This window comes from Chiloscyllium punctatum, chromosome 6, assembly GCF_047496795.1.
Source record: "Chiloscyllium punctatum isolate Juve2018m chromosome 6, sChiPun1.3, whole genome shotgun sequence".
Lineage (NCBI taxonomy): Eukaryota > Metazoa > Chordata > Chondrichthyes > Orectolobiformes > Hemiscylliidae > Chiloscyllium > Chiloscyllium punctatum.
Genome location: NC_092744.1, coordinates 29,660,612 through 29,804,790, shown reverse-complemented (window position 1 = coordinate 29,804,790; position 144,179 = coordinate 29,660,612). Strand labels below are relative to the sequence as shown.

The window sequence follows — 144,179 nt, the reverse complement described above, 5'->3', positions numbered from 1 at the left end:
TTAGCAGAAATGATCAAAATCCCAGTTGAAGAGGCATGTTTTAATGAATACCTTAAAAATGGACAGAGGCTGAAAACAACTGTGCTGCAGTTCAATGTCTAGCAGTCCAAGCGGCTGAAGATGTAACCACCAATGGTAGACAGCTTAAAACTGGGATGCACAAGACTCCAGAATTGGAAGGATATCAGTGGGTTTTAGAAGGGCACAAAGATTGCCATGGGAAAGGGATGCAGGATTGAAATCAAGAATGAGAACTTTATATCAAAGAAGGTCTTACCTGGAAGCCAATGTAGGTCAATTAACATAAGGAAATGGATAAGTGGGACTTGGTGTAAACAGCGATTAAAGCAACAGAATTTTGGATGAGTTCAAATTTAGAAGATGGGGTGCTGGACAAGAAACCATTAGAATAGCTGAGAATTAAGGTGATCTAAAAAAAGAGAAAATTAATGGGATTGAATGGGTTGTGGTTTGCCTCAAATTCATTTTATTCTTGCATTAGTTGTGTGTTTCTTTTGCAATTTAAAAAAATTGCCAATAACCAAGCTGAGGCATTGTTTCCTTCATCACAGAAATGCATATGATGGCTGTCAGGTATGTCATTTGTCTTAAAGAATGTAGACAATTATCAGACACATTACAATAATTTTTGAATTCTTTAATCCTCATTCACTATGGAGCTTTCCAACAAATATGCAAACATTTACTTTAAATTTCAAATCCTTGAAATTCCAGAAGAATATAGATGATGTTATATGGAAAGAAACACCAGGTTGCCCCTGACCCCACCTCACTTACGGCTGTAATTGTTACCAGTAAGTTTGACTTGGATCAATTCTAATTAGTTTGAATGCACATGTCGGCTTTTAAATTACAGTTTATAAATCACCATAATGCTCTGTACTAACCACAAGCTATGACAACGTGCAATTTGATCAGCTGATTACTACATGAAATCAATTTTCTGAAAGAACATACTCTGTTTTCATAGCAATATTCTGCAAAAACAGATCTGTATTTATTGACATTGCATTTGCTTAAATGTTAAAGCTAAATTACAAATGAACCTTCAGTGATTTTGTGGAAATAAAAAATAAATCAAACTATAGTCCTTTTTATGGCTTATTTGCTTTAAAAACACAGCATTAAATATGAAGAAGTACATATCTCAGTTTAGAGACAAAACTTTATTTTGACTCTTTTCAATGAAATCTTTTGTGGTTGTAAACATGGGGAGGTATTTAAAGAATTGAAATTGATGTAAAAAGCTCAACAAAATATTATGACAAAATGTACAATATGTACTAAATGTGCAATAATCTTGTAACCTTGTATGTCCCACCTCAACAAAATTTTTATTGGAGAACAACCAGTATTTACTCTGATGTGCAGTTTCACTCAATAACTTTAGGCAGAGCATTCTTCCCCACAGTCACTGTATTTGCAATGTAGTCTGCAACAAACCAAGCTCTTGTGCAAGTTTGAAACAAGGTAAAAGGCCAAGTTAAAATTTAACACCAACAGATATTTTGCTCACATATAGCATGTTTTTGATCATGTCTGGCTGTCGAACATTGTGGGAGGGGAGGGAGTAGCCCTTATTCATGGCTAGGGATGGACTTGTAGCCCTGGGACTGTAGGGATGGACTTGGATTCCTGAAGAAGGGCTCATGCCCGAAACGTCGATTCTCCTGCTCCTTGGATGCTGCCTGACCTGCTGCGCTTTTCCAGCAACACATTTTCAGCTAGGGATGGACTTGTAGTCCATCAATGCACTTCAGTGTAGAAAGAACGAATTTCAAAAATGTTTAAAAAATGATTCAAAGAGAAAAGATCCAACAAAAATTGAGATTTGGAAACCAAAGCATAATCATGTACTCAAATTCAGATTCACATTATTTAAAATGAAACATAACATTTGTCATGTTAATGCTTAGCAAGTTGCGGCATTAAGAATCAATGGCATTATTAGGAGTCATAATTTGACAATGATTACATTTCTTACACACACTTCTTTACATAAGTGTATGAAATAATGAAAGTTAATGATTTGCCTTCTAAATATAGTTGTAACTTCTCAGTTAATCCATTAAATCAATTAGCACAAGATAGTATCATAAAGACAGGAAAAAGGAAGTGCCCATATAATTACCACCTGATCAATCACTAACTGCAGTGACTCAGGATATCCTGGATTAGACTATATTGTTCCAATGTGTGCAAAATTGATTCCTTCAAGCACAACTTTCTTTTGTCCACTGAGACAGAGAGAAAACTTGTGTATTCACCAAAGTGGTCAGTCAATTAAAGAACAAAATAATCTGTTTTGTAAAAGGAACTTCTTCAAATTTGTTGTCTTTTTATCAAATACAGTTTTTAAGATGCTGGGGTTATTTTGCTTTCGTTTCACTGTAGCTTCAAGCTTTCAGATAAACTCCTGTATATATATGTAAACTCCACACTTCTGCTAAACCTGTAAGTACAGTGATAGAAGGTACAAGGTAAATTCAAGAATTAGCAGAATTGTTGCCTCTTTCTATATTAATTAGCTTGTCCATCACCCTCTCTTCCCTCTGTAAGTGACCCATGCTTGAAATTACCACATAAACAAAAGGGATTAACTTCTGCAATTAGAAGACAAAATGCTGGAGAAATGTAGCCAGTCTATAGGATCTGTGGAGAAAGGAAGGATTAACATTTCAAGTATAATATGACATCTTCAGAGTGGTTCTAAAAAATTGCTTTTCCTGCTGTTAACGACTCATAACTTGGTCTCTCCATTTTCATTCAAAATTTCATGCCACAAATTTTTCTTTACCTTTATTATGAACTACCTTTTCCATATATATTCAATCTTGTCATGGGGCTGGTTGGCCGCTGACTGGCACTTCTGTGTATACCTGAAATTCTCTCCAGCTTTGTATTCCTTGTTGATTGGCATATTTTATTGACTAATCTTATAGTTTGTTCAAGAACACACAGACTTCCTAACTACATAGGCTTCTGATTATATTCTTGGTTTGCACCACATTCCTAATGGGACAGCATGGTGGCTCAGTGGTTAGCACTGCTGCCTCATAGTGCCAGGAATTCAATCTTAGGCAACTGTGTGGATTTTGCACATTTTTCCCATGTCTGCATGGGCTTCCTCCCACAATCCAAAGACGTGCAGGTTAGGTGAATTGGCAATGCTAAATTGCCCATAGTGTTCAGGGATGTGTAGGTTAAGTGCATCGGTCAGGTGTAAATGTAGAGTAATAGGGTAGGGGGATGGGTCTAGGAGGGTCGTTGTGGACTTGTTGGGCTGAAGGGCCTGTTTCCACACTGTAGGGATTATATGATTCTTGTCCTTCTAAGAAGACCCTTTATCCTGCCTTCTCTCTTTCTGTACTGCCACTGTTTGATCTCTACCTTGTGTTAATAGGATTCCTTCTGATGGCTTGTCATCCCTTTCTATGAACATGTTCACTACCAGACTGACTGTTTGAGCTCACACTGCTTTCTATCGTTTTTTAATCAGTGCACTTCATGTTTCCAATCCCTGTCCCTAACCTGTTTGTACAGCTACTTATCATAGCTCTTCTCCATTGACTAGCCCTTCTGGTAACTATTTGTTTTTAGATCCCACTTTTGGCAGTCATCCTTTGGACTAATGGCCTCATTAACCATCAGAATGAATCTGTCCCTTATCAGACAAACCACAAATTGTGGTAGCTTCACCCTTCTAGCAATGTAACATTTGTGTATGACAGGTACAAGGTTCTCATTACTTTCTGTGAGTCCTTCAGAATCTGAAAAATTGTAATTGGTAACCTTGAAGAGTGTATCTAAACAGTTCCCATGCATGGTTCCCATGCTGTAAAGTTATTATTTTTCTGCCTTTATAAATAAATACTAACAAACTTCCCCAGGTCTCTCCATTCCTTTATACCTTCCCATATAATAAAACATATCTCCCTGATTCAAAACAAATTCCAATGGCCTTAGCTTATACTTTATTCAATTTTTTTTCGTGAGATTTTGGCTTTAATGAAAGCCTTTCTTCCTGCATTCTTCCTAAATGCTCTGAGAAAGTAATGTTAATGTTTGCCCTTTCCCCAGCTAGGCACTGATCACTTATTTTTGATGGAACTTTAGGATCCCTACTAAAAACTAACTGATATTGATTATTTCCTCTCACTATTTGCAATACATTCTTAGCATCATTAATGCAAATGATAACTTACAGTTTGTCTGCTCTGCCAAAATTTTATTATCTATTTTGTCTATCGCTGCATGGTTCTTTTCACATACCTGATTGCTAAAAAAAAGCTTTCTGCTATCATTCATAAGTATTGTGCTCATATTTGTACATTTGTCTCTAAATTCATTGTGAGGAGGTGCCAGTGTTGGACTGGGTGGACAAAGTTAAAAATCACATAACACCAGGTTATAGTCCAACAAGTTTACTTGGAAGTACTACCCGATGAAGGAGCAGTGCTCCAAAAGCTAGTACTTCCAAATAAATCTATTAGACTATAACCTGGTGTTGTGTGATTTTTAATCTAAATTCATTGTTAGTAAAGTCGTCTCATTATCAGTGAGAAATTTGTATTGCTGGTCCAAGTCCGTTTCCTGTGCAATTTTCCATTCCCTTTTCCACAATTATTTTCTTACCTTTACTATATACTATTTTGATTGAAAAATCTGGTTTGTCAAATCTTCAAAATGTATCGTTTTTCTTTAACCCATATCTTTAAAGTATGTTGCTCTCAGTGTGGCCTCCTTTACATTGGGGAGACAGGACACCAACTTGCGGAACGTTTCAGAGAACATCTCTGGGACACATGCACTAAATAGCCCCACCACCCCGTGGCCGAACACTTTAACTCCGCCAAGGACATACAAGTCCAGTGGCTCCTCCACCCACCAAACTCTAGCCATCTGATGCCTGAAGAAAGAATGCCTCATCTTCCACCTTGGGACCTTCCAACCACATGGCATCAATGTGGATTTCACTAGTTTCCTCATTTCCCCTCCCCCCACCTTATCCCACATACAACCTTCCAACTTGGCACCACCCTCTTGAACTGTCCTTCCTGTCAATCTTCCTTCCCACCTATCCGCTGCACCCTCCTCTCCGACCTTCACCCCTACCTTCATCTACCATTCCCAGCTACCTTTCCCCCAGCACCCCAATCCCATTTATCTCTCAGCCCCCGTGGGCCACTCCCTCATTCCTGATGAAGAACTTATGCTTGAACTTATGTTGACTTCCCTGCTCCTCAGATGCTGCCCGACCGGCTGTGTTTTTCCAGCAACACATTGTTCGACTCTGATTTCCAAAATCTACAATCCTCCCTTTCTCCCAGTCATTGCCACTACCTCATTGAAATCTCTTGCCAAATAAAGACTTACTATAGGCTGTGATTATGTCCTTCAATTTACAGTCATAGAGTCATAGAGAAGTACAACTCGTCCATGCCGATCGGATATCCTAACCTAATCTAGTTCCTTTTTCCAGCACTTAGCCCAAGACCCTCCAAATCTTCCCTATTCATGTACCCATCCAGATGCCTTTTAAATGTTGTAATTGTATCAGTTTCCACCACTTCCTCTGGCAGCTCATTTCATGATGCACTACCCTTTGTGTAAAAAAGTTGCCAGAGGTCCCTTTTAAATCTTTCCGTTCTCACTCAAAACCTATGACCTCTAGTTCTGGACTCCCCCGACACAGAGAAGAGACCTTGTCTATTTATCCTATCCATGCTCCTCATGATTTTATAAACCTCTATAATGTCACCCATCAGCCTCTGATGCTCCAGGAAAACAGCGTATTCAGTCTCTCCCAATAGCTCAAACCTTCCAACCCTGGGAACATCCTTGTAAATCTTTTCTGAACCCTTTAAAGTTTCACAACATCCTTCCTATAGCAGGGAGACTAGAATTACACACAGAATTCCAAAACTGGCCTAACCAATTTCCTGTATAGCCGCAATATGACCTCCCAACTCAGCAGTTAACTATTTACCTGATGAAGGAGCAGTGCTCTGAAAGCTAGTAGTTCCAAATAAACTTGTTGGACTATAACCAGGTGTTGTGTGATTTTTAACTTTTTCCACCCCAGTCCAACACCAGCACCTCCACATGTTCATCATCAATGGCCTATTTAATAGCAGCATTTTACTGGACACTAACCTGGCATAATAAAATGATTGATTCCAACTATTTTACAAGGAATGACCACTCTTATCAAAATTTAGGATATCATCCCCAAATCTGAAACTAAAGGAACACTCAAATTCCTTAACTTTGTCCCAATCCTTATTACTCTGAGTCTAGTGAGCATTTTAGCCAGTCTATTCCACATACTGTAGATGCACATTCACTGTCTAAAACTACACAATTGAAAGACTGTGCCATCAACACATACATCACTGGCTTGAAACTTCTTGTGACCAATAAAATGCCCTCTCTTTGATCCATGTATCCATCAGCTCACTCTAAACCTGCCATTTCATGCTAAGAGTGTGCTGATTGGTTGGCAAGTCAACAATGATTGGTAGAGATGTTGCCATGGAGAATTTGTCAGTTAATGCTGATTGACAGATACCTGCCAAGTTTTATTTAAACTTTAAAGATTGAGGGATAATTTAGTTGAGGCTCTTAGGATTTTGAAAGGAAGGTATAGGTAGATGGAACAAAACAGTTTCTTCTGTTCAGAGAACATGACATTAAAACCAGAGCCACAGTATTGAGGAGAGAAAAAAACAGGAGTTTGGTAAAGCATTAAAACACTCTCTTACAAAGTACAGAAAATGTGGTACAATTGATAAAGTCTTTTTTTTTCGTGGGCTATGAGTGTAATTGCTGGAAAAGCACAGCAGGTCAAGCAGCATCGGAGGAGCAGGAGAATCAATGTTTTGGACATAAGTCCTTTATCAGGAATGAAGTCTTTCCTGATGAAGGGTTTATGCCCGAAATGTCCATTCTCCTGCTCCTTCGGATGCTGCCTGACCTGCTGTACTTTTTCCAGTGCCACACTCTTGACTCTAATCTCCAGCATCTGCAGTCCTCACTTTCTCCGTGAGTGTAATTGGCAAGACTTCTGTTTGTTTCCCACCCTAACTGCCTTTAAATTGAGTAGCTTGCTAGGCCATTTCACAGAGCAGTTACCAGTGAACCACACTGCACATTTGCTATCCAAAGGTGTTAAAAGATGTGCAGGTACCTGCAAAGCCAATCAGATAGACTAAGAATACTGAACAGATTTGATTTCATGGGGATGGTGGAACAGGCTTGACAGGTTGAATGGTCTCTTCCTATTTCTACGTTTTTATTCCACTATAACCCTCCAGTCATTCCTCTCTGTTGGGGCAATCCTTTTATAATGCTTTCAACAGACTTGTAAACCTAGAGACAGTAACATGTCTAATAATTAACCTAAATGAATGTTTCAAACATAAATACATCAACATTGCATAGAATGGAATATGTTTAACATCACGTTCAGAAACCATCTGTACAGGAAACCTCGAGATGTCAATCACAAAAGGCATTATACAACTCTGAAGGTCAACAAAGTTTGTACTGAGTTAAACATACATCCTCCATTTATTGTGTTTCACACTTTACTGTTTGACTCAACACTACTGGGGGTTTTATGTCGCCAGTTCATTGCACAGATAACCAGACAGGAATGAGCGGCCTCATATCCTTTCATACTATGCTGTTGCTTCCTTTCCTTGCTTTTCAAAAAGCGTACTACAGACCTTTGATGTAGGTCCTTATGGTGACCTAACGTCCTTTTTAAAAAAAAAATGCAATCTCCTCTTTTCTGTTGCACTCCGCTTCTATTGGAAGCCCGTGTTTTAAAAACGCGTGGGTGCGAAATTGGATTGCTCCCGAAATTGCGCGTGAAAATCACGACGCAGAATTGACCCGTGCCCATTCACACTGGACGCCAGCAGCTCCCTGGGCGTGCAGCCCAGCGCTGAACATCCTGCTGAACTGGCGGCATGCCTCAGCGGGGGTGGCATTCGTGGGAGGTGAACATCATTTCAAGCAAGCCCGCTATACTTAAAGGCAGACTGCATGTTTCGAAAGATGAGATGCATACTCATTGGCATAAGGTCTGGATTGGTGATCAGGTTGACATTAAGTAACGTGCAATCCCTCCAACAAATGCCTTGTTCGTGGACGAGGCTGCAAACAAAATTAGGCGACCAGGAAATGGTGGATGGCATGGAGCCAGGTAAGGAAGGGTGAGAGATGAGTAAAACCTTCAGCACAAAGTAAGAACAGCAACAACTCAGTGTGAAGTAGTTAAGCAAAAGAGTCCATATCAAAACCTAAGGGTAGACCTGTCAAACCTTCTGCAAAACAATAAGCATTAGGCCAATAGCTGAAAAATAACTAAAGAAGAACACAAGTCTGTTTGTTAGATACTGAATTTAGTTTTATCTCGGAGAAGTCATTAATCCAGTAGTGTATATGGGTAATCTGAAATGGCTCTTTATCATTTCCCCTTTTTGTTCAGAGATGACATCAGAGCACATCATGTGCTCCCCCTCCAATGACACCTGGCATGAACGTAACTGCAGAACAGAAGCAGACAGTTGGCAGAGATGACACTCCACAGCCTGCTGCCTTGAGCTGTTTATAGCCAGCTTGACCAGAGTCAGGAGCAGACCCACTAAGAGATCCTCCACACCCCTCTGCACTGGATGCCCAAAGATCAGCAGCATGGCGCTGAAATGCAAGCAAAAACAAACAACCAAAAAGGGAGAGCAAACACCCGCAAACACGGGTCATTGGGTGGCACAGGGGTTCAGTGGTTAGCACTGCTGCCTCACAGCGCCAGGGACCCGAGTTCAATCCCAACCTCAGGGGTCTGTCTGTGTGGAGTTTGCACATTCTCCCCGTGTCTGCGTGGGTTTCCTCTGGGTGCTCCAGTTTTCTCCCACAATCCAAAGATGTGCAGGTTAGGTGAATTAGCCGTGCTAAATTGCCCATTGTGTTTAGGGATGTGTAGGTTAGGTGCGTTAGTCGGGCTAAATAAAGGATAGAGGAATGGATCTGGGTGGATTACACTTCAGAGGGTCAGTGTGGACTTGTTGGGCCGAAGGGCCTGTTTCCACACTGTAGGGATTCTAATGACAATATACATATCGTCCATAGACTGCACAGCTCCACAAAATAAACAGCTGGGCTGGGAGTCTGTGACCACTGCAATCTGCGGTTATACAGGACTGCTGCGTGCAACACCCTCCACCTCCTGCCCCTGATGGAAAGCAAGAGCCCCCCACTGAGGATCCCTGTTACCTCCCCTTTATCACCAGCTGAAGAATTCTAGTTACATGGAGGTTACCAGAGTGCAAAATGAGAATTTAGTAAAAATTGTAATCTGACTTGTCTTCAAATCAAACTTTTGAAAAAAAGGTTTCTTTTTCCTTGCTGTACTATCAGTGAAAACAGATAATTTTAGTTGTAGCTTTTGTATTTATAAATATATTTTTGACAAAATGAATCTGTGGAATTCAAATTTAGCAAGTGAATGAAACAGGTAGCAGAAAATATTCATAGACTGAATAGTTTTGCAGCAGAATGCTCAGAGAGGAGTTGGAATCTGTTATTTCCTCCCAAATGGGAATTCCAAAATTCTCAGCAAGATCTGCAAGACAGAATTATTTTCTATCAACCAGTCTGGGACATGTTATGGGGGGGCATGGATAGGATAATCAGACAAGGTCTTTTCCCTGGGGTGGAGGAGTCCAGAACTAGAGGGGATAGGTTTAGGGTGAGAGGGGAAAGATATAAAAGAGACCTACGGGGCAATGTTTTCACAAAGAGGGTGGTGTGTGTATGGAATGAGCTGCCAGAGAAAGGGATGGAGGCTGGTACAATCACAGCATTTAAAAGGCATATGAATAGGTGTATGAATAGGAAGGGTTTAGAGGGATATGGGTCAAGTGTTGGCAAATGGGATTAGATTAGGTTAGAATATCTGGGTTGGCATGGACGATTGGACTGAAAGGTCTGTTTCCGGGCTGTACATCTCTATGACGCTACCTCCAGGGCTAATGGGACTGGAACCTGCAGCTTCTGACTCAGACACCACAAAACCCTCTCCCATTCGGTCCGGTTAGAAATTTGTAATTACCATATTCAGACATATGATGGCTCACCTCTGGACTAGGACTTAAACCAAGTCTTCTGGCTTATCGCTGTAGCACAAAAGCCCTTGGACTTGGGGACAGACACTGAGCTGTGGGTGGGTGTTTCTGATACTTGTGGGAAATGTAAGGTGCAATATCTCACTGGATTATGCAGTACAGGAAAGGCCCAGGTCCATGCTGTGCACCTGTTCTCACCATAGGGAGCAATGGAGTGCTAAAGACATTTTTTCACTGAAGCACAAATCGAAAGGTTACAGAACTATGGAAACTTCCATCTACTTTCTAAAAAAAACTTATTTTGATGTATTCTTTTGTACTTACAATCATTAGTGCAGTGTGCAATATCATTTCACAGCATATCTCTAGCCAAAATCAGTTGCAATAAACTGAATTGTAGTGTTAGTGTGCTTTAAGCCCAAGCATGTATTTGATGTAGTCAGTACATGACTGATTTGCATTTGAATTGCCTTGATTTCAACAATTTAGGAAATGACCAGTTATCACTGACCTGTTTGGGCTATTCGGGATGGGCAACCAATATTGGCCAAGGAAGAAATGCTCGTGTTTCACAAACAAATATTAAAAATGTCACGAAGCTAGATTATTGAACTCTGACCTTTATTAATGAAGCTATTACTTTTGCTGCTGTGGTCAAGGTACCAAACTAAACAGACAAGATAACTAGTTTGTTAATGCAAGGATCTGGTTCTCAAGTGTCAAGGCTATTAAACGAGTGAATGCTCATTCTTCAAATTTAATGATTTGTAGTTATAAAAGTTAAAGTTGTATTATCATTGTATGACAAAACTATTGTCGTCAGATTACTGGTTGCACAGAAACTGTTAAATATCACCTTTCTTTGTAACTCTGAGGTCTCTTTCTTTCTTTTAATTTGTCCTTAGCAGCAGTGAAGATGCTAATTATATCTTTGCTCCTTGAGCTTGTCAACTCTGGAAAATAAATTGGCAGGTTTTAATTGCTAAACTAGCTGAATTTCAAGGTGAGAACATTTGGGGCACCTTTGGTATTCACTGTAAACAGCTGGAGTTTACAGGTGGAAAACAGGACCTTACGGAAGAATATGCAATAGTGGTCACTGCCTGTAATTTCTAAAAAAACAGCATTTTTCATACTCCTTTATCAAAAAATATCACAATCAAATCCCTATTCTTCTCACCTCTAATGAATAAAAATAACATATGATTCTCAAAGTCCATATCTTGCTGATTCTGTCAGTTCGATAAATCCACCATCTTGGTCTCCCTCACTCATCCCTGCACCCTCCCTCCTCAAACACAGTCTCTCACTGCAAAATGTTCCAATTTTTCCCATGGCCATTACCTACACTCATGTCCTTTATGAGACCTGGCACATCTCTGACACCTCCCTCCCCTTCCTGGACCTCTCCATCTCCATTAATGACGACCGACTTGACACTGACATTTTTTACAAACCCACCGACTCCCACAGCTACCTGGATTACACCTCTTCCCACCCTACCTCTTGCAAAAATGCCATCCCGTATTCCCAATTCCTCCACCTCCGCCGGATCTGCTCCCAGGAGGACCAGTTCCACCACAGAACACACCAGATGGCCTCCTTCTTTAGAGACCGCAATTTCCCTTCCCACGTGGTTAAAGATGCCCTCCAACGCATCTCGTCCACAACCCGTACCTCCGCCCTCAGACCCCACCCTTCCAACCGTAACAAGGACAGAACGCCCCTGGTGCTCACCTTCCACCCTACCAACCTTCGCATAAACCAAATCATCCGCCGACATTTCCGCCACCTCCGAAAAGACCCCACCACCAGGGATGTATTTCCCTCCCCACCCCTTTCCGCCTTCTGCAAAGACCGTTCCCTCCGTGACTACCTGGTCAGGTCCACGCCCCCCCCTACAACCCACCCTCCCATCCTGGCACCTTCCCCTGCCAACGCAGGAACTGTAAAACCTGCGCCCACACCTCCTCCCTCACTTCTATCCACGGCCCTAAAGGAGCCATCCACATCCATCAAAGTTTTACTTGCACATCCACTAATATCATTTATTGTATCCATTGCTCCCGATGCGGTCTCCTCAACATTGGGGAGACTGGGCGCCTCCTAGCAGAGCGCTTTAGGGAACATCTCCGGGACACCCGCACCAATCAACCACACCGCCCCGTGGCCCAACATTGCAACCCCCCCTCCCACTGTGCCGAGGACATGGAGGTCCTGGGCCTCTTTCACCGCCGCTCCCTCACCACCAGACGCCTGGAGGAAGAACGCCTCATCTTCCGCCTCGGAACACTTCAACCCCAAGGCATCAATGTGGACTTCAACGGTTTCCTCATTTCCCCTTCCCCCACCTCACCCTAGTTCTAAACTTCCAGCTCAGTAACTGTCCCCGTGACTTGTCCGGACTTGTCCTACCTGCCTATCTTCTTTTCCACCTATCCACTCCACCCTCTCCTCCTTGACCTATCACCTTCATCCCCTCCCCCACTCACGCATTGTACTCTATGCTACTTTCTCCCCACCCCCACCCTCCTCTAGCTTATCTCTCCACTCTTCAGGCTCACTGCCTTTATTCCTGATGAAGGGCTTTTGCCCGAAACATCTATTTCGAAGCTACTTGGATGCTGCCTGAGCTGCTGTGCTCTTCCAGCACCACTAATCCAGAACCAGTTTATTAGAGCTGAAAATGTGTTGCTGGAAAAGCGCAGCAGGTCAGGCAACATCCAAGGAACAGGAGAATCGACGTTTCAGGCACCATTCCTGAAGAAGGGCTGATGCCCGAAACGTCGATTCTCCTGTTCCTTGGATGCTGCCTGACCTGCTGCGCTTTTCCAGCAACACATTTTCAGCTCTGATCTCCAGCATCTGCACTCCTCACTTTCTCCTACCAGTTTATTAGATGCTATCCTAGACTATAGGGTTATAGGGAGGTATGGGGAAAGGCTGAATTGGCTGGGGCTGTTTTCCCTGGAGCGTTCGGACTGAAGGGTGACCTTATCGAGGTTTATAAAATCATGAGGGGCATAGATAGGATAAATAGACTCCTCTGTTGGGGGAGTCCAGAACTAAAGGTCATAAGTTTAGGTGAGAGGGGGAAAATATAAAAGAGATCTAAGGGGCACGTTTTTCACACAGAATGCTGGAATGAGCTGCCAGAGGAAGTGCAGGAGGCTGGTACAATTACAGCACTTAAAAGGCATCTGGATGGGTATATGAATGAAACGGGTTTAGAGGGATATGGGCCAAGTGCTGGCAAATGGGACTAGATTAGGTTAGGATAACTGATTGGCATGGACGAGTTGAACCGAAGGGTCTGTTTCCGTGCTGTACATCTCTGTGACTATGACAAACTTATAAGCCTCTCGACTTATGCACAATTTCACTGACCTTCTTTAACAAACTCAAATGCTGTTTCCCTATCATTCAAAAATTCATTTAAAAAGATTATATGTAAACCTCTCTGGCTGCAGCACTGTCTCTAGCTTCCTCTAAGACAACCTCTGTTAAGATTTATATGGTTTTCCACCTATTCCTTCCTGTTGTAGGCTCACCAGTCGGGTCTTACATACTATCTTACTTTTTCACTTTTGGGCAACGTATATTTCCCTTATCCTCAATCAGATGTGCCAACTCCTGGATTTTCCAGGAATGAAGAATTCATTTCCACTAGACTGATGTAGGTATCCTGGGAGAAGGGTTATAGAGTTATCAAAAGAGTTTTGTTTCTTTCTCTGTTGATCACTTACAAACATAACAGGCTGTTTGCCTCATAGCTAATTGAGTAATCTCTGGCTAATGCTGAATCTGCTTGGTTTTCAACTGGCAATTGAAAAGGATGCACTTGGATGATGATGTCTGTGATGACCAGTGCATGAAGCTTAGGATCCACTAGTTGGAAGCTGGAGGTCATGTGAATATGTCCAATTGCGACAATGACTGTTGTTCATTCTCAGCCTGATGGCTTGCTACCTTTTGCAATCAATACAATCATGTGACCGAATGGGCTGATTCTCTCAGAGCTTTGGGTACAGTGCATAGAATAAATTCAGTCAGAGCTAGTGACCCTTGTCCCACGATTGATAACAGAATTTTAAATTACCCTATTTTTGCACTCCAGGGGTGTATTCTTCAATTTTTCACAGCTTTCCTATCTATTTTCCCACCTTCTGGCAGAACATGTAAAACATTGTCCCAATTGCTCATCACTGAAAAATCTGAGGTACGGATGAGAATTTGTCGATGATACCAGACTGGACAGGACAGCTAATATTGTGGAAAAATAGCCCAAAATACAGGAATATAATCTTGAAACCACCCACTTTCTACTCCAGCCCTGCAAATTACCACATTTATTCACCTCAAATTTACAACCTGCCTTTGTGATTTTCTTCTGGAGCTCTCTCTCTCTCTCTCTCTGTTACACGCTTTTCCTGGTTTAAGAGCACACATTGTAAACTCAGTGAAATGATGAAACTCCTATTGACACAAAGGCTGCCACAAGGTTGAAATTCTCTCCCAGAAATGACAATCGATGGGTCCTTCACCAAGATGGCGCCCATGCTCCCCACTCCCAAACCACTCACTTTGTCCTCACCAAGATGGCAGCTGGTTACCAGGTTAACCTGAGAGGACTGTCCCCTCGCAGGATAAACATGGGGTTTGTGGGGGTATCCCCACATCCCCTCTTCCTGCGGTCTCCTTTCCTACCTGGTCTCACAATCTCCATCCTGGGGCAAGAGTAGGATCTTGTCGCTCAGACCTAGTGACCTCTCCGGGATGTTTTTGAAGCCTCTGTGCAGCACAATGGGTCAGTGGCTAGCACTGCTGCCTCACAACATCAGAGAGCCAGGTTCAATACCAGCTTCGGGTGACTATCTGTGTGGAGTTTGCATGAGTTTCCTCTGGGTGCTTCAGTTTTCTTCCATAATCCACGGATGTGCAAGTTAGGTGAATTGGCTATGCTAAATTGCCCATAGTGTTCAGGCATGTGCAGGTTAGATGCATTCGTCAGTGGCAAATTTAGATTAATAAGGTAGGGGAATGGGTCATGGTGGGTTATTCTTTGGAGGGTTGGTGTGGACTTGTTGGGCCAAATGACCTGTTTCCACACTGTAGGGAATCTATGAGTCTATGTAATTGACTCCTGCTTGGAACCTTAATGCAATTGAAATTAAAAATAATTAAGTGTATGGTGAACCATCTTGGTTGAAGGAAGGACAAGGACAACAGATATATAGAAACACCCACCTCTGCAAATTCCCCTCCAACCCACTCATCTTCTTGATTTGGAAGTCTGTCATGAGGTAGCTCACCACCACCTCCTTAAGGGCTACAAATGCTAGCGCAGCCAACAATATTTTCCTTCCATGAATGAAAAGAAACTGAATATAATGTATTTACCGGTAGATTGAATATATCATTTAGAAGGAATTTATTATGCAGAGCGTGCTGAGAATATGCAATTCATTGGTACATGGACTGCTTAAGGCTGTAATGACTATAACGAGGTCAGCCAGATAGACCTCATAGACTTTGAGTTCCCTGATTGGGGCTGTTAATCTGGTCCAATTAAGGAGCCTGGCTGACAGACATAAACAGGAGTGTCCCTCCACTTGATTGTTTGATCATGCAGCTTTGCCCTTTGATGTGAAGGGCACTGCTTGTCACTGACCACTCGGGTGTTTCCTTTCTTCCTAGTGGTGAAAATTGAATAAAGATTTGTACACCTTGTGTCTTCCACTGTGTCTCATACTTGCAGACACACACAACATGGGTGCTGGGGAAAAATAAACAGGAGTGTCAGACATCCTGTCTACTCTGAGAGCTGGCTCTGAGGGAGCTGGATTAGTGTCAAGGACTCTCCCCGTGTAAATAAAGGTGATGTGATATTGGCCTGTGTAGAGTTATTTCAAAAACAAATAGCACTCTTCCATTTAAAGGGAGCATTGACGTATACATGAATGAAAAGTAATCAGCGGGATGCAGATTTGAGTGGGCAAAGGCAGAGTGGGAGGGAACTCATCGAGTTTAAATACCAGAGTTGATTAGTGGGCCGTGTTACCATGCTACGCACAGTCATTCAAAAGCCCCACAAAGACTATTTTTTCTGTGCAGCTTCAATCACCTCTTTTAAATTTTATCCCAACAGTTTGGTAATTTTCCTATAAAAACCTTGAAATATGCTGTTTATTTTTAAAATGTTCTATCTAAACTGTAGGTTGTTTGTCATAATTTACCATCTTTTTAATACCACTCCTTCGTTTCCTTTCTGATTTCCAATTTTTAAACAGCTGTTGAATTGTCAGCAATGAGTTGGGATCTGTTTTATTAGCCTTTGTGTTAATTTTGCTCATTGAAGAGCAGACCCAACAAGAAGGGAGAACTGCAAATTTGAGAAGATGCAGAATTACAGATTGCCAAAGCTCCCGGAAGTTTAAATCTTGCTCACTGTTTTCCATATCACTAAAACGTGAGTGTCAGTGAGGTCATTTTGTGAATGGCATTGGCTAATTCATGATACTGCAACAATACTGTTTCTAACTGTGAACCTTAAATCAGGGGAGAAGGCTCAACTGTTTGTGTCCACTTCAACTAGTGTTAACAATACAAAATTGACAAAAGCAAGCCGCTGTTTAGTGTGTTTCAACAATGAATATCCTACAGTGCATTTGTCTTACAAAATTCAGATAGATTGTAAGATGGCACATTCTGATACAACATTCAAAAATAGACACTTTCCAGTCATATTGTGGGCTGTGAGCAATTTGAATGCTTGGCAATCCTGTGTAGTAACACAGTACCAGTCTGTACAAAAGAGTTGTTATTCCTCTTGAAGACATCAGGGAGAAGTAGTGCTCATGACTGAATAAGTGAGTTGTTTGATTGTGGTACCTTTTAACATTTATTCCCTAGTTAGCTTGATTTATTCCTCCAATTAAAGTGAGCTGTTTGCTACCCAGAACATTCATGAGGAATGGCTTTGACTTTCAATTTTTGAAATTGAAGTCTCACATGTCTTATTGGGATACATTTCTACCAGTGCTTTACTCAAGTGGATGTAGAAAATCAGTAGACTGATCATGGGGATCAAAGGGGTTGATTCCTCACTTATTGATCACACAAAGAATTTTCCAAAGATTGATTAATATTTTTTGATGTCCATAGTTCAGGAACACTAAATCTAAGTGTATTGCCACACGGGCTAAACCCAGCAACCAGCACAGATCAGGAATTGAATTCGGGATTGAGTCAGGCAGCATTCCAGATGTAATTGCCAGAATGAAGGAGACAATTCAGAGCTTTAACTGACTCAAACCTGGAATGAGTGGAGGGTTCTCTTATTAAGAAAGGTTGTGCAGATGAGGTTTGAATCTTTTGAAGTTTAGAAGAGTATGAGGTGACTTAATTTAAACATTTAAGATCCTGAGGGGCCTTGGCAGGGTAGATGTGGAGAAGTATTTCCACTTATGAGGAAGTAGGCTTCGTCTGTTTTCCCGAGAGTGTTGGAGGCTGAGGAGTGGCCTTATTAAGGTTTAGAAAGTCATGTGTTGCAAAGATAGGGTAAATAGACAATATCTATATAAGGGCGGCACGGTGGCACAGTGGTTAGCACTGCTGCCTCACAGCGCCAGAGACCTGGGTTCAATTCCTGCCTCAGGCGACTGACTGTGTGGAGTTTGCACGTTCTCCCCGTGTCTGCGTGGGTTTCCTCCGGGTGCTCTGGTTTCCTCCCACAGTCCAAAGATGTGCAGGCCAGGTGAATTGGCCATGCTAAATTGCCCGTAGTGTTAGGTTAGGGGTATGGGTGGGTTGTGCTTCGGCGGGGCGGTATGGACTTGTTGGGCCAAAGGGCCTGTTTCCACACTGTAAGTAATCTAATCTAATCTCTTCCCTGGGTTGGGGTTGTCCAAAACTAGGTTTAGGTTGAGAGGGGAGGACCTAAGGGGACAACTTTTTCACACAGAGTGTATGTGTATAGAATGAGCTGCCTGGGAAAGTGGTAGAGTCTAGTACAATTATAACACTTAAACTGGCATCTGTTGTATGAAGGCTTTAGAGAGATATGGACCAAATGCTGGCAAATGGGACTAGATATCAAGATAAGTTGGACCAAGATGGTCTGTTTCCATGCTGCATATCTCTATGACTCGATGAGAGAAACTATAACTATTGTTGTTTGAGACTCAGGATGTATCATGTAAACCAAGATGAGGCAATTTTTTTTCTCTGTGTCTTTGAAACCATCATTCTGTAAATATGGTGGAAGCAGAGTAATAGTCATAGAACACTGAAACAGAACCTTTGGTTCAACCAGTCCATACCGGACATAATCCCTAGTCCTTTAATCTTTTTAAGGTGGGATGATTGATTCTTACTAAGCAAGAGAGTGAAAGGTTGTCAGAGATAGGAGAGAGTGAATTTTGAGGTTACAATTAGATCAGGCATGATCTTATTGAATGGTAGAGTGGGCTCAAGAAGCTAAATGGTGTCTTTCTGTTGCTGATTGTATGTTTGTGTGAGTTCATTTGGTCACTGGCAGAGTTTTAGACCTTTTTTGGAGGAGGAATATCACTAATTACTGTGCTTCAAAAGACAGGATTGGATGATTCCAAAGTAATACTGTTAAGAAATGCATATTATTTGAAGGATTCCTCTTAGGCTCAGGACAGCTTTAATCCCCTTCTTACTGCACCACATCCTTACACACACAGAAAACATCACCAATAATGTGGCTAGTTTACACACTGCCATTTGTAGGACCTGCATCGCCAATATAGGCCTGTGCTTGTAGGAATAAGTTTGTCAGTATAAGTTTATATATTGGCATTTCACATGCTTCAGGAACTAGGTGTTTTGTTAACCATGGCAGAATGAAGAGAGGAAAGGGAAGATCACTCATATAAATACTCACCCTTGCTTGTTTTGCTACTGTTTGTGACACCTGGAATGAGGATATCTGTGTGATGACAGATAACTTTCCAAAAAATCACTTCACTTGAATTACTGGGTAACAAATGCAAAGTGAACTCCTTATCGTTAGATGTGATCTTACCAGATCATTACTCCCTTAAAATTACAGTCTCAGACAATTAGATTAGATTTTCTACAGTGTGGAAACAGGCCTTTCGGCCCAACAAGTCCACACTAACCCTCTGAACAGTAACCCAACCAGACCCATTCCCGTATGTTTACCCCTGACTAATGCACCAAACACTATGGGCAATTTGGCACGGCCAATTCACTTAATCTGCACATCTTTGCATTGTGGGAGGAAACCGGAGTACCCGGAGGAAACCCACGCAGACACGGGGAGAATGTGCAAACTCCACACAGAGAGTTAGTTAGAAATCACTAAATATGATGCTAATAAGTAGTTGAAAAACATCAGCATCTATACATTGCAACATGTAAGAACATGGAAGTTCCAATTTTGAGTCTCAGTCATATGCTTCTTCACTGCGGGTTTTTATTTCCAAGATGAAAGTTTCAAAACGTAATTATCAGTGCCCTCTTCAAAAATAGGAAGACCGCGATGAATGATGAAGAAATCACATTCAATCAATAAACTGACAATTTTGTGACTCAGGTACGCCCTCTGCTGTTTGCATATAGCCAATCAAGAAAAACCTTCATCAAAAGGGTTGGACACCAGATATGAGAGGAAGTCATTAGGTAGACATTCTTTTAAACAATATCTTAATAAGAATTATCCCAGATTTCTGCCAAGAATAACAGTGATGCACATCAGAAGGCCCAAATAACATGAATTCAAGGGTAATATTCAATTACTGAACTAAAGAGGATCCCTCCAACGACAACTTAAAAATCTACTGGGGGATTGACTTGTGCCTTCACCATTTGGTGTTAAATATACAACTGATTTGCATATTTATTTCTAACAAATACAAATGCTGGTAGTTTACAATGTGTGTTAGATGAAACCATCCAAACAAATTTCAGTTGAATCAAGTGAAGAGTGATAACTGCCTTGGAGTGCAGGTTCATAGCTCCTTGAAAGTGGAGTCTCAGGTAGATAGGATAGTGAAGAAGGCATTAGGTATGCTTTCCTTTATTGGTCAGAGTATTGAGTACAGGAGTTGGGAGGTCATGATGCGGCTGTACAGGACATTGGTTAGGCCACTGTTGGAATATTGCGTACAATTCTGGTCTTCTTCCTATTGGAAAGGGTTCAGAAAAGATCTACAAGGATGTTGCCAAGGTTGGAGGATTTGAGCTACAGGGAGAGGCTGAACAGGCTGGGGCTGTTTTCCCTGGAACGTCGGAGGCTGACGGGTGACCTTATAGAGGTTTACAAAATTATGAGGGGCATGGATAGGGTAAATAGACAAAGTCTTTTCCCTGGGGTCGGGGAGTCCAGGACTAGAGGGCATAGGTTTAGGGTGAGAGGGGAAAGATACAAAAGAGACCTAAGGGGCAACTTTTTCACTCAGAGGGTGGTACGTGTATGGAATGAGCTGCCAGAAGAAGTGGTGGAGGCTGGTACAATAGCAACATTTAAGAGTAATTTGGATGGGTATATGAATAGGAAGGGTTTGGAGGGATATGGGCCGGGTGCTGGCAGGTGGGACTAGATTGGGTTGGGATATCTGGTCAGCATGGATTGGTTCGACCAAAGGGTCTGTTTCCATGCTGTACATCTCTATGACTCTGTGACTATAACTAGAATTTTCCTACTTTATCTTAAGAAACAGGTCTCACAGTAACTGGAAGAAACATTTTAGAGTAAACAGTTAAATTTATATTAATGAAACCATTCATTAGCTCGTAAAGAGATTCTTAGATCCACTAAGATCTGAGTGCAAATATTTTTGGACCAAATGCAGCCTCTGCAGTCCTCACTTTCTTCAACCCAGCTGAAATGTCACTCTTGAATAATGGTCTTTTGCAATTCTTGTAGCTGCTTATCTTTGGCAGTAGCTGTTCACATTGGTTCGGGGAAAGTGTAACAGATCCACTTTGAGAATGTCTTCAACCTCATAGTCTTGAGTATCAACTTATAGATCAAGAGGATTATCCTGATCTTTGTGTAGGCTGGGTAGTCTGCTCAGCATGTTAGACAAAATCATCCCAGCACCTGGCTTATGTCTCATTTCAAACTCATATCCTCACACCTTAACAAATGGCACTGCAAATGTGGCAATACAATCGTTAGTGATTTACAGCAGATTCTTTCCAATGGCTTGTAATGTGTTTGACATGGTTGACTATATGCCGTGGCTGCATGCCAGCATTTTGTTACTCATGCACCAGAATACCTAAACCCCTCTGCACCTTGGAATTCAGAAGTTGCTCACAGCTTTAGCAATACTCAGCTTTTTTCATTCTTCCCACCAAAATGAACAACTTTACATTTGCCTGCATTATACTTAATCTGACAGATGTTTGCCCATTCATTTAACTATCAATATTTGTCTGCAATTCCCTTATGCCCTCATCACAACATGCTGCTCCTAACTATGACGTGAGTTTGCCTCCAGCAGGTTATTTTATCTGATGTGGCCACACTTTTGTTATGCTTCATTACATATAAGAATAGCTGTGGATGTCACGGTAGTGTCTGTTATAGCTAACTACGATGTACAAGCACTACATTTCTCAGACATCCAGTTGTTGGCTCATACGAAGTTAATGGCTTACAGCAGAGGAGCATGCTTCTAGTGGCACACCATGCTTCTAGTGGCTCAGGAGTAAGATGGACTGGTGTCAGAATCATACAGAAGGAGACCTTTATACCTTCAGATCACACATATGCTATAGTGCTAATCACCTCACTTTTTTTACTGCTTCACTCCTTGAGATGCTCAACTCTAGCACTTTATTGTAAGTCACATTTAAGTGCTGAGTTGCATTATGTTGGCATTTATACATAATAGAAAGGATCTATCTGAGTTAATGTGGATCCAGTTTCTGGCAAGTTATAATTAGCTGGCCTTTCAATGCACTCCTTGAAAGTAAAGGCAAAAGTGAGGACTGCAGATGCTGGAAAGCAGAATCCAGATTAGAGTGGTGCTGGAAAAGCACAGTAGATCAGGCAGCATCCGAGGAGCAGGAAAATCGATGTTTCGGGCAAAAGCCCTTCATTAGGAATGCAAAACCTGCTCAAAGCTTACAACTGCAGAATTGTAATCTGTAGATTTCTCTTGAATGCCGTCTGGAATTACAATCTAAATTAGGTTTGCATAAATTAAAGATTTAGATTAGATTCCCTACAGTATGGAAACAGGCCCTTCAGCCCAACAAGTCCACACCGACCCTCCAAAGAGTAACCCACCCAGACCCATTCCCTGACCCAACATTTACCCCTGACCAATGCACCTAACACTATGGGAAACTTAGCATGGCCAATTCGCCTAACCTGCACATCTTTGGATTGTGGGAGGAAACCGGAGCACCCAGAGGAAACCCACGCAGACACAGGGAGAATGTGCAAACGCCACACAGAAAGTCACCCGAGGCCGGAGTCAAACTTGAGTCCCTGGTGCTGTGAGGCAGCAGTGCTAACCACTGAGCCACCATGCCACCCTTAGACACATTCTACCCAAAAAATGCATGCACTCAGGCCATGCACATAATACAATCAAGCAGATTCGACATAGGTTCGTAAAGGGGAAGTCATGCCTCACAAATGTATTAGATGTTTCTAAGGAGGTAGTGATCAGGGAATCTAGCAGCTGTAATACATTTAGATTTTCAAAAGGTTGACGAGTGTAGTGCTGGAAAACCAGAGCCGTTCAGACAGCATCCGAGGAGCAGAATCTTCAACTCTGATCTCCAGCATCAGTAGTTCTTACCTTCTCCTTGTGGATTATTTCGAAAAGGTGTTTGATAAGGCAGTGCAAATCAGGCTACTTACAGACCCTTGAGGACAAAGTGAAGCAGCAGATGCTGGAGAGTCACAGTCAACAAGTGTGGTGCTGGAAAAGCACAGCAGGTCAGGTAACATCCGAGGAGCAGGAGACTCGGTGTTTCAGGCATAAACGCTTCATCAGGAATGTGGAGGGGAAAGGGGGCTGAGAGATAAATAGGTGGGTGGGGTTGGCTGAGGAGGTGATAGGTGGATGCAGGCAGGGTTAATAGGGATAGGTCAGTGAGGAGGATGGAGTGGATAAGTGGGAAAGAAAATGGACAGGCAGGACAGGTCAAGAGGGTGATGCAGAGTTGGAGGGTTGGATTTGTGATGAGATGGGGTGAGGGGAGATTTGGAAGCTGGTGAAGTCAATGTTGACTGATGTGTGGTTGAAGAGTCCTAAGGCGGAAGATAAGGCGTTCTTCCTCACCCAGTTATCGGGTGGCTTAGATTTGGCAGTGAAGGAGGCCCAGGAACTCCCACACCCACTGCAACAAGGACATATAGGATGAAAAAAGCTGAATATTATTTACCTGGAGAAAGACTGCAGAAAGATGCAGCACAGAGGGATTTTGGGATTTTTGTGCATGAATCACAAAAGGCTAGTGTTCAAATTCAGCAGACCATAGGAAGCCAAATTGACTGATGGTCTTTATTTCAATGGGAATGGAATATAAAAATATGGAGATCTTGCTAAACCTATTGATGGTCTGAGTCAAACCACATCGAGAATATGTAACAAGTCCTGTTTTCTAAGGAAAGATGTATTGACATTGGAGACGGTGCGGAGAAGATCCATCAGGTTGAATTCTGGATATGGAAGATTTTCTATGAAGAGAGGTTGACGGGGTTGAACTTGTACTCATTGGCATTTAGAAGAATGAGAGGATGCCGTATTGAACATCCATGATTCTTAGGGGACTTGACAGGGTAGATGAAGAATGGCTGTTAGCCCTTACGGGGAGAGTCTTGGATTAGAAGGGCATCCATTTAAAACAGAGATGAGGATGAACTGGTTCTCTCTGACAGTAGTGAATCTGAAAAAAAAAATACTGCAGAGGGCATTGAGGTGTGGGTCATTACATATACTCAAGGTTGAGCTAGACAGACTTTTAATCAGAAAGGAAAACTGATTATAGCTTTATACTGAGGGGTGGTAGATATAGGACAGATGTCAGAAGTAGGTTCTTTACTCAGAACGTAAAACCGTGGAATGTCCTGCCTGCAACAATAGGAGACTCGCCAACTTTAAGGGCATTTGAATGGTCATTGGATAAACATATGGATGATAATGGACTGGTGTAGGTGAGATGGGCTTCAGATAAGTTGGCACAACATCGAGGGCTGAAGGGCCTGTACTGCACTGTATTGTTCTATGTTCTATATGGGCTATTTGTTCTATATGTCCTATATGGTCTAACAAGGGTTATGGGGAAAAGAAAGGTGTGTGGAGTTGAAGGTTACCAGATCAACGCCTACTCATTGAATGGTGGGGCAGAATCTCATAGAGGTCGACCAAAAGGAAAAAGTCCCCTTGGCCCATTGTGTCCAGACTGGTCAAAAACAACCACCTACTCATTCTAATCCCTTTTTCCAGCACTTGACCCATAGCCTTGTATGCTTTGGCATTGCAAGTACACATCTAAATACATTTTTAAATGTTATGAGGATCTCTGCCTCTACCAACCTTACTGGCTGGGAATTCCAGATTCCCACCACCCTCGAGGTGAAAAGACTTTTCATCACATCTCCTCTAAATCTTCTGCACCTTAACTTAAATCTATGCCCCTGGTCATTGATCTCTCAATCAAGGGGAGAAGTTCCTTCCTGTCTACCCTATCTATGCCTCTCAATTTTACACCTCTCAATCATGTCCCCTCTCGATCTCCTGTGCTCCAAGGAGAACAACCCCAGTCCAATCTGGCTTTGTGACTGAAGCTTTCTAGTCCAGGCAACATTGTGATAAATCTCCTCTGCACTCTCTCCACTGATTTCACATCCTTCTTATAATGTAGTTCAGACATAAGTTGAATGGTCTACTTCTGTTACTACATCTTATGTTAAGGCATTTGACATCATCAAAGTTCAGAGGTTGGATTCCCAACATCTCTTCCAAATGGGAGGGTTAACCACATCAAGATCATAAACAGGTTGAGGATTGTGAAAACATGAAATATCATTGTAGCTTTTGTTAGCACCTTTAAACAAGTTGACCATCAATTTATTCCATAATGTACAAAACTGAGGATGATTCATTTATCATTTCAGTTAAAATTCATTAAATAAATTGTTCCACTTCAGAGGAAATTCCCCTTCAATTCCACTCCAAGAAAACTGGGGAGGTGCCTTGATCTTACATACCTGCTGGGTCACCTTGGGACCCTGAGGAAATCCTCACATAAGCACATCCACAGAGTCCCTGTCAACAACATCACACCACTCTGAAATCTAGAAGACCTTACTAATTTTCTCTGCCCAGGCTGCTCCATGATTCTAGCAACAGAGTGATCAGTTGGCCATCTTCTTTTCCGAGGATTGACATGTTTCTCTTCCTTCTCCCTGAGGACAATGACCCACTGTTCAACCTCAACAACTCCTTGACATTTTAAAGGATGCAAACCGGTTGAACTTCCCAGTTTCCTTGGCTTGATCCCCCTTTTATACAAAATGTGCATTACTCACCATTTTTAAAAGTAATTTTTAAAAAATTCACAGATCCCCTTGAAATCTCCCATAAGAAGCAAGCGACTCATAAAACTATACAAATTGGAATAGAAAATACTGATAATATGCATCAGGTGAATTTTCCAGGCATGCCTGGGGCTTTTAGAATGGGGTTGGACAGAAGAACTTATTTGTACAGGAATCAAAACATCAGCTTCCTGTCAGAGGGTTAAATGTTTGCAATCAGGTTCTCAGAAATTTGGAATTGGCTTGGGTTTACCGGCCATAATTATCAGGAATCTGCTCTTCATCTATTAGCAAGTCATGAATAGTCATTAACACCTCAAGATACTGGAAGTACATTCATGGGCTCTATTTTGTTTCACAAAAATGGGAGACATGTCTGTTCACAAGCCATATATATATGCGACGCCAAGATTGGAATGGTAAACATTTTCCTTTAAGCTCTGGTCATCTTCACTAACTTGGCTCCTTCAGAAAAAAAATTGTTTTTATTTTGTCTAAATGTTTACAGCATCTGGGTTAAAGCTCCTGTCCATGTTGATCAGCTCTTTAGGAGTCTTTGTTGTTGAATGCTTACAGTGTTGTGGGAAAGGTGAAGTATGACGAAGCTAACAAGCCCAATCAAGTGAGGCAGCCATATTGCCTGATGCCAACAAACCTGACTGAGGCTGAACTCAAAAATAGGGCTGTGTAAAAGCACTGGTAGTCTCTCCTGGACAGCCTTTAGGAAAACCTCTGGGGAGGCATTGCCAAAAAGTGGCAAAGGGCGGACATTAGATTAGCTTTTACTGGACATGCTGATTGCCTTGCATTCATGTGGCACAAACCTTACTTGCTGTTTTTAGCCCAAACTTGGATACGATCCAGGTCTTGCAACATTCAGATATGGATTGCTTCAGTATCTGAGGAGATATGAATGGTACCGAACATCGTGCAGGCATTCTAATTTATAATGGAGGGAGAGCCAATGATGAATCCGCAGAAAATGGTTGGGCCTAGGACACTACTCTAAGGAACTCCTGCAGAGATGTCCTGGCGCTGAACTGACTGACGTCCAACACTCATAACTATCCTCTGACCCAGATTTCCCATGTTTGTTAAGAAATCAGTTGAGTTAATGTTTCTGATGTTATACTGATGTTGAAGTACAAATCAATAAAGCTACGGGGTACCTAGTTGTTCAGCAACATTATATTGTAAGAGTATATTTACTCGTTCAGAACTTTAGACTCTTTAGGATTTGGCTTACAGTCTGTTGGCAAACACTGCAAATATCAAAAGCCTTCTCTGTGGTTCTGTCTGTCTAAAGTCTCATTATTGACTTTTGTAAATTTAGCCCAATATAGTACCTTTTTGTGAGACACTCATTTCCTACTGATCCTTTCCTCAATACACTGTTGTATCATTGTATATAGAAAGGGAAATCTGAGCCTGAACCACAAACATCTCTGTGACCACCATCTATGAGAAATTATCAAGAGGCAATCGACTGCCTGATTCAAAGACATACCACAGAATCACAGAAGTGTTACATTGCGGAAGGAGGCCATTTGGCCCTTCTTGCCTGTACTGGATTGTTAAATGAGCAACATTGCCAAGTGCCAATCTCCTGCTTTCTTCCTATGTCCTTGCACATTATCGTGATTGATCCTGCTCCTAAATATACTTTAGTGTCTTTTTTTCCCCCCAAGGAAATATTTTACTTCTAATATCAGGGCAAAAATTGAGGAAATTTAATGCTTTGATGAAATTCAGACTGGCAACATCCTGTGAGTTAGTGAGATGTTCAGGGCAAGTAGAATTTAATTTACTACAAATTGCTAATCAAATCATCGAGCCCCAAGGAGGCTACTCAGTTCATTGTGTCACTCTGCCAAGTAGTCCCTACTCTCCTGTTCTTTCCCATTACTCTGTAATGTTTTTCCTTTTTTTTAAAGGGATCCAACTCTCTTTCTAAAGGACAAGTGAATCTGCTTCCATCATCCTTTCAGGCAATGCATTCCAGATCATAATAACTCGTTTGTGAAAACTTTCATTCTCCATCTGGCATTAAGCTAATTATTTCAGATCTGTGACTTTTGATTACTGACCCCCTCATCAGTGGAAACAGCGTCCATCTCTGTGCTCTAGCAGACTCAGATTGTGCCCAGCTTCTCCTCTCCCCTCTGTAAAAGCATCTCTTGGAGAAGTAAAAAACGTTTTTTTTGGTTTAAATGCTTAAGCAAGTGAAGTAAAAGATTCTTTTAAATTATTCAGTTAAAAATGGAGGAAACCCATCATGCTCCTTTAAATATTTACACAAAGCATTGCAGGAATGAAACACATACTATAGATGCTATAAATTTTGAATAGAACAGAAAATGCTTGTGTATCAAGGCAAGGCAAGATCTGCAGAGAGACGAACAGGGTAAATATTTCAGGTTATTGAGCCATACAATAGAATTCCACAATATAATTTCCTTCACACCCTCCTTTGATTGGATCAATTTTCAGAATTGGTTTATTGGTTCAAGAATTGAATGTTATCACTCTCTTATTGTCAGTGCCTCTTTTAAACCATTTTAAAATGTTCAATAAGTGAGTGAAGTGTCTCTTTCGAGAAGGGAAAGTCTAAATCTTGATGTCTATTGAGACTGAAATTTCTCATGTGTGCATTTAATGTGCTTATATTTCTTTTCTGTGAGCAATATGTTGTTTAAACCTTTCAGTCTTTTTGTTTCATCTCAACATTAAGCAGAAGTTCAGGAAGAAAGGAAACTGTCGTTTGAAGGTTGAATGACAGGTGAGTGGATGTGAAAACATGGCAGAGAGATGATTGAATGATGGTGTGAAATGACGGATTTTGAGAAGGTTTTGGAAAGGTTTGGAGAGGTTTTGGAAAGATGGATCAGACCAAGATAATTAAAAGCTTTACCTCTGTTGATAATGCAAAGGAAGAGATGGATAGAGGGCCAGAGACAGAAAACAGCATGGCAGACAGGAATGTAAAGCTGGAGAGTGTTGCAAAGATGAGGAGTGTTGGTGGAACTACATCATCTTAGTGAAGGAAATCAGGTAGATTTCGAATCTCAGCTCACAGTCAAGCACGATTAAAAGGTTTAAAGTTAAGGATGTAAAGGAACAGTAGGGAGGTGATGCTGAGGCATTTGAAAGGGTTTAGGGTGATATAGGCCAAATGCTGGCAAATGGGGCTAGATTAATTTAGGATATCTGGTTGGCATGTATGAGTTGGACCAAATGGTCTGTTTCCATGCTGTACAATTGTAACAGCCAAGATCCCCCCTGTTGAATTATGTAGCAGATTTGAAGGGCCAGGTCCAGTTCAGCCTCCATTTCTTATAAGATTCTGAGAAACTTTTCCCCTGATTCCTACTCATTCTAATGTTGCTATAGCTCCTTGATGCTACATTTGGTCAAATGCAGTCTTGACATTTTAAGTCTTCTCTGGAATTAAGCTCTTTTGTCCATGTTTGAACCAAGGCTATAATGAGGTCAGGAGCTGAGTGGCCCTGGTGGAACCCAAGCTGGGCTTCACTGAGCAGGTTATTGCTGAGCAGCTGCTGCTGGATAGCACTGTTGGTGACACCTTCCATCACTTTACTGATGTTTGAGAATAGACAGGCAGTAATTGGTTGAGTTGGATTTGATCTGCTTTTCGTGCACAGCATATACTGGGACAATATTCCATGTTGTCAATTCGATGCAAGTGTTGTAGCTGTACTGGAGTGTGACAAGTTCTGGAGCACATGTCTACAGTACTATTGTCAGAATGTTGTCAAGGTCCATACCTTTGCAGTATCCAGTGCCTCCAACCATTTCTTGATATCACATGGAGTGAACTTAATTGGCTGAAGACCGGCGTCTGTGATGTTGGGGACCACTGAAGGAGGCTGAGATGGATCATCTACTCAGCATTTTTGCTGAAGATTGCTGCAAAGGTTTCAGCCTTATACTTTTTATTGATGTACTGGGCTCATCCGTCATTGAGGATGGGGATATTTGTGAAGCCTCGTCCTCCAGTGAATTGTTTTATTTCCACCACCAACTGGATGCAGCAGGACTGCAGAGCTTTGTTGATTCTGAGATCTCTTAGCTCTGTCTAACACTTGCTGCTTTTGATGTTTGGCACACAATTAGTCCTGTTTCACTAGGTTGACACTTCTTTTTAGGTAGGCCTTGTGCTGCTCCTGATATGTCATCTTGGATTCTCCACTGAACCAGGGTTGATCCCCTCGCTTCATGGTAATGCTTAAGTGGGAGGATATGCCAGGCCAGGAGGTTGCAGATTGTGTTGGAGTAAATTCTGCAGCTGCCGATGATCCATAGTATCTCATGCATGCCCAAGCCTGAGTTGCTAGATTTGTTAAAAATCTGTCCCTTTTAGCACAGTGATAGTGCCACACAACACAATGTAAATCATTCTCAAGGTGAATACGGGACTTCGTCCTCACGAGGACTGTAAAGTGGTCACTGTCATACAGGTGCATCTCAGACTGGAGAAGATGAAGTCAAGTGTATTTTACCCTTTTGTTTGTTCCATCACCACCTTTTGCAGACCCAGTCTAGTGACAATGTCCTTTAGGACCAAACCAGCTTGATCAGAATAGCTTCTGCTAAGCCACCTGGCCGTGATCACTGAAATCCCCGGAATACGTTCTGCACCCTTAGTGTTTACTCCAAATGGTGTTCAACATGAAAAAGCGCTGATTCATCAGTTGAGAGAAGACAATACACGGTGATCAGAAGGAGGTTTCCTTCCCCTGCTAGAGCTATGTCACGAAACCTCATGATGTCTGAAGTCAGATTTTAAGGACAATTGTTGTGTGACCATTTTGTGGCTTGACTGATGGTGATTGATACAAGTGAGGACAGTTAAAAGACAATGCTGTGGGTCTGGAATCGCATGTAGCTCACATCAGGTAAGGGGATGGTAGATTTCCTTCCCTAAAGCATATTAATGAACCAGATGGATTTTTCATGACAATAGTTTCATGGTCATCATTAATTTTTAAAAAAAATTTTAAACCTGCCATGGTGAGATTCAAACCTGGATCCCCAGAACATTACATGAGATTCTGGATTAATAGTCTGGTGATAACACATCTAGACCATCACTTCCCCTCTATTATTGGACAGGTGGCCTTTCAGAGCAAAAGTAGCTCTAACTGTAGAAGAAATTGAGCTGAATGCTCTTAATGTTCTGATCAAACATGAGAGCACACTGGACACCACACCTTAGGAAGGTCTTGAAAGGAATACAAGAAGGATTTGTAGGTTTACAAGAATGATACCTGGACTTCAGAGGTTAAATTATGAGGAGAGATTATAAAAAACGATTCGGTTTTCTGTAGAATTTTAGTAGGTTAAGGGGCGATCTATTAAAAGTCTTCAAGATATTAACAAGACAATACAGGGGGCAAATAAATTATTTCTACTGTTTGGGGCTTCTCAAATTAGGGGGCATAGTCTGGGATTGAGGGCCAGACCAGTCTGGAGAGATACTGGATTAGTGGTGCTGGAAGAGCACAGCAGTTCAGGCAGCATCCAACGAGCAGCGAAATCGACGTTTCGGGCAAAAGCCCTTCATCAGGAATAAAGGCAGTGAGCCTGAAGCATGGAGAGATAAGCTAGAGGGTGGGGGTGGGGAGAGAGTAGCATAGAGTACAATGGGTGTGTGGGGGAGGAGATGAAGGTGATAGGTCAAGGAGGAGAGGGTGGAGTGGATAGGTGGAAAAGAAGATAGGCAGGTCGGACAAGTGCTCAGACCCCACCCCTCCAACCCTCAGACCCCACCCCTCCAACCGTAACAAGGACAGAACGCCCCTGGTGCTCACCTTCCACCCTACAAACCTTCGCATCAACCAAATCATCCACCGACATTTCCGCCACCTCCAAAAAGACCCCACCACCAGGGATATATTTCCCTCCCCACCCCTTTCCGCCTTCCGCAAAGACCGTTCCCTCCATGACTACCTGGTCAGGTCCACACCCCCCTACGACCCACCCTCCCATTCTGGCACTTTCCCCTGCCACCGCAGGAACTGTAAAACCTGTGCCCACACCTCCTCCCTCACCTCTATCCAAGGCCCTAAAGAAGCCTTCCACATCCATCAAAGTTTCACCTGCACATCCACCAATATCATTTATTGTATCCGTTGCTCCCGATGTGGTCTCCTCTACATTGGGGAGACTGGGCGCCTCCTAGCAGAGCGCTTTAGGGAACATCTCCGAGACACCCGCACCAATCAACCAAACCACCCCGTGGCCCAACATTTCAACTCCCCCTCCCACTCTGCCGAGGACATGGAGGTCCTGGGCCTCCTTCACCGCCGCTCCCTCACCACCAGACGCCTGGAGGAAGAACGCCTCATCTTCCGCCTCGGAACACTTCAACCCCAAGGCATCAATGTGGACTTCAACAGCTTCCTCATTTCCCCTTCCCCCACCTCATCCTAGTTTCAAACTTCCAGCTCAGTTACTGTCTCCTTGACTTGTCCGACCTGCCTATCTTCTTTTCCACCTATCCACTCCACCCTCTCCTCCTTGACCTATCACCTTCATCTCCTCCCCCACTCACCCATTGTACTCTATGCTACTCTCTCCCCACCCCCACCCTCCTCTAGCTTATCTCTCCATGCTTCAGGCTCACTGCCTTTATTCCTGATGAAGGGCTTTTGCCCGAAACGTCGATTTCGCTGCTCATTGGATGCTGCCTGAACTGCTGTGCTCTTCCAGCACCACTAATCCAGTATTTGGTTTTCAGCATCTGCAGTCATTGTTTTTACAATTCTGGAGAGATGTTAGGGATCACTTATACACACAAAAAGTGGTAGATATTTGGAACTCACTTCTTCAAATGGCAGTGGATGCAGAATCAGTTGTTAATTTTAAATCTGAGATAGAAAAAAGTTCTGTTAAGCCAAGTTATTAAAGGGATATGGACCAAAGGCAGATATATGGAGTTAGCCCACAGATCAGCCATGACCTCTTCGAGCCTGTTCTAAAGTTCAAGGGGCTGAATGGCCTACTCCTGTTTTATATTCCTTTGCTTCTGTGTACAGTACTATGTCTGCAATGATGTTGCTAAGGAACAATACATAAATTGGGGGACCAAGGATGGGTGTTTTGGGGAGATGATGATCTGGGGGAGAAAACAGAGGTGCTTTTTGAAGGTGATGAATAAAGCATAAGAGTGTTTTATTTCCATTTTATCTGTGGGATTTTCAATTTCTGACTCATTTAGCCACAGATATGGTTTAAGACTGAAAATTAAATTTCACTTCACGTCGAATTAAAATATGTGAAACATTCAACACAATTTTTAAGCAAAATAAGGTTTTGTGATTTAAGGAGAGGAAGTGATGGAGGAACTCAGAATGTCTGGCAGCAACTGTGGAGAGAGAAACAATTGAATGGTTTTTGTCTTCAAAATAAACTGTCCTTTCGTTTTGTGATTTCTAAGCATTTATTCTCTGGGTCAAAAATCTGGAACTCCCTTCCTAACAGCACTCCCTCCACCCTTGGACTGCAGAGGTTCATAAAGGCACCTTCCTCAGGGCAATTAAGGCTAGGCAGTAAATGCTTAGCCAGAATGTCCACATCCCATGAACTAATACAAAAATATCCTTTTTACAGTTAAATATTAAGCCTACTAACTGAGTAAATCTCAGCTGATCAGTCTGTGGTTTGTGGAATGGAACTTGATGTGCCTGCACATTCCACTGCTTTCAAAAATGATCTTTCTCCTTACCGTTTCTAAAATGACATACTACTGTGGTTTCCCAAACAGAAAAGTAGCCTTCTTCGAACAGCAGCTGCCACGTGATAGAAACAGATAGCAAGACAGAGAGTCATAGAATCCCTACAGTGTGGAAACAGGCCCTTCTGCCCAACAAGTCCACACCGATCTTCTGAAGGGTAACCCACCAGTCCCATTCCTCTACCGTATTACTCTGACTCATGCACCTAGCCTACACATCCCTGAACACTATGGGCAATTTAGCATGGCCAATTCACCTAACCTGTACATTTTTGGACTATGGGAGGAAACCAGAGCACCCGGAGGAAACCCACACTGACACGGGGAGAATGTGCAAACTCCACACAGACAGTCACCCAAGGCTGGAATTGAACCCAGGTCTGTGGTGCTGTGAGGCAGCAGTGTTAGCCACTAAGAAGAGAGAAAAGGACCATAAATGTAAAGGAATCACGTGAAGGGACAGGAAACAGTGAAACCAAGATAAGGACATTTTGTGACAAATAGGCAACTAGGTAGTCAACCTTGGATATGCTCTGGTGCTAACAGGCAGAAAATTGAGACACATTGAAATAGTGGTAGACATAAAGTTGATTAGGCACTGTGCTGCTAAATCTAAACAAGATCAATAATGTTGTCATATGTCATGATTATTAGGCAAAAACAAATTCTGGTAACAGCAAAATGGCAATGGGGCTGGCTGCAATATGTGATTGCAATCATTGGACATTGGGGAGGTGTTGATATTGGACATCTCTGATCTGGACTATGACTGTAAGCATGTGAGCATCTCAACCTAACTTAAGTTTTAGTTTCATTAAAAAAAAGTGTTAGAATGCCTCAGGGAGCATTTATGCAGATTTTCTTTTCCCAGGAGAAAAATGACAGCTGGTACATGGGTCTGTTGGAACAAACAGGTTTGAGGGGCAGCATGCCCTTTTCAAATTTTCTGACAGTTCACTGGTTACCATTACACACAAAGACACCCGAGTCAGGGAGTAAGTAAACAGCTTGTAGTGCTCAAATATTCAAAGTCCAATTTTCTTGCCACATTAAATCAAATATTTCTGCGAACATAACACACAGCATTCAAGTAAACACAACTTAGTCATGTCTGAACTCAATTAAATCAATAAACACATTCAGCTATGGTACTCTGGTTTACAAGTAAATCCCATCAGCAGTAGAAAGTGTCTCAGCGCTTCATTTCTCAGATAATTCATGATTCAATCAGAATTTTCCAGCTACAGTCATCATTTTGGCCCACATTGTTAGTTTGGTTGGATGCAGACTGTCAGCATGTAATGTGCCAGGAATTTGGCATCAGTTCATGTTGCTGAAAAGTGGCAGGGCCAGCTCCTCAGAGTTCAGAATTTTAACAACAATAATAATTAACAAACAAGGTAGCATCTACGGCAACATTTCTGCAACAGGCTAGGTGCCATAAAGTTTGAAAAAAAAAATTCTCAGGAACCGTGGATCAGATTCTCTACCAGACTAGACAACTACTTCTATTAACTTGGCATCTTCAAGCACAGGAAAACATTCCAAGGTGCTTCGCAGGAGTGTCAACAAATCTGAATGTGACACCAAAGCAGACCTTCCCAATTCTTCTGAGTCTCCGAAATTGTCACAACCCACCAATGAAACCTGAGAGGGTTGGGTGAATTGTTTGGCCTATGAAAGTATGTTAGGGTAGGAGGGCTGCTGGTATAATTCAGATAGACCTTCATTGCAGCCTTGAGGACTTGGAGGTAACAGCCACAAAAGTTCATTTTGCGAACACTTGGATTCCTACCCGTACTTTGGGAGGCCTGGATATTAGGCAATGTCAAGAAAGGTGATGAATAGATTGACCAAAGCAATTGGTCTTAAAATAGAAGAGGTAAATGAGGCAGATGAAGGGATTATTAAACATAAGGCCACGATAGAAGGTTGCTGGCACAATTATCAATAGTGATGCACAGGAAGCCAGAATTGGAAGAGAGCACAGATCTCAGAGAACGGCTGACATTACAAAGATAGGGAGGGTCAAGAAATAGATGAACTTGAAAACATGGATGAGAATTTTAAAGTCAAGGTGTTGCTGGATAGAAAACCAAAGTAGGTTAGCAGAATCAACACGGTTTTGTGGAAGATAAAATGTGTTTAGCTAACTTATGAGGATTCTTTCAATAAATAACAAAAATGCATGAGTAAAGGGGAACTAGCAGATATGGTGCACTCAGATTTCTATAAATCATTTGATAAGGTACCACATCAGAAGTTATTAAACAAAATAAGAGCTCATGGGGCAAGTGTTAGATACTAGTATGGATGGGGACTGGTTAGCTAACAAGAAACAGAGTAGACATAAACGGGTATGCTTTGGGTTGGTAGAATGTAATGAGTGGCATGGTGACTCACTAGTTAGCACTGCTGCCTCACTGCACCCAGGACCCAGGTTTAATTCCAGCATTGGGCAACTGTCTATGTGGAGTTTGCACATTCTCCCTGTGGGTTTCCTCCCACAATCCAAAGATGTGCAGGTCAGATGAATTGGCCAACAGATGTACTACAATAAAGCACAATCCCCTTGATTAGGAAAGGAACATGAACTAATGAATGAAGAAAGCACCCAATAGAATGCACACCACTGCCAAACTGTGAATTCAACATATTACAATTGTGCAGCCCTTCTTTGAAGCCTCCTCCTGCCTCATTGATGCTCTGTAATTACAGAGAAAATAAATTGTTTTACTAAGCGCGAAGAGGCATTGGCCAATCCAATTCCAACAACCTGTTCTGAAAACTCTGCTGTGACAAATACACCAGAAGTGAAAATCCACAAAATCTAAAACAATCACTCTCAATGAAGTTTATTTTAAATAAATTTTATCAATGGAGGAGCTGAATAGTGAACACGCAGCTGCATCAATAGAAATAGCTGCTGAATCACTGAGCAACAATCTTGATTACTCTACCACTGAAAGGAGGGAGAGGTGATGTTTTCACTCCACAATGTTGGAGAAGAGTCAATTCACTATCTCCCAATTTTAACAGGATCGTGATTTACATCTTTGCCAAAAACACATCAGCTCTTTTTGGACCATTCCCCATCTGTTTCATTGAAATGTGCCTGTTAGTAAATAATATATATCAAAAATGCCTAACAGAATAACATATGGCTTCATTGTTAGACTATTAATCCAGAAATTCAAGTAATGTTCTGGGGAGCTGGGCTCAAATCCCACCACTGCAGATGGTGGAATTTGAATTCTATTAAAAATATTCTGAAATTAATGGTTTAATAATAATCACAAAACAATTGTTGATTGCCAGAAGAACCTATCCAGTGCTCTTATGGTATTATCAAAAGAGAAATCTGTCAACCATCATGGTCTGGCCTACATCTGACCCCAGACCCACAGCAATGTGGTTGACTCTTAACTGCCCTCTGGGTAATTAGGGATGGGCAATAAATAATGGCTTAGCCAGAGACACCCACATCTTGTGAGTGAATAAAAGAAAGGGAGAAAACATTTAGAGGAAAGAAATAAAATAATGAAACTGGTGCATGTTTCATCCATTAGTTCTGGAAATATATTGAAACAAGTCTGACAACAGTCTATATTTTCAACTAGCATTGGTCAAGAGACAGAAAAAAAAGTCAATGAATAATAGTGCTTAATGTTTAAGGGGAAATAAAGTACAATGCTCCAAGGCAATAAATCTTCATTTGTGCCAAAACGAATGCACAAATTCATTTCCCTTTTCCTCTACAGGGTTGTTTTGACTGCATGATTATAGGAATCAACACATTTCCCTTCTTCTTGAATGTTGACCATAACAGGGTCCCTTCAATCTCAGCTGCCAGGACCACCCCATGAACTTCATGTTAAATACTATATTTACTCATCAGCAAGTAAGGCAGCTGCTAAGAATAATGTGTGATGACGTTACTTGAAGAACCCAATTTTTGAAAGGAACTGCTTTAAAGCCTGTAGAATTAGAGTCAAATGTTGATGTGGAAATACAGCCATTGGAAACCATCATTACATTGCCAAAATGATAGTGCCATGTTATTTATAGCTGCAGTAACTAGACACTATAATCAAATGTCTTGATTTTAATGTTGTTATTCATTTTGAACAGTGTTTTAGTTCACAAAATTGGAGTGTTTACAGAATTACAATTTTGCTTTCAGCACAAAATCAGCAGAAATGTATTGGTACAAAACAACCCCCTTTATCAAGACAGGTTTTTAGAAGTTAAATGCTGGTAAAACTATAGAAAATGGCTAATGTTGGTATTATGTTCACCTTTGCTTAAAATTTACAGCGTCTTTTTGGCGCCATCAAAATGAACATACAACCTTAAATGTTTTGTTTCGTTCAATTTTATTGGCTTTCTAATGATTCAACGAAGATCTTAAAATACACTTCACCAAATTCACTTTAAAATCCATCTTTATCAGTCTATACTTTCCGCTGCCTCAGGAAAGCAACCAACATAACCAAAGATGCCTCCCATCCTCCCATGGTTATACTCTCTTCCATTGAGCAGAGATATAAAAATTTGAATACATGTACAAACAAATTCAAGAACAGTTTCTTCCAGTTGTTATTAGACTTTTGAAAGAACCTCTCAGATGTTAGTGTTGGATATGTCTCTTTGCACCTTCTGTGGCTTTAACACCCGTATTCTGCACTCTGTTCTACTACACTCTGATGCACTTTGTATGCTACTATCTATCTGTCTGTATAGCACACAAAATAGCTTGGTACGTGACAACAATAAATCAAACTCAAAAACACATTTTTAAAGTAATCGTATAAAATAAAGAAAAAGGCAACTTCAAATTTAATTAAAATATGCCTTAGATCAACACCTTCATGTTTATTAAAATAATAATTTATACAATTTCACTTAAGTTCTCTTAAATGCAAACAAATCATTCCCAAATCAAGTTGTCTGAGTAAGGTCTACAAGTACCAATTCTGGGAAAGACATCCCAGTTATTATTAACGAAAACAATAATTAAGATACTTTGCTAATCTTAAAAAGACACATAAAATATAATATCTACACAATTTACTTCAAAGCTAGGAGTATTCAAAGAAACCAAACAGATCATAATATATGCAGTCACCGGGAAACACATATTTTTAGTTGAGTAAAGCTCTTGATTCTACAACAGGACAAATATGTTAATGTGATATTACTGCAAGGCAGTTGAGATGGACAGCACCAGAAGCAATTCCAGGACAGATACAACCAATTTATCCTTTTTGGTTATAATTGCATTCTCACGTGTAGAGTTTAATTTCCAGATAGCAGGTGGTGAATGTTTGTACAAAACAGGCTAGAGGAACAGCATTCTCAAAATATTAAGGTAAATCTCTGCTCAGGTTTCTTAGTACCCCCCAAGAAATTCTGGGCATATCCCTGCATATTTTTCAAATGAGATTTAAATTTTGTCTTCTATTCAAAGATAGGTTATGAAATGAGAAACAGCGTTCCTGAGTAGTTTGACAAGACAACATTTCTGAAGGCAGTTCACCCTTCTGCATCATTATGTAGCTTTTTAGCAAATTCAGTACCATAACTGTGGCAACAGCCATTACTGGAACAGATCTTGATAACCACTAACAAGAGATGATAGAATAGTGCATTCTGCACAGTGACTCCATTATGAAAATATTATATTTAAACACTGCCGTAAACCAGTATTTATTTGATTAGTAAGGAGGTATATTGAAACGTTAAAATAACAGTTATCCATTTACAACCATTTCAATGAATGTATATTCGATCAGATATAGCAGCTGGAAAGTGGGTCATAATCTGCAACCTCAACCACCAGTAGTAATCCATTGGAGTATAGCGAGTGTATGGGGATGCAGAGGTCAGTGCATGTGTCACATCGTTAATCACTTCTGAAGTGTCTGTGGAACCACCCACAAGATAAGACTGCATTTTTGCAACCTGTTCATCAAAGTATTCTTTCCCATAATCCTTACGGACAATGTCAGGGAGATCTTTCCACATCTTCTCTGTGATCATTTTGACACGTTCAGGACTGTAAATACTGGTGGCAGCTATAAAATTGCCAGGTTCAACAATACTAACTTTAACACCCCAGCGGTGCATTTCATAGCGCAAGCAGTCAGAGAATGCCTCCACTCCAAACTTCGTGACACAGTAAGGGGATCGAGCAGGATTGGCAATCCGTCCCAGCATGCTTGCAATGTTAACCACACGACCTTTCCACAAGAATCAAATTAAAACATTAAATCACTATGAAGTGGAAATTGAATTTATACATTATTAATTCTTAGTGCATCACAAAGACTTGATAAAGTTGATTGTTAAAATCAATGTGATTATAAGTGTGCACAGCATAAAGCTCAAAGCATTAAAACAAAACAATGAGTTCCATCAGACAGACAAAAATAAATCCATCACATATTTAAGTTTTATTCTCCTGACCTGTCAGTTCCCTAACATAATAAGAAACAAGACTAATGCAATTTCAGGGTAAATACCCTTACAAATGCTGTTTTGAACTTGACACAATGGAGGAATAATTGATCAAAAAAGTTATTTTCCCTTGTTTACTCAGAGCAAAAGGAGGAGGTAAAGTTTTACTCTGAGTAAATAGAATTTGAGAAAGGAATTATGTCCTACTACTCCACGGAATACAAATGAACTAGAGTCAAGAGATTTCTGAAAATATAATCCCTTAATAATGCAGGAAATAGGTTAATTTAAAGATTATTCTTCAATAACTTGTAAAAGAGAAATTATATCCAAAATGGATGCTCTCATGATTGCAATTTGCTGCCCAAGGTAACCTGTGAGCAGGTCTCAATGTAGGTAGCCAATGCTCCTACCCAAAACAAACAGAAGGCCACTGTAAGTCATGGTCCTAACATATTTTCATCCAGAAGTCATTTTGGTCTTCTTTCCTATTACTATATGATTTCATTAACCACAGAGAAAAAAGACAGTACAAGTTGGGAGATGGCCATTGCTAATGATATTTAAAAGATCTCTACTGATTTTGCAGGTAAATCATTGGAAAGTTTTGGAAACATTCTGCTTCCATTATGTTGTCTTTTTTGATCACATGGACCAGTCCTTATGTTGGCTGCAGAACAATCTCAACTGTTGAAGGACTTATGGCAATGCTATGTGACTGGATGAACAATGGGTGACTTAGGAAGAGGGTGAATAAAGTTGTAGTAGCCAGGGGATGGTATGTTGAAACTCTTGAACTTTCAGAGTGTATAGGCCCAGAATAACAACAGCAGTCCGAAAATCAGTGCACAAGGAAACAGTACTCTAGGAAGGAAATTGGAGTTCTGTAATTTAAATCAAGACTTAGAACAAATCTCCATAGTCTAATGCTTGTTGCAGTCAATGTCAGTGCAGTCCTCATCTACACTGCCTCTGATTCCTTCTGGGCTGCTATAGCAAGTACATGCAACATTAATTCTGGCAAAACCTATGATCTCAACAAACCTCAAACCCTAGTCTTACGCTATTGCTTGTCTATAATGGGAGTGATCAAGCAGTTTAGTAAACAAGACTGTACAGTCTAGATGCTTTCCTGACACCAGTGTAGACAACGGTCAAAGGAATCATAAGAGTGCAGATACTGTCATTCCGAGAGATGGTAGCACGTTCATTTCCCATTGCAGGGCAGCTCAGTTTATGAACTTTGGTCCAGTGATCACACTTAATGGATGAATATAAAATAATGATCTAACTGGAATCCCTACCAATTCAGCCTCCTTATTACCCAAACATCCCTGAGGTTCTATTATTGATGTCATAATCACCTGCATACCAGCGGAAACATGTACTAAATGGCAATAACTGCCATGGATAACTACAGGGTCAATACCAGAATTTTACACAAGTAATAGTGCAATCTTCAACACTGACATGCTGTGCAAGTTGTCGAGTGTAGTGCTGGAAAAGCACAGCAGATTAGGCAGCATCCAAGGACCAGGAGAATCGACGATTCAGGCATAAGCTCTTCATCAGGAATGAGGCTTGAGAGTCGGGGCTGAGAGATAAATGGGAGGGAGTAGGGTTTGGGGGAAGGGCTGAGAATGCAATAGGTGGATGAAGGTGAGGGAGAAGGTGATAGGTCAGAGGGGGGAGTGATGAACAGGTCCAGAGGGTGTTGCTGAGTTGGAGGCTTGGGACAGGGATAATGTGAGGGGAAGGGAAATGAGGAAGCTGTTGAAATCCACATTTATCCCACATGGTTGCGGGGTCCAAAGGCGGAATATGAGGTGTTCCTCCTCCAGGTGTTAGGTGGTAACGATTTGGCTGGGGAGGAGGCCCAGGACCTGCATGTCCTTGATGGAATGGGAGGGAGGAGTTGAAGTCTACAGCCACGGAGTGGTTAGGGTTGGTGGGTGTGGGTGTCCCAGAGATATTCTCTGAAACGATCCGCAAGAAAGTGTCCTGTCTCCATTATGTAGAGGAGACCACACCGGGTGCAACAGATGCAGTAGAGGTACAGGTAAATTTCTGAGCCTTGGGGCCTTAGATGGAGGTGAGGGGAGTGGTGTGGACGCAGGTTATGCACTTCCTGCGGTGACAGGGAAAGGTGTCAGGAATGGGATGTGAACTAGTTGTTGGGGGGGGGGGGGGGGGGGGGAGGGTGAACCTGACGAGGGAGTTGCGGAGCAAATGGTCTTTTTGGAATGCTGATAGGGGTGGTGGGGTCCATTTGGAGGTGGCAAAAGTGGCGCAGGATGATGCGTTGTACGCAGAGGTTGTTGGGGTGGAAGGTGAGGATCAGGGGGTTCTGTCCTTGTTGCGTTGTAAGGGTTGGGGCTGAAGGGGGATGGTGTGTGGTGGAGGAGATGAGCTGGAGGGCATCGTCAACCATGTGGGAAGGGAAGTTGCAATTGTGGAAGAAGGAGGCCACCTGGGACTTTGAGGTGGAATTGGTCATCCTGGGAACAGATGCGGTGGAGGTGGAAAAATAGGGAATAAAGGATGACAAGGAGGCAGGGTGGGAGAAGGTGTAGTCTAGGTAGCTGTGGGAGTCAGTGGGCTTGTAGTATATATTTGTGGTTAGTCAGTTGCCGGAGATGGTGATAGAGAAATCCAGGAAAGGGCGGGAGGTTTCCAACGTGGACCAGGTGAATTTGAGGCTGGGGTGGAAAGTGTTGGTAAAGTTGATAAACTATTCAACATCCTCGTGGGAGCACAAGGCGGCCCTGATACAGTCATCGATGTAGCAGAGGAACAGGTGGGTGATGGTGTCGGTGTAACTGCGGAAGATGGACTGTTCCACGTATCCGACAAACAGGCAGGCATAGTTGGGTACCATGCAGGTGCCCATGGCTACCCCTTTGGTTTGGATGAAGTGGGAGGATTGGAAGGACAAGTTGTTGAGGGGGAGGACCAGTTCCGTCAGACAGATGAGGGTGTCGGTGAAAGGGTACTGGTTGAGATGGCGTGAGAGAAAGGAACGGAGGGATTGAGACCTTCGACGTGGCAGATCGACGTGTACAGGGACTGGATGTCCATGGTGAAGATGAGGCACAGGGAAACGAAATCTTGGAGGAGGTGGTGTCACAAACATGGGTAGGGAGTTCCTGGACTAAGGGAGGAAAAGGTAGGAAGAGATGAGTTCAGTGGGACAGGCGCAAGCTGAGACAGTGGGTTGACCCGGACAGTCAGGTTTGTGAACCTTAGGAAGGAGGTAGAAGGCAGTGTGGGGTTCATGGACAATGAGGTTGGAGGCGATGGATGAGAGATCCCCAGAGGTGATGAGGTTGTGGATGGTCTGGGAGATGATGGTTTGGTGATCGGAGGGGAGGTCGTGATCAAGGGTGCAGTAGGAGGAGGTGTCTGCTAGTTGGCGCCTGGCTTCATCACCATCCTTGAACCCCACTCCTCCCAACAAAACAAGGACAGACCCCCCCCTCCGATTCCCGGTCTTCACCTTCTACCCCACCAACCTCCGCATACAACGCATCACCCTCCGCTACTTTCAAACAGACCTCACCACCAGAAATATATTTCCCTCCACACCCCCATCAGTGTTCCAAAAAGACCATTCACTCCACGACTCCCTCGTCAGGTCCACACCCTCCAACAGCCCACACCCCATCCCTGGCACCTTTCCCTGTCCCTGCAGGAAATGCAAAACCTGCACTCACACAACTCCCCTCACCTCCGAAGGCCCCAAGGGATCCTTCCCCATCTGTCAGAAATTTACTTGTACCAATGTCATCTACTGCATCCATTGCACCCGGTGTTGTCTCCTTTACATCGGGGAGACAGGACGCCTTCTTGTGGATCATTTGAAAGAACATCTCTGGGACACCTGCACCCACCAACCCCACCGCCCCGTGGCTGAACACTTCAACTCCCCCTCCCACTCCGTCAAGGACATGCAGGTCCTGGGCCTTCTCCACTGCCAAACCATTACCACCTGACCCCTGGAGGAGAAACGCCTCATATTCTGCCTTGGGACCCTGCAACCACATGGGATAAATGTGGATTTGAACAGCTTCCTCATTTCCCCTTCCCCCACATTATACCAGTCACAAGCCTCCAACTTGGTACCACCCTCCGGACCAGTCCGTCACCCCTCCCCCCAATCACCTTCTCCCTCAGCTTCATCCACCTATCGCTTTCTCAGTTACCTTCCTCCAAACCCCACCCCCTCCCATTTATCTCTCAGCCCCAACCCACAAGCCTCATTCCTAATGAAGGGCTTATGGCCGAAATGTCAATTCTCCGGTTTCTGAGATGCTGCCTGATCTGCTGTGCTTTTCCAGTACTACACTGTTGACTCTGATCTCCAGCATCTGCAGTCCTCACTTTCTCCAAGCTGTGAAAGTTCCCTGGCAAGCAATCTGACGGATTCACCAAATAATGTGAGCACTTCCATCACAGAAGGATGCTCCTTAGTCTTAAAATCACATTTAACATTGTGTTTCAGGGTGATAGCATGAAAGTTGTAGTGGGATTCCTTGTGTTCTATTGAAGTTTTGAATATGTGGGCAGTCTACCACAGTGTGTAAAATGAGAGGAAGAATGGACAAGAAAATAAAGTAATCACAAAGCAAATACCAAGTCATCTTTTTGTATGCAAACTGGAAGAGTTGCAGTGAAACTTCTGCTGTACCTCAAAGACGTGGGACGGAAGGATTACTAATAGAATCCTTCCGTGGGGCAGCATGGTGGCTCAGTGGTTAGCACTGTTACCTCACAGCACCAGGGACCTAGGTTCGATTCCACCTTTGGGCGACTGTCTGTGTGGAGTTTGCACATTCTTCCCTTGTCTGCATGGGTTTCCTCTGGGTGCTCCGGTTTCCTCCCACAGTCCAAAGATGTGCAGGTCAGGTGAATTGGCCATGCTAAATTGCCCATAGTGTTAGGTGCATTAGTCAGAGGGAAATGGGTTTGGGTTTGGGTGGGTTACTCTTCGGAGGGTCGTGTGGACTTGTTAGGCCGAACGGCCTGTTTCCACATTTTGGGAATCTAATCTGATAAAATAAGAATGTCACTGTTGTTGCCACATAGGAAACATGGAAGCTAATTTGCATACAAACTGCCACAAGCAGCAACGTGATAATGACCAAATCATCTGTTGTAGTGATGGCAATTGAAAGAAAAAAATTGGCCTGTATACTGAGGATAACTCTGTTTTCCTGTGAAATAATGTCATAAGATCTTTTATGTCCACCTAAGAGCAGACAGGGCTTTAAATTAACACCTCACCTGAAAGAAGGAATCTTGGGTAGTCCAGCACTCCCTCAAATACTAGAGTCTCAGGCCTAATTTTGTGTTCAAGTCCTGGAATGGAATTTGAACTCACAATCTTTTGATCCATTTATGAAGTGATGGTGGCACAGGAGTCCAATGAGTGCGGAAGAGTCATTCAATAAATTCTCACTTTAGCTGTTCTAGAGAAGTTATACCTCCACTGCGGGCAGACTCTGGGAACAACGGTTGCTCAGCCATTTACCTCCACTGGTAGCATGATGTTACACTGACACCAGTCAGAGGACCCATGACCTGCTGCCCACTTGCTCAATTAACACCAAATGTCTGTGGGCCCTTGATGCAGCTGATCTTGTCCATAGATTATGCGACACTGACTAGAACGTGGGAAGTGCACAGTGTCTTTAAGAGGCATGGCCTGGGTTTCAACTGCAGCAGCTGGATTTCTTGCAGTCAAAAACCTGTGAATGAGCTCCGTGTGGGGAGTGTCACCAGTACTGTCAACGAATCATTTTGTTACAATGAACTCGAACCACAAAGGCAAATGAGGTAGATTCAAAATTCAAAATTCATTATCTGTCAGATTTATGCAATACATGAAAATCAACTCTCAAAAATGAACACACAAAGGTAACCTCCAATTCAATTATGTGCTGATTAGCTAAGGATCAGCTCTGGTTCACACATTCTAATCAAATCATTTTTAACTCACCTTTTGCTCTACGAATATAGGGAAGGAAACCTTTGGTCACACGGATAGTTCCCCACAGATTAACCTCTGCAACTTGCTTATAAGTATCCAGGGTGGTGAATTCTACTTCCCCAAACGTTGAGATACCAGCATTGTTAATCAGACCCCAAAGACCTAATTAAAAGAAGAAATAACTATTTTTAAATAATATGTCATATCATTTGAAGTGAAAGTGAATTTAACCTAATGCCTACTCTTACAAAAGAGAAAATGCAAGGCAAGTGTTTTTTTAGTCAGTGTTCCCTTTTTTTCCCCATTTTAGAAACACTTACTCGATAATTTCCCTTCTTAAATAAAAGAAATTAATTCTTCATTGACATTTAGGTAGGATATTTTTGCACACCAGGTTTTTCCAGTCATGTCAATAACTTATAGGCTCTCAGTGTGCCTGTGACTGCCACCAATGCAGTCCGAAGTCAGCTAGCTTTAGTGCTCCCACCCAATTTAATGTTGTGATCTGACTTTACAAAGTCACTGCAGAGTACAGAATATCAACTGCTAGAATCACGAGAGCTTTAAGTACAGATAATTATGTCGTATGAGATTTGGCATTCACAATTGCGAAACGGCAGGAGAGTATGTCGCAACAAAAATTCTTTTACAGTGTTTTCAAAACTGTATACACATAGCAGACATGTGGAGCTGAACAGGATTCCTTCTTCCACCCACTCTAAATTTTTCTCTTTCTATTTATATGAATTTCAGACAAAAGCACTGCATAAAATATATCCTAAATGTACTGAAGGAAGCAATGCGACACAGAAAACAGTAAATAATTTAAAAGGAATTTCCAAACTTCTAAAAGCTTTTAAAATGCTATTGTTTTGCACAAATTTTCACCATAAACTCTTTTTAAGTACATGGTAAAGATTGGTCCTTAAATTCAGTTTACCCTTTTCTGAATCTGTTAAATTATCTTTCACAAATTCTACTGCTTTTGCTACTTCTTCATCTTTACAAACATCTAACTGGATGACAACCATTCGATCACTCTTCATCTCCTCCAGTTTCTTTGATCCTTCCCCACCTTTATCCTGAAAACAGAGAGATATCATTAGTGTAGGATCTCTACAAAGTTGTCATTCATCTCATGAAGACGCATTAGAGGACACAGAGGAAACCAAACTAAAATACTCAAAATCATTGAGCAGTCTGGATAGTATAAGTAAGGAGAAAACTTTAATGCTTGTGAAAGCATTGAGTACAAAAGATAGTACAAAATATAGTTGGTAAAAGTAATGATACAAGGAAGAACTTTTTCACACAGCAAATGGTTAGAGTCTGGAGGGTATAGAAAGGGAAATAGCAAGTTATTTGAAAAGGAAGAGTGTGGCATTATTGAATGTGTTTATGGGCAGAAGGCAAGAGAATGATGAAATGCTCATTTCGAGAGTCAGCACATGTGATGGGCCAAATGGTTTCCTTCTGTATTATAATAATTCTGTGATGCTGTGACCTACAAGACAGTCACAAATCTGTATTCATAGTAACTTAGCCCGTCTCAACAAAGTAACACAACTCATGGTCGGTAGCCAAATATTCCCACAAGATCAGTCCATGATGCCAGGTCATCCGAAAATAACTTAAACATGAAGAAAGGAAGGGGACACTGGCACAAGATAAAAAGGTGTAGTGGCAGGAGTCCATTCAGCCCACCGAGTCTGTTCTGTCACTCAATGAGATTGTGGCTGATCTAATAATCCTCAATTCCACTTTACTGGTTATGTGAAATCATGACTCTTTTTATGCAAAAGTGTTGAAATAAGACTGTCACACCAATATTGGTACATAATGGGAACAATATTTAACTTTCAAACTGAATACAAAGCGCTTGGATTTTGATAAACGTTCCAATAAGGACCCATGTTAAAAACACTGCTTATAAAATATGTATGCGTGAACAAAGAGACCTTGGAGTGCAGGTTCATGGCTCCTTGAAAGTGGAGTTGCAGGTAGATAGGATAGTGAGGAAGGTGTTTGGTATGCTTTCCTTTATAGGTCAGAGTATTGAGTACAGGAGTTAGGAGGTCATGTTGCGCCTGTACAGGACACTGGTTAGGCCACTTTTGGAATATTATGTCCAATTCTGGTCTCCTTCCTATCAGAATGCTATAGTGAAACTTGAAAAGGGTTCAGTAAAGATTTACAAGGATGTTGCCAGGATTGAAGGATTTGAGCTATAGGGAGAGATTGAATAGGCTGGAGCTGTTTTCCCTGGAGCATCGGAGGCTGAGGGGTGGCCTTATGGAGGTTTATAAAATCACTACCATGCACCACAAGAGCACTGTAACCTCTGCAATCAAAAGTTGGAAATATTTTCAAATGAGATGTTATCGTAGAGATTTCTAATAAATTGTTCAGAGATGCTACTCCACACCTCTGGGATAGTTGGAACTTGAACTCAGGTCTCCTGGCTCAGATGTACAGACACTACCCACTGTACTATTTTTAAAATTAACTTATTTATGTAAACAACCTGTTCAGAGATATAATCACACGCTGTTAGACAGGTGGGACTTGAATCTGTGTCTCTAAGTCCAGTGGTAGGGACACTACCATTGCACCACAAGAGGGCCCGCAATGCACCATAAGAGTCCCCAATAACGGACAGAACAATAGGTCCATTGGTGTCGGTAATTAAGGCCCTTAAGTAGTCAACTAATGGCCACTTAAGGGCTTCAAATATTCACCTCCCTGATAATTGTCTCCCCAGTTGGGAAGAAGGGTAGTGATATAGACACCAGGGACCTATGTGTCGAATTTCAGGGTGCAGGCCTTCAGCTGGGTCAGTCGAGGAATATCAATCACCATCTGACGTGCTCACTGCTACACAAAGGAAATGGGATAATTCCACCCACTGGGATGAAATGATAATTATTTAAACAGTAATTTAAATGTTCATTATTCAAATACTATCACAGTTTTAAAATGACAGGGGCAAATTCAAAGGAGATGTGTAGGCAAGTTTTTATTTTACACACATGGGGGATGGTAGGCGCCTGGAGTGCGCTGCCACAGGAAGTGGTAGAAGCAGATACAATTGCCATGGTTCAGAGGCATTTAGACAGAAATGAATAGGCAGGGAATAGGGAGACATGCACCATATGCTGGCAGATGGGGTTAGTTTAGAATTGCATCATGGTCAGCACAGCTGATGGCTGCGCTCTACTGTCCTTTGTTCTATTTTTGTAAAAGCAATTTCTTATCAGAACACATAATAGCACTCTTCCTGGAATCACCTCTCTATAATATTGTGCAATGTGTCGATGGTTTTTGTTTTTTTGATAAAGCCACTTCATAACTCTTGCATTACTAAGAGACAACAATATCTGTACCTTTAACAGGCATCCTGCAAATATTTTGAATCCTTGAGCATGCAGGTGTTCAGCCAATGAATATCCAAATCCAGTGTCACAGCCAGTAATGATGATACTTTTGCCCTCAGTCTGGTTGAAATAATAAAAACCATAATACTATAAGTATTTTAAAAATGAAATGACATTTGTGTCACACTTTTTTAGATTGTTTAATATTGCCACTTGTACCTAGGTATAGTGAAAAGTGGATAATGTCACCACATTCTGGCATCATCTTGTATAAATGGTAAAATACAGAATAAATTAGTATTAAATTGATAATACTAAAAATGAGACAGCTTCAAAAGTTAGTCTTCTCCTCTCCATAGACTTCACTCGCTCTGCTCCTCCAGTTGTCGCTGTCTAACATAGCCCTCAGGCTCCTGGCAATGTGTTCCTTTTTTGCAACCAGTGCCATCACTTCCGCATCTGCTGTCTCCAAGCTGGAGATAATTACACTGTGCTAGTCCTACAACTTCTCCAACTGGATGTCGACCAACGGCTCATCTTCTGATGCTACCATCCAAGATGGAGATACACGGGGCCCCGGGCTCGCACAGGAGGAGGCCCCAGAGTAACCAAAACAAACAGTTACTTTTTATGACATTAGGAGTTATGGAAGTGATTTACAGGTAAAGTAAACCCAAGATTTAGTTGTAATGGAGGAAATGCTGTAGCCTGTTTGAGCACAGTGAGCTTCTACATATAGCAATGAGATCATGATCACATAATGATATTGACTTAAAGATCAATACTTGCTCAGACACTAGGGAGAACTCTGCAAATAGTGTCATGGGATCTCAACCCAAGTACCCAAGAGAATTTTGGCTTCGTATCTCATTCAAAAGTTGCATCATCCCAGGAGTGCAGCAGTTGTTGAACACTTGTGCTTAAGTGCCAGTCTAGATGATGGTATTCAAGCCACTGGAGGGGGCCACTAACTTACAACCTTCTGACTCAAAAGGAAGGAATCCAGTTAACTGAGCAATGTTTTCTTTAACATTTTATACTGACTTCTGAAATGACCAACAAGTAATTAGAGACATACAACAAATGCTGGCCTTGCTTGAAATGCCTAGAACCATGAAAAGATGAGAAAAAACCCAAGTACTTAACTCTCCCACAGCAAGTACCTTAAATTAACATCCAGCTTCAATATTGGGTGAATTTGTATTTTTTATTTTGTAAAGTAAACTTTTCCCTCTTAATCAAAAAGAAACAAAAACCAAGCAGTTTGGCCTCCTCGTGTCAGATTTTCTGGTTTCAATTTCAGACATGTTTCCCAACCATTTTTTACTCTATATATTCATGAATTCTCAAACTGTAATTTCCCTGAATATGCGTCTCTACATTGCTTAATGTAGAAGCCTGACAGTCACACTTACCCATTTTTCCTATGAACAGGACGCAGGCCATTTCTCCCATGATGTTTCTCTTGCATGTATTTCCCTCATCTCTCCTTTTAATGTATAGAATCCCTATGGTGTGGAAGCAGATCATTTGACCCATTGAGTCCACACCAACCCTCCAAAGAGCATCCCATTGAGATCCACCTTCTATCCTATCCCTGTAACCCTGCATTTTCAATGGTTAATTCATCTAGCCTGCGCATCCCTGGACACTATGGGCAATTTAGCATTGCCAATCCACCTAAACTGCACATCTTTGGATGTGGGAGGACATCGGAGCACCTGGAGGAATCCCAAACAGACACAACAAGAATGTGCAAACCCTACCCAGAGAGTCACCCAAGGTTAGAATCGAACCCAGGTTCCTGGCGCTATGAGGCAGCAGTGCTAACCAATGAGACACAATGCCATCAATTCTATTTCAAAGCTTAGTTACTGTGGACTTTTATCACTTCAAATGAAGAGTGTATGTGTTTACCATTGCAAGTGGCCTGCTCTCCATCCAGCATTTTATGTTTCAGTTTCTTAAAAAGTAAAATAAGAATATCTGATAAAGTGATCAATTTTTGATAGGTCACAACAGACACAAGTTTGAACAAATAGACATAACTTTTGTTTTCCATAATGAATTATCATGATCAAATCCAGGTTCAGTCTTCAACAAATGCACTATTTTGGGTTTTGTTTATAGTCAGTAACAAGGCATTTTCTCAATTTAGATTCTGCACAGCGTACTTTCTGCAGTCAGCTAATACTTGAATTCTTCGAATACAGAGGTCAGAAATTATAGGAGAGAGCAAAGTGCTCTTAATCCTCACCCACAGCCTCACCGCAAGGTTGGTAAGAGTAGCAATGCCACCTAATTACACAATAAAACTCCCAGGATTCTGAACATTCCCATTTTAACATAGAACTCCATTAAATGTTATTGAATGCTATTACATACATTTCAATGATCTTTAACCACTTCATTTTGGAACAGAAAACTTTCCATCACAGACAGCCACTCACCGATACTGGTTGGCTTGCAAGTGATCGAGTAGCTGTGATGCAAATAGCTGGCTGTACCCGACTGAAAGACAGGATAGCATACAAGTAATATAAACTGTTAAAGACAGGATTTAAAAGTTTAATATTTCTGATAACATCATAGGAGAATGAACGAACACACATTTTTGACAAGATACTAGGGAGTTAAGTTCATTAGACAAAAGCTGGACGGTTGTTTAAGATTCAAATAACGTACACAAAGCAAAGACTGGTAATAAGGAAATTTAAGTGGGGACTGCCATTTTCATAGACAAGGGGGAACGCACACTGATCCTCAGTATGTTGACCTTTGTGAAAAGTCAAAGAGATAAATTGTTTAATATGATCTACAGTCTTTAGGATATATAGCCTACATACTTAATCAGAGTCAAATTGCCAGACAATGATTAGTCCTTTCTCATAAAATGTTTTCCTTTCATTTTCGCTTCCATATTTTGTATTTAAAGGCTTTGCATAGCAATTTGCTGAAAGTGGGACCTGAAAATGTCACAAAGGAAACAATGCATTTGGGACCTGATGTTATGATCATGTAGAGGCCAATAACATGGAGAAAGATACTTAAGTTTTCACTTTCCAATTAGAAGGATCAGTGGAAGGGACTCAAGAATCGAGTCACAGGAGGAGACCCCAAGAACTACGCAAGGTGAGGGGGCCCAATAAATCAGGAAGAGAGTCAAGAAACAAGCAAAGAGGGCTCCCCTGGGGAAGAAACATGGGTAGCCCCCTGTGGAAGGAATGTGGGATTCCCCTAAGAAATGAATGAGTGAATAAGAGTGAAGGTGGGCAGGGAAGAAGTAGATGAAAGGGAAAGAAATGGGGAGTAGGCTATGCACACATTACACAGTAATCTTTCGTGAATTTGGCAGGAGAACTACTACACAGTAGTCAGTTGTTCATGAGTCTTCAGTGCTATCAGTTTACTCCATGGACTGCTGAATGGAGGACTGTTTGCAATGAGCTATGCTCCAGTTGTGTGCCAACATCTATTCCTGACTCACTTTCCTCCCCGTCTAGTTGCTGACTAATTAAAATGTGTGAAATTAAACGAACTGCAGTAGTCAAAATGGTCTCAACCCACATGACCCTAAAAGAATGGATGGATTTGCATTAAAAAATTATTCATGTGAAATACTGTTGATTTTACTTACAGTTCTATATTCAGTCTGAAATAAATAATGCATGGTGGGACCAGCTACATGCAGGAACATTAGCACAAGTGACAAATGTAGGTTAAAGTTGACCAAAGGTGAATAATGTTATCAGTAAATATATGGAAGTTTGAGAATCAGTCACACTTTAACAAGCAGAAGAGAGGAAAAGGAGGGGTTTGGAGGGATATGGGCCAGCAGCAGGCAGGTGGGACTAGTTTAGTTTGGGATTATATTCAGCATAGACTGGTTAGACTGAAGGGTCGGTTTCTCTGCTGTAGGTCTTTATGACAATTAAAAGTATCAAATGAGCTTTCCAGTTCAGTCTGTGCTTCCACGAACAGACTAGCTACATTCTGAGAGAAATCAGACTGTGACATCACAGGAAAATAAAGAGATGATTGGTTAGTGGATACTTTGCTCACTTTGCTTTTAAATTCTTATGGCTTATTAGTAATTGTCAGGTTTTATTATCTGTAAGATTTAATGTTAGTAGTAAAGCCTACTGGGAGTAATAGTATTTACTCATTCTAAATTAATTGAAAAATAATAATAAAAATGGTAGAACAAGTGAAGTGTTGTAACTGCAGAATGTGAGAGCTGCTGGATGCTTGAGAGATTCAGGACAAAAATATCAGCATTAAGTATTTTTTAGAATTAGAATCTTTATTGTGTGGAGAATTTTGAGAAGATTTAGAGCTCAGGTTGAGGTTTTGCTCGCTCAGCTGGAAGGTTCATTTCCAGATGTTTCATTACCCTACTAGGTAACATCTTCAGTGGGCCTCAGGCGAAGCAATGCTGAAAATTCCTGCTTTCTATTTTATCACCACAGGAAATGACATCACCAACCCAAAGAAACCCAAACATATAAATAGAAAGCAGGAATTTTCAGCATTGCTTCGCCTGAGGCCCACTGAAGATGTTACCTAGTAGGGTAGCGAAACGTCTGGAAATGAACCTTCTAGCTCAGCGAGCAAACCTACATCCATTACTGTGTGGAAACTCGCCCTTTGACCCAACATGTCCACACCGACTCTCCAAAGAGTATCCCACCCAGGCTCATTCCCCTATAATTATCCCGACTCATGCCTAAACCTAAACATTCCTGAACACTACGGGCAACTTAGCATGGCCAATTCACCTAACCTGCACATCTTTGGATTGTGGGAGCAAACCAGAGCAGCCAGAGGAAACCCATGCAGCCATGGGGAGAATGTGCACAGTCCACACAGACAGTCACCCAATGCTGGAATCCGGGTCCCTGGTGCTGTGAGGCAGCATTGCTAACCACTGAGCCACTATGCCACCCCTATATTTGCAACATTGACTCATAGTCATTGAACTAGAGGCCAAACTATAGACGCTGTGACACGTTAGGAAGGGGTAAAGTTACATAGACACTATTTCAGGACATGGTTGTACCCACAGGACAGGATCTACTGATTTGGGCAATATCAGGACAGGAAGGTATGACTGAGAGTGGTGGTGATAGGGGATTGCGAATGTGGAAATGGAACAGTCTCAGCCTTTGCAACCGTGCAACAAGTTTGATGTTTGTGCAACCCGTACGAACAAAAGTGGGGTTACAAGGTGGGAGAGAAAACTGACCATGGAAGCTATGTACACAGAGAGTCATAAATAGGAACATAGTGAATGTAAAGGATGGTATTTTAAGGGAAACAATTCAGTTCTCTGCAACCAAGAAGGAATCCACAAATCTGTTGGTTCACTGGTGCCAGGGTTTGTGATATCTACTCTGGGCTCGTGAGAAATTTTAGTTGGAGAATTGAGTCCTCATAGAAACCAATCACATATTGTTACACCTCACTGAGGTGGCATGCTGAAAATTGAATACTACTAATCCCAGAACCATCATTGTGGGTGGACTGCAGCTGTTCGAGAAGGCTGCTCATCACCACCTTCTCAAGGGCAACGAGAGACGGGCAATAAATGCTGACCAGTCAGTGAGGCCCACATCCCTCAAATGAATAAAAAGGGAAGTTTTTTTCTCATTTCAGTCCACAGTTTAAAAAAGACAAATAAAAAGACACAGTCCTTATAATACTCAGTATTAGGAAAGAGGCTCTGCTTAGGAATTCGGAGCACATAAAATTCACAATTAAGCTGTCAACTGATTTGTTTTATCAGATAAACATATGATCTGATTGCCATTACAGAGATTACTGTCAGATGAAAAAAAAAACTGGAGTTGAGTTCAAATACTTAAAGATGACATTAATATAATATATAGAGATGGTCTTAGTTTTAAAACTTAAATTCTAGAATTAGTTTGCATCAAGATACGAAAGTATAAAAGTCACATGAGAGTAGTTTTCATGCCCCCTTACAGAAAGCACACTGTAGAATGTGGCATATGGGAAGAATTAATGGTGGCTTGTGAGAACAGTGTAACAATATTCATACAAGTTAGATGAAACAGATCGGCAATATGAGCCAAAAGAATGAAATGTAGAGGCACACATTGTTATGGACCAGACTAAACCCTCTCAAAATGTGTCAAGGAGATAACCCAGACCCTAACTTATTCATATTTTAAAGGCAAGTGCCTGGTGATCATTTCCAGATGCAATTTGATTGGTCAAACTACCAGGCTTGAAGCAAAACACTACATACTTGAACAATAGAAAAAGTATAGACAAATGAAAAAGAACAGCTTTGACTTAACTGTAACTTTATCAAAATACTTAACAAGATAATAAACTACTCATTAACTGTTCCGTTATAGTAACATCCCATAAGCACATCCTTGGCAAAGGGAAAATCAGTAAAATACATTGTCTCGTATACAATTCTAGCATCAGGAAGAGATCCCAAGCTTTTACTACGAGAGAGAGAGAGAGAGAGAGAGAGAGAGAGAGAGAGAGAGAGAGAGAGAGAGAGAGAGAGAGAGACACACAAACAGATGTAGCAGCTTTCACAACACCAACAGCTACTGAAAGCTAAACTAAAAAATCTGCTTCTGTGAGAGCCTCACCCTACCCATTCAGGCTGCTTCTTTTGTTTCAACTTTTTTAAAAAAACCCCAAGGCCTCACAAGCTGTTTATTTTATTGGCTTTGAGCAGCCCACTCACTACCTTGGTCTCAACCTTGCTTCATGAAAAAAGCCAGGACAAAATCCATCTCTTAAGCCATAATATCATCATAACATTTAAGAATCTATTTCATAATATCCAGCAAAGAAATATTCCAGTAAGAAAGAAAAACATTAGGAGAAGGAAACAGCATCGATGGCTAACGAAGGAAATTAAAGTTAGTCTCAAACTGAAAGAAAAAGTGTACAAAACAACAAAGGCCTGTAGCAGGTGAGAAGACGGAGCAGTAATGTGGGGGAAATTAGAGCACAAGAAAAAGCCAGCTTGAAATATTAAAGCTGATAGTTGAAGTTTCTATTGGTATTTCAAACAGAAAAGACTAAGTAAGGTGAATGTTGGCCTTTCCACAGTGAGAGTCTGGTAAATAAACAATGCAACACAAAGATGAATTAAATGGATATTTTGCATCTGTCTTCACCTTACAGGACACAAGTAACATCCCAGCAATAAATGTGCATCAAGATATGAAAGGGAGGGGAGAACTTTAAACAGTTATAATCACTAAGCAAAGGATACTGAAAAAACTATTAGAACTAAAAGCTTACAGGTTCTTAGATCCTCATGGACATCATCCTAGGGTCTTAAAAGTGGCCACTGAGATAATGGATACACTGGTTTTAATTTTTTTTAATCTTTGGATTCTGGACAGGTCCCGTCAGGTTGGTAAATCGTGAATTTAACATCTCTATACAAGAAAGGAGGGAGACAGAGAACAGAAAACTATGGGCCAGTTAGCTTAGCAACTGTCTTGGAAAAATGTTGCAACCTATTAATGTGTTTAAAACAAGGCACTTAAAAATCTTAATATAATCAGGCAGCGTCAACATAAGTTTATTAAATGAAAATCATATTTGACTAATTTATTAGAGCAATAGTGTCATACAGGACTACACAGAGAGAGAAACAAAAATCCTTTCAGCCCACCAAGTCTGCACTGGTTAAAAACAAGTACCAAACTATTCTAATTCCACTTTCCAGCACTGGGCCCACAGCCTTCCTTCGAAGAAGTAACAAACAACACAACTAAAGGAGAACCTGTGAATATGGCATATTGAGATTTCCAGGGGCATTTGGTAAGTTGCCGCATCAATGATTATCTTATGCAGTAAGAGCTCATGGCGTAGAGGTTAACATATTAACTCAGAGGATTAATTAGCTAACAAGAAACAGGGGGTAGGCATAAATTGGTCATTTTCAGGTTGACAAGATATAATGTGTAGACAGGGATCAGTACTATGGCCTCCACTTACAATCTATGTCAATGCAATGGATGAGGATACCCAAGGTACTGTTGCTAACTTTGCAACTTTCATTCAAAGATGTTTCTGTAATTAAGTTGTTAAGCGAACATCAATAGTCTCTAAACAGATATGGATACGTGAAGTGAGTGGATAAAAAGTTGGCAAATATTTAGAATGTGAGAAAATGTGAAAAATTAAGGAAGAATAAAAATAGTGACATATTATTTAAATGGGGAGAGAATGCAGAATTCTGAGGTACAAATGAATCTCAGTATTCTAGTACATGAGTCACAAAAGGTTAGTGTGTAGATATAACAAGTGTGCAGGGAGACAAACTGAGTGTGGACAAGGAAAATGGAATTAAAAATGGTCTTTATTACTTCTCGGAGGAGAAAGTGAGGACTGCAGATGCTGGAGTACGAGAGTTGAAAAATGTAGTGCTGCAAAAACACAGCAGGCCAGGCAGCATCCGAGGAGCAGGAGAATCAACGTTTCGGGCATAAGCCCTTCTTCAGGAATGCTGCCTAGCCTGCTGTGTTTTTCCAGTACCACATTTTTCAACTTTATTACTTCTCCAATGGATATCTTGTTCTAGAAGATTAGAGGCAGATTTGTTGTATACATTGCTGACACAAAGAGTCATAGCGATGTACAGCACAGAAACAGACCTTATGGTCCAACTCGTCCATACCGACCAGATATCCTAAATTAATCCAGTCCCATTTGTCAGCACTTGGCCCATATCCCCTAAACCCTTTTTATTCATATACCCATCCAGATGCCTTTTAAATGCTGCAACTGTACCAGCTTCCACCCCTCCTCTAACAGCTCATTCCATACATGCACCACCCTCTGTGTGAAAAAGTTACCCCTTAGGTCCCTTTTAAATTTTTTCCCTCTCACCTTAAACCTTTGCCTTCTAGTTCTGGATTCCACTGCCACATGATTTTATAAACCTCTGTAAGGTCTCCCTTCAGCCTCCGATGCTCCAGGGAAAACAGCCCCAGCCTATTCAACTTCTCCTTATAGCTCAAATCCTTCAAGGTGGCAACATCCTTGTAAATCTTTTCTGAATCCTTTTAAGTATCACAACATCCTTACAGTTGGAGAACTATGTACAGTCTGGGTCTAATTTTTTTAAGAAAGACTCTAATTTCATTAGAAGTCATTTAGACAAGAATCACTCAACTGATTCCTGGAATGAGGATATTATTCTTTTTGGAAAAAGCTAAGCAGGTTTGATCTGTATCCAGGGAAACTTAGGAAAATGAGAGGCATTATCGAAAAATCTAAGATCCTGAGGGGACTTGACAAGTTATTGTGAAAGACTGTTTCTGTCATGGAAGAGACTAAAACTAGGGGACACAGTATAAAAACAAGGGGTCTCCCATTTAAGATGAAGATTAAGAGAACTTTAATTCTTTGAGAGAGTTTTGAATTTTTTTAACTGTTTTCTCCAGAAAGCAGTCAGGACAGGCCATTGAACATTTTTGAGGCAGAGAGATTCTTCACTGACAAGGAAGTCCATATAGAATCCATTACAAGTGTGGAAACAGGCCACCAACACAGCCCAACAAGTCCACACAAACTCTCCAAAGCACATCCCATTCAGACGCACCCCTCTACCATATCCTTGTAACCCTGCATTACCAATGACTAATCTACCTAATTTACTCATCCCTGGACGATATGGGCAATTTAGCATGGCCAATTCATCTAACTTGTATATCTTTGGACAATGGGAGGAAAACAGGAGTACCTGGAGAAAAACGTGCAAACTCCACACACAGTCACCCAAGGGCAAAATCCAACCTGGGTCTTTGGTGACGTAAGGCTGCAGTGCTAACCACTGACCCACTGTCAAAGGATATCAGTGGTAAGCAGAAAATGTAGAGATGAGGTTACAATCAGATCAACCAGATCTTAAAAAATATCAGAACAGGCTCCTAATTTCTACTTTAATATGAATCATACTCTACACTTATGGACAATTTATTTAATAGTGCCACATGAAAAGGAAATCAGAACTTACAATCATAAGGAACACAAGGGAAGATATTGAAATAGGGACATATGAAGGAACCATTACTTTTAAATTTGCTTGCTATACTGTGAAAGGCAAATAGTTTTAAAATTTATGGACACAGGATCCCTGCCACATCCACAGTTTGTGAAAGGCACCATGATAGACTAAAGCTCTTTCTTGTATAAAATTATGTGGCAGACAGAGAGGAACTATTCCCCCTGGTGGGTGAATGTGGAAGAGTGTACAGCCATGATATTGAAGTGGTGACATTGAGAAGATAAATCAGGAAACACTTGTTTAACATGAATGCTGCTGGAAATCTAGAAATAGCTCTTCCAAGAGTCTCTTGAATGCTGGACTCGTTTATAATTTAGAGATTGAAATTAATTTTTGTTTTTGCTCAGTAGTGGTGAAAGATCATAGGTCTGAACAGGTCAAAAGGAAAAGGTTGTAGTAATCTAGTAATGGAGGGGCTGGATGGCCTACTCTAATTGCTATGGTAACACCTCCTTAACAGGAATTTGAAGCTTTTTGTAATGGCCCCAACTCAGCATTTTAGACAAATAATTAGAGTTCCATATATCTTAAGCCTGTAATTTTCCTTTCCGAAGCAAATGCGAGCAATAGTTCACGAAAATCAAATTTATAATTAAAAGATTTTTACAATCTCGCCAGAAGGGAAGATCAAACCGGGGACTATACAACCTGTCATCAGATCGGCATTCAGAGGACAGCCATATGACTGAATAAAACTCCCTTGATTTTAAACGCTCAGCTCCGTTTAAAGCTCTGGCCCAGTTTTCCCGCCGTCCTCTCTTACCTGAGCACTGGGGGAGATGCCCGCCACTGGACAGCCCCGACACTTCGACACAAAACCCGGTACATGGCACCAACGGAACCGCCAGCTGCAACTCGCACTCAGCAAGGTCACCTGTACCCTTACCGTAATACACCGGGGATTGGGCAGCACTACCGTAATACACCCGGGATTGGGCAGAACTACCGTAATACACCGGGGATTGGGTATCATTACCGTAATACACCAGGGAGTGGGTACCATTACCGCAATACACCGGGAAGTGGGCAGCACTACTGTAATACACAGGGGATTGGGCAGGGCTACCGTAATACACCGGGGATTGGGCAGGACTACCGTAATACACTGAGGTAAAAACAATGGCTGCAGATGCTGGAAAGCAAATACTGGATTAGTGGTGCTGGAAGAACACAGCAGTTCAGGTAGCATCCAACGAGCAGCGAAATCGACGTTTCGGGCAAAAGCCCTTCATCCTGATGAAGGGCTTTTGCCCGAAACGTCGGTTTCACTGCTCGTTGGATGCTACCTGAACTGTTGTGCTCTTCCAGCACCACTAATCCAGTACCGTAATACACTGGGGAGTGGGTATCACTACTGAAACATACTGAAAATTGAGCAGCACTACCGTAATACACTGGATATTGGGTATCTCTACCGTAAAACACTGGGAGTGGGTATCATTATTGTAATACACCGGGGATTGGGCATCACTACCGTAATACACTGGGGATTGGGCATCACTACCGTAAAACACCGGGAGTGGGAATCATTATCATAATACACCAAGGATTGGGCATCACCACCGTAATACACCGAGGATTAGGTATCCTTACCATAATTCACCGGGGTTTGGGCATCACTACTGTAATATACTAAGGATTCTGCATCGCTACCATAATACATCAGGGATTGGGTATCATTACCATAATACACCGGAGAGTGGGCATCACTACCGTAATACACCAGGGATTGGGCATCATTACCGTAATACTCCGGGGATTGGGTATTATTACCGTGATACACTGGGGACTGGGTATCAAAACCTTGATATACCAGGGATTGGGCACCACTATCGTAATATACCAGGGATTGGGTATCTTTACTGTAATACATCGGGGACTGAGTATCCTTACCATAATACAATGGGGATTGGACATCATTACCATAATACACCAGGGATTGGGCATCACTACAGTAATATTCCAGGGATTGGCTATAATTACCGCGATACACCGGGGATTGGCTATCATTACTATAATACATCAGGGATTGGGTATCCTTACTGTAATACACCAGGGATTTGGCATCACTGCCATAATACACCGGACTTGGGCATCACTACCATAATATACCAGGATTGGGCATCACGACCGTCACACACTGAGTATTGGAGTCATTACCATAATACACTGGATTGGGCATCATTATCATAATACACCGGGTTTGGATATCATTACCATAACACACCGGGGGATTGGGCATCATTACCATAATACACTGGGGATTGGGTATCGCTACCGTATTACACCGGTAAATGGATTCATTACCGTAATACACTGGGGATTGGTCATCATTACCATAATACGCCAGGGATTGACCATCATTACCGTAATACACTGGGAATTGGGGTATCATTACTGTAATACATTGGGGATTGGATATCCTTACTGTAATACATCCGGGGAGAAAGTGAGTACTGCAGATGCTGGAGATCAGAGCTGAAAATGTGTTGCTGGAAAAGCGCAGCAGGTCAGGCAGCATCCAAGGAACAGGAGAATCGACATTTCGGGCATCAGCCCTTCTCAGGAATGAGGAAAATGTGTCCAGCAGGCTAAGATAAAATGTAGGGAGGAGGGACTTGGGGGAGGGGCGTTGGGAATGCAATAGGTGGAGTGAGGTCAAGGTGAGGGTGATAGGCCGGAGTGGGGTGGGGGCAGAGAGGTCAGGAAGAAGATTGCAGGTTAGGAAGGCGGTGCTGAGTTCGAGGGATTTGACTGAGACAATGTGCGGGGAGGGGAAATGAGGAAACTAGAGAAATCTGAGTTCATCCCTTGTGGTTGGAGGGTTCCCAGGCGGAAGATGAGGCGCTCTTCCTCCAACCGTCGTGTTGCCATGGTCTGGCGATGGAGGAGTCCAAGGACCTGCATGTCCTTTGTGGAGTGATGGTGGCGGGGGGGGAGTTGAAGTGTTGGGCTACGGGGTGGTTGGGTTGGTTTGTCCGGGTGTCCCAGAGGGGTTCTCTGCTGAACGTTTCAGTTAAGAATCAACGGGGACCCGGGTTTGAATCCCGCCATGGCAGACAGTGGAATTTGAATTCATTTTTTAAAATCTGGAGTTAAGAGTCTAATGAGGACCAAGAATCCATTGCGAATTGTTCGAAAAACCTATCTGGTTCACTGATGTCCTTCGGGGAAGGAAGCTGCCATCCTTCCTTTGCTGGCCGACATGTGATTCCAGACTTATAGTGATGTCGTTGATTCTTAACTGCCCTCTGGGCAATTAGGGATTGGCAATAAGTGCTGCCTATCCAGTGACACCGTCAACCCGTGAATGAATAAAAAAAAGCACCAGGGATTGGTTATCTTTATCATAAAACACTGCGGATTGGACATCCGTACAGTAATACACCAGGGAATGGGCATATTTACCGTAAAACACTAGGGACATGGAATCATTACCTAAATACCCTGGGAATTGGGTATCCTTAACGAAATACATCGGAAATTGGGCATCCTTACCGTAATTGACGTTTCGATTTCGAAGCTCCTTGGATGCTGCCTGAACTGCAGTGCTCTTCCAGCACCACTAATCCAGAATCTGGTTTCCAGCATCTGCAGTCATTGTTTTTGCATCCTTACCGTAACCCACCTGGCCATAATACACTGGGGATGGGCATCCTGACCATAATACAGTGGGGACAGGGAATCATTATTGTAATACACTGGGTAATTGGGTATCATTACCATAATATGGCGGGGATTGGGCATCCTTCATGTAATACACCAGGAATAGGGTATTCTTACCATAATTCATGGGCGATTGGGCATTCTTACTGTAACAAACTGGAGACACGGCATCCTTACTGCAATGAACCATGGATTCGGTATCCTTCCCATAATACACTAGGAATTGGGCTTCTTTACCTTAATACACTGAGAACAGGGCTTTTTTTTGTAAATATATTTATTAGGACTTTTTTTAACTTTACAAACATATAAAATTATTGAAAAATAGAATCAATAACAAATATCAGTATAATAAAAAGAAAAAAAATCACAAATTACAATACAACTACTCTCTACTAACTACTAACCTACCCTATAATACAAAACAACCCTAACACTGTGCAAAGCAACACCAATAGATAAGTAAATAACTAATAGATCAAAAATGAAAGAAAACCAAAATAAAAACCAAAAACAAACACAGAATACAGACCAGCTATGCTCAGCACAAAGCTCCCAAACAAAGGAACGGGAGCATTGTATCTACCCATAATAACTCAGAAGACCCCCAGAGGGCCCAGGGCTTGACAAATCTAATGCCCTAGTTAAGATAGCTGACAAATCTATATCCAAATAACTCAAGTAGGGCTGCCATGTCTTATAAAAATGGTCTGTTGTGTTGTGCACCGTGTTTGTAAAAAAGTCCAAGGGAATGTGCTCCACAATTAATTTCTGCCATCCCAGCAAGCCAGGTGGGTTCTCAGACACCCAGTTCATCAGAATATTCTTCCGTGCATGGTATGCAAGAACATTAAATAGTTTCTTCCCATGCCCATCTAAAGATGGTAAATTCAGTAGACCTAAGTGGAGAAATATCCAGTCTAATTTGACTTCAGTCCTCAATATCCTCCCTATCTCTCCCGCCATAGTGGTCCAATAAACATGAAGCCTGTGGCATGTCCAGAAGCAATTGATAAGAGTACTTATTTTACATTTGGGGCACACTGAAGATGCCCCTTTTTTAAACTTCGCCAGACGGTCAGATGAACCCTGTGCAGAACTTCTAACTGCATAACGTATGTCCTATTATAGATTGAGTTCTTTCAAGCATTCTCCAATATGTTCTCCCATTTTCAGAAGAGATCTCCACTCCTAGTTCTTGCTCCCAGACTGCACATAACCGGTTAATATCCTGCAGGCCCTGCCACCCAGCAGGCGATAGAGGGCACTAACCAAAAGAGTGCTTGTGGAATGTAGCAACAACCTCTCTGTTTCGAGCTTATAGGGCTTAGTGAGAAGTGTAGTCTTCTTCTGGACAAAATCCCTAACCTGAAAAAATGGAAAAGATCTCTGCTGGGCAACCCGTATTTGCGGCTCAGTTGCTCAAAAGGCATCATAACCTCCCTGTCAAACAAATCTCCCAAACTAGAAAGTCCTCTCGCTGCCCATAGTTTGAACCCTGAGTCCATCATCCCTGGTTGGAACCCTGGCATACCAACTATAGGTGTAAGTAGTGATGTCTTGGATAAGCAACCTCACTTTGACACATCGCCCTCCATGCCTTGACTGTACTAATGACAATAGGGTTCCGGCAGTGGTCCATAACTGTCCTCATCTTATCCATGAACAACAGGTTAATAAGAGGGCACTTTGCCTGGGAGGCCTCAATATCCAGCCATGTTGAGCCTGGATTGTTATCTATCCAATCGCAGACAAGGGACAGCAGGGAATTCAATTGATACCTCCTGATGTCTGGGAAATCAACTCCTCTCCCTCCTTGAGGCAACTGCAATTTATTAAGTTTGACGAGGGGCTGCCCACAATGCCAGACAAAGGAACCAAACCATCCCATAAGCTTCCACAGCGCTGACCTGGGAAACATTATAGGGAGCATATGCATGGGATAAAGCAAACGAGGAAGAACATTCATCGTAATGAGAGATACTCAGCCCAGCGATGAAATTGGAAGAGCCTCCCATCTCTGGAGATCTCGCCTAATACTGTCGAGCAAGTTTGCGAAGTTAGTCCGAAATAACAGATCAAACTTGGGGGTAATAAAAATGCTGAGGTATTGGAACCCTGCCCGTGACCACTTAAAAGGGAACTTAGGGCTACCTTCAACTTCTGGCACATCCTTAAGGTTCCCCAAAGGCATAGCCTCCAATTTTGCAAAGTTAATCTTATATCCTGAAATAGGCCCAAATGAACTGATGCATTGTATCAAATGGAGTACAGAGGTCATTGGGATCAATAAAAACAGAAGGACATCATCTGCCCCAGGGCATCAATGTGGACTTCACCAGTTTCCTCATTTCCCCTTCCCCCACCTCACCTCAGTTCCAAACTTCCAGCTCAGCATTGTCCCCATGACTTGTTCTACCTGCCTACCTTCCTTTCCACCTATCCCTCCAACCTCCTCTCTGACCTATTACTTTCATCCCACCTCCATTCACCCATTGTACTCTTTGCTACCTTCCCCCATCCTCCTCCCAGACCTATCACCATCATCCCCACCCCCAAACACCTATTGTACTCTATGCTACTTTCTCCCCACCCCTACCCTCCTCTGATTTATCTCTCCACCCTTCAGGCACTCTGCCTCTTTTCCTGATGAAGGGCTTTTCCTGCTCCTCGGATGCTGCCTGAACTACTGTGCTTTTCCAGCACCACTCTAATCCAGAATACAGTGTAATCTTGTGTGCCCTCAATCCCACTTCCAGAACAGTTATGTGGACGTTCTGACGAATGGCCTCTGCCAGCAGTTCTATCACCAACGTAAACAACAACGGTGAGAGGGGGCAGCCTGTCGACTACCCCTACAATCCTAAAATTCGCAGACTTCACCCCATTGGTGATGACCACTGCCAGAGGTGGGGGTGATATAAAACCTCCACCCACCTATCAAAGTCCCCACCCAACCCAAACTGTTCTCAGACATAAAAAAGATACAGCCATTCGGCCCAGTCAAATGCTTTCTCTGCATCTAAGGAAATCACTAACCCCTGAATTTGTTGCTGAACAAACTTGTTCTAATATTATTAGAAGACCTATGGCCCCTTATAAAGCCTGTCTAGTCCTCTTAAACAATATGGGGCAACACCTTTTCCAATCTCAGCGCCAGGATCTTAGACAGAATCTTGAAATCTGAATTTAATAGAGAGATGGGCCTGTATGAGGCACAATCCTCATGGAACCTTCCCCTTCTTCAGAATTAAGGAAATATTAGCTTCGCTCAAAGATGGTGGTAGGCATACATGCATATGGGAGTGATTGTACATCTCCAACATCGGCCCTGACAGAATCCCTATAAACTCCTTATAAAGCTCACCTGGAAGACCATCAGGGCCAGGCACTTTCCCACTCTGAAGTTGCCTAGCTGCCTCCTGTATTCCCTGAACTGTCAAGGGGGTATTAAGGAGAGAGGCCTGTTCCCAGGTCCCTGGGAAGTCCAGATTCTTAAAAAAGGCCTCCATTTTAGCCCTCCTGTCCTCGCAACCTTCAGACCAATACAATTCAGAGTAAAAATGTCGAAAAGCCTCATTAATCTTCTTACCATCGTAAGTAAGGACCCTGGCACTGTCTCTGATTGCACTAATGGATTGGGGAGCACACTTTCTCCTAGTCAGGTATTCTAAATACTTCCCTGACCTATTCCATACTCAAACAGCCTTTGTCTAGCAAAAGCAAGTTCTTTCTTTGCATTTTGTGTCAGTTTTGAATTCAAGGCAGCCTAGAGGGCTGTGATCCACTGTAGCTTCGTTACCAAAGGCCGCGCAAGAGGTGCTGCCTCAACGGATTTCAACCGTGTCTCAAATAGATGCTGCTGTTCCTCCTTCTGTAAATTCCAGCTAGCCAAATAGGAAATAGTTAATTCCCTAGCAAAGGCCTTAGCCGTCTCCCATAGAGAAAATGGTCAAAATGTCAATGCCGCAAACCCAGCTCCTCACCCTTGACCTTAACTTCCAAATATACCACCGCATGATCAGAGATAGCTATATTCCCAATTTTACAACCCATTATCGAATCCAGAAGGGCCGAGAGAGCCAGAAAGAGATCATTTATGTGGATTTGAAAGAAAGGTGAAGTCCCTGCAGTAGTCATAGTCATAGAGTCATAGAGATGTACAGCATGGAAACAGACCCTTCGGTCCAACCCGTCCATGCCGACCAGATATCCCAACCCAATCTAGTCCCACCTGCCAGCACCCGGCCCATATCCCTCCAAACCCTTCCTATTCATATACCCATCCAAATACCTCTTAAATGTTGCAAATGTACCAGCCTCCACCACTTCCTCTGGCAGCTCATTCCATACATGTACCACCCTCTTTGTGAAAAAGTTGCCCTGTAGGTCTCTTTAATATCTTTCCACCTCTCACCCTAAACGTATTCCCTCTACTTCTGGACTCCCCGACCCCAGGGAAAAGACTTTGCCTATTTACCCAATCCATGCCCCTCATAATTTTGTAAACCTCTATAAGGTCACCCCTCAGCCTCCGACACTCCAGGGAAAACAGCCCCAGCCTATTCAACCTCTCCCTGTAGCTCAAATCCTGTGAAGACGTCTCCAAGTATCCACCAGTCCCATTTCTTTGTGTAGTCAACCACCTGCTTGGCCTGCGAAGAAATGGTTGGGGGCACTCAAGGCATCCTGTCCACTGTCGGGTCCAAGAGACAATTAAAATCCTCCCCCCCACCCCCCGCATAATAATGTGCCGTGTTCCAAAGGCGCTCAACTTAGAGAAAGCACTAGTCAAAAATTTGAGGGGTTGAACCGAAGGATAGTAGACATTTAAAATGCCATATTCCTCCCCATGTATCAGGGCTTTAAGTATCACAAACCGTCCCTGCTCATCTTTCACCTGCTCTGATAATGTGAATGGAAGATTTTTCTGGATAAGTACTGGCACTCCCCTACTTTTAGTCGTAAAAGATGAAATGAATAGGACAGGACATCCTTACTGTAGTGCACCAGTTATTGGGAATAATTGCCCTAATACACTGGCAATTGGATATACACTGAGGACAGGGCTTCTTTACCATAATACAGTGGTCCCCCATACCCACAGGATACCCAGACCCAGTGTACTATTCCAAGACGTACCGCAGAAGTCTGAAACCACAGATAGGTGCAAACCATTCATTTAAATGGGAAAAGTCCCTTCCCGGCAGCCTCCTGGTCCCTGGTTCTGGAATGTTCTCTTTTATATGTTTGGGCCGCGGTAAACTGCAGGTAACTGAAACTGCAGAAACTGGGCCCGTGGATATCGGGGTCACCCAGTACATGGGAAACAGGGTAACCTTAAAGTAATACGCCAGGGACTGGGTATCCTGACCATGATACACCACAGAGAGGGTATCCTTACTATTATACACTGCAATTGGGAATCCTTACTATTATAGACCAGGAATTGGGTATTCTTCCTGTAATACACCGGTTATTGGGTATCCTTATGGAAATACACCTGAGATTTGGCATCATTACCATAATATACTGGAGACAGGTTTCCATTCAGTAATACACAAGAGCCAGGGCATCCTTACCATAATATACAAGGGACTGGGCACCATCACCATAATACATTGGGTATTAGTTAGCATTGCTGCCTCACAGCGCCGGGGACCTGGATTCGATTCCAGCCTCAGGTGACTGTCTGTGAGGAGTTTGCACATCCTCCCCATGTCTGCGTCGGTTTCCTCTGGGTGCTCTGGTTTCCTCCCACAGACCATAGATGTGCAGGTTAAGTGAATTGGCCATGCTAAATTGCCCATAGTGTTCAGGGATGTATAGGTTAGGCACATTAGTTGAGATAAATGTAGAGGAATGGGGAATGAATTTGGATGGGATACTGTTTGGAGGGTTGGTGTGGACTTATTGGGATGAAGGGCCTGTTTCCATACTTTAGGGATTGTATGATTCTATGATTGTGTGTGCTTACTGTAATACTCCAGAGACAGGGCATCCTTTCTGCAATAAACTGAGGTTTAGGCATCATACCATAATATACTGGGGATTGAGATCCTTTCCATAATACATATTGGATGGGGCCCCTTACCATAATACACTGAAGATTGGGCACCTTTACCATAATTCACCAGGGATTGGGTGTCCTTACTGTAAAATACCGGGGTTTGCGTATCCTTACCATAATACATCAGAGTTTGGGCATCTTACTGTAATATACTGAGAATTGGACATTGTTGCCGTAACACACTGGGGTTTGACTATCCTTAGGAGAAAGTGAGGCCTGCAGATGCTGGAGATCAGAGCTGAAAAACGTGTTGCTGGAAAAGCGCAGCAGGTCAGGCAGCATCAAAGGAGCAGGAGAATTGACGTTTCGGGCATAAGCCCTTCTTCAGGAATGAGGAGGGTGTGCCAAGCAGGCTAAGATAAAAGGTAGGGAGGAGGGACTTGGGGGAGGGGCGTTGGGAATGCGATAGGTGGAAGGAGGTTAAGGTGAGGGTGATAGGCTGGAGAGGGGTTGGGGGCGGAGAGGTTGGGAGGAAAATTGCAGGTCAAGAAGGCGGTGCAGAGTCCGAGGTTTGGGACTGAGAAAAGGTGGGGGGAGGGGAAATGAGGAAGGTGGAGAAATCTGCATTCATCCCTTGTGATTGGAGAGTACCTAAGCGGAAGATGAGGTGCTCTTCCTCCAGGTGTCGTGTTGCCATGGTCTGGTGATGGAGGAGGCCAAGGACCTGCATGTCCTTGGTGGAATGGGAGTGGGAGTTAAAGTGTTCAGCCACAGGGCAGTTGGGTTGGTTGGTGTGGATGTCCCAGAGGTGTTCTCTGAAACGTTCCGCAAGTAGGCGGCCTCTCTCCCCAATGTATAGGAGGCCACGTCGGGTGCAGCGGATGCAGAAAATGATGTGTGTGGAGGTGCAGGTGAATTTGTGATGGATATGGAAGGATCCCTTGGGGCCTTGGAGGGTGTGGGCGCAAGTTTTGCATTTCTTGCGGTTGCAGGGGAAGGCATTGAGGCCTTCGTGATGGGGGATGGAGGTGAATAGGGACTGGATGTCCATGGTGAAGATGTATAGGGACTGGATGACTAGCGCTTTGACTATTCTTATCATCATACACAAGAGACAGAGTATCCTTACCATACGAGACTGGGGATTGGGTATCCTTACTGTAATACAGCAGTGACTGCGTATCCTTACCATAATACACCAGAATCTGGATACCCTTACCATAATATGCAAGGGACTGGATAATTTATTGTGATATACCAGAGACAGGATATCCTTACTGTGATACACTGGGGATTGGGTACCCTTATCATAATACAATGGATAAGGGGCATCCTTAATGTATTACACGAGAGACAGTGCATTCTTAGCATAATATATCAAGGATTGGTCATCTTTACCATAAATCACCGGGATTGGGCATCCTTACTGTAATACACTGGAGAAAGGGCATCCTTACCGTAATAGACCAGATACAAGGTATCCTTACCATAACATACAGGGGACAGTGCATCCTTACCATAATACAGCAGAGACAGCATATCCTTACCATAAAGCAATTGGGAATAGGCATCTTACCGTAATACATCGGGATTGGGCATCCTTACTTAACATCCTGGGGGTTGGGCACCCCTACCATAATACACTGGGGATTGGATACCTTTACCGTAATACACCAGAGCTTGGGCATCCTTATCGTAATAGACCGGAGATTGGGCACCCATGCTGTAATACATTGGAGACAGGAGATCCTTACTGTAAGATATCCAATCCTTAGTGCATCATGTTAACAATGTTCAGTCCCTGGTCACAGGGGACTGACCAACCTAAATGTACTCCACTGGGGACAGGATACCCTTACCATAATATGCCAGAGACAGGGAATCCTTACCATAATTCACCAGACTATTACAATTATGCACTGGGAATTGGGGCATCCTGACTGTAATAAATCAGGGATTGGGCACCCTTGCCGTATTGCACCAGAGACTGGGCATCCTTGCCGTAATACACCAAAGAGGGCATCCTTACCGTATTGCAATGGGGCTTGGGTTAATTACCATTATAGACTGGCGATAGGGCATCCTTAATGTAATAAACCACGACAGGACGTCCTTACTTTATTACTTTATTACACTGTGGAATGGGATCTTTACTGTAGTGCACTAGAGACAGGGCACTTTACTATAATATGTTGAGGATTGGGCATCTTTACAATAATACACCAGAGATGGGCAGCCTTACCGTAATACACCAGTGAAGATGGTGTATCCATCTAGTAATACACTGGTTCAACAAGTCTACAGTGGTAGACAGAGGTTTGGCCATCCTTACTGTAAACACAACCAATCTATTGTAATATCCTGAGAACTGGGTATCCTTACTGTAATATACTGGCTAAACCAATCTGTGGTAATATACCAGGGACTGGGAATGCTTACTGTAATACTCTGTGGACTGTGTATCTTGACCATAGTGATTGCAAAATGTTCAGCAGCATTTGCGAATCCTCAGATACCGAAGCAGTCTATGTCCAAATGCAACAAGATCTGGACAATATCCAGGCTTTGGCTGACAAATGGCAAGTAATATTCATGCCACACAAATGCCAGGCTATGACCATAACCAAGAAGAGCCCAGCTAACCATTGCCCCATGCCATTTAACTGTGTTACCTTCACTGAATCCCTCACTATCAACATCCTGGGAGTTATCATTGACTAGAAACTCAGCTGGACTCACCACATAAATGCAATGGCTACAAGAGCAGATCTGAAGCTAGGAATACTGCAGTGAGTAACTCACCTCCTGACTCCCCAAAGCCTGTCCACCATCTACGAGACCCAAGTCAGGAATGCGATGGAATACTCCCCACTTGCCTGGATGACAGCAGCCCCAACAACACTCAAGAAACTTTACACCATTCAAGTTGAAGCAGCCTGCTTAATTGGTACTACATCTACAAGCATCCATTCCATCTACCACTGACTCTCAGTAGCAGCAGTAGATACTATTCACAAGTTACACTGCAGAAATTCACTAAAATTATTTAGACAGCACCTTCTAAACACATGACTACTTCCATCTAGAAGGAAAAGAGCAAAAGATGTATTGAAACACCATCACCTTCAAGTTCCCCTTCATGCCACTCACCATCCTAGAAATATATTGGCGTTCCTTCAGTGTCCCTAGGTCAAAATCCCGGAATTCCTTCCCTAATGGCATTGTGGGTCAACCAATGACAGGTGGACTGCAACAGTTCAAGAATGCGGCTTACCACCACCTTCTCAAGGGCAGCTAGGGACAGGCAATAAATGCCGGCCAGTCAGTGATGCCTACATTCCACAAAACGGAATGAATAAAAAAAAAGACCAACTCAAACAGTATACCAGGGACTGAACATTGTTAACATGATGCACTAAGGATTGGATATCTTACTATAATACTCTGGGAACTGGCTATACATAAGGTACTACCTAGGCCTGGATATCTTTTTCATAATACACGTGGGAATGGGACTTACTATAATATACCAAGGACTGGGTGTTCTTAGCTTAATACATTGGGGACCTGGCATCCTTACCGTAATATAATGGAGACTGGATATCTTTACTGCAATGGACAAGGGACTGCGTACCCTTACTGTAGTACTTGGGTATCCTTAGCGTAATAAACCAGGATTGGGTATTCTTGCCATAATATACAGTGTTAGGGTATCCTTCCAATAGTACACTGGGTCTGGGTATCCTTACAGTAATACATCAGGGCAGAGTATCCTTACCATATTACAGCAGGGCTTTCCTCTGGCTATCCTTAACACATCCAAGTCTGGATACCTTTACCATAATATGTCAGGTACTGGATATCCTGAGAACATCAAAACTTGGTATAATTACCAGATCTGGGTACCTTTAATGGAACGTACCTGTGACCTAGAATTTTTACAGTATTACACACAGGTCTGGATATGGTTACCAAAGTACACCAGAGTCCGGCTATCCAAATATTGCATTCAAGTTTTGCTATCCATACTATAATAAGCCTGAGTCTTGATATCATTACCATAATATACCAGATTTTGAGTATCCTTATCATAATGCTCCCATAGGGTGGGTATCCTTACTGTGAGATGTCCAGGTCTGACTGTCCTTACCAGAATATATGTCAGTCTGGGCACCTTTGTCATAATACACCCCTCTCTGGAAGCTTCTACTGCAAGGCATTCACTCTGGGCACCCACTATTGTAATACACCCAAGTCTGAGTATTCTTACCATAATACCTCAAGAGTTTGGATATCTTTACCATAATACAATCCCCTCGGAGAAAGTGAGGACTGCAGATGCTGGAGATCAGAGTCAAAAAGAGTGGTGCTAGAAAAGCACAGCTGGTCAGGCAACATCCAAAGAGCAGGAGAGTAGATGCTTTGAATGTGGGAGAGGCCTAATGAGGTTGAGAGATAAACGGGAGGGGGATGGGGCTGGGGGACAGGTAGCTGGGAATGTGATAGTTAGATGGAGGTCAGGTCTCATGGTGATAGGTCGGAGTGGAGGGTGAAGTTGATGGGTGGAAAAAATGATGGATAGGTATGACAGATCAAGACGGTGGTGCCCGCGTGGAAGGTTGGATCTGGGATAAGGTGGTGGGAGGAGAGATGAGGAAACTGGTGAAATCAACATTGATCCCATGTGATTGGAGGGTCCCAAGGTGGAAGATGAGGTGTTCTTCCTCCAGGTATCAGCTGGCTAGAATCTGGCAGTGGAGGAGGCCGAGGACTTGCATGTCCTTGGAGGAGTGGGAGGGAGAGTTAAAGTATTCAACTACAAGGTGGTGAGGTCATTTAGAGCATGTGTCCCAGAGATATTCTCTGAAACGTTCTGCAAGTTGGCATCCTGTCTTCCAAATGTAGAAAAGACCATATTGGGAGCAACGGAAACAGTAGGTAATGCGCGTGGAGGTGCAGGAAAATCTCTGCCGGATGTGGAAGGATCCTCTGGGGCCTTGGATGGACGTGAGGGGGGAGATGGGGCACAGGTTTTATACTTCCTGCAGTGGTATGAGAAAGTGCCGGGAGTGAAGGGCGGATTGGTAGGGGACATGGACCTAACAAGGGAATCGTGGAGAGAATGGTCTCTGCAGAATGCAGATATGGCAGTGGAGGGGGGGGGGGTGGGGTGAAGGGGATATATCTCTGGTGATGAGGTTTTTTTTAGGTGGTGGAAATGATGGAAGATGATACGTTGTATCTGGAGGTTGGTGGATTGGAAGGTGAGGACCAGGGTGTTCTGTCCTTGTTGCTATTGGAGGGTTGGAGTTCATGGGCAGAGGTGCGGGAAATGGAGGAGATGCGCTAGAGGGTATCATTGACTACGTGGGAGGGGAAAATTCAGTCCTTGAAGAAGGAGGCCATCTGGGATGTTCCATGGCGGAATTGGTCCTCCTGGGAACAGATGCAGCAGAGGCAGAGGAATTAGGAGGAAGGGATAACATTTTACAGGGGGGAGGATGGGAGAAGGTGTAGTCCAGATAGCTGTGGGAGTCAGTGTGTTTGAAGTAGATGTCTGTGTTGAGTCAGTCGCTGGAAATTGAGATCCTTAAAGAAGGAGGCTATCTCGGATGTTCTATGGTGAAATTGGTCCTCCTGGGAGCAGATGCAGTGGAGGCAGAGGAATTGGGAGTAAGGGATATGTTTTATAGGAGGTAAAATTCCATTTCGGGTGACCGACTCAACACGGACAAATTATAGAATGTGTGATCCCAGCCATGACACTTTTGGCACTGCACATCAGGACAGCATAGTGACTCAGTGGTTAGCACTGCGGCCTCACAATACTGGGACCTGGGTTCAATTCCAGTCTTGTTTGACATTCTCCCAGGGTCTGTGTGTGTATCCTTCAGGTGCTCCAGTTTCCTCCCCCAGTCCAAAGATAAGTACATGAATGGGAAAGGCTTGGAGAGCTTTGGGCCAGGAGCAGGCAGGTGGGACTAGCTTATTTTGGGATCATTTTGATATGGATTCCGTGCTGTATAATGTCATGTGATCATAGAGTTGTTAATTAATCCTAGCAATCTGATTCCAAAAGATAATTTTTGAAGCAATCACATTACATTAGATTGTTGTAATACTAATGACAACTGCAGGCCTTCCCAAATAGTGACTTGTAACCCACAGTGGGGTCATCTGATGAAATTTAGGGTTCACTGCTCCCAAATCTAAAATACATGTTATAGAGTGCAACAAGGCCAAGAGGAACAGTTGAAGATGTATTAATCGTCAGTGTGTTGTCTGACTTCTCTGTCTTTCAGGTTGGTGAGTACCTGAAACACCAATCTAGTGCTAACTATCCTTACTGGTAAGCTAATTAGCCAATAACAGCAGTTACTAGTGCATTAGGATGGACTAATATCTGCAGTGTTTACCTTTTCACTCTTACTTGTCTCGCAGACTAGATGGTTCTGCCAGAGACTGTTGGAGCTCACTCTACCTGGTGAGTTTCACGAGGCAAAAATGGTTCTTTCCACCAGCCCCATGTCCACCCCATCCAACCCACCATGGTCGGCTACATATTGCAGATTAGCTGCTAATGGCTCATTCCCCTGACAAGTCTGTGAGAGAGAGTGTGAATATGCATGAGGTAAGGTGTGAGGCAGAGAGTAGTTTGACAAGTGAAGGAGTGTTTGGAAAATGTTGTTGGAGGAGCTTGGGTGAGTTGTTGCATGAAATCATACATAACATGTCACTGGTGAAGGTGTGGGATGGGGTGCCAATTAAGTTGGCTGCTTTGTTCTGGATGACGTCAAACTTCTTGAGTGTTGTTGGAGCTTCACCCATCGAAGATAAATGGAGAACATTCCATCCTGACTTGTGCGTTGTAGATACTGGACAGACATGGGGGAGGCAGGAGATGAGATCTTGACAAAAAAATCCTAACCTCTGACCTGCTCTTATAGTCACAGTATTCACTACCAATTGGCTGGTGCTGTTCAATATTTGGTAACCCCCAGGATGTTGAGAACAGGTGAATTCAGTAATTGTAAAGAGCGCATCGTTTTCTTATCCATTTTTTTGATTATTTCTGATTTTTTTTATATTGGACTAAAATGGGGAATGAACTGTTTTGAATCCAAGGACTTAGCAAGGAATTGCTGCGCTTTTAAAAACAAATCACTGTAACTCTTTGTAAGTTGTCTTTACAGAGCTGCTTTGGAAGCAGTGTGGGAGGGGCACTAACATAGCATGACACTGGTGTGTGTGTGCAGGGTGGGATTTAGCTGGCAACAAGAAGCTGATTGGTTTATGCAATAATGACCTATTGTGATTGTCAAAGGTCATCACCCTGACATAAAGTCTCTTATTGGTTCCTGAACAGCTGAAGAGTTGCGTTTGTGAGAATGATACAGTTACAGAAGATTTTGGAACTGGAATGGGGAAGGTCTGCCTCCATATGTCAGCAGCCAAATAACTCAAGCCTGTTGTTTTCTCCCCTATTTCTAGGAATTGTTGCCTCTAGTCAGTGACTGTGAAACTGAACAATTAATATGTAAATGCTCTGTGATTTCAGCAAAGAGCTGATAATTTGGGAAGTGAAGACTTTGGAGAAGAAAAGAGAAAGGAACATCTTATCTAAGCCTGAAGACTTGTGTTATTGCTTTGTGATTCTGCAACGTATTGCGAATTCATAGTTATTTGTTTGTGGTTCAAATTTACTTATTTGTAATAAGCAATTGTGCATGTTGGTCAGTACTTTTTGTTGACCTAATTATATCAGACAGGTAAGATGGGGACATTGTATACTTTGATTAAATCATTCATTTTTATGACAACCCCAGCACTAGTTGGGCTTGAGAATCAGTACATTTTCCAAATGGGTCATAACAGTTGGTAATGGCATTGAATGTCAATGGACAATGAATAGATTCTCTCTCGTTTGAGAAATTTTGCAGTGGTTCAAGAACGCAGCCCACCTTCTCAAGGGAAATTAGGGACTGGCAATAAATACTTTCCTAACTGACAATGCCGACATCCCATGAATTAATAAACTCAAAATTAAGGATGTGCAACAAATACTGGCATTGTCCGCAATGCTCAGATCATGTGAAAGAACAAAATAATGCAGAAATTGTTGAAGGTGGCCAGTCGTGTTGTGAAACTCGTTAAAAAGGCTAACAGGATCCTTGAGCTTTAGAAATTAAAGAGTAAAAATACAAAAACAAGGAAGTTGCAATAACCTTTTTGAAAAGGATTACTAACCTTTTCGAAATAATTATTATCTGATATATGATATTCAATGGGGATGATACAAATCAAGTGAAAGGTTAGCAGAGTATTCAGACAGGTTTACTTATTAGATTACTTCACTCTTGGCTTGCATTTTGATTTTGTCAGTACATACCCAGATGTGGTCTGCTGGCCAAAATGTTTGCTCACTTCTCAATTTGTCTGCTCACTATATAATGCCATCTGAATATTGATAGAGACAATGGACAAAGCCTGGAAAAAAGAGCTGAAATCTAGAGTCGGGAAAGTAGCAGGTGATGGAGGAGGTCTCTGACGGTAGCAGCAGTGGCAGCATCGTTAGGACAAGCGAGACAAAGCTCCACCCTAGCCTGTCGAGTGAGGAGCAGGTCCTGGGCTCACACCCCCAGCCTGGTCTCACTGGCTGGGCTGAGGCTCCAGGTCCACAGTTAGGCCTAGGCACCTGAAGGAGCAGAAGCATCGGTAAAATAGACTGATGGCAGATCGTCAGCAGCATTTGGAGGAGCATCAGATGGGTAACAGGAGGCTTCTCGTGTCCCAGCAATGAGGTGGGAGAGTTGAGTGGCAGTCTCGGCCTAGAGTAGCGGTTTTGGCCTGGCTATGGCTGCCTTCCTTAGTGGAGGCTTCCCGCCCAGTGTTCCTAGTGGCATGGTGGGGTGGTCTTGTCCTGGCATGGCATTTTCATCCCAGCATGGCGGTCTTGACCTGGGTGCGTTTTTGAGGTATTCTTTCTTTCACAGTTGGCTTTCCTCAAGCCCAGGAGCCTTTAACTGAACTGTGATGAACTTTGTTTTAATATTACTTTTATTATTATTATGGCTTTTGTTTTTAATATAGGTGCTGTGGTTTAGGGTGTAGGTTTGCTCACTGAGCTGTAGATTTGATATCCAGACATTTCATTTACCTGGCTAGGTAACATCATCAGTGGCGACTCCAAGTGAAGTGAAGCTGTTGTCTCCTGCTTTCTATTGATATGTTTGTCCTGGATGGGGTTCCTGGGGTTTTTGGTGATGTCATTTCCTGTTCCTTTTCTGAGGGGTTGATAGATGGTATCTAGATCTATGTGTTTGTTTATGGCATTGTGGTTGGAGTGCCAGGCCTCTAGCAATTCTCTGGCATGTCTTTGCTTAGCCTGTCCCAGGATAGATGTGTTGTCCCAGTCGAAATGGTGGTTTGTTTTTCCTCCGTGTGTAGGGCTACGAGGGAGAGACGGTCGTGTCTTTTTGTGGATAGCTGGTGTTATTGTATCCTAGTGGATAACTTTCTTCCTGTTTGTCCTACGTAAAATTTGTGGCAGTCCTTGCATGGAATTTTGAAGACAACATTGGTATTGTCCATGGGTTCTCCTAGGTCTTTTAAGTTTGTTAGTTTTTGTTTGAGATTGTTGGTGGGTTTGTGTGCTACCAGGATTCCGAGAGGTCTCCGCAGTCTGGCTGTCATTTCTGAAACTTCTTTGATGTATGGTAAGGTGGGTAGGGTTTCTGGCTGTGCTTCGTCTGCTTGTCGTGGTTTGTTCTTGAGGAATCAGTGGACTATATTTTTTGAGTATCCGTTCTTCTTGAATACATTGTATAGGTGGTTCTCCTCTGTTTCCCGAAGTTCGTCTGTGCTGCCATGTGTGGTGGCTCATTGGAATAGTGTTCTGATACAGCTTCGTTTGTGTGTGTGTTGGGATGGTTGCTGGTGTAGTTAAGTGTTTGGTCAGTGTTTGTTGTTTTTCTGTATACACAGGTTTGTAGTTCTCTGTTGTCCGTTCTTTCGACTGTGACGTCCAGGAACGCAAGTTTGTTGTCGGTTTCTTCCTCCTTGGTGAACTTTGTGCCTGTGAGGGTGTTGTTGATGATGTTAAATCTCTCTTCTATCTTGTTTCGTTTTGTGATGACAAAGGTGTCATCTACGTAGCGGATTCAGATGTTTGTTTTGATGGTTGGTAGGGCTGTTTGTTCTAGTCTTTGCACTATTGCTTCTGCTATGAATCCTGATAGTGGAGATCCCAAGGGTGTGCCGTTGGTTTGTTTGTAGATTATGTTGTTGTAGGTGAACTGGGTGGTGAGGCACAGGTCCATTAGCTTCATGATGTTTTCATTGGTAATGTGATTGATGGTGGTTGGGGTGTGTGTGATGGTCTCTTCTAAAAGCATGGTAAGTGTTTCCTTTGCCAGGTCGATGTTGATGGAGGTGAACAGTGCTGTTACGTCGAATGAGATCATTGTTTCATCTTCCTCTATTTTGGTGTTTTTGATGATTTTTATGGACTACCAAAAATCCATAAACCAGGAGCCCCCCTCAGACCCATAATCTCACTACCCGGAACACCAACTTACAGACTGGCCAAAGAACTACACGCAAGACTGAAATACCTGGTAGAAGAGTCACAGCACTCCATCCACTCCACCCAGGAATTCCTAAAAATCATCAAAAACACCAAAATAGAGCAAGATGAAACAATGATCTCATTCGATGTAACAACACCTCCTTGTGTGTGAGCTGCTAGTCCAACTTAGGCCATCCATAGTTTGAGGTGGGAGATATTATACATGATGATCCCTTTACAAATGAAGCAGGACATGCTCTAGAGATAATAGAAAAATTCATTGGAACATATATTTAGGAAGAGGGAAGAGACGGACTGGAGTTTGTATTGAACTATGAATTGCAAATAAATAGATGTGGAAAACAGTTTGACACTAGCTTTCTGCTTCTGTAAATGGATGGTTAGCAATACAACTCATATTTGATGCAGCCCATGTGAGTATTGTTTCAAACATCCTGCCTTTCTTCTGTGGTCAGAGACATACCCAAACTTGGATCTGAGGGCACACCCTGACAGTAAAGGGAAGACCCTTTAGAATGGAAATAAGAAGAAACTTCTTCAGCCAGAGAGTAGTGAATCTGTGGATATTCATTGCCATGGAAGGCTGTGGAGGCCAGGTCATTGAGTGTATTTCAAGACAGACATAGATAGGTTCTTGATTGTCAAGGTGATCAAGGGTTATAGGGAGAAAGCGGGAGAATTGGGTTGAGAAACTTACCAGCCATGATTGAATGGTGGAGCAGACACAATGGGCCAAATGACCCAATCTCTGTTCCTATGTGTTATGAAGATGTAGAGGTGTACTGTACCTTTAAGAGAATTGAAAGGCTAGCAAGGACTGACAAAACACACAGAGTCCTGAACAAGGTAACAATGAAACACTTGGTTGAAACAGATAGCAGCAGTTGGGTTGCCATGAAACAAAGACAAACTCAAATTTGGCCAATCAGTCTAAATTATGGCCCAAGGTACCAAAAGCCAATCAAATTTGAATTTAGTATTTTGATAATATTAAAACCAATGAAATGATCCTGGTTTTATAAAACCAGACATTTTGAACATTTAGGGGGAGAACAGCCAAAGACCAACAAATGTAGTCTGAAGAGCTCTCTGAAAGGTACTTGTCTGTGGGGAGTTTGTACAGCAGAACATTGAGGCTGACCTGGAGAGAATCTACAGAGGAAAATCTACAACTGAGCATTGGCAAAGCTGACTGGTTTTGAAACATGACTTTTTTTTGTAAATCTTAATCGGGATTTTTTATTGGACTGGTATTGTAGAGTGGGAGTAGAGGATAGGTTTAAGAGAAAGGAGTTGTAAATAGTTGTTGGTTTTAACATTCTCTGTTGGACTTAAAGAATAAAGTTGTTAATTTTTACTTTAAATAGTGACCTCTGGGATAGTTCTTTGCCTCTTCAATTTTGATAAGAGGTGAATCTTTTCTGTGTGGCTGGTTTAAATTAGCAGAGGGACTGACCCCATGTTGTAACGTGTCTTACAGTCTTATGGTCAAACAGGCCTTTGAAAAATGGCACATGATGGCTACCAGTAAACCTGACACCTTTTGCAAACAGTGATCAGTGACAGTATACTTAACTGTTAAATAAGGAGAGGCTGGATAGATTAGATTAGGTTCCCTACAGTGTGGAAACAGGCCCTTCGGCCCAACTAATCTACACCGACCCTCCGAAGAGTAACCTACCCAGACCCATTTCCCTCTGACTAATGCACCTATCACTATAGGCAATTTAGCATGGCCAATTCACCTGACATGCACATCTTTGGACTGTGGGAGGAAACCAGAGCACCCGGAGGAAACCCACGCAGATATGGGGAGAATGTGCAAACTCCACGCAGACAGTTGCCCGAGGCTGGAATCGAACCCAGGTACCTGGTTCTGTGAGGCAGCAGTGCTAATCACTGAGCCAGATAGGCAGGGACTTTATTCACTGAAGTGTAGGAGGGGTGACCTTATGGAGGTTTCCAAAATCATGAGGGATATAGTGAAGGTGCATAGCAAGGTTTTTTTTTTATCTAGGGTGTGGGAGTTCATAACTAGAGGGCATAATTTTAAGGTGAGAGGGGAAAGATTTAAAAGGGCCCTGAAGGGCAACTTTTTCACACAGAGGGTGGTTTATAGATGGAATGAACTGCCAGAGGAAGTGGTAAAGGCAGGTATGGTTACAACATTTTAAAGACATTTGGACAGGTTCATGAATAGGAAAGGTTCAGAGGGATATAAGCCAAACGCAGGCAAGTGGGACCTATTTCGGAAAACTGAGGTGAGCCAAAGGGTCTGTGTCTGTGTTGTATGACTCTATGACACTTTGGCTCTATTTGAGGTTGTGATCAGATCAGCCATGATCTTCCAGTCACAGAGTCATAGAGATGTACAGCATGGAAACAGACCCTTCGGTCCAACCCGTCCATGCCCACCAGATATCCCAACCCAATCTAGTCCCACTTGCTAGCGCCTGGCCCATACCCCTCCAAATCCTTCTTATTCATAAACCCATCCAAATGTCTCTTAAATGTTGCAATTGTACCAGCCTCCACCACATCCTCTGGCAGCTCATTCCATACACGTACCACCCTCTGCGTGAAAACATTGCCCCTTAGGTCTCTTTTATATCTTTTCCCCTCTCACCCTAAACCTATGCCCCCTCTAGTTCTGGACACCCTGACCCCAGGGAAAAAACTTTGTCTATTTATCCTATCCATGCCCCTTATAATTTTGTAAACCTCTATAAGGTCACCCCTCAGCCTCTGACGCTCCAGGGAAAACAGCCCCAGCCTGTTCAGCCTCTCCCTGTAGCTCAGATCTTCCAACCCTGGCAACATCCTTGTAAATCTTTCCTGAACCCTTTCAAGTTTCACAGCATCTTTCCGATAGGAAGGAGACCAGAATTACATGCAATATTCCAACAGTGACCTAACCAATGTCCTGTACTGTCACAACATAACCTCCCAACTCCTGCACTCAATGCTCTGACCAATAAAGGAAAGCATACCAAACACCTTCTCCACTAGCCTATCTACCCATGACTCCACTTTCAAGAAGCTATGAACCTGCACTCCAAGGTCTCTTTGTTCAGCAACACTCCCGAGGACCTTACTATTAAGTGTATAAATCCTGCTAAGATTTGCTTTCCCAAAATGCAGCACGTCGCATTTATCTGAATTAAACTCCATCTGCCACTTCTCAGCCCATTGGCTCACCTGGTCCAGATTCTGATGTGATCTGAGGTAACCCTCTTCGCTGTCCACTCACCTCCAATTTTGGTGTCGTCTGCAAACTTACTAACTGTACCTCTTATGCTCGCATCCAAATCATTCATGTTAATGACAAAAATTAGAGGGCCAACACCTATCCTTGTGGCACTCCACTGGTCACAGGCCTCCAGTCTGAAAAACAACCCTCCACCACCACCCTCTGTCTTCTACTTTTGAGCCAGTTCTGTATTCAAATGGTTAGTTCTCCTTGTATTCCATGAGATCTAACCTTGCTAACCAGTCTCCCATGGGGAATCTTGTCGAACGCCTTACTGAAGTCCATATAGATCATATCTACTGCTCTGCCCTCATCAATCTTCTTTGTTACTTCTTCAAAAAACTCAATCAAGTTTGTGAGATATGATTTCCCATGGACAAAGCCATGTTGACTATCCTGAATCAGTCCTTGCTTTTCTAAATATATGTACATCCTGTCCCTCAAGATTCCCTCCAACAACTCACCGGTCTATAGTTCTCTGGCTTGTCTTTACCACCCTTCTAAAACAGTGGCACCACGTTTGCCAACCTCCAGTCTTCCGGCACCTCACTTGTGACTATCGGTGATACAAATATCTCAGCAAGAGGCCCAGCAATCACTTCTCTAGCTTCCCACAGAGTTCTCAGGTACACCTGATCAGATCCTGGCGATTTATCCACCTTTAAACATTTCAAGACATCCAGCACTTCCTCCTCTGTAATCTGGACATTTTGTCAGATGACAGTAAAGTCGGGTTTCTAAGCCAGAGGTTGTCTGCTTTCTTTATTTTATTTCTTTAGTTTTTTTCCTCTCTTTCTTTTCTCATTTATTTTCTTTTTTTTAACTTATCTCTTGTTGAAGAACTTAGGCACAGTGACGGCATCGGCAGTGGCAAGTGGGCCAAGTGTGGCAGGGTCAGAGGCGAGTTTGATTTCCTGGCAGAAATTTAGCATTGTTGAGGTGGTTCTGGCACCGCTTTATGGCTGCTGTGGTGGAGGTGATTTTGGGTTCCCAGCGGTGTTTGCGTCTGGTGCAGATTTGTGGAGGTGATGGCAGGGGTGAGTATAAGACTAGATGACACCAGCAAAGGCTGCATTGGTGAGGTAGGCCAGAAGTGGACTCGTGGTGGCAGCACAGTTGAGTTTGGGCCAGTCCGGTATCCGGCAGTGTCATTTGCATCTGCATTGTTGAGGGCTCATAGTGGTGAGGGCGTTAGTGGAGGTGAGATGGTGCTGAAGTGTGGCAACTTATATTCCAGCGATAGTGGCAGGGTGAAGGGGACTTGTGCCTGGCCATCAGGCCCATTGACCCATGGTGGAGCACTTAACAAGAAGGACTGTAAAGTTGAACACTTGTTCCTTTTTTCTTCATTTTTCTGCCTTTATGTTCTACCATTTGTTTTTTGTTCTGTACTTTGAAATGGTGCCAGAATGTGGTGACACGATGCAATACCTTTTACTGTATTTTGTAACAAAATATACATTACAATAAATCAAATCAAATCAATGACAAAGCAAGTCCAACGGTCAAATAGCCTACGCCTGCTTCTTAGTTTGTCTGGTGATACTACTTTAAAAATAAATGCAGAACCATGAGGATGATTGTTTTCTTTATTATATGTAGCCAAGGTCAGAGTAAGCTGTGCAGTTAGAATGAGGGAGACTTCGCTGGAGTGAGACTGAGAGAGAGTGAGTATGGAAATTTGGGGCAAAGTGGGAATTCAGGGCTGACAGGGAAAGAATTGCTTTACTGGGAGCTTACTACCAGAAATAAGATCTCTAATGCGAGAGGTGTATAGATGGCTCAGAATTATTATTGGTGTCATATTCCAGTGAGAGTAGAAATAACAGACCATATCGGATGGATATGTGGCTGGGGAAATGAATGAGGGATCGTTCAGATTCCTGGGATATTGGAACTAGTTCTGTGGAACCAGTATAAGCAGGATGGATTGCATCTGGGCAGGATTGGGACAAATATCTCTGGGGATGTGAGGGATTTGGGTTTATCTGGAATAGCAGGAAACCTGAGCATGGCAATAATGAATAGTGAAACAAGAATAGAAACAAAAGCCAGAAAGGCAAGAAGCAAAAGTAGAAAACTGAAAAAACATAAGAGAAAAACGAATGAGGTCACACTGCAAAATAAAGATAAGATGATTAACAAGCTTAAAAACAAGCCAAAAATGTTTGTGTTGTAATGCATGGCAAATCCACAATAATGAAGATTTAAAATCTATTCATCTTTAGAGACTACTTATGTCCTCTTGACAAGTTAATTTACTGCTTATTTTTGCATCTTTAGCAAAGTTTGAAATCATGCCTAAGGTCTCCTCATCCAACTCGTTAAAATAGGTTGTAAGTGGAGGTCACAGTACTGATCCCCATCTACACATTACATCAACCCAGCAAAGCAATTACTTATTAATCCAGAAATGACACATTTATGCCTACTGTCTGTTTCCTGTTTGCTAACTTTTCCTCTGAATTTATATATTACACCAAGAGCTCTTACTGCATAAAATAATCATCGATGTAGCACCTTTTCAAATGCCTCTGGAAATCTCAATATGCCATATTTACAGGTTCCCCTATAGTTCTGTTGTTAGTTACTTCTTCAAAGAAAGGATATGGATTCAGTGCTGGAAAGTGGAATTAGAATAGTTTGGTCCTTGGTTTTGACCAGTGCAGACTTGATGGGCAGAAGTGTCTTTTCCTGTGCCTTACTAATTAGCAGCACAAATAGATATAAATGGTAATGGTATTGTTACAATTATGGAGATCCAGCTGCAGGGTGACTGAGCATGGGAATGGAAAAATATGGGGTATTCATTATTTAGGAAGTACAGATGAAAAGGGAAAGGAAGTGGGATAGCATTTTTATTAAAGACAATTCAGGCAATACTAAGGAAAGATATTGGCTCGGAAAATCATGACATTGAATCTGTACAGATGCTGAAAACAAAAACACCATGAGACAGAAAACATTGTTGGGGATTGTCTGTAGAAGCATAGAATCGCTACAGTACTGAAAGAGGTTATTCAGCCCATCAAGACCACTCTGATCCACTAAAAGCATCCCACCCAGACTCTTACCCTATCTCTTTAACCTTTCATTTCCCATGGCTAATCCACCTAGCGTGCACACCTTTGGGCACTCTGGACAACTTAGCATGGCTAATCCAACTAACCTGTACATCTTTGGACTATGGGAGGAAACCGGAGCACCTAGTGGAAATCCACTCAGACATGGAGAGAACATACAAATGCTCTACATACAGTTACCCAAGGCTGGAATCAAATCAGAGTGTCTGGTGCTGTGGAGCAGCAGTGCTAACCACTGAGCTACCATGCTGACCTAAATGTAACAAGCCCCAGGGTTGTTGATTTGTTATCATTCATGCGAGCATGGAAATCACTGGCCAGGCCAATATTTATTGCCCATCTCTAATTGCATAGCAGGCAGTTGAGAGTCAACCATATTGCAGTGGGTCTGGAGTCACATGCATGCCAGATTTCCCTCTCTGAAAGACTTTAGTGAACTAAGTGGTTTTTCCAACAATCGGCAATGGTTTCATGGTCATTATTAGATCTTAATACCAGATTTTTTTTGAATTCAAATTCCACCATTTGCTATGGCAGGATTTGAACCTGTGTCACCAGGGCGTGACCTGGGTTTCTGTATTAAGAGATCTATGACAATACCATTAGGCCATTGTCAATAGTGGAGATTTAAAGGAAGGCAATAAAGAAAAACCTCAGGCTGCAACTGTAATCATGAGTGACTACAGAACGATTTCCTGTAATGTGCACATGGTGTTTTTTCAGACCAAAACACTGAGGAGCCAGTTGGAGAACAGCATATTCTAGGATGGGTACAATGCAACAAGAAAGGATTAATTCACAATCTTGTGGCACAGGTTCCTCGAGGAATAGTGACCATTATACAATAGAACTCTTCATTAAGATGGAGAGTGAAGTAGTTAAATCTGAAACTGAGGTCCTAAATATAAAGGGAACTAAGAGGGAAAAAGGTGCAGATTGGGAACCTGACTAAAAGGGTTGATAGTGGATACCATGGTTTATATTTAAAGAATGTGGATATGAATTGCAGCAATTATTCAATCTTGCCTGTTGTCAAAAAGGAAACAGGCAAGGTGGGTCACCCATAACTAAGAAAAGAAATTAGAGATAGTATTACAGCCAAACAGGAGACACAAAACTGCCAGAAAATGCAAATCTGAGAATTGGGAATATTTTAAAATTCACCAAAAGAGGGCAGAATGATTGATCAAGAGGGTGAAAAATATGAAAGTAAAATTGCAGGGAACATGGAAATTGACACATGCCAAGCCCTTCATTCCCAGGATCATTCTTGTAAACCTTCTTTGACTCCCCATATTCACCAGCATGTCTTTTGTTAGACACTGGGCCCCAAACTGCTCATAATATTCCAAATGCAGTCTGATTAGAGTCTTACACAGCCTCAGTGGTACATTTCTGCTCTTGTTTTCTAGCCTTGTTGAAATGAATCCCAACATTACATTTGCCTTCCTAACCACACAACTGAACCTGCATGTTAACATTTAAGAGAATCCTGAACTAGGACTCCCAAGTCCCTTTGCATTTTAGATTTCCATGGCATTTCTCCTGTTTAGAAAATAGTCTATTCTTCCTATCAAAATGTACAACCTACGCTTTTGCACATTGTATTCCATCTGCCACTTATTTTCCCACTTCCTGACTATGACTAAGTCCTAGCGACCTTTGAGAAGATTTGTAGCTCAGGTTGATAAGTTGGCTTGCTGAGCTGGAATGTTTGTTTTCAGATGTTTGTGACTAGGTAACATCATCAGTGAAGCAAGCTAACTTACATACTTATGAATAAGTCCTTCTGCAGCCTGCCCATTTCCTCAACACTACCTGTCTCTCCATCTTTCTTTGTGCCATTTGCAAACTTAGCAAAATGTCTTCAGTGCCTTTGTCCAGTTTGTTAATATAGAACATGAATAGCTATCGTCCCAACACCGACCCCTGCAGAACTAGCCTCTCGCTGCCATCCAGAAAAATACACCTTTACCTCCACTTTCTGGTTTTTGCCAGTCAGCGAATCCTCTATCCATGTCAGAACCTTGCCCCAAACACTGTGGGCTTGTCTTATTTCGTAGCCTCTTGTGTGGCACCTTACCAAAGACCTTCTAGAAATCCAACCAGATCATGTCAATGGCTCTCCTTTGTCTAATTTGCTCATTACCTCCTCAAAGAATTTTATCAGATTTGTCAGGCATGACCTTCCCCTGACAAAGCCATGCTGACTCTGTCCTGTTTTATCATGCACTTCCAAGTACTCTACAATCCCATCCTTAATAATGGATTTCAAAATCCTACTAATGACTAAGGTCAGGCTGACTGTCTATAGTTTCCTGACTTCTGCCTTCCTCCCTTGAGTGAGTGAACAGACACATGGCAGGTGCAGTACAATGTAGCTAAATGTGACATTATACAATCCCTTGTAAAAAAAAAGGTAAGGCAGAGTATTGTTTAAATAGTCATATATTGGGAAATGTGGATGTACAAATGCTGAACAAAAAAACCCTCAGAACAGCAGATGCTGGAAATCAGAAACAAGAACAGAAACATGCAACTTTGTTGGAAAAGCTCCGGTTTGGCAGCATCTGTGGAGAGAAAGCAGAGTTAAAATTTTGGGCCTTGTGACCCTTCTTCAGAACTGAAATGTTAACTCTGCTTTCTATTCACAGATGCTGCCAGACCGGAGCTTTTCCAACAATTTCTGTTTTTGTTTCTGATGTCCAGCATCTGCTGTTCTGAGTTTTTTTTTGTTCAGCATTTGTACATTCACATTGCCAGACCTGCTGATCTTTCCAGCAATTTCTGTTTCGGTTTAGGATGTACAAATGCATCTGGGTGTGTCTTTGTACACCATCAATTACAGTAACCAGGTAGGTGCTGTAAGCAATTATGAAGGCAAATGGTCTGTTGGCCTTCACTGCAAGCAGACTTGAGTTCAGAAGTAAGAATGTCGTACTGCCGTTATATGGATCACTTTGGTGAGCCTGCACGTGGAGTATTGCATGCAGTTTTGGTCTGTTTACCTAAGAAAGGATACATGAGCCATAGAAGCAGAGGTTCAGTAGATTGATGCTGGGGATGGCAAGATTGTCCTGTGAGGAAATGTTGGTTTGACTGGGCCTGTATTCACTAGAATTTAGAAGAATGAGAAGGAATCTGATTGAAACATATAAAATTCTATTGAGTTTGGACAGGGAGGATTGTTTTTCTGGTTGGGGAGCGTAGAATCAGTGTCACAGTCTAGGGATTTGAAGTAGACCATTATTTTCAATATTTTAACATCTAGTAATGTTCAAATAAAATGAAAAAAAATTCAATAAGCCTATGATTTTTCTCTTGCGTTGCATATAGGGTTGTGGGGATTTACTCTCAATCCCTGTTCATTATCACATGGCATGCTGCCTGTGGGATTTTGTTACGTGCAAATACTTTTCGTACAGCTTTTCAAAAGTGCTTCATAGAAGTAGTGGGCTTTTGAGATGTACCGACAGGAGGAGAAGCACCATGGAAGTGGGAAGTCTTTCTTTCAAAGAGTAATAAATCCAGAACTGTTTATTTCGGGTTGGCAAACGTCAAAGTTGAGTGTTGGATTTTTGTGATGGGTTGTGGGTGGATGGTGTGAAGATGTGGTCAGCCAAGCGGAATAAACTGGAGAGGCTCAGTGGTCTGCTCCTATTTTCACTAAATCACCAAACTGTCTTAAACTAGTTAGCCGAAGTGTTCAATTATGATGAACGATCGGAAAGCATTCCCTCGCCGTGTCAGTGGACTTGCGGTCTGTCACACTCCTGTTGGTGAGCAGATACAGTAACGTTTTCATAAGATTTTACACACGGAAGTGATCTCATTCTTCGTCCGGATTGAGTGGTTTGTAGAGCGGAGTGGGAGGGGGAATGAATCCTGAGCTGCGGTAGGGACTCCGAGGACAGAGCAGTTACGTTGTTGTGGAGCGGAGCCCTGCCCAGGGCGGCGGCGAGATGTCCAAGACCTCCTATGTGCAGATGGCCTTCATGGTCCTGTTTTCATTCCTGTTGACCCTGGGCTTGGGCTTGTGGCTCCCCGAGGTTCTCAGTGCTTTTGTCCAACTGTTTGGTTTGAAGGAGGATATGGTGACTCACAGTATCGTGGTGATGTACCTGGTTTTTGTGTTGTACTTGGCTATGCCCTCTCTACCGCGGGGCTCGGTGAAGGTAAACGCTTATCATTTGTTCAGTCACGTTAAATATGATTAAATGCTGCTAGGAATTTTGTCCCGGTGCAGGCGATTCGTTACTCTCTGGCATTCTGTCAAATTAGTTTCTTCATTCTTTACGTTTATGACCCTCCTGAAGTGACAGGAGGAAATAACCATTTGAAATGCCTACACGGTAACGCTAAGGATGAGTTACCCAGGAATAACCTTTTTGCTTTAAACGGGGAATCAAATCTGTTATAACTTCCTGAGTACCTGGCCTCGCTTTGCATGTTATGTCACTTTCTCAAACTTTCTAACTCACTGCGGCATGACAGCAAGGTTTTCTTTATCACTGTTATATTTCCTGGAAGTCTATTGATTACATTTCGTGTGAAGGACCAGTTGCAATCTGTGATCCCTTGCCCTCCTAGCTTTGTTTATTCTGCCATTCAATATCAGGAAGATAAATACAAACAGGGAGGATGTTTTAAGCACGTAAACTGCCACTTTTAAGTGTTACTATCTCCACTATTAGGTACATAGAGATATGCAGCATGGACCATGCTGACCAGATATCCCAAATAAATCTTGTCCCATTTGCCAGCGTTTAGCCCATATCCCCTTTTGGATGGTATGGTGGCTCAGTGGTTAGCACTGCTGCCTCACAGCACCAGGCACCTGGGTTTGATTCCAGCCTTGAGCAACCTGTGTAGAGTTTGCACATTCTCCCTGTGTCTGTGTGGGTGTCCTCCAGGTGCTCCGGTTTCCTCCCACAGTCCAAAAGATGTGCAGGTTAGGTGAATTGGCTATGCTAAATTGCCCATAGTGTTCAAGGATGTGCAGGTTAGGTGCATCAGTCTGGGGTAAATATAGGGTGGGGAAATGGATTTAGGTGGGTTATTTTTCAGAGGGTTGTTGTGGTTCTATTCTCCGAGCTGGGGATGTCTAGGTGACATCCTCAGTGCTTGGGAACCTCCTGTGAAGCGCTTCTGTGTTGTTTTCCCTGGCATTTATATTTATACAATAAATGCCAGAGGAAACAACACAGAAGCGCTTCACAGGGGGCTCCCAAGCACTGAGGATGTCACCTAGACAGGGGACGAAACGTCTGCAACACAAATTCCCAGCTCGGTGAACAGAACCACAACAACGAGCACCCGAGCTACAAATCTCACAAACTTTTCAGAGGATTGATGTGGACTTGTTGGGCTAAAGGGCCTGTTTCAATGCTGTTGGGATGCTAAACAAAATTCTAAACTGTTCCTATTCACATACTCATCCAAATTGCTTTTCAAATGTTGTAATTGTATCAGTCTCCAATACTTCCTCTGGAAGCTTATTCCATACATGGACCACCCTGTACAGCTGTATGGAAAAGTTGCCCCTCTCATTGATTTTAGATCTTTCCCCTCTCACCTTAAATCTATGCCCTCTAGTTTTGAACTTCCCCACCCTGAAGAAAATACTTTGTCTATTTATCCTATCCATGTTCTTCATGACTCTATAAAACTCTATAAGGTCACCCCTCAGCCTCTGATGCTCCAGGGAAAACAGCCCCAGTCTCTTCAGTCTCTCCCTAGGTTCAAACCCTCCAACCCTGGCAACACCCTTGTTAATATTTTCTGAACAGTTTCAAGTTTCACAACATCCTTCCTAGAGCAGGGAGACCAGAATTCCAAAAATTCATGACCTCCCAACTCCTATACTCAACGCATTGACCAATAAAGTCAAACATACCAAATGCTGCCTTCACTATTGTAGCTACCAGCGAATCTACTTTCAAGGAACTATGAACCTGTACCCCAAGGTTTCTTTGTTTGGCAACACACCCCAGGACTTACTGTTAAATGTGTAAGTCCTGCCTGATTTGCCTTTCCAAAATGCAGCACCTCACATTAATTTAAACTCCATCTGCCACTCCTCGGCCCATTGGCCCATCTGATCAAGATTCCATTGTACTCATAGGTAATCTTCTTCACTGTCCACTACACCTCCAATTTTGGTGTCATCTGCAAACTTAGTAACTATACCTCCTATGTTCATATCCAAATCATTTAAATAAATGACAAAAGCAGAGGAGCAAGCACTGATCCTTGTGGCACACCACTAATCACAGGCCTCCAGATGGAAAAGCAACCCTCCATCTCCACCCTCTATCTTCTATCTTCGAGCCAGTTCTGTATCCAAATGGCTTCTCCCTGTATCCCATGTGATCTAACCTTGCTAACTAATCTACCATAAGGAACCAAATAAAATGCTTTGATCTCATCAGTCCTCTTCATTGCTTCTTCAAAAAACTCAGTTAAGTTAGTGAGACACACTTTCCGAAGCACAAAGCAATGTTGACTATCCTAATCAGTCTTTGCCTTTCTAAATGTATGCAAATTCTATCCCTCAGGATTCCCTCCAACAACTTGCCCATCACTGATGTCAGGCTCACTCACATATTGTTCTCTGGCTTTTCCTTACCACCTTACATAGTGGCACCACATTCGCCAACCTCCAGTCTTCTGGCACCTCACCTGTAACTATTGATGATACAAGTATCTCAGCAAGGGGCCCAGCAGTCACTTGCCTAACTTCCCAAAATGTTCGTGGGTACACCTGATCAGGTCCTAGGGACTTATCCGCCTTTATGCGTTTTAAGCTGTCGAACACCACCTCCTCTGTAATATGGACATTTTTCAAGATGTCACTATGTATTTCCCCACATTCTATATATCTTCCATACCCTTCTCCACTTTAAACAAAATACTCATTTAGTATCTCCCCCATCTCCTATGGTTTCACACATATGCAGCCTTGGTGATCTTTATGGGGCCTTATTCTGTCCCTAGTTACTCTTTTGTCCTTAATGTATTTGTGGAATCCCTTTGGATTCTCCTTCAGCCGATTTGCCAAAGCTATCTCAAGTCTCCTTTTTGCCCTCCCGATTTCCCTCTTAGGTATAGGGCAGCACGGTGGCACAGTGGTTAGCACTGCTGCCTCACAGTGCCAGAGACCCGGGTTCAGTTCCCACCTCAGGCGACTGACTGTGTGGAGTTTGCACATTCTCCCCGTGTCTGCGTGGGTTTCCTCTGGGTGCTCCAGTTTCCTCCCACAGTGCAGGTTAGGTGAATTGGCCATGCTAAATTGCCCGTAGTGTTAGGTGAAGGGGTAAATGTAGGGGAATGGGTCTGGGTGGGTTACGCTTCGGCGGGTCGGTGTGGACTTGTTGGGCCGAAGGGCCTGTTTCCACACTGTAAGTAATCTAATCTTTATACTCTTCTAGGGGTTCACTCAATCCCAGCTGTCTATATCTGACATATGCTTCCTTATTCAACCAAAACCTCAATTTCTTTAGTCGTCCAATATTTCCTACACCTATCAGCCTTGCCCTCCACCCATGGTAAAAAGCAACATTTCTCATAGTGCCTTTCTCTTATGCTAGTCTAACAACTCTTCCATATAGAAACATATTGATGTTATATCATGGTCACATGCCATTGAGTCTCATCAGTCTTATTGCTGTTTCTCCTCATACAATCATGGGGTTTCTAGCACTAAAAAAAGACCCTTCAGCCCATTGAGTCTGTGCCAGTCAAAAGCAACCACCTAGCCATTCTAATTACATTTTCCTAGCACTTTGCCCATAACTTTGATTGCCTTGACACCAAAAGTAAGCATCTAAATACTTCTGAAATGTTATGACAGTTTTTGCCTCTACCATCTTTATTGTTCCAGATTCCCACCACCCTCTAGGGTGTTGAAATTTTTTTTTTCTCATATATCCTCTGTAAACCTCCTTCCCCTTATTTTAAGTATATGCCTCCATGCCATTGATTCCCTCTACCAAGGGAAAAGTTCTTTTCTGTCTCTCCTAGCTATGCCCCTCATAAGTTTATGCATCTCAATCATGACACTCCTCATTCTGCTGTGTTCCAAGGAAGACAACCCCAGTGTATGCAATCTCTCCTCACAAAACTCACCAGTCCAGGCAACATCTGGTAAATCTCCTCTGGACCGTCTCCAGTGTTGTCACATCCTTTCTATAATGTGAATTCCAGAACTGCGCACATTACTGCAGCTGTGTTCTCGTCAACATTTTATACAGCATAATTTCTCTGTCCTTAAACTAATGGCAAGCATCTCATATGCTCTTTCAAATACTTTGTATCCTTGTCCTGCTACACAAAGGGACCAGTGGACATGCACACCAAGGTCCCTGTAATCCTCAGTGCTTCTGAGGGACCAACTGCTCATCATATATTGCCTTGCTTTGTTTGCCTTGCTTGAGTTTGTCACCTCACATTTATCCAAATTGAATTTCACTCGCCACAGATCACCCTGTCCATATCCAGTAATCTAAGGCTATCCTCACTATTTACTGCCCCACCAGTGTTTTTATTAACTGCAAACTTATTGATCAACCCTCCAATACTCAAGTCTAAACCATTTATGTGTACTGCAAACAGTAAGGATCCCAACACTAATCCCTGTGGAACTCCATTGGACATAGGCTTCCAGTCACGTAAATATCCCTCAACTGTCACCCTCTCCTTCCCACCACTCAGTCATTTCTAAATTGAATTGGCCAAATTTCCTTGGATCCTAGGGGTTCTTAACTTTGCTGTCAGGCTCCCGTGCAGGGCCTTATCAAAAGTCCTGCTGAAGTCCAAGCAATCTGTGTCAAATGCAATGCTCTCTGCTACACACCTGGTCACCTCTTTGAAAAATGTAATCAAGGTGGTCAGATATGACCTCTCCTTCACAAAACCATGCTGACTGTTCTTGATTAATCCATGCCTCTCCAAGTGCAGATTAATTCTATCTTTTAGAATTGCTTCCAATTGTTTTCTCCATCACCAAGGTTAGAGTGACTGCCTGTAGTTTCCTAGCTTATTACTTCTTCCCTTCTTGAATAACAGTATCCCATTGCCTGCCGTTCAGTCCTGTGACATGTCCCATGTGGCCAGAAGGGAATTGAGAATTATTGTTAATGACTTTGTTAATTCCTCTGTTGTCTCATACAACAGTCTGGGATAAGTATTTTTTCAAATTCATTCGTGGACATAGACATCGCTGACTGGCCAGCATTTATTACCCTTGAGAAGGTGGTGGTGAGCTGCCTTCTTGGACTCCTGCAGTCCACGTTCTGTAGATTGACCCACAAGGCCCTTTGGGAGGGAATTCCAGAATTTTAACACCACAACAGTGAAGGAAACACAGTGTCTTTCTTAGTCAGGATGGTGAGTGACTTGGAGGAGAACTTGCAAGTTGTGGTGTTCCCATGTATCTGCTGCCCTTATCCTTCCTAATGGTAGTGGTTGTGGGTTTATAGGGTGCTGTCTAAGAATTTTCGATGAATTTCTGCAGTGTATCTTGTAGATAGTCACAGCAGTGTATACTGGACATCAGTGGTGGAAGGAGTGGAAATTGTAGATGTGACATCAGTCAAGCAGGCAGCTTTGTCCTGGATGGTGTCAAACTTTCTGAGTATTGTTGGAGTGCACCCATCCAAGCAAGTGCAGAGTATTCCATCAGAATCCTGACTTCTGCCTTGTTGATGGTGGACAGGCTTTGGGGAGTCATGAGGTGAATTACTTGCTGCTGTATTCCTAGCCTCTGACCTACTCTTGTAACCACGATGTTTATATAACAAGTCCACTTGAGTTTCTGGTCAATTGTAACCCCAAGAATGCTGATACTGGGGAATTCAGTGATGTAACACAGTTGAATATCAAGGGGCAGTGAATAGGTTATCTCTTACTGGAGATGGTCATTTCCTGACATTTATTTGGCCTGGATGTTACTTGCCACTTGTCAGCCCAAGCCTGGATATTGTCTAGATCTTGTTGCATTTGAAGATGGACTGCTTCAGTACTGGAGGAGTTGTGAATGGAGTTGAAAATTAGTGAGCATCCCTACTTCTGATCTTATGGAGAGAAGGTAATTGATGAAACAACTGAATGTGGTTGGGCCTAGGACACTACCCTGAAGAACAGTTGTAGAGATGTCCTGAAAGTAAGATGATTCATGTCCAATAACCATAGCCATCTTCCGATGCGTTAGGTATGACTCCAACCAGAGGAGAGTTTGCCCCTTAATCCCCATTGATTCCAATTTTGCTAGGGATCCATGATACCACACTCAGTTGAATGCGGCCTTGATGTTACGGGCTGTCACTTTCACCTAACCTCTGGAATCCAGCTGTTTTGTCCATGTTTGGGCCAAGGCTGTAATGAGGTCAGGAGCTGAGTGGCCCTGTTGGGAACAATCCATAACAATGTCAAACTTAATGGAGTTATGACTACGGTCTGCAAAATGGCTTACTGCTGATTCTTCAGTATTGGTAGGAACAATCCATAACAATATTGAATCTAATGGAGTTATGATCACGGTCTGCAAATTGGTTGACTACTGATACTGCAATCATATGTCTAACTGCATTAACTAAAATTAAGTTCAGGACCACCCAATCTATTGTAGGCCTTCTGTGTTCTGACTTAAAAATCTTTTCTTGATGCATTTTAAGAATTCTGCCCTCTCTAAACCTTTTTATACTGTAACTACACCAGGTAATATTGGGGAAGTTGATCTGAAAACAACTAGTACATTCACTATATTTCCTCAATCTATCAAATCTGTTATCATCTTTAGGCATTCTATGAAATTTCTCTCGGGTTATGGCTTCTGATTCTTTTCAATATCATTCTCTCTTAATATCTGCTAATTTCATGCTAGTTAAGGATTCTAGAACATCCAGATTGTTATGCTGGCCTGTAATTGTTTCAATTAGCTTTGTCTGTCTTTTCAAAAATGGGTACTACTTGGGACTCTTTTCAAACTCAATACAGCTCTGAATTATAATTTCCAAGGCCCCTACAATTTCTCATTCAGCTCCTTCAGGTTCCTGGGATATATTCCATTGGACTCTGGTCCCTCACTCTACATAACTTATTGAAAAGAAATTGCCATTTCACCATCTCTATATAAGTAGTTTAGTTCTCAACTGCTCCAGAATTCACCTTTTTGATATTTCTGTCTTGCACGTTCTTCCATTTAATGAAGACCAGTTCAAAGTGACATGACTTTGTTTCCACTAGAGTCTGTTATCTGAAACAGAAATGCCCATGTTATCTCCCGTTACGTAAGAAACTGGATATGGCTATTGTGGTGTTGAAGAATCCACAGACCTCTATTACAAGTAGATGTGACATGCAAGCATTATATTCACAGGCACATTGGTTAACATGAAGCTGGAAAATTGTAACTACACCAGGTAATATTGGGGAAGTTGAGCTTTCATTACTGTGTCATTCCACAAGTGATTCTGGCATAAGATAGCATATTTGACCTTTATAGCCTCTGATTATATGCTATGATGGCATGAGCATGTCTCTTAAACATACTGACTCTGAGATCTAACATAATACAAACTAACTTATTCAACTATCCCATATTTTGGAATGCCATCATAAGTTGGCAATCTGCTGCTGCTGCCTGGGCTCTTATCTCACTTCGAATAGTTCTGTTTCTATTGATTTAGGAAAAAACTATTTTTAAAATGTGGGCATCGACCTAGTTATCTAGTTGCTCCTAGACAGTGATGGGATGTAGCTGTCTTGAAACACCGGTGGTTGTTTGGTATGATTTTGTAGCTTGTTAGTTCACTTAAGAGGATATGTAAGTCTCATATAGGGACATCACTGTATGGATAAAATAAGGCAAGATAGTTGGGTTCTTTCCTCAAAGAACATTTGTGAAATAGTTTGCTTTTTCAACAATCCAGCAGCTTTTACCAATGCCAGCTTTTTACTTTCAGATTCGTTTCAACTGTTTTCAAGTACAGGCAGCTCCTTGGTTGCAAATGTGTTCTGTTCTGGAGTCTGTTCAAAAGTTGGTTTGTGCACAAGTCTAAACACAATACAGAACAATGTGAAGTAGCTGTTTGTAAATTTGGAAATGTTCATATGTCAGAACTTTAAAATTATACAGCCGCATGGGAATGTGTTCATAAATTGGGGACCCCCTGTATTCAAACATGAAGAGATATTAAGGGAGAGAATATATCTGGAAACAATAAAAAAAGGGAACAACACAGCTATCACCTTTTATGGTAAAAATGTATTAAAGACCTCAGGAGAATGCTCATTTACTAACCTGTGATAACCTACAGGTGATAACCGAGAAGGAAGTTGTTGAAATACTATACCACTATTTTTACATTTGTGTTTCAAATAAAGAATGCAGAAACATTTCAAACAGGAAGAGACGACTAATGGTGAGAGAAGATTAGAAATGGCTAAAATCACATGGAAACATGTTAAGGAAGTTGCAGAAATGCAAGATAAACACTGTCAGAGCTCGGATAGTTTTCCGTAGAGAGATTTGAAGTTGTCTCCATAGTAATACTTCCTGAAGTCTTTGGACCTGCAGAAAATTCCAAGTAATTCCATGATCAGAAAAAGTGTTAAGAATGACTGTTAACATGCAGATTTTATGAAAAGGTATAATTGCACAGGAATATTAGAATTGTAATGACAGATGTCAAAAAATGACAGTCAGTATGGCTTTTGAAATGGCAATTCACGATTAATCCACTCACTGGATTTCTTTGAGGATGTTGGGACTGGGTGGATGGAGTGAGATAGTTGATGTATATTGAGTTTCAGAAAGGAATTTAACACTGCCAACTACTGCAGAAGATTAGTGCTTGTAGAATGTATTGGAGCGTATCAGCCTGAATTATAAATTAGTTGGTTGCTTGTGATCCAAACTCGAGTACCTGTGTGGTGACTGATCACTGATGGTGTGTTATCGAGGTTAGTGTTATGAATGTTAGTCATTTATATTTGTGGATAATTTTGAATTATGTCCCAAATATTTAAAATACAAGGCATCAAACTGGGCATAGTTGCAAATGATCATTACAAATTTAGAGCCAGCTAAATGTAACTAGAAAAACTAAAGGTACGGATTTTAACTTATGGTAGGATTGGTGCTTGTTGCAGACTGGTGGGTTATTGGGATGAGTGAACAGTTTCAATGCTGAGGCCTGTAAGAGTTTAGCTTCAGGGTTTCATTTCCAATTGCAGTCTGAAATGCTGGTTCATGCAACAATCCAATCTTGCATATGTAACTAAAGTCCATGAACTAAAATCTCAGCACTTTCCTGACAAGATTGCAACTCCACTGTTGAATAAGGGTCTGAAAGAGTTAATGCTGACACATGCAATAAGCTCCACTCACCATGATGATGGATTGAGGGATTGCAAGGAAATAATCTTGAAGGTGTTACAGAAAATCACCAGACCGTTTAAAATGACAATTCACAATTAATCGACTGACTGGATTCATTTGAAGATATTATGGAGTGAGATAGTTGATGTTGAATTCTTGATTTTGGTAACAAATTTAACACTGCCAAACACCAAAGAAGATTGGTGCCTATAGAATATATAGTGGTTCATTAGCCTGAACTATAAATGGGTTGGTTGCTTATGATATATATTAGAGTAGTCGCGTGGTGACTATGGATTTGTGAGCAGAGCGGCTTAGCATCTGCTCCTTGGATGCTGCCTGAACTGCTGTGCTCTTCCAGCACCACTAATCCAGAATCTGGTTTCCAGCATCTACAGTCGTTGTTTTTACTAAGGTGTGAGAACTGACATTTGGTCTTCTCAAAGTTTTATAACATTGTCTATCATATCAGTGTAACTTGAAACTAGTGGCTAACATACAATAAACTATATTACAATAAACTCTTCTAGTTTGGCCTGGAAGTGATTTTCCTCTACCACGTTGGATGAAGCAATCTCTGTAGTTTTCTACACTTAAAGCACCCTTTCTCTTGATGCATTATAAGTGAATTGGCATGCCCTTAAAACATCTCTCTGAAGGACTCCACGCCTAGCAGCAGGCAGATGTGATAAATCAGGCAACAGGAGTTCACCAGCCTTTGGAAGTGGTCACTATCATGAGGCTTTTTCATGTTGATAATGGCTGGAGGGTGGATGGTGGTGGTTAAGGGTATAGGTGTGAACTAGAGTTGGCCCACTGGAACCTAGAGGGATGCTGCTGACCCATCAGAAGCGAAAGAAAATTTTTAAAAATGTTTAACCTCATTGAGCCTTTTCCCGGTCCTGTAGTGAAACTTAAAATCATGGTCTATATCTGTTATGGTTTAAGGGTATGAAACCTTGGAATGAGAGTTCATAATAAAAAAAAGTGAAATACTGCTGGAAAATTCAAACAAAATAGAAAACACTTTGCAGATATCCCAGCATCTTAGGAGAGACAAATACATTTAATACTTCATCAGAACATTAGTGCAGACTAAATTGAAACATCTGAAGAGTGTTGCAACACGAGAAAGATATTTGGCTCTGACCTCGAGAGTTCTGTATGATGTTTATAGAATCACAATTTGGGCATTTTGTACAGTATTCATCAAAAGTTTAGTTTGCTTCTAAAAGGACTTCAACTTATGCAAGCAGGTGAAAAGCAGCTGCATTAAGTCCATTTACAGAAACTCAAGCGATAGCGAGATCTTAACAACACTGACACAGAAGTATTTAAGGTTAAGGATTTTGTGGAATGTTTATTTAGACAAGTTTGGCAGGCATGTCGGCAGTTCAAATAAAGGTCAGAATTTCAAATGGTGAATAACAAAGAAAAGGGTAATTCATGCATCATGTATTTTGGATAAAAATGGTGTAAGCATGTGGAACAGGCTATTCATAGTGCTTAAATAAAACAACAAACTGTGGATGCTGGAAATCTGAAACAGAAAGTATAATTAATGTTTTGAGTCATTCTCACCGTGTCTGCATGGGTTTCCTCGGGTGCTCTGGGTTTCCTCCCATGATCCAGAGCTGTGTAGGTTAGGTGGATTGGCCATGCTAAATTACCCATAGTGTTCAGGGATGTGTGGGTTGGGTACAGTAATCAGAGGTACAAGTAGAGTAACAGGGTGGGGAAATGGGTTTGGGTGGGATATTCTTCGGAGGGTCGGTGTGGACTTGTTCGGCCAAAGGACCTGTTTCCACACTGTAGGGATTCGGTGATTCCAGTGAGTCTTCGTCAAAGTTCTGCTTTCTCACCACAGATGCAGCCAGACCTGTTGAGTGTCTCCAGCAATTTCTGTTTCTGTATTAGTAATGCTTTCTGTTTTTATTTGATATATAAAGCATTATAATCACTTGCTGTACTACATTTTCTCCTTTTAAAGTTTCAAAGGTGAACGAACAAGAAAATTGAAAATGTCCAAATTGGCACATGGCAAGTTTCTAGTAGTGGATGGGACTACCAGGTACAAAGTAATCTCAGTTTAGAACCCACTTAGTCTTTTAAATCAGGTTTGAAGGCCCAAATCGACTTCCAAATGAAGTAAGTGGATGTATCCTCCTTTGGGAGTTCTGCTTTCATTTACGCATTGTGTCAGCACTCTGGATTCAAGGCATACAATCTGTAAGTGTAGGGCCAAGGCAAAATGCAGCTGCACTAGCAGTACAGTTGCAGTGTGATAGCACTAAGGGATATGCATCAATGTAGCCTGGTCAGAGGAGATGAACAGGTTAGATTACATGTTTCCATGCTACTTCCCACTGTCCTTTTGAGGCTTAAATTACATGAGCCCTTTGTAAGAACTTGGGGGAGTAGGGAATAGGACTCGTATGAGCAGGGTAGAGTGGCAGAGCTATGTGATGGCCTTGGTGCCTCTGAACTCATGACCAAAACATTTCAGCTCGACATCACTTTGGGAAACCCTGGATTAGATAATGTGTCTGCCGGTTGCTCCTATGGACTGAATCGTATGTTTTTTAGGCAAACTGCAAGTTGTGTTTCTGGGGGGATTCTTGTTGTGAGGCCTGGCTAGATGTCTTGCCACAACCTACTGCCTTTAATTACTTACTCTGCACCTCATGTCTAATTCTTACCCCATCAACATGCTGTGCCTGGAACAATGCTCCACTTACTGGATATCTACCAAAAGCCTGGCAATCCTTGTGCCCATGTCATATTTAAAAGCCTGTCCTGCACCCAGGAAGCACTGTTGGTCTGGAGCTGCCATGACAATTGCCCTGGGTATGGCAGAATCCCACTTTGCGGCCATAGACCTGGGTATCCAGCTGGATGGGGTGATGTAAATGTGGGACTACCTCTTTCCCCCTAGGGTCACCAGTGACTGCCACGACACCAGAGCAGCATGGTTACGGTGCTGAGATAGAGTCATAGAGAAGGAATGCCCAACACTGTGGATGGTCAATGGCCTTCTTCATTCCGCCACAGTAAGTGCCACCCTCTTCTTTCCAATACTTCAAACTAAAGCTGTCTTTGCCACTGGAGCCACCTCCCACCAAAGCACATGCTCTCCCACACCAATCCCCAACACTATGAACCCCACATGCCCTCTGCACTGCCTACTTACTCACTTGGGAAACCCCACTCCTACCTGCAACAATGTACCAAAGTATATTTGTTCCACCCTCTTCCATCTGCCTTATTTCTTTTATTCTTCATTCTTATATTATTCGTTCTGCATTTTGGAAAAGCACATCAGAGCAGGACTTATACACTTAATGGTAAGGTCCTGGGGAGTGTTGCTGAACAAAGAGACCTTGGAGTGCAGGTTCATAGTTCCTTGAAAGTAGAGTCGCAGGTAGATAGGACAGTGAAGAAGGCGTTTGGTATGCTTTCCTTTATTGGTCAGAGCATTGAGTTTAGGAGTTGGGAGGTCATGCTGCAGCTGTACAGGACATTGGTGAGGCCACTTTTGGAATATTGCATGCAAGTTTGGTCTCCTTCCTATCAGAAAGATGTTGTGAAACTTGAAAGGGTTCAGAAAAGATTTACAAGGATGTCGATGTTGGAGGATTTGAACTATAGGGAGAGGCTGAATAGGCTGGGGCTGTTTTCCCTGGAGTGTCAGAGGCTAAAGGGTGACTTTATAGAGGTTTACAAAATCATGAGGGGCTTGGAAGGGATAAATAGACAAGGTCTTTTTCCTAGGGTGGAGGAGTCCAGAACTAGAGGGCATAGGTTTATGGTGAGAGGGAAAAGATATAAAAGGGACCTAACGGGCAACTTTTTTCACGCAGAGGGTGGTCCATGTTATGGAAAAAGCTGTCAGAGGAAGTGGTGGAGGCTAGTACAGTTGCAATATTTAAAAAGCATCTGGATGGGTATATGAATAGGAAGGGTTTGAAGGGATATGGGCCAAGTGCTGGCAAATGGGACTAGGTTAGGTTAGGATAACTGGTCGGCATGGACGAGTTGGACCAAAGGGTATGTTTCCATGCTGTACATCTCTATGACTCTGTAAAGCATGTTGGCATTGTTGTCTAGGCCAGCATTTATTGTCCATCCCCAATTGCTCAGAGGGCTGTTAAGAATCAACCACATTAGTGGGTCTGGAGTCACATGTAGGCAGACCAGGTAAAGATGGCAATTTCCTTCCATAAAGGGCATGAGTGAACCAGATGGGTTTTTCTGACGATCTGTTTCATGGTTACCATTGGACCCTTCACTCTGGATTTTTAATACCTGCCTCTCTCTCATACCAGGAGGAAAAAGGTCCACAATAAGGCAGATACTGTGAGGACATGTGGTTGGTTGCCGGACATTTGGTTTCTCACCACTTTGAGGTGAGGATCTTGATTCTGACTGCTTCAAGCAGCTGGCTGACCATGTCCAAGCCCATTGACTGGTATTGTAAACTGTCCTTGATTTACTGTGCTGGGACTCCTTAAATGAAGGCTGTCTCCCTTGACTTGACTGGTCACTGTTGATAATCATGATAAACTTCCTGTCTTTGTACCTGTGCTAGGTCACGAGGTATGACTGAATTAATAGGAGTCTGGCTCTGGTCAAGGGGGACAAAGTTCAAAAACATGCAATACAAAGGGATGCATCCAGATAGCGTTCATTCACTCTGAACCTATGAGAGCAAGTGAACGGCCAAGAGTTGGAGCCTGAAGTAATCTGTGAACTGGGGACATGCCCCTGAGTGTACAGTATATTGCAGCAACATGAGAGTGATAGTTGCCAGTGCAGAATGGAATTGTAGAAATATGCCGAAAGGAAATCAGAGACGTGCCATGAGGGCTCTTTGAAGCTGGCTCATGTTGGATGCCAGTGTCAGTGTAGGTGGGAGGTGTGTGGGCTGTGTGCTGTGAGATAGCACATAGAATAGTACAGCACAGGAACACACCCTTCATCACACAATGTTGTGACAATAAATTAAACTAATCCCTTCTGCCTGCCCTTGGTCCATATCCCTCCATTCCTTGCCTATTCATGTACTTATCTAAAAGTCCCATAAATGTCCCTGTTGTATCTGTCTCCACTACTACTCCTGGCAGCACATTACAGACTTCTACCACATTGTGCAAAACAATTTGCCCCTCACATCTCTTTCGAATTTTCCCCCTGTCACTTTAAATACATTCCCCCTAGTATTAGACATTTCAAATCTGGGAAAGATTCTGACCGTCAACCGTATATAGGCAAAAGTGAGGACTGCAGATTAGATTAGATTAGTTACAGTGTGGAAACAGGCCCTTCGGCCCCACAAGTCCACACCTGCTGAAAATCGGAGTCTAGATTAGAATGGTACTGGAAAAGCACAGCAGGTCAGGCAACATCCGTGGAGCAAGAAAATAGATGTTTTGGGCAAAATCCTGAAATGTCGATTTTCCTGGCTTCATTCCTGATGAAGGCTTTTGCCCGAAACGTTGATTTTCCAGCTCCTTGGATGCTGCTTGACCTGGTGTGCTTTTCCTGCACCACTCTAATCTAGACTCATCAACCCTATATGTCGTAATTTTATAGACTTCTATCAAATCTTCCTTCAGCTTCTGCCACTCCATGGGAAACAACCTGAGTTTTTCTAGCCTCTCCTTATAGCTCATACCTTCTTATCCAGGCAGCGTTCTGGTAAATCTCTTCTGCATCCTCTTCAAAGCCCTCATATCCTTCCTGTAATATGGTGACCAGAATTGAATGCAGTACTCTAAGTGCGGCCTAATCAAAGTCTTGTAAAGTTGCAACATGACATCCTGACACTTGTACCCAGTTTCCCAAGCAATAAAGTCAAGCATGCCATATGCATTCTTTACCACCCTATCTATATGAGTGCCACTTTCAGGGAGCTGTGGACTTGAACTCCAAGATCCCTCTATACATCAAGTAGGTGTCCCTCTGTAGATATTGTACCCTGTGCACAACATGGAGGCCCTTTGGAGCAAGTGGTGATCTGAAGTAATTGAAGCTGAGCTGCAGCCCTACTCTAATTTCTATGTCAAGTGTTCTCAATGTCTTGTTTGTTTGGTGAGTTTTGTAAAATGGAAAGCTGAATACTAATGAGGGATTGTGTGCCATTAATATGGTGTAACAAGTCGTATTCACCCATAATTGGCACCTTGCTGCTGCCTCGTGATAAACTTGCATTGCTGCTCAGCAAAAGCTTAAAAGATGGAGCAAGATGCTTGTGACTTTGAGATAGTCTTCATCAGACAAATCTCACCATGATCAGGTTGCTCAGACACCTCTAAGATTCCTCGCTATGTTATATACTTTTGAAACAAAATTCTTGATGCAAATGAGAAAAACTAGAGTTTGTATCACCAAGTACTAATTATTCCCTTTAATAATGGTTAAACCCACTCTAATATTAATCACTTGACCATGTAACAAGACATATTTAATCTTTTATATTTCATTGCCTTCAAATAAGTTTTGTGTTGTGTACATAACTTACATTACTTTTAATATTGTGGCTGTCTTTTTGTCAAAATTTATGGGCAGATTGAGTTATTGAGGCAGCTCTTAATAAAATTGCTGTTTAACACAGCAATTTTAACGTAATTTTCCAATATTGGTTAGAGTATTGAGTACAGGAGTTGGGAGGTCATGTTGTGACAGTACAGGACATTGGTTAGGCCACTGTTGGAATATTGCGTGCAATTCTGGTCTCCTTCCTATCGGAAAGATGTTGTGAAACTTGAAAGGGTTCAGAAAAGATGCACAAGGATGTTGCTAGGGTTGGAGGATTTGAGCTATAGGGAGAGGCTGAACAAGCTGGGGCTATTTTCCCTGGAGCGTCGGAGGCTGAGGGGTGACCCTATAAAGATTTACAAAATTATGAGGGACATGGATAGGGTAAACAGGCAAAGTCTTTTCCCTGGTGTCGGGAAGTCCAGAACTAGAGGGCATAGGTTTAGGGTGAGAAGGGAAAGATATAAAAGAGACCTAAGGAGCAACTTTTTCCACTCAGAGGGTGGTACGTGTATGGAATGAGCTGCTAGAGGAAGTGGTGGAGGCTGGTACAATTGCAACATTTAAGAGGCATTTGAATAGGTATATGAATCGGAAGGGTTTGGAGGGATATGGGCTGGGTGCTGGCAGGAGGGACTAGATTGGGTTGGGATATGTGGTCAGCATGGACGGGTTGGACCAAAGGGTCTGTTTCCATGCTGTACATCTCTATGACTCTATAACAAACTTGAAAGTTTGTAATTAATATCATTGTGAAGCTGGGATATCCCCCTGTAAAGCAGTATTTTGGGACTATTTAACACAGGTTCTTGGTGTTCAAGCAGAAAATTATTTATTAAACAGTAAGTACTAAATTTACAAGGTCTTGCAGGATTTTTCTGAACTGAATTATGGGCGGCATGGTGGCACAGTGGTTAGCACTGCTGCCTCACAGCGGCTGAGTCCCGGGTTCAATTCCCGCCTCAGGCGACTGACTGTGTGGAGTTTGCATGTTCTCCCCGTGTCTGCGTGGGTTTCCTCCAGGTGCGCCGGTTTCCTCCCACAGTCCAAAGATGTGCAGGCCAGGTGAATTGGCCATGCTAAATTGCCCATAGTGTTAGGTAAGGGGTAAATGTAGATGTAGGGGTATGGGTGGGTTACGCTTCGGCGGGGTGGTGTGGACTTGTTGGGCCGAAGGGCCTGTTTCCACACTGTAAGTAATCTAATCTAATCTAAGTCACTTCCTGTAATTATTTTAGGATTATTTACTCAGGACTTGCACATGAAGACTGATCCCCTATTTTGATATGCAACAAGTCTGTGTAATGAGTCTAATGCTTTGAAAATAATGATCAAAATCTTCATTCTAATGACATTTGCCAGTATTCAGCTAGTAAATATAATGCATTTAATTATGTAACAGTAGTTTACTAGGTTTAAATTGTTTGGTAGCTCAAGGAGGATCAGAGTATTTATTTTTTATACTCATATTTCATAGCTAATTTTGTTGGAGGGTTAGGTGTGTTCCTAAATCATGTAAAATTAACACATCTACATTATTGGTGATCCTTGTTTCTAGATTAAGGACAAAGCCGTTTTGATCACAGGATGTGATAAAGGAATTGGGTTTGCTCTGGCCAAGCATCTACACAGCAAAGGCTTTACGGTCTTTGCCTGCTGCCTCTTAAAGGTAAGTCTGTGATGTGTTCTATTTGTTCTGCTAGGTCTTTGGAGTGAAGAAATTCAAAAGCATCTTGTTTTCTAATTTAGCCAATTACATTTTTGATGACAAAAGTTGTGGGAGATGTAAATGTTGGAGCAACACTGTTGGTTTGGACGTGATTTAGAAAGCTTTGCTTGAGAAGCAGAAATTTTTGGAAACTCTGAGCAGTTTTTGGAACATCTGAAGAGAAAAACAGAGTTAATGTTTAAGGGCATTGACCTGTATTTGAAAGTTTGAGTGTTTGAGTAGCACTTGGCAATGACACTTAAATGGAAATACTTTTATCAATAAATATAACTTGACAATATTGACATGCTAAGAAGCCTTTTTTTTAAAGTTTGGATTTAATTTTAACTTTACCTCTCATTCCAGACGTGAAGAAGCTCTATTTTAAACTATTTTCATACTCAATTTCTTCCTTAGATTTTCTGTGTCTTTAAACAGATATGGTGCAGGGTTACCATGCTGTCATCAGCACGCATAGGTAAATTGGCCCCACATGTAACTTTTTCCAGTTTTCAATGTACATACAACTGAAGAAAACAGTAGAACCCATAACCCTAGTGTCAAAAATACTGTGAAGGTAAGATGCAGATATCTTGGTTTCCATTAGTTTATATATCTTTTAAAACACAATCAAAAATACAGCAATAAAATAACTGTACTGTCTCAAAATTTCACAGCATCCCAGAACCTGTATAGGTTGAAAATCAGAACAGTGCAAGTCTGATGTGAATGTTTAAATGCGCACTTTTTGAAACATTTTTGCCTTTTTCTTGGGAGCTGGAGTTGCATTTTAAATCTCTCCACTTCTGTCATGCAAACACAGAATTATTTACTGTGAACTCACTTTGAACTTGGTTAAACTTTGGCATTGCCACCCTAATTTGAGTAAGAACAACAAATTCTGTTCCTGTCTGACTGTGGTACGTCCTAGCTCATTCTGAGTCATGCTTGTGATTCACCTCCTGATGTTGAATTCATTCTCTTCATTCTTCCATCTCCGCACTTTAACTACATAGAGTTTTGATGATGTGTTTCATAATCTGTTTCGCCTCTACACAGTCAAACACTTAGGATGCACACTAAAACCATTTTTATTTTCCATTCCTCTTCTTTTTGAAAATATAATAAAAAGCCGAGTGCTTTGCAGTTCAAGCTAATAAAGTACATGCCATCCACTGTGCACCTAGAAAACAAAATGTCAGTATTTCAGCCATTTTACCAGAGTTGAAAAGCTGTAGAGATCTCTTATAGAGGACAAAGTGAAGAGGAGCAGACAAAAAAAGTCAAGTTGGATATGGTTGGGTGGTGTTGTTGCAGATGAGGTACAATGGCCATGTGAGGATGGTGCAAGACAGATAAGCATGGCATACCATGTCAGCTGATTTCCTGGCAGGAGTAGTGGCAAATTGCATGCAACACTGTCAGGACCATAACCATGTGTATATGGGATACAGTAGCAAAGTAATTATGTTGTCAAACTAATAATCCAAAGACTACTTTATCTGGAGACATGAGTTCAAATCCCCCCATTGGAGCTTGGGAACTTAAATTCAGTTACAGAGTTATAGGGACGTACAACATGGAAACACACCCTTTAGTCTAGTTTGTCCATGCCGACCAGATAGCCTAACCTAATCCTGCACTAGGCCCATATCCCTCTAAACCCTTCCTATTCATACACCCGTTCAGCTGCCTTTTAAATGCTATAATTGTACCAGCCTCCACCACTTTCTCTGGCAGCTCATTCCATATATGCACCACTCTCTGCGTGAAAAAGTTGCCCCTTAGGTCCCTTTTATATCTTTCCCCTCTCACCCTGAAACTATGCCCTTAGTTCTGGACTCCCTAACCCCAGGGAAAAGATCTTGTCTGTTTATCCTATCCATGCCCCTCATGATTTTATAAGCCTCTGTAAGCTCACTCCTCAGCCTCCAATGCTCCAGGGAAAAGAGCCCCAGCCTATACAGCCTCTCCCTATAGCTCAAATCCTCCAACTCTGGCAACATCCTTGTAAATATTTTCTGAACCCTTTCAAATTCTACAACATCCTTCCGATGGGAAGAAGACCAGAACCGTACACAATATTCCAAAAGTGGCCTAACCAAGTTCCTGTTAGTAAGAGCATTGGTAACCATGAAATTACCAAATTTTCATTGAAAACCATCTGGTTCACTAAAGCGAAATCAATCTGCTGTCTTTAACCAATCTGTTCTTAAGATACTCCCAGACTTTCTGAAACGGTCTAGCCTGACAATAACTCTTCAGTGGTTCATGAAGGATGTCCAGCTCCTCCTGGCATTTAGAGATATCCAGCAATTGCTAACTTTGATGCAAACAACCTGTCAACAAATAAAAATAAAACGTGCATTGTAATTGTGATATGAATTAAATGATAAAATGCTGCACGAAAACTAAAATTTGCAAAGTTCCAGTTCAATTCCCGCCTCAGGTGACTGTTTGTGTGGAATTTGCACATTCTCCCAGTGTCTGCATGGGTTTCCTCCAGGTGCTCCGGTTTCCTCCTACAGTCCAAAAATGTGCAGGTTAGGTGAATTGGCCATGCTAAATTGCCCGTAGAGTTAGGTGGTGGGGTAAATGTAGGGGAATGGGTTTGGGTGGGTTGCGCTTCGACGGGTCGGTGTGGACTTGTTGGGCCGAAGGGCCTGTTTCCACACTGAAAGTAATCAAATCTAATCTAATCTAATCACTAAACAAACTTTATGATTCAAATCACTAAAGTATTGAATGTGCATTCTTATTAATTCCATTAAGTTCAAAACTGTAGCACATTTTTCATGTCATTTGTGTGCTGTTTGTCTGGAGAAAGAAAAATCAGTCATTGTGTTTATCAGACCAGGTTTGTTAATTATTTAAGCTGCTTGTTAAAATATCTAAGATAGATAAGGTAAAAGTCCCTACACGAAATCCAGTGGCTTATTTCATGGCAAGTATTACTTATGAGCCATGTATTATGTTAGTGCTCAGTATGACCTGTGCCGAAGATTGTGGTGCTGGAAAAGCACAGCTGGTCAGGCATCATCTGAGGAGCATGAGAGTCGAAGTTTTGGGCGTAAGCCCTTCATGAAGCTCTTCAGCCACGTCCTGAAGCAGACTCACTACCACAGTCATATCTCCTTTTCAATTTTCAGCACCACACTCTTTGACTCTCATCTCCAGCATCTGCAGTCCTCACTTTGTCCTAGTTGATTATAACCTTACTCGAAAGCCTCTTCCAAGGATGCCAACCTTGAAGAAGTTCTCCTCCTTCCTCTACAAGGATCTCGGTGATCTCTCTCTCACTGCACCCCTCAGGTCATCTCCTCTGTCCTGAAGCTCTTCAGCCATGTCCTGAAGCAGACTCGCTACCACAGTCATATCTCCTTTTCAATTTCCAGCATCACACTCTTCGACTCTCATCTCCAGCATCTGCAGTTCCTCACTTTCTCCTCCTCCATATGACCTGTACCCTAGTTGGACTAATTTGTATACTTTCCTGTGAAGTCAATGGAAAATATAATCAGGCTACGTGTAAAGTGGGTGGTCAATCTGACTGTGATAATTTTCAATCGGCGGGGGGGGGGGGCGGGGGGGGGGGAGGGGAGAGAGATAATGTCGATGGACATTATCAGAACTGCTGTCTATTTTCAGCATTTATTTATTGCTGGCCTTGGAGTTTACTGCATGCAATGCTTTTTCCCTATTTCGTGTCTTAGGCATGTGTCCATAAATTTGAACTTTGGTCGATTTAGTAATAAAAAGACATTACTGGGAATGAGCATAGGAACAAGGGAATTCTGAGATTTAAAAAAAAATCCAAGATCCGTTTAGTTCACTTTCTGATAGTTTACATTATAACAAAATAGAGTTGTTGGCAAATCAAAGTGACCAATCTCTATTACTTAGGCTTAAGCAGGTTCAGAAATGACATGAGGAAAGCATCAGTGGTAAAGAGCTTTGGGAACCGTGGGTCCAAAGTTACCTTTTACCTCCCAAGCATTCAACACTTACCATATTAAATTCCTCAAATTCTGTTTCTCAAAATGGAGTTTGCTGCATCTTCTAGTCATAATATTTTTATTACTTATTTATACAAGGGCAGGAATAGGAAATATAATGACACCGTAGTGCCAAGAGTGCACATTTATTTTTAAAACACTTACGTGAAGAATGAAATTTGTCGGAACAGAATGGCTACTTATTGTCATTATTTATTATTTCTCATATTTATTTTGAGATTTCCACAGTAAAATTATTTTAATGGAGATTTGATTGTACTTCAGAGGCTCCATCAGGCTTTGATCAGACCACACTTAGAGTATTGTGTGCAGTTTGGGCCCCATATCTCAGGAAGAATGTATTGGCCTTGGAGCGTATTCATAGGAGACTCATGAGAAAGGTCTCAGGCATGAAAATCGTAACATATGAGAAACGTTTGAGATCTCTGGATTTATACTGGTATTATAATGGATGAAGGGGGATCTATTGCAACATGAATGCTGAATGTTCTGGACAGAGTAGATGTTGGGAAGATGTTTCCATTGGTGGGAGAGATTAGGACTTGAAGGAATAGCCTTAAAAGGAGAAGGTGTTCTAGAATGGAGATAACAAGAAACTTCTTGAGCCAGAGAGTGGTGAATCTAAGTGGAGGCCAGGTCATTGAGTATATTAAAGACTTAATTAGACAGGTTCTTGAGTATTCAGGGGACCAAGGGTTACGGGGAGAAAGTGGGAGAATGGGGTTGAGTAACTTATCAGTCATGATTGTATGGTGGAGCAGACTCGCTGGGTTGGATGGCCTAATTTCTGCTCCTATGTCTTTCGGTCTTGTGGACTTTACCAACCAGATTCACAATCTAATAGTCTGCCAAAGGTCATTGTCTAAACTCATGACTAAAGAATGGTCATTTGAGGGGAAAGAACCAAGACAATAGACAGTATTTTGCTTCTACAAAAAAATATCCAAAGAAGTGTGAAATTTGGCAAGAAATTCCAAAATGAAGTATAAATTTAGCAAAATGTAGATACTGCTTTAAAAAAATGTCATAACTTACCTGTAAAATATTAGCCTAGATTAGATATTGAGAATGAAGCTTATGCAGTAAATTTGATAGCATCTTTGTAGAAGCAAACTCCTGTTGGCTATTGTCATGGTTCTTTCCCCTTTGGTACCATGCTCAAATGACCATTCTTTAGTCATGAGTTTAGACAATGAGCTTTGGCAGACTATTAGATTGTGAATCCGGTTAATAAAGTCTATTCATCTTATTCAACATTCACATCTGTGCACTTTTTAGTGAGGTCACTGAGCAGCATTTACCTTGTGAAACCCAGCCGAATATTCTGTTATGGGACTATGGGGATCACTGGTTGCATTCCACTGCAAAATGGACAAGTTTAGCTAATTGCACAGGTTCAGCATTGAACCTGGGATCTTTCTGTTCTACTGTTTGTTGTGACACCACTAAATATATCTACCCTGAACCAAGAAGAAAACTTGTTTTTGTTTCATTTAGCAGTTGAAAAATGGCAGTAATTATATTTTTCTTTGGAAGGATAAGAATGGAGAAGGTGCTCAAACACTTGAGAAGATGAAATGTGAACGTATGAAAGTTCTTCAAATGAACGTATGCACAGATGAGGAGGTGCGACAGGCCGTGGATTTTGTAAAGAGCCAGTTGAAGGAACCTGAGAAGGGTATGATGTGGGTTCCATTTCAAATTGGATCTGGTCATATCAATAGGATAATTTAACAAAATATGTTGCAAGTCCACTCTCTCTGAGATGTAAGTTTTAATATTAGTCAGTAAGTGAGGTAGTGATTAATTGAGGTTGGATTTGTTGTAGTGATGAAGAGGTCATTTTCTTTGTGGTTTTATCCTCCCTTTGACTTGATTTGGTCTAAAACATAACTATATTTCAAATTGACCTTCTTTAAAGACACATAGTTATTTTCCAAGGCTATTTTATGGTTTTTCTTTTTCCATTACTAAACATCATGTTTCCTATGAGATCCGGATAGATTATTCATGAGTTTTACAGTGCAGCAGAATAAAATCTTACCAGTAGCCTGATAGTGCAGAACATCATCAGAGTGAACTACACATTTAATTTTTTCCTGTGGAACTTTGATATCAATAGTTACTTTCTGATCATTATCAAAGTTTCATCATACACGTTGACCTTCTGCAAAAAAATAGGATCCTAAATAACAGACTTCTAACACTTTCAGAAGTATCTCTATAGTGTTAGTACTCCATTTTCCATGGCAGTAGTTCTCTGGCTGACTGAAGCAGCCAGTTTATGCCAAAGTTGTTAATGGTTTATGTTGTGGATTCACAAAGACTTAGAATCAATTCAAATTCAAAATTCAAATTGAATATAACCATTACAGCCGATGGCAAGAGATGTTTCTCCCATCTACCTGGATTCAAGGGGTTCCAAGGGTTATAGCACAACATTGTAATGCTTTTTAATTCAAACACAAGGTATGTTTATTTTTTTGAATAAAAAGTACAGGTTGTTCGATGAAGACACCATAGATTTACAGCTTTCTTCATTCATGTTATTTTTAAATTTAAGTTTAGGTTTAGTGGTTACACTTTCTACACTGATATCTACTGTCCAAGACATTTCTTAAAGCAATTATGAATATTTTAGGTGACTGTTAAAATTGGAATGATCACATTTATTTGATATTAAGGTTAACATGGTATAGACAAATATTTTTTGTTAAACCACAACAGAGAGTTTGAGCTTAGCGTGCAAGACTGGAAATGAAACACTGCGATTGATGTATCCATGCATGATAATACAACTGCAGCAGCCACTGTGGGACTGTCATTTCTGTTGTTGATATTCAGAATGTGGTTGCTATTAGTTTAGGGATTGAATATTGGGAACTGCCATTGATATTTAATACGATCTATGTCCTTCACCAGAAACTAATATGCAATGTGATTGAGAATTCTAAAGATGCTGTAGATTATGAAGTTGGAAGAGAGATTGCAATGAGTAGCAATCAGTGCACAATATTTAGTACAGCAGAAAAGAGTATAATATATGATAAAGAAATAGGCTTTATTCATGAGTCAGCAACATCTAGGAGAGAAACTTGTTAAATTGTACATTATTCAACAGATTTGTATAATGATATAAATGAAGTTATGAAACAAAAGCACACCTTGTGTGTGGAATAGAAGGTGTCTATTGCAGCTAAGTTTCTAGTTTTCTCAGAGAAATAAGGCAAATCTCCATCTGAATGATCTAAGCATCAGGAGATTGCTTTGAACACTCAGTTCTTGGTTGCTGTTGAATATGGGGATATGGGAACCAAGGGTATAATCTTGCATGGGCACAGCACATACCCCACATCTTACAGAATGCAGTCTTTCGTATGACTATCCTTTTCAAATCATTCTTGAATACTAGTGTGTCTGTGTGAATGAACCAAAATTATTTCTATCATGGACACACATGATATTGGGTAGCTAGTGACACATTGAGGGAGTAGAAGCCCTCTTAATTCTCCTTGCTTTGAGGAAAATGGCAACATTGGTGCTGTTAATAATTTGGTTAGGTGGAACAGCTGGCAAAGGAAAGCAACCAATACTCTTGCTGTTTGACAGACGGTCTGAGGCAATTTGTTGAAATTATTTAAAATCTTGAAGCATTTGATAGAATGAATAAAGAGAAACAGTTTATATACGTTGAAGGGTCAATAATCAGGAGATTCTGTTTAAGGTGATTAGCAAAAGCATTAAAGGCAACATGGCGAGAAGCTTTTTAATGCAGTGAGTGTTTAGGGCATGAAATGGATGGACACATAATTAACAGAAGCAAAGTAATTGTAGCTTTCAAAAGAGAAGTGGATAAATACTTTAGAAAGAAAAAAAATATAGTGATAGGTGAAAGGCATCACTAAGTGGCTTAAACTAGATTATTCTGCAAATTACCCAGTCCCGATGACCAAATAGCTTCTGTGTTGTATTTTCTTATAACTCTCACTGAATTGTTGTAACTGGTAATTTAGATCTTTTTTACATAACAAATGGTGTTGTACATTTGAATGGTCCATTGTACATTGTACAACACTGTTTCCAGCTATGCTTTAAGTTGGTATCTGTGTATTTGGTTACTTTGACTTGGTCTAGCATGTATTGCTGTTATTTATTTGAGTTGCAGATCTTGATGTAACCAATCTAGAGATAATTTTGGCATTCAGCCTCAATCTCACCATGCATAACGCATTCATATGGAAGATAAACTATCAGTGAGGCATCTACAAAATCCTTGGCTTCATCTGTTAAATATTGATCATCTGCTGCTGAAAACCTCATTCTTTCCTTTCTGCAAGAGGGCTGATCAGGGTTCAGGAGAGAGGCAGAAAGAGCAGCAGACAGGATCTCAGATGCAAACTCATACTGGCATTGAAGATGTAGACCCCTCCAAAGGGGCTTCTCGGTTCAAGATCAGTCAAAAGAATCATTAGGAGTACGGTCTGTTTAAAGCAAAGTTATCAGTTTAATAAATTAAGGCAGCCTGGCGCAGATTTGTCCAGCAACACGGAGGTTAAAAGCTTCTGTGTTCCGTGGAGAAATGGCGCCATTACATTCAAAAATTACACATTATTTATATGTTTTTTAAGAGACAGTTTAGCCTTAATTACAAGAAAGGACCATTCAAATGTAATATGGTGACATGATTGACAGCAGGCTAATCCAAGGATATTCCATGGGAAAGGGGTCTTAATTACATAAATCGTCATGTCATGGTAGCAGTTCAAGTTAGTTCGAATACCAAATCACTGTCTTATGATTAATATTATGAAAACTCCATTGTTTTCTCTTATCTCTCTAAATACAACCAGCTTAGCAAAGCATCAGTTCAAGTTCACAGAGTCGAATGATTATTTGCAGCCATTTTGTTGTGTTATTTTAAATTGAGAAGCCATTTTGTGGTTAATAAAAATCTATGTATACTTGTTGCTTCTGACAACAGCCTAAATTCTAATTTTAGATCCTCAGCATCAACTGGTAGGCACTCACCAATGACATTGACAGTGTGAGGAACCGTGCATGTGAGGATGGACCTAGTGACAGGCAAATGAACCTGGCATCTCTGGCCAATCAGGACTTGGAGGAAATTGAAAACAATACATCATGAGCTGTTAATATTGACTCATTTAACTGCAAATTGGGTAACAATTTGGGATATAGTGTGAGCTTGGCTTTTGGTAAATGTAGCATGTTTGTATAGAACTTTAAACTCATGAAGACCAATGGTCTTTATGATTTGTGCTCATATCTGAATCTGTTACAGAGTTCACAATAGGGATTGGTTTCTACTAGTGGTTAAATATTCCACTATTATTGTGTGTCATACAATGACCAGATGTAAAGCAAATGAAATGGACTTTGGTATTTTGTCACCTTGCAATTTCCTCAATCTCTTTTAAAGCAACAGTTCTGTCAAACTCCCTTGTGAATGATATCAGCTCATTTGTCCTGTATTTATCTCTGTGTTGTCTGGTGATGTTCCAGTGTTGCAACATGAAATATAGGGAAGTAATCCAACTCATCCTGCAATCTGAGCTAACCACTTGATTAACAGTTAATAATATTCCAGTCCATAAACTACTAACATAGTTTACAGCTTGACTTTATATTATTATTGCATTATTTCAATTATTATTAAAAATAATTGCTCAAAGACTTTACTGTCTGCAGCTTAAAGATTATGTTTAAACTAATTGTGATATCTCTTAAAGGCCTCCTGCAATGAACTTGAAAGCTACTCTGTTGTATCAGTTGGAGCAGCAACAATGAGTAAAATGATATTTAATGTGATGTCAACCTGGTGAAGCTATGTTGCAGGATCAGTTGCACGCAAACAGTATGCAATAGGCAGAGCAGCAGAATATTTTTACCTTGATTTCCCATTGACTCCAGTGCTCCCACAAATCAATGGATTGGTTCTAAGCTCTGCAGTTCTGCCAGACTCGGATGTGACTTGTAGTGGACAATTAAACAACTAACAGGAAGAGGATTCACAAGTAACCCCAGCTTCAAAGACAGGGGAAATCCAGCACGTTAGTGGCTTAAGCAGAAGTGCTGAAGGATAATTCATTTCAGTCTTCTCTTGTGGTGCCCAGCATCACAGACACAATCTTCAGTAATTTGACTTACTTTGTGTGTCATAAGGAAGTGGCTGCAGATATCAGATACTGCAAACACTGTGGGCCTTGACAATATTCTGGCAATAGTATTGAAGATTTTTTCTCCAGAATTGGCTATGTCTCTATCAAAACTGTTCCATTACAGCTATAATACAAGCATTTACCTGACAACGTGAAAAATTGCCTGGGTATGTCTGTAAACATAAAGCAAGACAGATCCAACCTGGCCAATTACTGCCCCATCAGTCTATCTCGATCATCAGTAAAGTGAAAGACGTTATCATCAACAATGCGATCAATCAGCACTAACCTACTCATTGATACCCAGTTTGTATTCTGCCTGAACTACTTAGCTCCAGATCACATTACAGCCTTGATCCCAAAAAAAGGGGAAAAGATCAGCACTACAGTGATTGGCAGCTGGTTTCTGCCTTTGGTATCAACACCTCATTTGACTGAGTATGGGAACATATCCTGTGTAAAACTGGAGTCAGTGGGAATCAGAGCAAAAATACTCTGCTGGTTGGAGTTATACCAATCACAGATGAAGTTGTTGTGGTTGTTGGAGGTCAGTCATCTCAGTCCCAAGACATCAATGCACGATTTGCTCAGGGTAGTATCCTAGGCCCAATCATCTTCAGCTGCTTTTTGTTTTTACATCCTCCGATGCTGCCTGACCTGCTGTGCTTTTCTAGCACCACTCTGATGTAAACTCTTGTTTCCAGCATCTGCAGTCCTCACCTTTGCCTCTCTTCAGCTGCTTCATCAGTGACCTTTCTTTCGTCATAAGGTCAGCAGTGGAGATGTTCCCTGATAATTTCACATTCAGGACTTCTTGAAACCATTGATGTCCATACGCATACAGACCTTGTGCTGATATAGAGCAAGAAGCATTCATGTCACACAAACACTGAGTAATGGCCATCTCCAACAAGAGAGAATCTGACCTTCTCCCTTGATGTTTTGTGGCATTACCAGTGATCAGCATCATAGGGATTACAATTAACTAGAACCTGAACTAGACCATATAAATACTGTAGCTATAAGAACAGCCTGAAGAAGGGCTCATGCCCAAAATATCAATTCTCCTGCTCCTTGGATGCTGCCTGACCTGCTGCGCTTTTCCAGCAACACATTTTCAGCTCTGATCTCCAGCATCTGCAGTCCTCACTTTCTCCTACAAGAACAGTCAGATTCGGAATTCTGAGGCATAGATGTCACCTTCTGACTTCCTAAAGAGTGTTCACCATTACAAGATGTAAATTAGGAGTATGATGGAATGTTCTTCACTTGTCTGGATGAATACAGCTCCAGTAACACTCTGGAAGCTCAGCAACATCCAGGACAAAGCAGTCTGCTTGAGCAGCACTTTATCTATTATCCTTCCACCACCAACACAGTTGGTGCAGTTCATCTACAAGATGAACTGCAGCAACTTACCTAGATCCTTCAGAACCATCTTCCAAATGTCTGACCCCTCCCACCTAGAAGAGTAAGAGAAGCAGATACATAGGAACAACGCATGCAGGTTCCCCACTGAGCTATATAGTGCCCTGGTTTGAAAATATATCACCTTTGCTGCTGCTGCGTCAAAAGTGGAACTGTCTTCCTAACAGCACTGTAGGTATGCCTTCCATTCTGTTCCCTGCAACTGAATGGAATGCAGTGATTCAAGGAAGCGGTTTCCCACTACTTTCTGAGGGGCATTTAGGGATACGCAGTAAATACTGACCTAGCCAATGACATCCACACCCCGTGAACAAATAATTTATAAAGTTTATGAGGATTTACTTATCCCCTCATGCAGGCTCATAATTGCATTTTGCTGTCTTTTCATCAGCTGCAAAACTGCTTGTGGTGGAAATCTGTTGAAAATTGTAGATTAACACATGTTTGGTAGTGTAGCACGTAAGTGTTGCTGGAAAAAGATGCAGTTTGAAGGTTTTCATCTTGCACTTATCAGGACAATTTTCAAGAGATACAAAGTTAATGGAAAATGATATTTTTACTATGGGTGTATTGATTCCCTGGCAAGTGCTTTCTTTTGCCAGCAATAGAAAACTTGTATATTTGTTAAACATCACACAACAGGTTATAGTCCAACAGGTTTATTTGGAAGCACTGGCTTTCGGAGTACTGCTCCTTCATCAGACAATGAATTTATAGCACAAGGTTTCAGTGTTGTGCAACTGAAATGATATATTGAACAAACCTGGATTGTTTGTTAAGTCTTTCATCTTTTAGAATGGATTGCAGGTTTCGGTTCATTAATATATAAATCCCAGAACTTCTTTTAAGTCACCTTCTTGAGATAGCTTAAGGTTTTATAACAAAAGGTAGCACCTCAGCTCAGACAATGTGTTAAAGGTGTGAGGTCAGAGTTTGTCTGTATCCCGATCTTGAGTCAGACTGGTTCTATTTCCAAAGTGGAATTTACAAAATGTTACATGTATTGACTGCCTGCAGATTGTCCATTCTTTGGGGTTGTCCTCTAAATCAACAGCTCCATGCCACCAAGTTCCAACATGAACATTGCTCCATGGTTATCCTTCACCATATTCTTCCTCTTGGAGTGCTGACAAAGGTTCTCTTTGTTGATCAATGAAGTAAAACTCTAATGAAGGCAGTACAATGTAACATTACCACAGTGCGGTAACAGTCATACAACTTTTGAGAATTCAAATGGCACAAAGAAGTGACATTTATACTTGATCAAAAATGGTGAGAATTCAAGAAGAAATTTGAGAGTGATATAGAACTGCAGGTCAGCTCCAGCCATTTTTAAAAACATCTGTTCTCCTTAGATATCCATGGTCTGATAGATCAAAGATGTTACATATCGTACCCAAACATATTGTGATGACCAAATGCATTGTGTCCTTTACTCAGGTCTTTGGGGTGTGGTAAACAATGCTGGCATCTCAACCTTTGGAGAAGTGGAATTCACAAGTTTGGCACGTTACAAGGATATTGCAGATGTTAACTTGTGGGGAATGATCCGAGTAACTAAAGCCTTCCTCCCCCTAATCCGGAGAGCAAGAGGTGAGTAAAAGTGGGTTCAAACTCTCAAATAATTGTCAGCTAGAGAAAATACTTCATGAAAATTTTCATAAACACAAAGACTTTGGAAGGAGTAACAGGAATACGGAGTACTGGGCTAATGTCAAGATTCTTGGTAGTGTGGACGAGCAGAGAGATCTCTGTATGCATGTGCATAGATCCCTGAAAGCTGCCACCCAGGTTGATAGGGTTGTTAAGGGTGTGATAGTGTGTTAGCTTTTATTGGTAGCGGGATTGAGTTTCGGAGCCATGAGGTTGTATTGCAGCTGTACAAACTCTGGTGCAGCTGACCTTGGAGTATTGTGTATAGTTCTGGTTGCCGCATTATAGGAAGCATGTAGAAGCATTGGAAAGGGTGCAGAGGAGATTTATTAGGATATTGCCTGGTATGGAGGGAAGGTCTTATGAGGAAAGGCTGAAGGACTTCAGACTGTTTTTGTTGGAGTGAAGAAGGTTTAGAGGTGACTTAATAGAGACGTCCAAGATGATCAGAGGATTAGACAGGGTGGACAGTGAGAGCCTTTTTCCTGAGATGGTGATGGTTAGCATGAGGGGCTGTAGTCTTCAGTTGAGGGGTGATAGATATAGGACAGATGTCAGAGGTAGTTTCTTTATTCAGAGAGTAGTAAGGACATGGACGCCCTGTCTGCAATAGTAGTAGACTCACTAACTTTAAAGGCATTTAAGTGGTCATTAGATAAACATACAGATGATAATGGAATAGTGTAGGTTAGATGGGCTTCAGATTGGTTTCACATTTCAGTGCAACATCAAGGGCCAAAGGGCCTGTACTGCGCTGTAATATTCTATGTTCTATATTCTTACCAATCCTTACTTGTAAAATGAATTGAATCCTCACTATTTTATGGTATACATTTTTTGTCTCTTGTTTTTTTGGTTTTCTAACTAACAGCCAATTAATAATAGCTTGATAATTCTGTGTACTTCATATGAAACCTGCAGCAGCATTTATTTGTCAACTAAGATTTAAGATTGTTGAGGAAATCTTACTTGGATTGAAAGGTTTGTATCTGTCCTGTGCTAGAAAAGTCCAAAGTAAATTGAAAAGTAAGCCTGGATTTTCACAGTTTATGAAATAAAAAATTTGCCTTGGCAAAAGTGCATTACAATTTTTTTTGAAAAATCTGCATTTGAAAAAGTGTATTTAAAGGTGCTTTGATGAAACAACTACTGTCCTCTGAGCTTCTATGTACTGGCTAAATGACCTTTTAATCTCTTTAATCTGTGAAAACCATTGAACCATGGAAACGTAATAGCACAGAAGGAGACCATTCAGCCCATTATGTCTGTGCTGACTGATGACCATTTTAACCCCATCCCACTTTCTAGCACCAAGCTCATGGCTTTGCAGGTTTCAGTGCTTCAGGTGTAGATCCAGGTACCTTTTAAGAGCTGCTATGTAGTGGCTGTAGTAATACCAGATCTACACTCTGATGAGTAAACGTTTAACAAGCTTTATTTGATATGACTATATACAACGAATAGTAGGAGAGGACATTCCTGGAATTCTGCAGACACAAGTCACCACCCCACATGATCTGCATCACTATAACATACTCCTTATGCATATGATCAGTAGTTAATCTTACAGTTATAGTTAATCCTTTATTTCACATCTTTCATCAAGTATTTTCCCAATTGCCTACTTATACATTTTTCACACCACCCACCGTCCCCGAAATCTCTGCGCTTTATGGGAAAATTCTGTGCGGTGTTTTAACCAACTTCTCTGAAGGTTTATGGAATTTCTTTGAGGTTGTAAGGCCAAACTGCTTCTCTGAGGCTTTGAGTCCTTTGTCTCTGTCATTAGTGGCTGTGTTATTACCGTTTCATCCAGAGGATCAGACTATGTAGGCCACTGGCTTCTCTATATTTAGTGAAACCAAGGCACTCCTGTTTCTTGAACTTACTCCACAGGGTGCTCATACAGAGAATGGTCTTGGCTGTTGGTGCTTTGCAAGCTTTGTGCCCTTGTGCTGTTGGATCCTGAGTGACACTTGGGCTCTTTTTTCCAATGTGCGCAGGTTGTGAGCCCTGTGTCTCTCCGTAAAGGTGTTGGCTTGGTCTGCCCGAATGAGCATCTTCTGTAATAATGTTCTATTTGTTTGTCGTTTTGCACTATGACGTTTGGTGTTAGTGTGAGAGAAAGTAAGGGAGGTTGTATCTGCAGGGAGAAAGTGAGGACTGCAGATGCTGGAGGTCAGAGCCCAGAGTTTGGTGCTGGAAAAGCACAGCCGGTCAGGCAGCATCCAAGGAACAGGAGAAGCTCAGTTTCGGGCATAAGCCCTTCATCGGTAAGGGCTTATATAGGTTGTATTTGCAGCCCATGGCACATGAAAAGCTGGTATGGGGGAGTGAAGATGCTTTGTAAGGTTGTGGAGCAGTGACTGAATAAGGCAAAATATGGTCCATTGTCAAAGATGATAATCTCTGGAATTTCATGTGTAAAATGTATGGTCTTCAAAGAGGTTATTACAAGCCCTCTGAAGTGGATTGATTAAGCTTCTGGACTTTGATCCATTGGGGCAAATAGTTAGCCAAAATGGGAAAAGACACCCTATTGAGTGCCATTTCCATTGCCCAACTGGAAAGGAGGAGAGCAGAAGTGGTTGTTTCTGCTTCTGCATGTGATCAGCATAAGTGGCACAGTTGGAGGTCAGGGCCTCAAGAGCGCAAGGTACCTGACCAACATCTGAACTGTACCCTGGGTTAGCCATCATGGAAAAGCATCTGGATTTGTGAACTTCACTTCATAACAAGTGTCACAAAATTCTTGAAACAATGGCTGACAAATAGTGAATGGTTAAAAGTTTAATGGACTCAACATTGTGGACAAATGTTTTATCATCTGTACCTGGGCTGACGATAGATATTTTTGATATGGGTTAACAGTAGTCTGGTCTTTTCCTTCTATGTTCCATATGTTTAGCATTGTCTCTTCTGGTCTTTGCCTTAAAGCTGGTTCTTCCTGAACATTGAATTAAACAGAAAAAGACTGCAGGGTAAGCTTCCTTTTCAGGCAATGACACAGGGCAGTCACTCCAGCCCTGTGTCCAATGTAAAGTGTCCAGTCTTAGCATTCAAATATTGACCATCATAGTCTTTTACTTCCATGAAAGAAATAATTTGTTATTTAGGTTTGGCTTTAGAAGCAGTTTTCTTTGTTTGTGGGATGTGGGTATCAGTAGTTAAGCCAGTATTAATTGCCCTGGAGAGGGTGATAAGTCTGCTGAACTTTGGTTGTGGAATTGTTTACCCCAGACTATAGTTTGCTGTTTCCACTGTTTGGCATGTAATTAGTCCTGTGACATGGCTTCATTAATTTGGCATCTCATTTTTATATCTGCCTGGGTACCTCCTGGCATTCCCTTCTGGCTTCTTAATTGAGCCAGGATTGTTGATAATGGTATGATGATAATGGTAGAGTGGGGATATGCTGGATACTATGGATACAGATTCTGGTTGAATACAATCCTGTTGTTGCGGCTGCTCATTGTCAATGCTTCTTGGATGCTTAGTTTTTGTTACTAGATTTGTTTGATGTCTGTTCCATTTAATGAGGTGGTAATACCCTCCATCATGTTGTGTGTCATCTTCAGTATGGAGATTAGACTTTATGTCCACATTGATTGTATGGTCTTTCCCTGCTACATTGTACTGATACACAGCTTCTCTATAGTATAGTTTTTACTATTCTCTTGTAGTCAGATTTCTGGACTGACATTATACTTCCCCGAAAGCACTGAACTCCACATAATGTCCTGGATGGATGCATTTATGACAGGTCGACTGGTGAGGACAATATCAAGCAGAGCTCTTTCCCCTCTTATTGGTTCCCTCACCACATGCTGCATACCCAGTCTGGCAGCTATGACCTCTTGGACTTGGCCAATTCTGTTCGTACTGATACTACCAAGCTGTTTGTGATGGACATTGAAGTTCCTCATCCAGAGTACAGTCTATGCTCTTGTCACCCTCAGTACTTCTGTCAAGTTACAAGGATGTTGCCATAGTTGGAGGATTTGAGTTATAGGGAGAGGCTGAAAGGCTGGGGCTGTTTACCCTGGAGCATCGGAGGCTGAGGGGTGACCTTATAGAGGTTTATAAAATCATGAGCGGCATGAATAGGATAAACAGTCAAGGGAGTCCAGAACTAGAGGGCATAAGTTCAGGATGAGAGGGGAAAGATATAAAAGGGGCCTAAGGGGCAACATTTTCATGCAGAAGGTGGTGTGTGTATGGAATGAACTGCTAGAGGAAGTGGTGGAGGCTGGTACAATTATAGCATTTAAAAGGCATCTGGATGGGTATATGAATAGGAAGGGTTTAGAGGGATGTGGGCCAAGTGCTGGCAAATGGGACTAGATTAGGTTAGGATATCTGGTTGGTATGGACGAGTCAGACCGAAAGGGTCTGTTTCTGTGCTGTACATCTCAATGACTGTAAGTACTGTTCCACATAGAGTAGTACTGATTCATAAGTTGAGGTGGAGGGGCTGTAGGTGGAAATTAGCAAGAAGTTCCCGTGACCATCTTTGACCTAATGCCATGAGATTTCATGGGGTGTGGATTCAACATTACTGCCTTCCGGAGGCACTTCTTCCTGTGTTGTAATGTGTGGTGGACCTGTCCTGTCACTAGGACAAGACATATCCAAAATTGGTTGATGGTGGTGCCTGTGCTGTTTTCTGTAAGGTGTAGGTCTGAGAATGTGGCTATATAGGCTGTTTCTTGACTGGTCTGTGGGTTAGCTTTCTCAATTTTGGCATAATCTCCTAAGTGTTGGTCAGGAGGAGTTGACAATGTTGAGAGCCGGGTTTGCCGTTGTCTCTGTTGGTGACTGGGTTAGTGCAAGGTGGTCTGTCAGATTTTGAACTCCGTAGCAGTTCACATAATGGAGTGGCTTGTTCACCTGTTTCAGTGGGTATTTAAAACTCAATCACGTTACTGTTGCTCTGTAGTCACATTTAGGTCAGACCAGGAAAAAAACAGCAGTTTTCTCTTTCTGAAGATATAGTAAACCATATCAAATTTTACAACAATTGACAATGATAACATGGTCATTATTAGACTAGATTTTGATTTTAAATTTTTATTGAATTTACATTTCACCCTCTGCCATGGTGGAATTTCAATTCATGTCCCCAAAACATTAGCCTGTGCCTTGGAAATATTTGTTTGACATTATCACTATCCTGCCACCTCCCTATTACCTTGAGTCTTCTTACTATGGCAATGATGAGTGATAAAAGACTACTGTGACTGTAACCATTGCTTTCAGCAGTCCGGGTAAAGCCATTTTCCCCTTTGTGGACCTTTTTCATCCTGTCTCAGGAAGCACGCAAATGAAAGTTGGCACCTATTCCATGTACTTTCACAGTTACTGCCATGGTGTGCTTTCACTCTTGCTACCTCTGTGACAATTCCATTTTCATTCAGCCTGTCTCAGGTTCTGTGTTGTCTGGAAGGGTTTTGGGTGGTTCAATTCAAAATTAATTGTTCACCTGAGTCGAAGCCTTGCTTGCACAGTGCTATCCGAGTTGGTCGGCAGAGTGGTCCGGTGATCTGATTATTGAGTCACAGTGTTGTATATCATGGAAACAGGCCGTTTGGTCCAACTTGTCCATGCCAACTAGATTCCCAAACTAAACTAGTTCCAATTTCCTGCGTTTGGCCCATATCCCTCTAAACATTTCCTATTCATGTACCTATCCAAATGCCATTTAAGTGTTGTTAATACCTGCATCTGCCACTGCCTCCAGCAGTTCATTCTGCATATGAACTTCCCTTTGTGTGGAAAAAGTTGCCCCTCAGTTCCTTTTTGATTCTTTCTCCTCTCACCTTTAAAATATGCCTTTTATTTTTGAACTTTCCCCACCCTAAAGAAAAGACCTTTGCTATTCATGTTATCTATGTCCCTCACGGTTTTATAAACTTCAATAATGTCACCCCTCAATCTCCTACCCTCCAGTGGAAAAAAGCCCCAGCCTATTCAGCCTCTCGTTATAACTCAAGCCCTTCATTCCCGGCAACATCCTTTCCCCACTGCACTGCACTGCACTGCTAAAGGGATTCTCTCATTCTGTTTCCTTATCTGAGGTGGATTGTCTGGTCTGGCCTAATCCATCTTTCATAGTACTGTACTGCTGTTGGCTTCATTTCAGGAGTGCCTTGGCATTTGCTTCCTGTTTTATGGGTCTGTTCACCATCGCCTCAGATCTGTATTTAGGTGAGTGAACATTAGCGGACTTTATGGATATAACTGTGCACAAGTGATGATAAGAGAGGACATTTCCGGACATTTACCTACTCCTACCACTTCCATGTGGTCTTACGTCACTGATATAGCTCCTTATGCACATGCTCAGTAGTTGTTCTGAGAGTAAAAATATTGTTAATCCTTTGCTCCACAGTAACCTTGCAAAATCTGATCAGGCAATTAACAAACTCTTTCTGGACCGGAGCTCTTGCTACTTCAGCATCATTTCTTGATTTGCCTACAGACTACCATAAATAGTCTAGTGTGTGCCACTCAATCTTGCAATCTTGATTGAAAACTCAGATAACTCTCCTGATTAAGATATATTTAAGTAGTTAACAGCCTGGAAATTAAATAATGCCTGGAAAAATCCTTCAGGGTGTACGTCATTAGGAAAGCCACAAAGCCTTTTTTTAAATTATTCCATGTGATGTATGTAATTTGGCATAGAGTAAGGACATAGGCAGACTGTTTCCCATAGATTTTAGGAAGGTGAGGAATGAACTAGCTAACATCAAGTGAAAGGATGAATTGCCATTCAGGAATGTAGAGCGAAAATGACATGCTTCAAAAGAGGAAAAAAAAAGCAATCAGTACAATAAATACTCTGTTCCATTTTAAAAATAAAGGAAAATAAAGTGCTTTAGGATGTCATAGATAAAGAGAGAGTAGAAAGCAACTAAAATTAAAGAGGACAATGACAATAATGAGAAGCTAGGAAAATATGAGAAAGTAAATAGTGCCCATAGTGTTAGGTGCATTAGTCAGAGGGAAATGTGTCTGGGTGGGTTGCTCTTTGGAGGGTCGGTGTGGGCTTGTTGAGTGGAAGGGGCTGTTTCCACACTGTAGGGAATCTAATCTAATATAAAAGATTTCCTTTACTCATCAAAATCCTGGGAATTAAGTGAATGCATCTTAGTAAGAATTGAAAGTCTGAAAGCATCTGTGTAACTAGATGTGGCCTTTAAAATAATTTACTTGCTCACAACAAACCAGTTACAAAGCAATTTAAATTAATTTGTTTTTGCTGTTTCAAATGTTTATAGGTCGTGTTGTGAACATTGCCAGCATGTTCGGACGCATGAGTGTAGCGAGTCACTCTGCATACTGTATTTCGAATTATGGAGTGGAGGCGTTTTCAGATTGTCTACGCTATGAACAACGACGTTGGGGTGTTAAAGTCAGCATTATTGAGCTGGGAAACTATATAGCTGCCACAGGTTTCCTTACTCGTGATCATGTTGAAAACATCGCTGAAAAAATGTGGAATGAAACTGCTGAAATTGTACAGGAGGATTACGGGAGGTCTTACTTTGATCGACAGACATTGATAATGAAATCTTTCTGCAGCAACAGTACAAAAGACATGTCTCTTATTATTGATGCCATCATTGATGCACTAACCTCCAGATATCCATACAGCCGCTATGAACCAATGAATGCCTATTGGTGGCTTAGATTGCACATTTCAGCTCACTTACCTACTCCTATAGCTGATTGGTTGTACAGACATTAAACACCTTGCCAGTGCATTGCTAGAATGATCTGCTTCCACACCTTGTGCCAATTTCCTCATGCTTCCTACTCCTTTCTTCATTACCAGTGCCAACTAAGAACTACTGTAACCCAAGGACATTTAATGAAATTGCACAAAGTTAATCAAAGTTGTATTTTATAGCTTTTATACATACTTAATTATTTTTCCCTTGAACACATAGTGTTTGTCACAGGGTAACAGGTACTCAAAAAATGATGTAATACTGTTTATTTTTCAATGTACATATGTGTAATTCCATTCAACTGTGGAAACATTGTGTATTGTTCTTCAATATTTTTGTGTGTGAGGTACAACTTGTTAAATAAAAACATTCTTATGATTACACACAGAATGTATATTTCTTTTGGTCCTTATCATTTTCTTCTTTCTGTTTGTCATAGGCACCCAAAATACGAATTTGAAGCAGAAAATGATGATGGAGACAGTATAGTTATTGTAACATGATCAGCCATTTCAATCTCATATGAGGCCCCTGATTGAGGCTGTTAATCTGGGAGCCCTGGCTGACAGATAAATAGGAGTGCCACCAAGGGCGGTCTAATCAGTCTGTGGTGTGGACTGGTGCCAGGTGTCTTTTATTTAGATATATTGGGTCTGTGTTCTATGCACTGTTCTTTATTTGATTGCACTGTCTTGTCTGTGTTTGTTACTGTTACTTTGACTGAAAGTGGGACTTGAGGTTTGTCCTAATTTCCCTGAAAACTGGTTGAACGGTGGGGTTTAGGGTTTGACTTTTCTGCCCCTTCCCCTGTATATAGTGTTTTTTTTTTGTGAACTGCTGCTTTCTGTTTATTGTCAACTGTATTTTGTATTGTTTAATAAAATAAAAAAAAGGAGTGCCAAACACCCTGTCTACTCTGAGAGTTGGTTTTGAGGGAACTGGATCAGTGTCAAGGACTGTCCATGTGTAAATAAAGGGTGACTTGGTGATGGGCTACTGGCTTCTGTGGAGTTATTTCAGACAGTCATTGAATATTGTTATGATAGAGGTCAATTTTCTTTGTTAGGCAGGGGACCAAAGGTTATCGGAAATAGATGGCACTGTGAATCTGAAACACAAAACAGATCAACTATGATGTTATTGAATGGCAGAGCAAGCTTGATGGGCTGTATGGCTCATTCTTCCAAATTGATATGTTCATGGCCCCTTGAGCATGCTTCACTGTTCAATAAGATCATGGCTGATCTGATTGCTCTATATTCCTGCCTACTCCAATAATCTTTCACATCCCTCCTTGTTGAGAATCTATCCATTTCAACCTTAAAGATATCAAAGATTCTGCTTCCATTGTATTTTTCAGAAGAAAATGCAGATGGTTTATAAACCACCAAGAGAGAAAAAAAATCTTTCCTTATCTCTGCCTTTAGATGAGCAATCCCTTACCTTTAAACAGTGAATCCTACTTGTAGATTCTCCCACAAATGGAAGCGTCCTTTCCCAATTCATCTATTGAGACTGCTCAGAAGGACCTCCATGTTTCAATCATGTTATCTCTTACTGTTCAAAGCTCAGCAGATACAAGCCTGTCATGTCCAACCATTCTTCATAAGACAATCTGCCCATTCAGGAATTAATCTAGTAAACATCTCTAAACTGCTTCTAACATATTTACATCCTTCTTTAGATAAAGACATTGGTCTTACTAATGTCTTGTATAATTGAACCATAAACTCCCTATTTTTGTATTGTATTCCCCTTGCAATAAATCATAATATTCTATTAGCTTTCCTTCCTATTTGCTGTATCTGCACACTAATCATTTGTGATCCATGTACCAACGTACCCAGATCCCTCTGCATCTCAGAGCTCATCAATTTCTCACTATTTAGATCAATCCTTTTTATCCTTCCTTCCAAAAATGGACAATTTTGCATTTTCTCGCATTATTCTCCATGTGCTAAATCTTTTTCCATTCATTTAACTTCTCTATATTGCTTTCCAACCTTATGTCCTAAACACAACTTTCTTTCCAACCTAATTTTGTGTAATCAGGAAATTTAGCTTCCGTCCCTTCATCTATGTGATTTATATGAATTGTAAGAAGTTGACTCCTACCATTGATCCTTATGGCACGTCACTTTATCTTGCCAACCAGAAAATTACTTGTTTGCCGACTGTTCATTTCCTGTTAGCTAGTCAATCATCTATCCATGCCCGTACAGAGTGGCTTTTATTTTCCATTGTACCCTTTGTGCTGGCTTATCAATGTATGTTCATTTGCCATGTATACCAGCTACTTGCTGCAGACAGCTTCATCATTCCATTCATCCATAAGTTAGAACTCGAGCCAAAGAACCACACACTTATCACTGTTGCAAGTTGCACATTCCTATATTTCCATACACATTTTCAGCTATTTGATCATGGCGCGCACATCACCCAAACACATTGCACCACACATAACACAGATCCCTGTCTCTTGAAGAATAAGATGCTCCACGGCTTGTTGCAGATGAGACTTCCAAAAAGGAAGACAGGCACATCAGAGCATCTAAATCCCCACGGAAAAGATAGTGCTAGCCATTATTGTGATCTACATTGATGCAAGCAAGGCCAGCAATGAGACTGGAACCACGATGTTGCTATTCTATTATCTAGTCCTCCTCACATCACATTTCCTCCACTTTCCACACAACTTCTGATTTGCAAGCTGCAAATGGTGCATGTGAGCACTTTGTCTTCCTTTAACCCTAAACCTACCCCTTCACCATAGGCTCACCCTTTATTCTTTCTCATTTTTAACCCCCAGGAGGTGCAACCTAGATAAGGAGGGGAAGAACAGCAAGAAGACTGCATTTCCAGTATCGCTATCACTCAATTTTCATACTCACACTTGAATCCAGAAGGTTGCACCAACACTGAATAGTATCTCCCAACATAGAAACAGACCCTTTGGTCAAACTTGTCTATGTTAACCAGGTTTCCCAAACTGAACTAGTCCCATTTCTTTGCTTTTGACCCATACCTCTTTAAACCTTTCCTATTCATGTACCTGTCCAAATGTCTTTTAAATGTTGTTACTTTACTTGCATCTATCATTTCCTTTGGCAGTTCATTCCAATATGAACCACCCTGCCTGTGGAAAGAGTTGCCTGTCAGGTCCCTTTTAAATCTTTCTCCTCTCGCCTTAAAACTATGCCCTTTTGAACTCCCCACCCGAGAGAAAAGACCTTGGCTATGCCCCTTATCTATGCCCCTCATGATTTTATCAACTTCTATAGTGTCTTCCCTCAACCTTCTACACTACAGAGTAAAAAATCCCAGCCTACTCAGCTTCTCTTTATAACTGAATATATTTAAAGTTTTTCGATTTATATGGGAATTGGAGCAGGAGGCAAAGAAGTTGAGGTTGAAGCTTAACCATGGTTATACTAAATGGTTGAATAGGGTCAGTTGGCCATTGATCATCTCCTGCAGTTATTTTTTTGGTTAAATGTGAAGTGTAGCTTTACTTTCTTTTCCATTTTGCTTTATCAGAGACTCATTGTGGCCAGCTGCAAGATGATTCAAAAGATTAGGCTTTTCGTGAAGTCTGAAAAGAAGAACATTATTCCTGAAGACAAATCTACGATTGTACTGTGCTGTGAAAACAGACTCAAATGAGTCATGAGTCCATGTTTGCCTCTATTAGTCCTGGATGGTCATTTGTTGGCCACTATCCTATGCGTTTCATCTTTATATCTTGTCTTTTAAATTATTCTGCAGTAGTCAAACTACATTTTAATGCAATGTTTATTTACACAATAGTAGAACATACAGACATTGATCTACACTAACTCAGTGTGTCTCTGAGATCAGATCTCTAGTTTTCTCTCAGTCATGTGATTTTATGTCATCGTTACATTATGATCCCGTAAGTTCATGCTGTTAAAACATTACTCCGCAGTACTCCTGTCTAACCTGGGCATTTCTCTGAATGTATCCGTAGATACATTTTTGCCTATTTTCTAGTCTGGGTGTGACATTTGATGCTAAATGGAATAATGAACATTGTTTTATGAAGAAAATAAATGATATATTATAAGCACTGGAAATGTTGGACCAAACAGTCTGTTTCCATGCTGTATAACTCTATGATTCCAAGCAGATAGCATATATACCTATAGGTTGTTGCATTGTCAACATATGCATTATTTTGTTCAATCACTGCTGTTGATTGTACAGTTCATGTATTTTATTTTATGTAGATGGCGGGCATTAACTGGAGGTTAGCTAGGTCATTTGAAGCTTCACACTGTCTGATCCAGGCACAGGTTAGGACCTCAAGGTTACAAGCCACGGTTACTCTGGCAGAACCAGAAAATGATGCTGGAAGAGCTTGCACCTCAAGTAATAATGATTAAAGGCAGAGGTTCCTTCAGGAAGAGAACTTGTATCATACGCATAGAGAAAATACTGAGAAACCACCACATATATTCTTGTCTCTAGTCATGTTACTCATTGAAATTGAAAATTGGATGCTCACACGAGCAACCGAAAAGACAACTGTAGGACTATGAAGTATGAAGAAATGAGCAGAGGTCTGCTGAAAAGCAACATAGACTATAACTGTGGGCGTTGGGTTAAGATGTATGTGCTTGTAGTCTGTAACTAAATAAATAGTAAAGTCTTGAAGGATAATCTCCAGTCTTTCTGCGTCAATTTTTTTTTGGAGTAGAACAATTACTGTTCAACCACATGTTCTGCAAATACTAGATGATCTGATGCACCACAGACTCTCACTTCTCTTCAACTTTCACAACTTCTAGATCTAAGCTATTCCTTTGGAACAGTTTGGCACCCACTTGCTCACAGAGAGAAAATGCTTCATTTTTTTTCTATTGATAATTTTTTTCTATTGATTAGTATACATCCAGTTCTTTTAAGGTTTAAACTTCCAGCATGAAGGCGTTGTGGATTGGGACAAGGTGATATTCAATAATGAACAGGGCCTATGGGACAGAATATTCTCAAACTCTGACAAATTGGGCTACAGTGAGCAATTTGGGAAAGTCATGTGAGAAGTCAAGTAAGGCCTTCCTCAACATTAAGAGAAACAAATCCTGTTTTCCAACTGAATGATAACGGTAAGATTTTCTTTTTTTAAAAATTTTTTTTTTTATTTTATTTTTAAATTTTTTTTTCCCTTTTTTATTTAACCCACACACTACCGCCTAACTGCGGTAGTGCTCATTTTTCCCCAGCACCCATGGTGTGTGTGTGCAGGTGTGAAACACAGTGAAAGACACAAAGTGCACCAATCTTTATTCAATTTCCACCACCAGGAAGATAGGAAAAACACCCGAGTGGCCAGTGACAAGTACTGCCCTTCACATCAAAGGGCAATGCTGTGTGAAACGGTAAGATTTTCAGTGATGAGAGGCCTATTAATGGGGATTATTGCTAATTATCACCCTCATTATTACTGAATTTCATCTCATTAATGTGCACTAAATCACTGGTCTGATTAAAAACCAGATTCTGAGAATTCCCAACTTGCAAGTCAGACTCCTCCTCATCATTGCTTCTCCATATCTCCATCTTGGATGCCCAGGACCAATATCTCAAGTCACTAGTCAAGCAGGTAGACAGGTTGCTGTATGGCACCATGCTGTGTCCATCTCACACCTGCTCCATATACCAACAGCATACAAGGCAAACACTGCATACGCTGCAAACAAGTGGCCATGTCTCAATGCCTAAATGGAGCTTCCCTAAGCCAAGTCAAGGGAGACACCCGCCAGTCAGAGAATCCCAGTGCAATCAAGGGAAGCCTTATTATCAATCCAAGTGCTTGTGCACAATCAATCATTCAGTTGGTCAGGATCATCAAAAATCTCCTCTAGTATGGCTGAGGAATAAAAACCCACCTGCCCTGGCTTTGTCTGCCCCAATGGGCCAATTTCTTCCACAATGAGGGAAGGACAGAGACAGGAGAGATGAAGTGAGTGACACAGCTGTTAGCACTGGTGCAGGTGGGGAAAAAGGAAGGGAGGTGTCCCAAATAAACGAGTGAGCAGTGCACAAGACATGGTTTGTGGTGTTGTATGAAAAATGACTCCCAGCTACCTTATTGGCTACTTATTAAGAACTTCCAAAGACAGTTAGATACTAAAACAATTATTTAAGCTTCATTGCATGTGGCAACCAAAATAATTCGCTTCAAGTAAACATGGTAAGCCTTACAAGCTAACTTAGCTATTGTCTAATTAATGGTGGAATTTAGTTATGATTCCAACCAATGGTGTCTGTCTGTAGCTTGCTTCCTTATGAGGAGTGGCTTCTCTCTTGCTTGTTACATTCGCTGTCCATTATCTGTTCAAAACGCATCCTGTCCTGCCATTAAACCCTTAAATTATTCTGCAGGACAATAATTTGTTCTTTTGGCATAATGCAGCCAGTTATCAAGCAGTTGTGAAAACAACTAGCCTTGACTTCTTTGCCTGGGCATAGCTAATTGCCATATTGTTTTTAATTCCTTATACCATTATCTCAGAAAACAGTTTATTCTAGAAAGAGTTATTGCTGATTGGTTCAATCCCTGAATGGTTATTAAAATTCTGAAGTTTACACAGTCTCTCCTTTTTTTTTCAATATGATGACAAACACTAGTATAATTGGCCATTTTCCACCACATCAGTTCATATCCTAGCTGAGTTACTACACCAAAAACAAAGTGAACAAAATGTCACATTTTACTTATGTGGCACAGATTTACACAAACTAATAATCAATAAATGAATTACAAAAAAATAGTCATTAAGTATATCATGAAACAAAATAAGGTAAGCATACCAATCAATTTCTGTGAAATATGCTAATGATATTACACCTGTTGCAGTTCTAATTTCATATGTGTTAACTTAATTAATTCTATTTTCATTCACAGCATTTGTTGCTTACATCAACAACAAAACAGATTAATATAAGTAACTTATATCCAAGATATGAAATAACATGTAAATCTAAGCAGCTGTACGTACATTACTTCACAATTCTAGATATTGCCCCACTAAGTATATTCCTTAATAATTTTATTACCTGTCTTGATTATCTATTTCACTGAATCTTAATGTGTGACCTTCATTTCTTTCTCAAAAACCCTTTTATTTCTTGCAAACAAGACATAACTATTTCCCTAGGTGAATCTGTCACATCAAGAGTCACAGATTTTCTCTTCCTGATATTAACCAATTCCATTGTTCCCATGAGCATGGGTACTTATACTCAGAGTCATACAGCCAAACAACACAGGCACAGACCCTTCAGTCCAACTCATCCGCGTTGACCAGACACCCCAATCTGACCTAGTCCCACTTTCCAGCATTTGGCCCATATCCCTCTAAGCCATTCCTATTCACGTAACCATCCAGATCCCTATTAAATGTTGTAATTGTACCCAGCTTCACCATTTCCTCTGGCAGCTCATTCCAAACATGTACCACCCTTCACTTGAAAAAGTTACCCCCCTCAAGTCCTTTTAAAATCTTTCCCCTCCCCCCTGATCCTATGCCCTCTAGTTTTGGGAATCAACCACTTTAGAAAAAAGATATTGACTGTTCACCTTATCCATGCCCCTATTTGGTCAATCACCTGAATATCCAACTCTGATTATGTTGTCCTGAGTGGTACTTGAAATTTTGATTAGTTAACTGTTTCATTACCACTGGAATCAAAACTGCATGTGGCTTGTCCAGTTGTGTTGAGGTGATAGAAATGAACAGTGGTTTTATCAGTCTGTTGGCATTCCTTGAGTGCTGTCCCGACAAGCCTCCCCTCTTTTCTGCTGGGTAAGGTAGAACCACCTTAACTCTCATTCAGATGGTGTTTTGGATCACTCTAATATTTTGCAGTGCTGAGCATGTAACATTTTTTCATCTTCAGACACAGCAAGTAAGGCCTACTTTGCTCCCTCCAATAAATTAATAATTAGTCCATACTTCTGTTAATTAACTTAACTCTCAAAGATTATTCTTAAATTCCTGTCAGGCTACTAAGTTTAGTATCATCATTCATTACACCAAATATACTACTAACTTGAGAAGTTAATTGATTTAATCAATCACTTATAGCACTGACATCTAGGCAATTAACTATAGAAACTCCTGAACCGTAAGTGCCTGCAAGTCTGCTGTCAAACTTCTGTGTTTTCTATTTTTCTTTGTGATTTTGTCACCATCATGATTAAGCAAAGCCTTGACCAATTCCTTATAAATGTTCGGTAAAGATTTTGGACACCATGATGGTAACTGAATACCTGAGAAATACAGAATTACCAGTACCAATTAATGATAAACATGTTCATGCAATGCTTTATCCGTGTTTCACATAACTGTCCTTCCTTTGGGTCCTTCTTTCCCTACAGAATTTTCAGTTGCTTTTGATGTAAGTGCAAATGTGATCTGAAGTTCTATGTAAATTGTCAATGAAAATGGACTTGACTTCTGTATGACCGCTACATGGAAAATTAACACATGAGGTTGTAGATGGAGACGTTTCCCAATGCTATTGGTCTGCAAACATCAGCACTTGGTGGAATAATGCAGTCACCATATATACCTGTACACAAGTAACAGTGTGTCCTTCTGATGAACTGGTTAAATGCATAGACCTCTGTATCTCTGACAAAGGGGATGGTATCATGACCCTCATGGAACCGCAGAGGGGCTTATGGTTACATGATAGCACTTCCACTCAACATTGGATCCTGGCTGCTGACTCTACTTCACTTGTGAAAGCTAGTCAGCATTACAATTCCAATTATCATCTTTATTATTTATCTAAAGCTCAAAAACAAAAGATCAGGTAGTTTCTGCTCTAATTTACAGTTTACAATGATCCTTAATCCAAATTTTGTTCTTCCAAAATTGGGATTGTTGCCTGTGAAATATTCAATACAGGCACTTCAACCAATTTATTTCTCCAAGAACACATTTATACAGGTGCTGTTACTTTATGAGACAAGAAAAATGACTGCAGTTCAAACATAGTTTTATTCCTCTTTATTCTCTCTCTCTCTCTCTCTCTCTCTCTCTCTCTCTCTCTCTCTCTATCTAACGTTTGGACAGGGTTTTGGGAATTGATTGAGGTTCGGGTCTGGCTTCTGCTAAATTACCATTCCAGTCCTTCTAAGTCTAAAGTGTTCAAAAATGCACATCACACCCCTCTGACATTCCAAGAGACAGATTTTAGCCCTTATTGTGGCTGATTATAGAGTTTACCCACACCCTTAACTAACCTAGTTTCAAATTCTGCTATTTGTTCATCTCACTTTTCAAAACATCTGGTTAATAGCCCAATTAGTGGTCGATTGCATCTACTCTCCGTTATGATGGTGGATTTTCACTAACTCTTTCTTTTTACTTTGGGCTTGTACTACACTGCAATAGGTGGATCAAGGGAACCTTTATCAGAGTCAGGATTATAATCATATTTCATGCCCTGATCCATATAGCATACAGCTTCGCTCTCAAATGATCCCTAGTCAGACTGCTCCGTCGGTCCCATAATTGCTGTACAGCTTCCAAAGTGCAGAAAAAGCCTCTCTAACTGGGAAGCTGTGACTTCCAGGCATCAATCTCTCATTGACATTGAGAATGATCAGCAGTCTGCACCTGTTGTTCAAGTTGTACTTGATGTAGAACTTTGTGTTGCCTTTGCTTGAGTCTTAATTTTTGACTCCTGAACCTGCCTCTGTACCTTCTCACTATTACTGTTCACTGTCTCAAACTGACTTTCATCATTTGAGAGGTAAACTATCTTCTCCTGATTGTCAGTCTCTACAGAATCAACCTTTCCCTTTAATTCTGTGTTTTCCGATTGGAAAACTGCCCTTTTCTGACTAGAAATTTCTAGGGTTTCAAATTTTTGTTTTATCTCTGCATTTTTTGTGATTTCATATTTTCAGTCTTCAAGTCACTTATCTCAGCATTTCCCAGTTTCAATGTATACTTCACATACCAGGTCCCTGCATAAAAACAAGTTCACGTCATCCCATCTTGTTTGTGTGTGTGCTTTCCCAAGGACTTCCTAACAACCTCTAACAAATGATTTGATGCATCTGTTCTTGTAACATCATAAGGTCCACCATACTCTATCCACTTTGACAGTTTCTTATTCAAATACTCCTTAACCATGACCTCCCATTCAGGTTGATTGTCTGCCATGATTGCATAGTAAAGATTCAAAACCAAATTTTAGATTACAAACGTTTAAACATTCAATTAAACCTGAAAAAGCGTTATTGTAAATTCCAGAGATGCCAATTGTCGCCTTTTTCTCATCCACCCATTTGAATCCTGGCCATCATCTGGTTCTCTTAATTCAAGCTCAGGTTTGGTTTTTAAGAATTCAAGACTAGTGCATTTGATTTCAGAACAACTTGGGGTGACTTCTTATTGAAGCCCATCCAGAGACACCAATTGTCGCAAGCTATTGGGCGGCACGGTGGCACAGTGGTTAGCACTGCTGCCTCACAGCGCCAGAGACCCAGGTTCAATTCCCGCCTCAGGCGACGAACTGTGTGGAGTTTGCACGTTCTCCCCGTGTCTGCGTGGGTTTCCTCCGGGTGCTCCGGTTTCGTCCCACAGTCCAAAGATGTGCAGGTCAGGTGAATTAGCCATGCTAAAATTGCCCGTAGTGTTAGGGAAGGGGTAGATGTAGGGGTATGGGTGGGTTGCGCTTCGGCGGGGCGGTGTGGACTTGTTGGGCCGAAGGGCCTGTTTCCACACTGTAAGTAATCTAATCTATCTTCAATTAAGTTACTCATTAAAAAAACACTTCAATACGCTAAGGGTTAGTTAATACTTATTGCGTGTAGCAACCAATGTAAGACCCCTCAAGTAAGCAAGTTAAGCCTTACAACTCAGCTATTACCCAATTAATGCTGGAATTTAGCTATGATTCCAATCAATACTGTCTGTATCTGGATAGGCCAAACATTTGATCCTTGTGCAGTATGCCGCCAAAGAGTCCCAAACTTCAATTCTTATTGGATTTTCAGTCTTGTACAATTGCTGAAATAACATTATTGATGCTCCTTTAGATCCATTCATCCACAATATTGCTTATACTTATGAAGTCATTCGATCTATTGCTTACCTTCACATTGGGAATAGCTTTTCTGTTCTTTGTTACATTTGGTGTTTGTTTGTTTGAAACACATCCTGCCATCCCAGTAACTCCTTCAATATTTCTGTAGGGCAATAACTTCTCCTTGTTTGACAAAGCAGCTACATATCAAGCAGTTGTTAAAACAGTTTGTTATGTAGCTTTGATTCCTTCAAGGTACCATGGTGGTTCAGTGATTAGCAATGTTGCCTCACAGTGGTTAGCACTGTTGCCACATAGTGCTAGGATCCTGGGTTTGATTCTAACCTCAGGTGACTGTTTGTGTGGATTTTGCACACTTTCTCTGTGTTGAGTTTGCGCACTTTTTCTGTGTCTGCATGAGTTTCCTCTCACAATCCAAAGAGGTGCAGGTTAGGTGGATTTGCCATATTAAATTGTCCATAGTGTCATAGGGATGTGCAGGGTAGGTGGATTAGCCATGGGAAATTCAGCATTACAGCAATAGACTGGGGTGGGGAGTGGTGAGTCCAGGTGGGATGCTCTTTGGAGGGTCAGTTTGGACTTGATGGGCCGAATGGCCTGCTTCCATACTGTAGGATTCTATGGTGATTCCTGAGCATAGCTAATTAGCATATTGCTGTTAATTCTTTGTCCCATTATCTCAGTAAGCAGTTTATTCTTGAAAAAATTATCATTAATTATTTTGATCCCAGAACCATATTAAAGTTCTGAAATTTACAGTATCATAATGGTGTCAAGGAAATTATCTGGGTGAGTGAGTGAGGGAAGATGTTGTATGCAACAGTGAGAGTTCTAAATCAATGGAGTTTAGAAAGAAAGTTCAAGATGGAGGATGGGAAAAAACTGTGGCTATAAAAGCTGCACCTTTTTTGAGGTAGTTTCAGCTTTGGAGCTGATTTCCGCAAATTCCAGAAGCAGTAATTACTGTTTTATAAGCTGTTGCATTGTTTTAGAACTTTGGTGAGAAAAGAGATCAAAACAGTGGCATTTCAAAGAGGAGGAAGAGAGACAAAATAGTGAAAACATGGAAAGTGAAGCAATGGATAAGTAAACCTGCACAGCTGTTGACCCAGCAGTAAACCTGCACAGCTGGTGCCTCCGCTGTTTGGTTTCAAGTATCTCTGGATATCAGAGTTTGTCTAAGAAAAATAAACAAACAGTAAGATTTACAACTGATCTTGGAGAAACCTGGGTGGGAGAGCTTACAGCAAGGAAGCAGCTAAGTAGCTAGTTTTTTAAAGTGTACACTTTTTTTGTAAGTCTACAACAGTGAGTAGAATGGGTTCTTTTTGATTAAGTGTTTTTATTGAGAACTGTCTCTTGATTAAACTTTAAGAATATAAAACATAAGTACTACATTGGCCTGGAGCAGTGTTTTTTGAACAGTAAGACTGGGCTATTTTCTGAGTCTATAGATTGTTAAGGTGCAAAGATGGCCTTTAGCAAAGTGATGTCCTCTTCCTGTCAAATGAGGGAAACTATGGAGAGTTTGCATTTTACTGATTATTATGCCTGCAAGAAGTGTGTTTGGTTGTGAATCCTATTGGAGTGCATGGATCGATTGGAGCAACAGTTAGAGGCTATGAGGAATTTACAGGAGCCAGGGATTATGATGGATGGCAGATGCAGGAAAGGAGAAAAACTGCAGATACAGTCAGGTAGGTGGGTTACCTCCAGGAAAGGTAGGAGAGAGAAGCATGTCGTGCAGGAGTCTCTTGTGGCTATCCCCGTCTCAAACAAAAATGTTGTTCTGGCAAATGTAGAGGGCAATGCACTCTCAGGGGAATGTAGCACTGCCAGCCATGTTCCTGGTATTAACACAGGCTCTAATGTAACAAAGGGTGTGTCAGGTTCCAAGCGATTTATTGTGATAGGAAACTCTCTAGTCAGAGGCACAGACAGATGTTTCTGGAACCGGCAGTGAGAAAGCAGAATGGTGTGTTGCCTACCTGGTGCCAGGATCATGGATATCTCACAGGGAGTGCAGAATATACTCAAAGGGGAGAGGAATCACCAGAAGGCCATTGTATACATTGGAACTAATGACATAGGGACGGAAAAGGATGAGATTCTGAGGAGGGAATATAGGCAATTAGGCAGAGATTTTAAAAGGTGATCCTTGAGGGTAGTAATATCTGGATTACTCCCAGTGTCACAAGCTAGTGAGGGTAGGATATGAGGATAGAGCAGATTAATGCATGGCTGAGGAGCAGGTGCAGGGGAGAAGAGATCATATTTTCAGATCATTGGAATCTCTTCTGGGGTAAGGAGGACAGATTGCATCTGAATTGCAAGGGGACTAATATACTGCTGAGGAGATTTGCTAGAGCTGCTCGGGAGGTTTTAGGCTAGTAAGGGGTGAGGTGGTGGTGGGGAGTGGGGTGCTGGGGGCGGGGGGGGGGGGCGGTGCGAGAGGTTAGTGAGTGCGATGGAGTATGACCCAAGGAGACAATGAGAAAAGAGATCAGTCTGAGACTGGTGCAGGTGGGAAAAGGAATAAGTCAAACAGGGCAGGCAAGAACAAATCAGAGAACGAGATAGGACTGATAAATTAAACTGCATTTATTTCACTGCAAGAGGCCTAACAAGTAAGGCAGATGAACTCAGGCATAGTTGGGAGCATGGACCTAGGATATCATAGTGATTACAGAGACGTGGTTCAGAAATGAACAGAACTGGCATCTTAATTTGCCAAGGTATAAATGCTATAGGAAGGATAGAAATGGGGGCAAGAGGTGAGGGGGAGTTGCATTTTTGAGTAGGGATAAATTACAGGATTAGTTAAGGAGGATATTCCTGGCAATACATCCAGGGAAGTTATTTGGGTGGAACTGAGAAATAAGAAAGGGATGATCCTCTTACTGAGATTGTACTACAGACCTTCCAATAGTCAGAGAGAGGGAAGTTGAGAAACAAATTTGAAAGGTGGTGTCAGTTTCCATAAGAATAATAGGGTGGTTATGGTAGGGGATATTAACTTTCCAAACATAGATTGGTACTGCCATTGTGTTAAGTGCTTGGATGGAGAGGGGTTTGTTAAATGTGTACAAGAAAAGTTTCTGATTCAGTGTGTGAATATTACTATTAGAGAAGGTGCAAAACTTGACCTACTCTTGGGAAATAAGGCAGGGCAGGTGACTGAGGTGTCAGTGGGGGAGAACTTTGGGGCCAATGACCATAATTCTATTAGTTTTAAAATAGTGATGTGGAGAGATAGCCCAGACCTAAAAGTTGAAGTTCTAAATCGAAGAAAGTCTAATTCTGATGGTATTAGGCAAGAACTTTCAAAAGTTGATTGGGGGTGGAATTTCTCAGGGTAAAGGGATGGCTAGAAAACTGGAAGACTTCAAAAATGAGATAATGAGAGTATGAGACAGTATGTTCCTGTTAGGGTGAAGGTAAGACTGGTAGGTGTAGGGAATGCTGGATGACGGGAGAAATTGAGGTTTTTGCCAAGAATTAAGAGGAAGCGTACATCAAGTGTAGACAACATGGATTGAGTGAATCCTCAAAAGAGCATTAAGGCCATAGGAGAATACCTAAGACAAAAATCAAGGGGGTAGAAAGAGGATATGAGATACCTTGGGCAAATACATTCAGGACAAAAGAGTAACAAGGGATAGAATAAGGCCCCTTAAAGATTAACAAGGCAGCCTAAGTGTGTCATAGAGTCAAAGAGATGTACACCATGGAAACAGACCCTTCAGTCCAACCTGTACATGCCAACCAGGTATCCCAACCCAATCTGCCACCTGCCAGCACCTGGCCCATATTCCTCCAAATCCTTCCTATTCATATACCCATCCAAATGCCTTTTAAATGTTTAGAACCACAGAAGATGGGGGAGATACTAAACAACTATTTTGCATCAGTGTTTGCTGTAAAGAAAGACATGGAAGACAGAAAATGTGGGGAAATAAATACCGATATCTTGAAAAATGTCCAAAAGTGGTGCTGGACGTCTTAAAATGCATGAGGGTGGATAAATCCCTGAGACCTGATCAGGTGTACCTAGAACTCTGTGGGAAGCAAGGGAAGTGATTGCTGGGCCCCTTGCTGAGATATTTATATAATCGATAGTCACAGGTGAGGTGCAGGAAGATTGGAGGTTGGCTAACGTGGTGCCACTATTTAAGAAAGGTGGTAAGAAAAAGCCAGGGAACTGTAGACCGGTGAGCCTGACATCAGTGGTAGACAAATTGTTGGAGGGAATCCTTAGGGACAGGATTTACAAGTATTTGGAAAGGCAAGGACGGATTAGGGATAGTCAACATGGCTTTGTGTGTGAGAAATTGTGTCTCACTATCTTGATTGAGTTTTTGAATAAGTAACGAAGAGGATTGATGATGGCAGAGCTGAGGATGCGATCTATATGGACTTCAGTAAGGTGTTTGACAAGGTTCCACATGATAGTTTGGTTGGCAAGTTTAGATCACGTGGAATACAGT

General features: G+C 41.6%; 2 protein-coding genes across 4 annotated transcripts; one reads left to right on the top strand and one right to left on the bottom strand.

Annotated features, from left to right (window-relative positions):
• Positions 1–37,559: 37,559 nt before the first annotated feature.
• On the bottom strand, positions 37,560–60,261 carry LOC140478822 (D-beta-hydroxybutyrate dehydrogenase, mitochondrial-like). Of its 2 annotated transcripts, XM_072572235.1 has the most exons (6): positions 60,130–60,261; positions 51,742–51,802; positions 49,301–49,411; positions 46,858–46,999; positions 45,927–46,079; positions 37,560–39,711 (listed from the first exon to the last, which is right to left on the bottom strand). In XM_072572235.1, the coding sequence occupies exons 1-6, from the start codon at positions 60,192–60,194 to the stop codon at positions 39,242–39,244; spliced, it is 1,002 nt and encodes a 333-aa protein (XP_072428336.1). In that variant the 5' UTR covers positions 60,195–60,261; the 3' UTR covers positions 37,560–39,241. The 2 variants fall into 2 exon arrangements, with proteins under 2 accessions (XP_072428336.1, XP_072428337.1); XM_072572236.1 differs by lacking the exon at positions 49,301–49,411.
• Positions 60,262–89,818: 29,557 nt separating this feature from the next.
• On the top strand, positions 89,819–129,570 carry LOC140478821 (D-beta-hydroxybutyrate dehydrogenase, mitochondrial-like). 2 transcript variants are annotated; one of them, XM_072572234.1, is made up of 6 exons: positions 90,026–90,138; positions 103,670–103,750; positions 107,440–107,550; positions 113,142–113,283; positions 120,653–120,805; positions 128,149–129,570. In XM_072572234.1, the coding sequence occupies exons 2-6, from the start codon at positions 103,709–103,711 to the stop codon at positions 128,616–128,618; spliced, it is 918 nt and encodes a 305-aa protein (XP_072428335.1). In that variant the 5' UTR covers positions 90,026–90,138; positions 103,670–103,708; the 3' UTR covers positions 128,619–129,570. The 2 variants fall into 2 exon arrangements, with proteins under 2 accessions (XP_072428334.1, XP_072428335.1); XM_072572233.1 differs by lacking the exon at positions 103,670–103,750 and having other exon boundaries at positions 89,819–90,138; positions 128,149–129,568.
• Positions 129,571–144,179: the final 14,609 nt, after the last annotated feature.

What these genes read in the sequence shown, in the direction of transcription:
- LOC140478822 (XM_072572235.1), bottom strand. Translation starts at nt 60,194, where the DNA reads ATGTACCGGGTTTTGTGTCGAAGTGTCGGGGCTGTCCAGTGGCGGGCA. An exon ending in GCATCTCCCCCAGTGCTCAG is followed by an intron (nt 51,803 to 60,129) that starts GTAAGAGAGGAC and finishes CCTGTCTTTCAG; the next exon opens with TCGGGTACAGCCAGCTATTT. An exon ending in TTTAACAGATTCAGAAAAGG is followed by an intron (nt 46,080 to 46,857) that starts GTAAACTGAATT and finishes TCTTTTAATTAG; the next exon opens with GTCTTTGGGGTCTGATTAAC.
- LOC140478821 (XM_072572233.1), top strand. Translation starts at nt 89,926, where the DNA reads ATGTCCAAGACCTCCTATGTGCAGATGGCCTTCATGGTCCTGTTTTCA. An exon ending in TACCGCGGGGCTCGGTGAAG is followed by an intron (nt 90,139 to 107,439) that starts GTAAACGCTTAT and finishes CCTTGTTTCTAG; the next exon opens with ATTAAGGACAAAGCCGTTTT. An exon ending in GTTGAAGGAACCTGAGAAGG is followed by an intron (nt 113,284 to 120,652) that starts GTATGATGTGGG and finishes TCCTTTACTCAG; the next exon opens with GTCTTTGGGGTGTGGTAAAC.